Source organism: Castor canadensis, chromosome 2 (assembly GCF_047511655.1).
Source record: "Castor canadensis chromosome 2, mCasCan1.hap1v2, whole genome shotgun sequence".
Lineage (NCBI taxonomy): Eukaryota > Metazoa > Chordata > Mammalia > Rodentia > Castoridae > Castor > Castor canadensis.
The window spans coordinates 148,622,387-148,766,565 of record NC_133387.1 but is presented as its reverse complement, the minus strand read 5'-3'; the positions used below and the strand labels follow the sequence as shown (position 1 = coordinate 148,766,565).

General features: G+C 41.6%; 1 protein-coding gene across 3 annotated transcripts; it reads right to left on the bottom strand.

Annotated features, from left to right (window-relative positions):
• Window positions 1-84,199: 84,199 nt before the first annotated feature.
• On the bottom strand, window positions 84,200-143,926 carry Fam81a (family with sequence similarity 81 member A). Of its 3 annotated transcripts, none has more exons than XM_074066083.1 (9): window positions 143,910-143,926; window positions 121,699-121,766; window positions 120,397-120,670; window positions 107,452-107,570; window positions 102,458-102,587; window positions 100,747-100,853; window positions 98,649-98,784; window positions 96,196-96,391; window positions 84,200-86,515 (listed from the first exon to the last, which is right to left on the bottom strand). In XM_074066083.1, exons 2-9 carry the CDS (start codon window positions 121,743-121,745, stop codon window positions 86,391-86,393), a joined length of 1,134 nt encoding a protein of 377 aa, XP_073922184.1. In that variant the 5' UTR covers window positions 121,746-121,766; window positions 143,910-143,926; the 3' UTR covers window positions 84,200-86,390. The 3 variants fall into 3 exon arrangements, with proteins under 3 accessions (XP_073922184.1, XP_073922183.1, XP_073922185.1); XM_074066082.1 differs by lacking the exon at window positions 143,910-143,926 and adding an exon at window positions 142,939-143,016; XM_074066084.1 differs by lacking the exon at window positions 143,910-143,926 and adding an exon at window positions 142,939-143,003 and having other exon boundaries at window positions 121,670-121,766.
• Window positions 143,927-144,179: the final 253 nt, after the last annotated feature.

The window sequence follows — 144,179 nt, the reverse complement described above, 5'->3', positions numbered from 1 at the left end:
TGACCTACTTAAGAACTAGTTCAGCTGCCATTGCAGCTGGCATCTACGCTTGAGGACATTGATGCCCATGCCAAGACCCTGTCACTCATTGCCCCTAGAGTTATTTGTGCCCATTAAAGCCATAGATGCCTGGGTGATGCTGAGTTTAGACTTTGGTACCAGCACTGATCAGGCCTCCAGGGAACTTTATAGTGATTCTTATAGTTGGAGCCTCCACTGTTCCTTCCAGACAGCTAATTTTAGCTACTACGGGCAGATGGAGTGACAACACTACTGATACCATGCACTTAATGTGGAAGGCCCAGTGCGAACTGAAAATGCAGTGCCATTGTCAAAAATGGTGAAGAATTTCAAGATGGTGGCATCAGAGCACTCAACCAACTATAGGGCCCTCGAGTGTGGGTGCTGGCGTAATTGCATACGTCACCTGCCCACAAAGTTGGTCTTGCTGATCCTCTCTGAGTCATCTTGAAGATACTTCCTGGGGGACGAAGCCTTCCTTCATTTTGTGCCCCATGTTCCTAAACTTCCAGGCCCAACCTCTTAGAGTTTGCATCTCTAGCCAAAAAACTAGTTTTTGGCTTAGTTATTGTTGCTATTACTATTGTTGACCTCCATCCTTCTCTCCATTGGACCTAGTGCAATAATATCATTGGCATAAGACTCAAGATTACCACCCTCTACTGTATACCCCATACCTGAGCAAGGCCTTATGCCTGAACTTCTCTAAAGATGAGATTTAGTCAAAAAAGTTCCTCAGCCTTATGCAAATGGGCTTATGGCTGCTCCATGCTCCTCCAGACAAATCAAGCTCCCAACGTGCCCACACAATAGCTGATACACCCAGTAATTCTGCAGGCCTGGTAGCCTGAAGCTGGGGAAACTACTCTGTCAAAATTTTCAGCAGTTTTATGTTTAAAGGGCAGTCAATATTCAACTTTGGTGTTAAAAGTTCATCTTCTACTTTTGAATGCTTTGTGGATATTTGGGAGTCGCAGAAGAAAAGGCCACATCCTGCCCTGGAATGGGAAGGTTGAGTGTGAAGGCATGTTTTTCTGGAAAGAGAGCTACATATGCTACTGAGGGGAGGCAAGAATTTCTTCATTTGGGGGCAAAGGAGATGTGAGAGAGTAAATGATCAGAGGAAGCAAAATAATAAGAAAGAACAGGGTAGAGAGCCTTCAGAAAACCCTCCTGCTAACTCCTATACTTTTTTTTTATTAGGAGAAGAGCCTGTATCATCCTTGCTTGTGTCAGGGATGTCAACCACTTAGAAATACCATTATGTAATGGCTAGAACATTCTCCCTGGGAGTCTGGGGCAAGAAGGTTTGAAAAAGCAAGTACAACCTTGAAATCAGCAAGGCAAACAGGTCCAAACCACCTGGGCAGTCTGTGAAGTAATCAGGGAACATATTTCCCATACAGAGGCACAGGCAAGGAGAAAAGGGAAGGTGGACCCCTGCTAGCAGGAGAACCTGAGGACATCTGAGTTACATGCATTTTATACATCTCAGGTATGTCCTCTTTCAAAATTCTACCTGGACTCTGTCCCAGGATTTCTGGTTTTGGTGCCCTGCAATCCATGTTCCATGGTATCTGTCTAACACTAGGAGAGGCCCTCAGAATAATGGTAAATAACTGAGAGTTTCACATGACTGTTCCCTTAACTTTCTGTTAAAATTTTCACCTGGGTTTCTAAGATGAAAATAATCTGCCCACAGCATTTGAAAGCAATGAAAAAGATTAAAGCATATTATGGAACCTGGTAGGATCTTATTTTAGTATTCAGCCCCACAAAGCAGGATTAAGAGGTGGCACCAATAGCTGATCTAAGTTTGGAGGGGGAAGCACTAGGAAAGCTGTGTTTGTCCTCACTCTCCTCCCCATGAGAAAAGGAAGGACATATAATTAGGATCATTATCAAAAAACTAGATTTTTTGATAAGGTAAGTAACATAGTCAAACTTCGAAATTTTAATTCTAAAGGACTACATGACAATATAATCAAACTTCACTATTCTGCAAAACAATTAAATTTTAATTTTTATCTACTTTAGCTACTTGATTTAGGATAAGGATGGGAGTGGGAAAGGTGGAGGAAAGGCTGGGTTCTGATTCTGGCTGTTTCTTCTACCTGGAAAACACTTCTAAGAACTGTCTACAGTGCTTCCAGACAGCAGCCTGAACAGCAGTAGATGCTGGCTAATTTTATGATCAATGATTTTATTAAAAATCATTATGATAGTCATCAAAGTAATCATGACAGTGATTAAAGTTCTGCCTTCAAAAGGGGACAATCCATCAAGAGGAGATAACAATTATAAACATGCATGCATCAAAGATCAGTGCACCCAGTTTCATAAAACAAACACTACTGGACATGAAAGCACAAATAGACCCCCAACATGATAATAATGGATAACTTCAATACCCCACTCTCACTAATAGATAGGTCATCCAAACAAAAAAATCAATAAACTTCAGAATTACATGACACTAAAGAGTAAATGGACTTAGCAGACATCTACAGAATATTCCATCCAACAGCCACAGTCCATAGAACTATCTCTAAACCAGATCATAATTTAGGACACAAATCTAGTCAACAATATAAAAAAAATGAAATAACTTCTTATATTTTATCAGACCACAATGAAATAAAACTAGAAATCAACATGAGAAAATATACAAACACATGAGGACTGAAAATTAATACACTGTTGAATGATCAATGGATCATCAAAGAAATAAGGGTGGATGTTAAAGATTTCCTAGAAGAAAATGAAAATGAAAACACAACATACCAAGGCTGGGGCATAGCTTAAGTGGCAGAACACTTGCCTAGCAAGTGCAAGGCCTTGGGTTCAGTCATCACTACCAAAAAAACAAAACAAAACAAAAAACCCAACATACCAGAACTTATGGGATAAGTTGAAAGAAGGTCTAAAAGGGAAGAATATAGCTATAAATGTCTGCATTAAAAAAATCAAACAGTTCTCAAATAAATAACTTAGAAAAACAAGGATAAGCCAATCCTGAATTTAGTAGAAGGAAAGAAGTAATGAGCAATCAGCTCAGGATAAAAAAAGAACACTTGTACACCCATGTTTATCACAGCATTATTCACAAAATCCAAGCTATGGAAACAACTCAGATGACCCACAACAGATGAGTGGATTAAGAAAATGTGGTATTTATGTACAATGGGATTTTATTCAGCCACAAAGAATAATGAAATTTTTGTCATTCAAAAATGTCAAAACTTGCAGGTAAATGGATGGAACTGGAGAACATCAACTTAAGTGAAGTTAGCCAGGTTCAGAAGGCCAAAGCCATATGTTTTCTCTCATATGTAGAATGTAGACCTACTACTAATACAAATATATGACTGAAAAATAGTCACACTAAGGGAAGGTCACATATGAGATGGGGAGGGTAAAGGAAGGAAGTTAAGAGGGTGAATATGGTTGTTGTACTCTCTATACAAGAATGAATATAGAATATTTAGACCTGTTGAAACCACCATAAGGAAGGGACTAAGGTAGAAAGAAGAAAAATAGAGATGAAACAATCCAGGTTATAATGCATATATACATGGAAATGTCACAAGAATACTCCATGTGTAGCTATCTTAAATAAACAAAATGTCATCTTCTTTTTATTTTTTTTACAAAATCAAAGAACAGAATGGCAGAACAGGTCCTACAGGGTGGGGGTTGTTACCAATGGGAGGTGGTTGGAAGTGGGGATAGGGCATGGGAGGGTGAATATGGTGCAAATACTGTGTACCCATGTATGTAAATGGAAAAATGAGACCTGTTGAAATTGTTCTAGGAATGGGGGAGGGGAGGGTAAGGGAGAAGAGTGGAGGGGATGAATTCAAGTATGATGTATTATAAGAACTTTTTTAAATGCCACAATGTATCCCACTCAGCACAACAATTTAAAAATTGGGGAGGAAGGAGAAAATGAAGTACATATATACACAGAATATTGTTCAGTCATAATGAAGAAAGAAATTTTGTCAATCACAGGTAAATGGATGGAACTGGAGTACATCATGTTAAGTGAAGAAAGCCAAACGCAAAAAGACAAAGATCACATGTTTTTTCTCATATGTGGAAGATAGATCTAAATACAAGTACAAGCATTATCATATATACATATGTGTGTACAATGTATTTCCAAAAGTGGAACTATTAGAGATGACTAAGGGAGGAGAAAAAGAAGGAAAGAATGATAGAGGGTGAATAATATTGAAATATGTCTGTGTAAGAATAAGACACAATGAAACACACTGAAAACTGTTGAACAATACAAGTTAGGGGGAAAAGAATAAGGAAGAGTAACAGAGGGGGTTTGACTGATCAAAGTACAATATATTTAGAGGTAAAATACTAGGCAAACCCCACTGAACTCTGAACGGACACTAAAACAACAAGGGACAGAAATGTAAAGCAGGTCATGTTAAAGGGAGGGTAACAGGAGGGGGAGGGTAAATGAAGTAAAGGAGGGTGAATATTATTGTTGAGGTACTTTCTATACATGTAATTATATGAACATTGAAACCTATCAAAGTCATTTCAAGAAGGGGAGTGGGAGAAGAGGGAGATTATGGAGGGATGAACCAAAGTAGAGTACAATATATGTATATTTCACAACGAAACCCCCTGGATACTGACCATATACTAACAAAAACATTTTTAAGAGACCAGAGCTGAAATTAATGAAATGGAAAATAAAAGAACAATACAAAGGATCAAAAAAATTAAGAGTTGGTTCCTTGGAAAGATAAACAAGATTGAGAAACCCCTAGCCAGACTAATTAAAAGAAAGAAAGGAAGACCTTAATTAAAATTACAGCTAAAAAGGCAATATTACAGCAGATACCACTGAAATCCAGAAGATCATTAGGGAATATTTTAAAAACTTATACTCCAATAAATTGGAAAATCTACAAGAAATGGAAAATTTCTAGACATATATGATTTACTAAAATTGAACCAAGAAGATACAAATAACAAACAGATCAATAAAGAGATTGAAACACTAATAACAATTTTAAAAAAAAACTCCCAACAAAGAAAAGCCCAGAACCAGAGGGATTCACTGCAAAGTTCCACCAGACCTTTAAAGAAGAACTACTGTAGCAGAGAGGAGGATCAGAAGAAAACAGACTAGACCTGAGTCCTGAGAAAGTACCAGGGAGGGAGGGATAGCATAGCAGAGAGATAAAACATGAGAAATCTGAACATGAGAAAGGTCACATAGCACCAGGGAAGGGAAAGTCATGTAGCACTAGGATAAAGTAGCCTATAAAATTAAATATAACCATATATGGATTAGACCTTGCTTTTTGCTTCTGCAACCTGCTTACAAGGGTATATAAGGTGAGACCCCTTTGTTCTCGGGGCTCAGCCTTTGGACATGAGTCCACTGAGTCTGTGCTGGCACAATAAAACACTGCTTCCTGCTAATTGCCTCAAGAGTCCCGTATCTCAGCCAGCAAACTCCCACAACATTTCTTGGGGGCTCGTCTGGGACTATGAAGATGGTGAGTTATCACTTCCCTTGTCACTGGGGTGCATCCCCTAAACCACCAGGAGGAGATCCCACCAGGTGCCAATGGACAGCTTGATCCAGAGTGGGATTCATCCTCCAAGCAAGTCAGGGTGAGGGCCTTGGATGCACAACGGTACCCAGTGAGGCACAGGAACCAGTGAGGGAAGAGGAGCACTGCTCATCAGACTGGTAAGAACCCTGGTTCGAATTCAGGCCTGCCCCATGAGGCAGAAGAGGAGCTTGATCACCTCCCAATAGGACACCCTAGAAACTGCCATTTTTGGGGGTGAAACGATGTCTCTCAGGTTCAGGGAGCAGTATGGAAGTACGGTGCTGTATGAGAGTAAATAAAAATGCGAGCTGAGGAGTTCCCTCCCTCTCTGTGTCTGTCTGGCAGTCTGGTAACAGGAGGAGATATGTGGAAATCAGAGTAAAACACTCCCTTGGAGTGTATGATTAATAACTTTAAAAAGGGATTTAATGGAGACTATGGAGTTAAATTAACTCCTAACAAGGTAAAATTCCTTTGTGAAGCAGATCAACCTGCTTTTGGTGTAGGATGGCCCCCGGAAGGGTCACTAGATAAAACTGTGATTAATGAAGTTTACGGAGTAATTGTGAAAAAAACAAAAACCAAACAAACAAAAAAACCTAACACCCAGGAGAATGGGAAAAGCCAAGAAGCTAAAATTGGTCTTCAAAAACAAGACTTTGTTGTTTATTTAAATTCAGGTAGCAATTTATTGGGCAGACTGAGAAGAAATCAGTCTTTCAATCTTGATGGGTACCTTTAGTGCCCTAGTTTGCACATCTTCACCCAAAATGGGCATTGTGAAGGAGGACTGAGTCTCAGAACTAACCAAGATCTTACAAAAATTAACACATGAAGGATGGACTTGCACTGATACATAAGATCTGGTCAGACTTCAGAGAAAAGGAATGTTGCAGAAGGGTTGTGAATGTAGAGAGAGGGAAATGGAGAAATGGAAACAAAATTGGGATGAGGTTTTCATGGATGAAGTGAGGAGAGAAGAGAGAGTGAGCAAGAGAGAGAGAGAAGAGAAAAAGGGGAAAATGAGAGGAAAAAGTGAGAGAGAAAAAGTAAAATGTCATAAAATGTTTACAGACAGAAAAGGACGAAAGGTTTAATACACTCCTTCAGTTGAGTATTTATGTCTTAAAAATAAAAAGCAAATAGAAAACAATTTAGGGTTATTAAAATCTGCCAGAAATACTGAACTTGCTGGCACCTTTACTTCTAGGGAGCATAAACAGGGAGAACCTACCTAAAAAGGTAAAAAGAAAAGCAACTTTGACTGTTGCTGGTAAAAAAAAACTGTTCCAAAAGGTTGGTACAGTACACGTGGTCTGATATTGAGACAGTCATGAGCTGCTTTGCTTCCCTTGCTAATGGCTGGTCAGATTATGCATCCATCTAATGGTGTGCTCAGTGTGTGTGTAGGTGTAAGCATCTTCAAAATGGTTCTTAAACTGCTGCTATAAGGTTAATATGATACTCAAGGTAGCAAGAACCAGGGTATTTATCTTAAAGATCTCTGTTATAAACTGCTTAGGCTTTTTACACATAAATATGTAAACATCTTGAGAACAGTTCTTATTATAGAATCAATGTAAAAATTACTACTCTGTTCTGCTGCTACTTTTTAAAAAACAGGATTTCAAACTTATTTCAATCAGGTCTTACTAAAATGCAGGCATTCAGGGGTTAACATCCTGGCTTAGACCAGAAGAAAATAAAAGAAGAAGAAGAAAAGGAGGACACAGCTTGCAACAAAAATCTTGGGATTTGGGTAGTTAAAAAAATGACCTTCACATGTTTAATTCTGCCATAAATACAACCTGGAATTAAATTCTCTCTTATAATACAGGGGTCTATTAACAAATGGTGTTTCTATAAATTGTTTTTATACAAAAAAAAATTTTAAGGTGGCTTTCTTTCTGGGGTTTTTTCCCATACAAATATAAGGTTCTAAGTTAAAAGAGTTTATAAATTAATTTTAACACGTAACATGATATTAAAGATATGATTTTTTTAAATAAAAGGATAAAAAAATACTAAAAAAAAAAAGGATAAAGACAAGCTCTCCCAGGGGATACAAAATAAGTTGTCATAAATGTACAGAGTAAGTTGTCATTAAAAGATTGAGCTTATAGATGCTTATGTAAGTGATTAACTAAAATCCAAATTACAAAATCTTAAAGGTTTTGTAAGGTCAAAATTTAATGTAGTGATGTCAAACTAAAAACTTCATTCTCTAAGCTCATATAACAAGGCTATCTTTAAAATGTTGTATTGTTCTTGATAATGTTTACAAAAAAATTGTCTTAAAATAGTTTCTGTTTTGTCAAGATAACTGTCAGGGAATTTTTGGTGCAACAGGTTAAAAAATCCACACATTTGGCAAGACAAGAGTTTATTAAAACACAGAAAAACAAGAGGCAGCTGAGCACAGGGAGTACTGCTTCACTGATATGAGGGTTGAGACAAATTTACTTATGTAAAGCCAAAGTGCACTCTCCAGATAGGATATAAATAAGTAAATAACTAAAAAAGGAGCACTACACTGGAAGTCAAGACCTCAGTTTTTATTGGACTCAACAGAATGGAGATGTTAGTCTATTCCTTCCACATGTTGGATGAGGGAACTTTTGGCCTAGGATGACCAGATTGGGCTGTCATTTTAGGGGGGCTCCATTGCCTACAGGTTGGTGGGATCCTGCTGTATGTCATGAGCCATTCATTAATGTCAGCAATCTGGAATGTGGTCCCTTATCAACATCTGAGCCATGATTCTTGGCCACTATGTTTCCTAACTCCACATTTTGTCCCCATAAATATTTACCTGTGTTCTCTGGTGATTTTTGTCAGAGTTTTAACTACTAAGGTAACTGACTCATGTTCATTTAGGAGTTGGTTTATGTAGGGGTTAACAATGACGACAGCCATGTTTGGACTAGATCCCTCCCCCTTACAGATGGCTCACCTTTATCTCCCTGGATAGTTGCCAAGGACAGTTAGGCAGACAGTGACCTAACTACAAGTTATCTTTCTTGGTTGCCCAGCAACAACATCCCTTAGTGACCTTCCTGGTACTTTTCCACTAGCCCCCTACATCTAGCCCAAGCCTGTGTATGACAATGGGCTCTAGCTTTCTTGCTGGGGTCCCCCTCCACAGAGCTCCTGCCTAAACAATAAACCTTGTACTGGTTTGAGCCATCTCTCTGCTTCTTCCATGCCTTTTATTTTCTAACAGTTTATATAAAACTTTCTAGATGACCTCATGGTTAAATAACTGTTGTCTTGGGTGATTCTAATACAGTTGGTACCCTATATGTGTCTGTGACTGGGCTATTTGGGGTCACTGACACTGTTCCCCCGAAAGGGAAAAAAAAAATCTAAGGTTTTACTTCAAGAGCAACAACTAAACTAATATGTATATATAACCTCTATAGAGCTATGATGCTGTTTCTGGTTCCTGTATATTAAATACATTTATGTTTTTCAAATATATCAAGCCTTCTAAAATACAAAATTTAGGTAAACATGGTAACAAAAAGTTAGTGGTACTGATATACTGTTCTGTTAGTTGCTAAATTGTCCATCAGAATTTCAACCATGACTCTTAAGTTTTTGTCATTACAGTTCTGATCCTTCTGGGGCATTTACAAACAAGTCCATAAAAAATGACTCTAATACTACTTATGTGTCAACCAGTTTAGCTTTTTAGATGTCTGCTTTTGTTAGATTTTTGTTTTGTATTGTTCTTGTCTAGAAGCCCATTGCCTAAGAGCCACTCCTTCTAAGCCTCTTTGTTGCTTAAATTTGGCCAAAAGGGTCTAGCTGGCACTGACTCCCACCTGATCTGCTCGTTATTCTCTCCTAACGTGGGACCGAAACCAACGAAACAAACAAAATCCAGGAAAAAGCAAATCCTGACGATGACCAATCAAGAAAGATCTTCAGTCTAAGGCCATACCATCCTCAATGCACTTGATCTCATCTGGTCTTGAAAGCTAAGCAGGGTCGGGCCTGGTTAGTACCTGGATGAAAGACAAATCTTCAGAAAAGACTGTTCAGAGGCAAGCAATTTGGAGACAAAGGGGGGAATGCCATCAAAGTTCCGATGGAGTTACTAGTGCCAGACCTCTCAAAAATAATCAAGGCCGAGGGGATTAAAGATATGGTTCTTATACATGTGTGGCTATCTAGCATTAAAGATCTTCCAGACACAAACTCATATTTTTATACGGGGTCTTCTACTAAAATACAGACAAAATAACTATTTTTACTGGCTCTAAATATGTCCTTTAATAATTAAATATGGTGGTTTTAACTTTTTTAAACAACCATTTTTCTTGGACACATATACTAACAGTATATTGTTGCCAAGGTAATTCTACTCAGTTAAAAAAAAAAACAAAAAACATTGTCTAGATCAAAAAAAAAACTAAACAAACAAAAAAACTAAAATGTCCAACCATTAAAACCCCATTGGAGAGGCCCTTTTGTTGTTATCTTGTCTACTCCCACCACAGTTAAAGAAAGTAGCAGTGATTACTCCTTGAATCCACCACAGTCAAGTCAAGCCAGCTTCTCTCGAATGGGAATGCATCCCTGATCCAGCTTCACCATGCCGGATCACCCTTGGAACCTAAGCACCCTCCCTCAGCAGGACTCCGCTTCCCAGGAAACAACAGGGGACCAAGAACAACAGAATGACAGCCCTGTCAACTCTCCAACAGGACAAATAGGTTATGTTTTCCACACCAGTTATCTCTCTGTAATGCACTGTCACTTCTTGTCTGTATCTGCTGCTGTAGTTCTCACCTTAGTCTTCACCATAGGCTTGGCAGAAACCACCCCTGTTGATTGATCTCACTGTGAAAGGTGTTTATTTGCGCTCTTCTATCTCTTTTGAGCAGGATGCATAATTACTATTTATTACTACTGATCTGATTTAACAGAGGGTTAAATACACAGCCCTCCTTCACAAGGGGAAAGCTGCCCCTAACTATACCCATGGCACCTGTAACCCTGTAAATTTCACTGTACTTAAGCCATTTGATTAAACATGGGGAAAAGAAATTAATGTAAAAATAGATTAAAAGGGTCTTGACCCTGAGAGTCTGATATACCTTAAATTAGTAACTGTTACCCATGAGAGTTTCTCATACCAAGCTTTTCACTCCTTTTATAAGGAGATGAAAAATGAATTTTCCATCTCTGCCAAAGCTAAAACTTGTTCCTCTCACTGGCTAAGTCTATAGCCCAGACACTAAATGTCACTTCATGCTATGTTTGTGTGTGGGGGGGAACCAACAATGGAGACCACTGGGCTTGGGAAAAAGATGACAAATGTCCTTACATGTAATGATGTAATAAAAATACAAACCCCTATATTAAGATGATGCTCTTTGACCCTAAGTGGGTCCGAGCAACAAAGGGGGGAATAATGTAGCGGGGAGGAGGATCAGAAGAAAACAGACTAGGCCTGAGTCCTGAGAAAGTACCAGGGAAGGAGGGATGGCCTAGCAGAGAGATAAAACCCGAGAAATCTGAACATGAAAAAGGTCAGTAGCACCAGGGAGGGGAAAGTCATGTAGCACTAGGATAAAGTAGCCTATAAAATTAAATATAACCATATATGGATTACACCTTGCTTTTTGCTTCTGCAACCTGCTTGCAAGGGTATATTAGGTGAGACCCCTTTGTTCTTGGGACTCAGCCTTTGGACATGAGTCTGCTGAGTCTGTGCTAGCACAATAAAACATTGCTTCCTGCTAATTGCCTCAAGAGTACCCTGTTTCAGCTAGCAAACTCCCGCAACACTACCATCTAAGATCCTCAAACTTTTCCAAAAATACAAAGGGAAGCAAAACTTCCAAATCCATTCTATGAAGTCACTGCTACCCTGATAACAAAACTGGAGAAGTGCACAACAAAAATAACAAAAAAACAAAAAACCCTAAAAATCACACGCTGATTTCCTTGATGAACACAGATGCAAAAATCTTCAATAAGATACCTGTAAACTGAATTCAGCAACACATTAAAAAGATCATATACCAACATCCAGCTGGCTTCCTTCCAGGAATGCCAGGATCATTCAACACATGCAAACTGATAAACATAACACAGCATATAAACTGAAGCAAGAACAAGAATCACATACTCATTTCAATAAATGCAGAAAAAGTCTTTGACAAAAATCCAACATCCCCTCATAATAAAAGTTCTGAAAAAACTGGGAATTGAAGGTTCATATCTCAACACAACAAAGGCTAATAGATGACAGACTTATAGCTAACATTATAATGAATGGGAGAAAAACTGAATGCATTTCCTACAAAGACAGAAATGAGAGAAAGGGGATCACTATCACCACTCTTACTCAGTATAGTGCTTGAATTTTTCAGAGCAATAACGCAAGAAAAAAAAGCAAAAGGGATACAAATAGGGAAGAAGTCAAATTAGCCCTACTTGTAGATGATATGATCTTAAATGAGAAGACCCAAAAGATTCCACTGAAAGACTCTTAGACCTGAAACACATTTTCAGCAAGGTGGCAGGATACAAAGTCAGCACCCAAAAAACAGTAGCTTTTCTATACACCGACAATGAATTCTACTGAAAAAGAAATCAGGAAAGTAATCCCATTCACAATAGGCTCAAAAAATAAAGCAAAACGCCAGAGCTTGAACATAAGCAAAGATGTTACAGATCTTTGCAATGAAAACTATAAAGGATTGAAGAAAGAAAAGGGTAGAAGACAGAAAGAAGGCTCACTCTCATGGAGCTGGCAGAATAAATATTGTTCAGATGAACGTACTACAAAAAGTGAGGTAGAAAGTGTAACCCCGTCAAAATTCCAAAAGCATCCTTCACAGAAATAGGAAAAAAAATCCTAAAATTTACATGGAAACACAATAGACTCCAAAGCAATCCTGAGCAAAAGAGAGCGAAGCTGGAGATATCACAAAACCTGACTTTAAACTATATGCTACAGAGCCATAGTAACAAAAACAGCAAGGTATACTAGCATGAAAAAAAAAAAAACAGACATGAATAAAATAGAAAAATTCAGAAATGAACCCAAGCAAGTGCAGCCCTCTGACTCTTGACAAAAATGCCAAAAACCTACACTGCAGAAAAGATAGCCTCTTTACCAAGTGATGCTGGGAAAACTGGGTATCTTAGTGTAGAAGATTAAAAACATATCCTCATTTCTCATCTTGAATAAAAATCAATTTAAAATAGATCAAAGACCTTAATGTAAGATCTGAAACTTTGGAAATAACAGAAGAAAAACATAGGGAAAACACTTCAAGATACAGGCATAGATAACGACTTCCTGCATAGAACTCCTATAGTTCAGGAAATAAGAGCAAGAATTGCCAAATGGGATTGTATCAAGTTAAAAACTTCTTCTCAGCAAAGGAAACAATTACCAGAGTGAAAAGACAATCCACAAAGTGGGAGAAAAACTTTGCCAGATATTCATCTGACAGAGTCAGATAAATATCCAGAATATTTATAAGAGTGAAGAACTAAAAAAAAATTAAACATCAAAATAATGAAAAATCCCATCATTAAATGGGCAAATGAACTCAGCAGACATTTTTCAAATGAAGAAGTACAACTGGCCAATAAACATATGAAAAAAGTTCAATTTCTTTAGCCAAAAAGGAAACACAAAACTACACTGAGATTCTATCTCACCCCAATGGCTGTCATCAAGAAAACAAACAAACAAAAAATGCTGGAGAGGATGTGGGGGAGAGGAACCCTTATCACTGCTTTGAGACCATAAATTAGTGCCACTTTGGAAATCAGTATGGAGGTTCTTCAAATAATTTAAAATAGAACTATCACATGATCCAGCCATAACACTTCTGAGGATATACTCAAAAGTATCAAGTCAGCTTACTATACATACACCTGAATTACCCATGTTCATTGCAGCACTACTCACAATAGCCAAGTTATGCAGTCAGCCTAGGTGTCCATCAAAGGATGAACAGATAAAGAAAATGTGGCATATATACATAATGGAATATTATTTATACATAAAAAGAATGAAGTTATGTCATTGGCAAGAAAATGGCTAGAACTGGAGATCAACAGGGTTAAATGATATAAGCCAGTCCCACAGAGACAAGAATTACCTGCTTTCTCCCACTGCAGAAGCTAGGGGAAACAAAACGAAACAAGATCATGCAAGTTCAAGGGAGATTACTAGGGAGGTGGAGGGGTAAGTAAAAAGGGGAAGAGAAAAGGGGAGATAAGAAAGTATAATAAAGGAGAGTGGACATGATCCAAGTACATCATAAATGTGAGAAAATGTCCTAATGAAGCCCCCACCTTATTTGTGGATTTATTACACACTGTGTTGATTAAGCATAGTGAAAATAAATAAATAAGTAAGCAAGTAAATACAAAAGAAAGTTCAAAAACAAAAATTTTACATTCCTGCACATGCATTTACTCAGCCCAGTGGATTCGGAGAAGCTTGTGGGTTCCATGTTACCATCAGTTGTGTTTAGATTGTTGTGTGATCTGCTGAGTGTTTCCCTGCCCTTAGTTTTGTAAAAATCTGCCTCCCAAAAAGCAAATGGTGCCCAAAAGGAAGGTAAACGTTATGGTGATCATCCCAAGTAAAAAAGGGCACATACTGGGCTTAATTAAAGTGATCAAGTGACAATTGGAGATGTGTTGAAAGGCGGCATGGCATGTCTTTAGGGAAGGTGGTGGTGTTATGGAACAAATTAATCAAGCATCTGCAGTTCAGCACTGAACTCTGTAACCTGAGCATTTGTGGTTCTTCCTCAATGGTGGTCTTAGAACCGTATATCCATAGATGCCAAAAGTCTACGGTACAACTTACACCAACTAAAATTAATTGTTTTTTTTTTTTTTAAGTTTTCCTTCCAGAGCAGCACAGAAATCACCAATGCTGCCTCTGTTGCTATCCTTGGCCCTTCCCAATGCTTAAGTCAGGGACCGAGCACCAGCTTCAAGCCTTGTGTCTCTGGGAAACCCAAAGAGTGGCCCAGGTCCCATTACAGTCAACTGCTCTGGTTTAGTTTCTCCTTCCCTTATCCCCATCAATTAATCTAATCACACAGTCTCTCAGGGATGGAAATAGGAAAAGCCACAGGTGAGCACATCTGCCCTTATCTTGGAAGGGCTAGATTAGGCCAATGCCAACACCATTCTGAGTTCAGTCTCAGGAAACAGAAGAGACATCCCTAGGTTCTTTGAGCTCCAGCCCCAGGTTTGACCACCAAGCCAGCTAGTGATGGCCCTTATGCAGCAAGACCAAGACAGTGCAAACCCAAGGTGTGCATGGAGCTCTAGTGTCTGTCTGGACGGTAAACCCAATCAGCTTCTCACAAAACAGCAGCTCAGCAAGGAGTGTCTAGTGAATTGCAAAGAAATAACCTGGCCCCATTGAGAACTTCTATTAGAGAAGAAAAAGAACAAAGAAAGAGCATGAAGGTCAAAACTCACTAAAGTAACCCTCCTTCCAGAATATACCCGCGCTAGTCTCACCCTTGCAAGTACAGCACAGACTTGGAGTGAGATGACAATACAGAACAGACAAGGAATCTGTGCTCATCACACAGGCTCTGGAGGCAAGCTGGCTTTTGTTTGGAAGAATAGAGATGGTGGGCAGTGGAGGCCTGGGAAATCTTCCCAGGGGAAGTGATTTAAAGGAGTCATTGACCAAGTAAAAGGAGAAAGATCTAGTAAAGGAGGAGAAGGGGAGAATTCTCTAGAAAGAGGGACAGCATATGGAAAGCTTGAAAGGGAAAGGAGAAGAGGGGAGTTTCAAATAGGACAGATTTCAATTTAGAGACAAGAGCAAGGAATGAGACAGAAAACATAAGCAGGAGGCCAGTTTTTGAAAAGCCTTTGTAAACTAAGGAGTTTGGACTTTTCCCCTGAGTGCAAGAGAGGACATGGCACAAGCTTTAGAACAAGCTGGTTTGCTTGGTGAGGAAAAGACTGAGGTAAGACCTGAAGATGAGAGACCAGATAGGTGTGTCTTGGACTAGTTAAAAGTGAAATTAATCAACCTTTGAGAGCATCACTTGACTAGGCCAGCATGGTCCTAAGCACTTTAAATGTAGTGATCACTTACCTTTGGCGAGCCTATAAGCTTTCACATTTTATATTTGAGGCAAAGAGAAATTGGATGACGGCAGTAAGGTCAAGCCAGAATTTTCCCACTGTGATCCTAACCATTATATATCCTCTCCCGAAGGACATGGATGACAGGTCTGGAGGTGATTAAGAGGCAGAATTTATAGGACTTTGTGATTGATTGATTATGAGAGTGGGAAGAGTCAAGAACACCTTCCCAATGTCTAGCGTGGGTGAGGGGATGGATGACAGCACCTTTCATCTAGAAGAAGTGCACAAAAGATGGTTGCCACCTGTCGGGGGGAGGAAGATGAGCAGTTTGAAACACGGTGAATTTGAAATGACTGTGGAAAATCCAAGCAGAGATATTTGGTGAGGTGTTGAGCACACAGTTTGGAGCCCAGGAGGTGGACCTGAAGAGTAGTTGCAGAAATAAGAGCCACTGAGTACACATGTGTGAAAACAGAACAATGAAGTCTGTTGAAATTGTTTTAAGAAGGGAGCAGGGGAGGGGATAGAGGGTGAATTCAATTGGGGTACACTGTATGCATGTCTGGAAATATCAAAATAAACCCCTTTGTATAATCAATATATCTTGATTTTAAAAAGACATTGGCGAGAATGCCCAGGGAGAGTCTGAGTGAGAAAGAAAGTGCCTTTGATGGATCCTTAAAGCAAATCTGCATTTGAGAGACAGCCCAGAAGGAGAACTCCAGGCCAACCTTTGGAAGAGCTGCTGGGAAAATAAAAAGGGTCAGGAGGATAAGACATCATGGAGGCCCAAAGGAGGTATTTCAGGAAGGAAGGGTGGTCAACAGTGGCTAATGCTGCTGGGGGCTAAGGAAGAGTCACAAAAAGAAAAGTCCAAAAGACGTATGGTGATCTTAGGAAGACCAGATGTCATGGATTCATTTGGAGCGGGTTCAAAAGTCAAAGTGAGGCACAGAGGACAGAGTGTGTAGCGACAGCTCCACAGCAAAGTTTGGCTGTAGAGTGGAGGTGGGAGAACATGCCCCAGAAGACTTTTGGGTTAACACTCAGACCTGAGCAACCCTCAGTCATCATGAGAGGGCACGTGAAGAGGGCAGCATTTCACAAACTGGCGAGGACAGAAGTCAGCCCAAATTCTGTGGTCATTGTTGGTGAGCTGACCAGGATCACATCTCCCAGATGCTAGTCCTGCAGTTTACATTACACAGCTTCTCAGAAGACTTCCTCTGCCTCTTCTTAGGCAAGGACTTTTTCTTCTTGTTGCTTTTTTTTTTCTTTTTTGTGGTACTGAGTTTGAACTCAAGCCTCACGCTTATTAGATAGGTGCTTTACCACTTGAGCCACTCCACCAGCCCTTTTTCTGTGTTGGGTTTTTTTGAGATAGGGTCTTGAGAACTATTTGCCTGAGCTGGCTTTGAACGATGAGTCTCTTGATCTCTGCCTCCTGAGTGGCTAGGACTACAGGCATAAGCCACCAGCTGATGGCTAGCAAGAACTTCTAAAATGTTGCTTTGCTTACAAAATTAGAATTCTAATTCACATAGAAGAAATTTTGCTAATAAATTGCTTTCTTTTTCAACAGAGGATTTTATTTAGTATTCATTTGTGGAAAACAGAAGGTATTCTGCAGTGTTGGAAATTAAATTTATACTCTTGAGGTCTAGAGACTCATATACTAAGAGGCAACAAGATATCACAAATGCATTCTAGATTGCAATGCAGACTTTAGAAGTTCATGAATAATACCAGGCACTGATGGCTCATGCCTGTCATCTTAGCTACTTAGTCGGCTGAGAAAGGGAGGATCACAGTTTGAGGCCACCCAGGACAAAAATTTCATGACACATCTTACCCAATAGTTGGGCACAGTAGTACACACCTGTCATCCCAAGCTACATGGGAGGCTGAGATTGGGAGGATTGCAATTCCAAGCCAACTGAGGCAAAAAAAAAGTTTGTGAGACCCTCATGTCAACAAAAAAAATTTGGTGTGGTGACACTTACCTATCATCCCAGGTGGGAAGCATAAAATAGAAGGATCACAGTCCAGGTCTGTCTAGGCAAAAAACACGAGCCTATGTCCAAAATAACAAGAATAAAAAGGGCCGGAGGCACAGCTCAAGTGGTAGAGCACTTGCCTCACAAGTGGGAAGCCCTGAGTTCAAATCCCAGGACCACACACACACATACACACAAAACACTGACAATGGGGCTGACAGGAGAAAGGGGCATATCTCAAGTGGTAGAGTGCTTGCCTATCAAGCATGAGGCCATGGGTTCAAACCCCAGTACTGGGAGGGGAAAAAAAAAAAAGGAAAAAGAAATTCACTTTCAAGTTATATATCAGAAAAACGAGTAGACATTAAGTTAAAAAAAAATAGGCACTTTAAATATAAAACCTTTTTCTTCATTTTGGTCTACATTAAATAAAAACAGAAAAACTAAAAGGCCAAATTAAAGATCATGGATTGATTTGGATGATATTCTTAATTTTTATAGCTAGGTTTTGTATAGACTCATTGTTCAAGAACTACAGGCCATATAGCAATATATCTAAATCTGCATGGATGGATAGGTAGATAGGTGGATAGGTAGATGGGTGGATAATGGAATGAATAGAAGATAGATAGATAGATAGATAAGAGAGGGAGAGAGAAGAATAGAGGGAAGAAGATAAAGAGAAAGGGGCTTATTGTAAAAAGTTGGAAAATGCAATTCAAGACAAAGGAATAGAAAATTTTCACCCTTTTTCTCATAACCTCAAATCTTGTTGGTCTATGTCTAGTCATTTTGATGCTAACAAGTCATATATGCATGCGTTTAGGTGGCCTGGTGTTTCCCCTGGGAATTATACACCAAGCAGTTAACTCATGTCATGAGGATCTCAGTGCAAACATGATTTGGATGGCAGGAGGGGAGTCGAGCCCAAAGATGTCTGGGCCCATAGTACTCATGGTTAGACACACTTTTGGGCAGGGACTATTTCCTTGTCACCTTATTGTTTGTATAGTCAGGCAGGGATCAGGGACTTGGAGCTAAGAGGAATGACAACCATGTCTTCTGGACAATACAACTTCTTTTACTGGTTGATCTTAAATTATATCAAGCAGCAGAAAAAGTTAAATTTAGTCTTCCATGGTTTATAATTTTTTATTCTATTTCTAGTTTTCTGAGACATTAATTATTTGTCTGTAATCCCTTATTACATGGACTTGGCCTGGCTGAGTTTGTACAAACTAAGGTGTTGCACTTCACAGCCTTGAGCAAACATGGTGCTAGGTTTAATGGTTTCCTGTTGGTCAACAAGAAAGAATTAGGCAGAGACGTCATCTCTGGCTCAAAAGATAAGTTATAAGCACAACCCCTTGGTTACCATCTCCCACAGTACTGCAGGATTTCTCTCTCATTCCCACTGCATAAAGAAAAACAAGAGAAAAAGAGGGAGGAAGGGAGGGAGTGAAGAAAGGAGGGAGGAAGGGAGGGAGGGAGAGAGGGAGGGAGGTGTTAGACTGAAAAGCACAGAAAAACAGACAAGAAAAAGAGTCTCTGTCAGCACAGGTTTATTCAGGAGAAGAAATCTGCAGAGGGGGTTCCAGCAGATGCTAGAGCCCTAAACCACCTTAAATCATTCAGGCTAATGAAGGCAATACTGAACCTTGGACATGCTAAACTGGTTTGCCCTTCCTCTCTTCCCTATCTCCACACATCATGGGTGCTTCTTTCAAGTCCAGTGCAAGTCCTTCCAACACAATTTCCTCCATCCCCCATTACATCTACTTCATCCATTACTAGGAAATAACCTGACCTTCAGCTTCTTATTCTATAGGATGGAAAGAAGACTTAGCCATCTAGCTACAGAAATTCTAAAGCAGTGTTTACCTGAGCCAACAGTAGAAGAAAAGATCTTGAGAAAGAAGTAGTGTCCCATTCAGAAGTGTCCTTGGGAATTTCAACTGGAAGAAGTTGACAATTCTGTCTGTTAGTGTCAGTAAACTGTGCTTTACCAAGCTGAGAAAGAGCCATTGAGCTACTAAGAAGCCATTCTTCCTTACCTAAAGGGCTGGTGTTAGGAGTGACTGAGTCCAGTGAGCAAGGAGTTACCATTCCTTATGCAGCCTCTGTAGGACTCTGGGGACACCACCAGGCACATCCTCTTTGCTCAGTATAGGCAGTGGGCTGGGCTCAAATACCAACCTTGCTACTTCTTAGTGGTATGGCTTAATTAGAGTTATTGCACTTCTCTGTGTCTTTGTTTGCTATCAGTAATGATCTCCTGCCTCTTAGAGTTATCATAAAAAAACAAATAAATATATGTGAAGCCATTAGAGCATCATAACCAGTACCTGAACAAAAACGAAGTCTTATAAGTATTGGCCATTATTAATTAGATGCTGTTTTGAAATCTAACTCAACTCCTCTTCTTTCCCTCTGAAGAAACTTCTGGTATTGGAGAAAAAGCAGTGGGTAAGCCATGGTCCCACCTTCATTCATTTAGTCATTCAGCAAATCATTGCTGATTGTTGACTAATGTGCTCTCAGAATTTGAGGAACCATGGAAGGGACTGCTATTCTGCTAACAAAAAGAATCTGCTATATTGGCTAACTAAACCTTGATGCATGTTTATAATGGGATAGCCATTCTTGAATGTTTTACTTATTTAGTTCCATAGGTATCTTACAAAGTTGTATATTTTTATTCCCGTTTTACAGATGAGAAAACACAAGGATAGAGGCACTAAGCCAATTGCTCAGCCTTAGTATTTGAACTCTGGTTTTCTGACTTCAGAATTCAGATGTGTTAGTGCTATGCTTAAATTTTTAAGCACTGTGTGTTAAGCCCCTGCTTGGGAAGTTGGCATATTGGGACCATGTGAGTAGGTTGGGGAAAACTAAAAAAGTTCTATTCTTTTATGCCTTTCAATGTAGACTCATCGTAACTCATAGTGCTTGGTAGGGATTGAATTAAGTCATTGTGGATAGACTAGATACAATATCTATGCAGGCATTATATGACCTGTAGAGAAGTAAGGAATTATAGATGGAATGTTTGTGTATCCACAAAGTTCATATGTTCAAATCCCCGCCCCCAGGATGTGATGCTGTTAAGAGGTGAAGTATTTGGAAGGGCTTACTTTCATGACTGTGGTTAGCACCTTTATAAAAGAGACATTTAAAAGATCCCTTCTACCTCATGAGTCCTATATGAACCAGAAAGCGGGCTCTCACCAGACATCAAATCTGCCAGCACCTTGACCTTGGATTTTACAGCCTTCAAATCTGTGATAAATAAATACCTGGTCTGTGGTATTTTGTTAAGTAGCCTAAATGGATGAGGACATACGACAAGGAAGAGTAGGCAGATGATAAAGTGAGGAGAGTAAGTAAACATTGCTCCGTCTTGAGTTTGAAGTGCTTGTGGAATGTGTAAGTGGCCAGGCACAGAAATAATTTGGGGTTTTATCAGCAGAGATGGGCAGAAGAGACTGTGACTGATGGTCAACAGAGTTTGTAAGTCAAGTAAAGTAAGCCAGGCTCAGAAAGACAAAAGCTGCATGTTTTCTCTCATATGTGGACTATAGGCCCAATGCAAATACAAGCAATGTTATGAAAAACAAGGCACACTATGGGGAGCTCACTAATGGGAGAGGGACAGTAAAAGAAGGAAGTTTAAAAAGTGAATATGGTTGATGTACCTTCTATACAAGAATAAATATAGAATTTTGAAACCTGTTGAAATCACTATAAGAAGGGGACTAAGGTAGAAAGGATAAAAATAAAGAAGATGAACCAAATCCAGTTATAATACAAACATACATATAAATTTCACAAGGAAACTCCCTGTATAGCTGTTAAACAAATACACATGCTCTTTTTTTCAAAAACAGAGAACAGGAAGGTAAAACAGTTCCTGTTAGGGAACTAACCAGTGGAGTACCAGTGGGAGTGGAGAAGATATAAGGAAAGTGGGTAGAAGGATGAATGTCGTGGAATATATTATGCACTCATGCATGAAAATGGAAAAACAAGACATGTTGGAACTATTCCAGGAATGGGGGAAGGGAGGATAGAGGAGACTGATGGAGGGGTGAATTCAACTCTGATACACTGTAAGAGCTGTAAATGTCCCAATGTACACCCAATATTATGAGAAACAGAAAAAGACTAAGAAAGGAATCTCTGTACTCAGTAACTGAGGGCCCTGCAAAGGAGATGATGCGTGTGAGTTCCGTCTCTGACCTCAGGCTAAGTTCCTTACGAGAGGAAGCATCTGAGCATGTTTGTATCATTCACAGAGCCTTCTACAAAGAAAGCTCCCCCAAGTATTTTGGGGGTGATCAGTTTTTTAGTGTGTGGCTAGGCTGACCTTTAAGATAATTCAAACTTCATTATTTTTCACTTTTAATAATACATAGTGATTTATCCAGCAAGAGACTTATTTAACAAATAGCTCTGGTACAATTGCCAATGCATTTTGAAGAAATTAAGTTTGATCCATACCTCATGCCATGTACAAAATAAATTTCAAATTGACTAAAATATAGTGATTTGTTTTCTTTGTTTCTTTGTGGCAAAACTGGGCTTTGACCTTGGGGCCTTGCACTTACTAGGCCACAACCCCAGCTTTTTTGCTGTAGCTATTTTTCAGGTAGGGTCTCATGCTTTTTTTTTTCTCATAGCTGGTTTTTGACCACAATCCTCCCACCTCCACTCCCCATGTATCAGGGATGACAGACATGCTCCACCATATCTGACTTGTTCTTTGAGATAGTCTCACTAACCTTTTTCCTGGGAGCTGACCTCCAACTGTGATCCTCCCTATCTCTACCTCCCAAGTAGCTGGGACTAGAGGTGTGAGCCACAATGCCTGGCTAAAATATAGATTTAATAAAAAATAATGAAGGGCTGAGGATATACCTCAGTGGTATAGCATTTATCCATTATGGATGAGGCCCTAGGTTTGATCCTCAGCACTATAAATAGGAACACAGAGAATATTTGTATCGCTTAAGCATTGAAGTGATCTTTTAAAGCAAGACAACAAACACATATGCTATAAACAACAGCAATAAACCCTAAGATTTGACGGTACAAAAATGAGACATTTCAGTATGGCACTAGATGTCATAAATAGATTCAAATGATAAACAGGAGAAATGTTCACATCATAAGCAGAACTTCTTCTACAACTGGATGTTGTCATGCCCTGCTGAAACCTGTAGGGAAACGTCAGGTGTCTTCTCAGGTGGGTACAGGACTTGTGAGACACAGTCTTATTTTAGGTAAAATAAACAGGATAAGACAACGATTTTAACTAAATTATTAAACATTTAATAAGTTGATTGTGTTTAAATTCTTCTAACAGCACCTGGGCACTTGGGAAGCACTGTCACAGACATGGTGTGCTTGGTCTGGCCTTCAAGCCCTAATATCCCAATTTACAATTATATCTCCATTGACACTCCTCTTCCTCTTTCTGCTCCTCGCTCACTATTTGCTATTTGTCATAACCATTTTGTGTTGCTAGAACAGAGTACCCAAAGTGGGGTACTTTATAAAGAAAAGAAGTTTATTTTGATTCACAGTTTTTGAATCTGAAAAGTCCAAGCTTGGGAGGCCACATCTGGCACGGCTTCCTGCTGCATCATCGCATGGAGGACGATGACTCACCTGGCAAGTGGCATAGACAGGAAAGAGGTCGAACATACAGAGTGGCCCTGCTTTATGGCAACCCACCCTTAAGGTAACCAATCCAATCTTGAGAGACCTAATCTACTCCCTTGACAAAGCATTAATCCCTTCTGAGAATGGTGTGGTACCCCAAAACCTAATTACTTCCTGCTAGTCCTTACTTTTTAAAGATTCCATCACCTCTTGATAAGATTGCATTAGGGGCCAGGCACCCAGCACATGAACCTTTGAAGAACAAACCATACTCAAGCCATAGCACTGTTCTTCACTCCACCCTCTCCTGGCCCAGGGTCTTTGCATATGCAGTTTTCTTTCTTTGAATGGTCTTGCTCACATACCTTTATGCTTGACCCCTCATTGCTCCTCAAACGTCCCCTCCTCAGCCAGTAGGTTCAGGGACTCTGTTTTGCTACAGCTTTGTCTCCAAGGCACAGAACAGTGCCCTGCCCATAACAGGAACTCAAATAAAAATATGTCGAATTATTCAATTAATAAATCACATCATTTAATTTGATTCTCACAATAAAAGACCTGTTCATCCAGAATATTTACATTTCTGTTTGGATGCAATACATCTCCTGTTGTATTTTTTTTTCATCCATCTAGCTCAACACACTGACTTCCCTGAAGCACTTAAATGTCCATCCTTTCCAAATGTGCTAACATGAATTACTCTCACTACAGAGATTCATCTATCTAAAATGACTTTGTGATCAGAGCACCTTGGAAAATTGTACTGTGATATGACCCATTTTACTTTCCTCTAGCTGAAGGTAAGAAAGTAGTCAGTGTAGAAATTCACAAGTAATTTTAGGTATTTGAAAACTGCTAACAAGTCACTTCTGAACATTCCTGTCTCAAGATGTCCTGTGGGGATTCAAGCTCACAGTCACATTTCATTGCAATTTCTGCAATAATTTCCTCCAAAACTCAAACCTGCCTGCCACACTTCCTCTGTCCTCTGCTGTCCCACACAGGGCAGGTCTCAAGACAGACCTCAGCAGGCCACACTCAAGATGCCAATGCTTCAAGGAGAAATACAAATGCCGTTCCCATGATCTAGTCTAGGGTATTGGGGAGGAGATAAAATATGCAAAATTGATGAGCATCCTTGCACTCAAGAAGTTAAAATATAAGAGAAGATTCAAGTCATGAATCCAGGTTTTTTCAATATTCGTGTGCTAAAGACTCATAACCCAGCACAGTGCTATTGGGAGGTGGTGGGAATTTCCAGAGATGGGACCTAGTGAGGTCATTGCCCTTGAAGGGGATTGCAGGGCCTTGGTCTCTTCCTCTTTTCTTTCTTGACTTCTCAGTCATAAGGTAAACAGCTTTGCTCCACCATGTGCTCTCCACCATGAGGTGGTGCTTCTTCTCAGACCCCAAAGCAACTGAGTCACTCAATTATGGGCTGAAACCTCTAAAACTATGAGCCAAAATAAACCTTTCTCTCTCTAAATTGACTTATCTCAGCAATTTGTTACAGTGAAGGCAAGTTGACCAACACCTATAATAAAAGAATGAAATGAATGCTAAATAGAAGTCCAAGCAATGAGCTTTGAAAAAGCACATGAAGCAGAAAGAAAGAAGTTTTGTTTCTCGAGTTGTGTTTTAGGATGAGGATGTGTGGGTTAAATTATGGTACACCAAGGGGAATGGGGTGGAATTTAAAATCTAATAGATAAGGAGTGACTATTGGTGGTGGGGATGATAGTGGGTGCTTGGGTAGACAGGACAGTTCTATGTCTCCTTTGAGACATAAGGGTGGTTGAAGGGAATACACAGGTGTTTTATTGAGGGATGGAAAAGTTCATGCCACAGCCTTCTCAGCAAGAGGAAAGCTAGGTCATAGGAAGAATTAGGTTACAAGAAAGAGTGTATAAATAAAACTAATTCTAACTAGCTATGGAGACTAAGATAGAGAGAGCCAGGCATAAGCAAAAACGCCCCAAGTGTCATTCAGACTCCACTACACATAGACCCCGTAACTATAATAAAGTCAAGCAATGAGGCTCTATGTCATTTGGCTTTTTTGTTTTGCCAGCACTATTTAGACAGCTCAGGTGCACATGGACAGGAAATTTGCAGCTAGTGTCACCTTAAGCTGGAGATTGACTAGGCTGATGTAAAGAAAATCAAGCGTAAGCAGATAAGAGGGAATTTATGAGAATGAAGTAGAGGTTTGGACACAAGCTCCAGATGGAAACAAATGAAGCCAGAGGGTGGAGGCATGGGGAGAATGAGGAAGGATTAGAACCAGAGGTTGAGTTACTATTGTAAAGCAGGTATATGGGGAAAACAATGTGCCAAAGGCTAAAGTCATCATTGCAGAAAGGAACTTCTTCAAGGTTTGCAATTTCATTCAGTCACTGGAGCTGGTAAGTGACTGCCAAACAGTGTGAGGCAAGTCCAAGATCCAGGGCTGAGACACTGGAGCATCATGTAGAAATTGGGAGGTAGTGGCAGAAATGCAGAGCAGGCAACATGGCTGGTTGGTGGCAAGGAGGTGATCAAAACACCATCCAAAGCAGAAATCTGTGTTGTTGTGACAAAAGGAAATGTTCTGTGAAGTCTTGGGCTTCAACTGGCACCTATTCGGCTGAGGGCTGGATTCATCTACAGGCTTATTCTCTCAGGTGTTTGGCAATTGTTGCTGGTGTCAGCAGACACTCTAGTAATATTGGCAAAAATTCACGTGTTCCCCACTTTGCCTGAGATTCCTTACAACATGATGTCTGCATTCCAAGAACAAATATCCCAAGACAGAGAGACAAGGGAAGGAAACTGGTTGAAGCCATATTTCCTTTTATGGCTTAGCCTTGGAACCTACATAGCACCATTTACACTGCCTTCTGTTGTTTGAGGTATTTACAAAGTTCTTCCCAGGTTCAAGTGGAGAGAATGTAGACCCAACTGTTAATGGAAGCATGTTAACATCCCTTTGTAGTATACATTTACTCATGTAGTAAACAAACAGCCTCCAAGATGTACCAGGTACATCTTCACTTCCTGATATTCATGCCTTTGCATAGTCCCCTCCAATACTGAATTGGAGAAGTAATCTATAGCTAGGCACCATCTTGAGAGGGGGGCCTATTGCTTGAGACCGAGCTACTCGGGGTTCCTGAAAACAAAGAAGAAAATCACAAGTCAGGAAGCCTGGGGACACCCTATCAGAGCATCTGCATGAGAGTAAGCCATGAGAGGCAGTCATGGAGTGGGGAGGGTTGGATGTAGACCCACTGAGAACTTTAAGCAGCAGGGAGCCCAGGTTTTGGAGGGCACAGTGGTTGGTGGCCAGCCCTCTGAGGTGAGAAGTGATTACTGTGAACACTGAGAACGCTGAGTCTAGGTCTGGTGGATGGCTCAACTTCCACAGCTTCTTCTCTCTCTCAGGGTGGTTTACTGCTGGGAGGACTTTGAAAATGCTGAGACCAACAGACAGAGTACCCTAGTTCTAGGATATTCAGATGATACCCCTCAACTTGGATGTTTGCCACCCCTAGGTACACAAACCCCACTGTGGGGTGGGGGGAAAAGTCTGGAGTGAATGGAAACATGCCCACAGGCTGCAAAGTTTCATTGGGACCAACAATGGCTCCCAGTATCCAAAGAAAGGAAGCTTCTAAAGTGAATGGAGCCCTGACACTGGCAATATATCCATGCCAGCCCAGCCCTGAGCCCACAAACAGCACCAGTACTGGGACAGAGAATAACTATAATAGACTCCAGTTAGCACCCACAACCCCCCAAATTTTCTGGATTCCTATTTTAGAGGACCTAAAAAGAAGCATCTTCAATTCTTTGGGGTTTTTCTTTTTTCTTTACACTCTATTTTTAATATTTTTTTTACTTATTTTATTTTTAAAATCTTTTACATTTTTATTTTTCATTGCTCTTCTTTACCTAAATTTATTTGGTTTTTTAAATTTTATAATTGACTAGATTTTTTTAAATCTCTTGCTCTTTCCTTTTTCTTTTCCTCACATTCTTTTCCTTTTTTTTTCTTTTATTTGATCTTGCTTCTTTCTATTTTTCCCTTTCCCTGCTCCTTCATTAATTTCATTATTTTAGTATTATTACTTTTACCTTCATTAATGCATAACATCACAATTCTACATTTTTGTCACTTTCTTTTCTGTGATTACATAGTAGTTGTCTTTAGTTGATTTTTATTATATTTCTATATCTGATTTGTTTTGATGCTGTTGCTCTTACAGTGGTTTGTTTTCTCCTCTCTGAATGATACTGGGAATTGAGCCCTCAAGGGAAAGCAGCTCACTAAGAAGACACCCATATAAAATTAGAAAAGAAATCCATCCCACCAGATGTGAAAATTAAAATCTAGAAACATAAGTCATACAAAAAAGCCAGGCAATACAATTCTTCAAAAGTTCATAACTCTTCAATAACTGTACCTAAATATATTGAACTAGTTGCAATGCCATACAAAGAAGTCAAAAGTTTAGTTTAAAAAATGATCAATGATCATATACAAACATATATGTAGAACATATTTGTAATAGTGGAACTTGGGGGAGGAGAAGAAAAAGAGAATGAGAGCGAGTCAACAATATCAAAATACATTACATCTGTGCAGGTAGAAGATATAATGATATGTATTGAAAGCTGTTGAGTAATGGGAGGTGGGAGGGGAGCGGTAACAGAAAGTAATGTAAGGAGTTGAACTGACCAAAGTAAAGTATATTTACAGCTGGAATACATAAAAAAATCCCTTTGAACATTGACTTGGGAATTAATAACGAAAGGCAGAACTATAAAACAGTGTATGTGTGGGGAGGTTCTTCTCAGAGGGGGAAGAGTGAATGAAGGAGATGAAGGTGAGGGAATATGGTCAATGGTCTTCATATACATATACAAAACAGAACAAGGAAACCTCTTGCATTTCATTTAAGTGGAGTATGGAGAGGATTGAGGAGAGGATATGGTGGAGGTAATCTAACCAATGTACAATGTAAGCCTATTCAGAATTGTTGTAAGGACTCTTCCTTGTACAATGAATATATCTTAAGAAAAATGATCAATGATTTCCAAGAGAATTCAAATAAACAGATAAATAAAACAAAGAAGTCAATTCAAGAATTGAATAAGAAATTTAACAACTTGAAGGAGAAATTCATCAAAGAAATAGAGATTCTGAAAAAAAATGGGTAATGTGGAAAGGAAAAGCTCAATAAATCAAAATTTAAAACTAAATGGAAAAAAATGACCAGTCTATAGAGGAAGAAAGAGTATCAGAGGTTGAAGACAAGGTTGAGGAATTATTACATGCAGATACTAATAAAGAAAAAAAATCAATTATGATGATATTAAAGGCCACTGGGATACAATTAAAAGAACAAAATACAAATCAATGATGTAGAAGAGGGAGCCAAAATACAGACTAAAGAAACAACAACAAAAAAATCCTATTAAATTAAATAATAGCCCAAAATGCCCAAATCTAGGAAGAGAAATGGACATCCAAGAATAGGAGACATTTAGAACCCCAAATAGGGCTGGAGGAGTGACTCAAGTGATAGACTGCCTGCCTAGCAAGTGTGTGGTCCTGAATTCAAACCCCAGTCTTGCCCAAGAAATGTACACATGACCATAAAATAACGTCTCCACATCATATTATACTTAAAATACCAAAAGTACAAAACAAAGAAAGAATACTAAAAGCTGCAAGAGATAAGTGCCAAGTTACTGACAAAGGAAAACCTGTCAGAATAACAGTCTAGGAGAGCATGGACTGATGTATTTCAAGTCCTGAAGTAAAATAACTGCCAGCCAGTTTATCATTTAAAACTCAAGAGAGGAGTGGGGTTGTGGCTCAACTGGTATAGTGCTGCCTAGCAAGCACAAAACCCCAAGTTCAATCCCCCATAAAGCAGTAATAGGAGGAGGAGGAGGAGTAGAAATAATAATAATAATAAAAAAGAAATAATAATAATAAATTGAACAGGAAATAAGGACCTTCCATAGTAAGCACAAACTAAAATAATTCATGATGACTAATCCAGCATTACAGAATATATTTAAAGAAATACTACACACAGAAGAGGAAGATAGACGTAATAAATCACATTAACAGAAGCAAAGACAAAACCACTTGATAATCTCAAGATGCAGAAAAAGCCTTTGATAAGATCCAACACAATTTCATGATAAAAGATCTAAGAAAACTAGGAATAGAAGGAAAGTACCTCAACATTATAAAAGCTATATATGACAAACTTACAGCCAGCGTTATACTTAACGGAGAAAAACTGAAACCATTCCCGTTAAAATCAGGAAACAGACAAGGATGCTCACTATCTCCACTCCTATTCAACATAGTCCTGGAATTCTTAGCCTGAGCAATTAGGCAAGAAGAAGGAATAAAAGGAATACAAATAGGTAAAGAAACTGTCAAAATATCCCTATTTGAGATGACATGATCCTATACCTTAAAGACCCAAAAAACTCTACTCAGAAGCTTCTAGACACCATCAATAGCTATAGCAAGGTAGCAGGATATAAAATCAACATGGAAAAATCATTAGCATTTCTATACACTAACAATGAACAAACTGAAAAAGAATATATGAAAACAATTCCATTTACAATAGCCTCAAAAAAAAATCAAATACCTGGGTAAACTTAACAAAGGATGTGAAAGACCTCTACAAGGAAAACTATATACTTCTGAAGAAAGAGACTGAGGAAGACTATAGAAAGTGGAGAGATCTCCCATGCTCATGGATTGGTAGAATCAACATAGTAAAAATGTCGATACTCCCCAAAGTAATCTACATGTTTAATGCAATTCCCATCAAAATTCCAATGACATTCATGAAAGAGATTGAAAAATCTACCCTGAAATTTATGTGGAAACACAAGAGGCCACGAATAGCCAAGGCAATACTCAGTCAAAAGAACAATGCAGGAGGTATCACAATACCTGACTTCAAACTATATTACAAAGCAATAACAATAAAAACAGCATGGTACTGGCACAAAAACAGACATGAAGACCAGTGGAACAGAATAGAGGACCCAGATATGAAGCCACACAACTATAACCAACTTGTCTTTGACAAAGGAGCTAAAAATATACGATGGAGAAATAGCAGACTCTTCAACAAAAACTGCTGGGAAAACTGGTTAGCAGTCTGCAAAAAACTGAAACTAGATCCATGTATATCACCCTATACCAAGATTAACTCAACATGGATCAGGATCTTAATATCAGACCACAAACTCTAAAGTTGATACAGGAAAGCGTAGGAAATACTCTGGAATTAGTAGATATAGGTAAGAACTTTCTCAATGGAACCCCGGCAGCACAGCAACTAAGAGATAGCATAGATAAATGGGACTTCATAAAACTAAAAAGCTTCTGCTCAACAAAAGAAATCTCTCTAAATTGAAGAGAACACCCACAGAGTGGGAGAAAATACTTGCCAGCTACACATCAGGCAAAGGACTGATAACCAGAATATATAGGGAACTTAAAAAACTAAATTCTCCCAAAACTAATGAACCAATAAAGAAACGGGCAAGTGAACTAAACAGAACTTTCTCAAAAGAAGAAATTCAAATGGCCTGAAAGCACATGAAAAAATTCTCACCATCTCTAGCAATAAAGGAAATGCAAATTAAAACCACATTAAGATTCCACCTCACCGCTGTTAAAATAGCCATCATTACCAACACCACCACCAACAGGTGTTGGCGAGGATGCAGGGAAAAAGGAACCCTCTTACACTGTTGGTGGGAATGTAAACTAGTACAACCACTCTGGAAAAAAACTTGGAGGCTACCTAAAAATCTAAACATTGATCTACCATATGATCCAGCAATACCACTCTTGGGGATATACCCAAAAGAATGGGACACAGGTTACTCCACAGGCACCTGCACACCCATGTTTATTGCAGCACTATTCACAATAGCCAAGTTATGGAAACAGCCAAGATGCCCCACTACTGATGAATGGATCAAAAAAATGTGGTATCTATACACAATGGAATTTTATGCAGCCATGAAGAAGAACAAAACGTTATCACTCGCTGGTAAATGGATGGAATTGGAGAACATCATTCTGAGTGAGGTTAGCCTGGCCCAAAAGACCAAAAATTGTATGTTCTCCCTCATATGCAGACATATGCAGGCAAACACAACAAAGGGATTGGACTTTGAACACATGATAAAAGCGAGAGCACACAAGGGAGGGGTGAGGATAGGTAAGACACCTAAAAAACTAGCTAGCATTTGTTGCCCTTAACGCAGAGAAACTAAAGCAGATACCTTAAAAGCAACTGAGGCCAATAGGAGAAGGGGACCAGGAACTAGAGAAAATGTTAGATCAAGAAGAATTAACCTAGAAGGTAGCACACATGCACAGGAAATTAATATGAGTCAACTCCCTATATAGCTATCCTTATCTCAACTAGCAAAAACCCTTGTTCCTTCCTATTATTGCTTATACTCTCTCTTCAACAAAATTAGAGATAAGGGCAAAATAGTTTCTGCTGGGTATCAAGGGGGTGGCGGGGAGAGGGAGGAGGGTGGGTGGTAAGGGAGGGGGTGGGGGCAGGGGTGAGAAATGACCCAAGCATTGTATGCACATATGAATAATAAAAAACTTTTTTAAAAGAAAATAAATAAAATGGAGAAGGAAAGAATTAGTACATACTTTTCAATAATAACCCTACTTGTAAACAGTCTAAACTCTCCAAATAAAAGCTATAGAATAGCTGAATGGATTTAAAAACAAGATCCAGCTGTCTTTTCTCTGCAAGAAACTCACCTCACTGGCCAAGACACACACAGGCTGAAACTGAAAAGTGATTTTCCAAGAAAATAAAATTAAAAACAAACGAGAGTAGATATACAAATATCTGACAAAGAAGACTTCAAACCAAACACAGTCAGAAGTGATAAAGGAGGTCACTACATATTAATAAAGGAAGCAATCCATCAAGAAGATATAAGTACTATAAATGTATATGCACTGAATGTTGGTGCACCTAATTTCATGAAACAAAGACTTCCAGACATAAGGGACAAGTAGGTTCCAATACAATAATACATAGTGATTTCAATACCCAACTCTTATCAATAGATATATCATCCAGACCAAAAAAAAAATCAACAAAGAAACTTCAGAGTTAAATGACAGTATAGACCAAATGAACTCAACAAACATCTACAGGATATTCCAAACAACAGATACAGAACACACATTCCTCTCAGCAGTCCATGGAACTTTATCCAAAATGGATCCAATATTAGATACAAAGTAAGTCTTAATAAGTAGAAAAAATTAGTTTCTTATGTCTTATCAGAGCATAGTGGAATAAAAAACATATCAATAGCAAGAGAAACTATACAAACACATAATGATAGAACAATACACTTAATTGAGACAGAGTCTCACTATGTAGCCCGGGCTGCCCTCAAACTCATGATTTTCCTGTCTCCTCCCTCAAGTGCTGGGACTACAGGTATGTATTACCACACCCAGCAGAACAACATACTTTTGAAAGATCATTTGTCACTTTTTAAAATCCTTAAAAATTCCTAAAATCAAATGAAAATGAAAACCCAAACCTTTGGGATACGGTGAGTTTAAAGGGAAGTTTATAACTATGAGTCCCTACATTAAAATTCAGGGACAATTCAAATAAATAACCTAATAATAAATAACCTAATGACAAAAAAGTCTTAAAAAAGCAAGAAACCAAAAATTAGTAGAAGAAAGTAAATATTAAAGACCAGAGTGGAAATTAATGAAGTGGAGATTAAAAAAAAAATACAAAGGATCAATGAAACAAAGATAAACAAGATTGACAAACCTGAGCCCAAAAACTTAAAGGAGAGCCAAATTAACAAAATTAGAGACAATATGGGAGATTTTACAACAGATACCATGAAATCAAGAGGCATATTATGCAACATTTTGAAACTTTATTTTCCAATAAATTGGAAAATGGATAAATTTCTAGACATGACACCTACCAACATTGAACCAAGAAGATATAAACAGGCTAAATAGATCTATAACAAGCATGAGATTGAAGCAGCAATAAAGATTCTCCCAATAAATAAAAGCCCAGGACTGGATGGATTCACTGCTGAATTCTACCAGACCTTTAAGGAATAACTAACCAACTACTCTATAAAGTAGAAAAGGAAGGAACATTACCAAACTCAATCTACAAAGTCAGTACTACCTGACACCCAAACCAGTTAATACACAACAACAAAAAAAGAAAGCTATAGACCAATTTCCTATGTGAACATAGATGCAAAAATTCTTTTTCTTCTTTGCACATCTTATTAGTATACATAAATAATACAAGGGGGGTTTTCTGTGATGATTCCACAGATACATACAGTATACTTTGAATAAGTTCACTCCCTCTATTATATTCCCTTAACCCTCCTTCTCCCCCTCCTTTCTCAAGCAAAAAATGCTTAATAAAATAATTATAAATGGAATTCAACAATACATTAAAGAGATAATGCCCCACAATCAGACTGATATCATTCCAGGGATACAAGAATGGTTTAGCATACACAAATCAATAATGTACTACACGACATAAATGGCATTAAGGACAAAAATCATGTAATCATCTCAATAGACACAGAAAAGGCCTTTGACAAAATTCACCAACTCCTCATGATAAAAGCTCTGAAGAAACTAGGAATTGAAAGAACAGACAACATAATTAAGGCTATATATGGCACACTTACCCAACATCATACTGAATGGGGAAAACCTGAAAGCATTTCTTCTAATAGAAGTCACAAATAACAGAAGGGTATCAACTATCATCACTCTTATTTGGTATAGTGCTTGAATTATTAGCCAGAGCAATAAGACAAGAGAAATGAATAAAAGGGTTGAAAGTGGGAAAGGAAGAAGTCAAATTATTTTTGGTCATCATGATCACATAGATCAAAAGACCTCACCAAAAAAATACCCCCGCCAGAAAAACTTTAGATCTGATAAACACTTCCAGCAAAGTGGCAGGTAAAAATCAACACACAAAAATCAATAGTTTTCTATATACCAATAATGAGCATGATGAGAAAGAAATCAGGAGAACAATACCGTTCACACTAGCCTTAAATACCTAAGAATAAACTGAACCAAGGAAATGAAAGAACTCCATAATGAAAACTATAAAACTCTGAAGAAAGAAATGGTAGAAGGCACTAGAAGACAGAAAGACCCCCCTACCATGTTCATGGATTGGCAGAATTAATATTGTAAAAATGGACATACTACCAAAAGTGATCTACAGATTCAATGCAATTCCCATCAAAATTCCAGTAACAGAAGAAAATCTGAAAATTCATATAGAAACACAAAAATCCCAAATAACAAAAGGCATCCTGAACAAAAAGAACAATGTCGGAGGTATCACAATACCTGATTTCAAATTACACTATAGAACCATAGTAACAAAAATAGCATTTTACTGGCAAAAAACATATACATAAGCCAATCTAACCAAATACAGGACCCAGAAATAAACCCAAGCAGCTCTCAACAAAAGGACCAAAGGAGACACAGGAAAAATCGCAGCCTCTATTACAAATGGCCCTGGGAAAACTAGATAACCACATGAAGACTGAAGCAAGATCACTATATCTCACCCTGCACAAAACAATTTAAAATCACTTACAGGCCTTAATGTAAGACCTAATATTTTGAAATATTTTTCTAGTAGAGGAAAACAGGGGAAACTCTTAAAAATACAGGGATAGGCAATGATTTTCTGAGTAGGGCTCCAATAGCTCAGAAAACAACAGCAAGAATTGACAAATGAGATTGCATCAAATTAAAAAGCTTCTGCACAGCAAAGGAAACAATGAACAGAGGGAAAAGACAGCCCACAGAATGGGAGAAAATCTCTGCCAGTGATTTATGCAACAGAGGATTAATATCCAGAATATATAAAGAACTCAAAAGCTACACACCAAAATAACAAAATAATCCAATCAATAAATGGGCAAATGAACTGAATAGTCTCAATAAGTACAAATGGCCAATAAATATATGAAAAAATATTCAACATTGTAGCCATCAGGGTTACATATAGACGTTTGCCTCATCTTTATTTCTGTCGGGGAAACTGATGTCTAGTTCTACTGTCTGTTTTTGAGATTTCTTTCTTACTATTGATTTTTGACAAGTTAAAAATATATATTCTGGATACCAGTCACGTCTGTAATGTGAGCATTCTGTTAAGTGGCTTCTCTGTTCATTATCACAAAAGTGTCATTCAAAAGCAGTTCTGAATTCCAGTAACGTTTTTATTCTTTTATGAATATGTTCTTTGGGGGCAGCATCTAAGAAATCTTTGCCTAACCTCAGTCACAAAGATTTTCTTCTACTGCATTTATAGCTTCAAGCTTTGCATTTAAGTCTGTGACCCAATTGGAATAACCATTAGCCTATGGCACAAGGTGTGGATTGAGGTTCTGGGGGTTTTCCAGTACTCTGTACCTCACATGAATGGATTCACACAAATGGCACTGAGTTGGGTTGGCTGAGTGACTCAAGTGGTAAAGCACCTGCCTAGCAATCGTGAGGCCCTGAGTTCAAACCCCAGTACCACCAAAAAAACCTTTCTCTACTAAATTGCCTTTGCTCTGTGAAAAACCAGTTGACCCAGGGTATGTGGTTTATGCTACTCTATCATTCTATATTCATCTATCTTTATACCAAAATCACAGTCTTTATTTCTATGATTTTATAAATCTTGAATCATTTTATAAGTCATCAATTAAGTAACATTGTTATCTTGTGTTCTTCTTCATAGAGGTTTCAATTACCTTAAGCCCTTTGTAGTCTTGTATAATTTTAAGATAGTTTGACAGTTTCAAGTAAAGAGACTTCTCCTTCTTTCTTCAGTGTAAATACCTTGCATTTCTGTTTTGGTTACACTGGCCAACCTCGCCCTATGATGACGAATACAACTGACAAGACGGGCTGAGAAAAGGTTGGATTTCCTGATGGCCTTTGATGCAGAGGCGAGGCCCAGGCCCATCAGCGCCTTTTCCTCTTGCCCTGATTGGCTCTGACCACATCGATGAACACACTGTGGTGCCCATGAGCACACCAGCATACGAAGCCAGGCTCTGAGGGCTAAGCATTCTCCTGTGCAGAGAATGATTAAATGTTTGTTTTCTGAAAAGAGTTATTTTCTACTAAGATGTATTTAGTTTACAAAATAGTGCTGAGAATAAGAAAAAATATGGAAGTAAATAAATAATTTTTAAAAGAGAGATTGAGAGAGCAGATATTCTTGTATCTTGGAAAGAAAGCATTTAACCTTTTCTCCTTTTTTTGGTTGTACGTGGCTCACACTAGGAAGGCACTCTACACTTGAGCCACCCGCTCCCCAGCATTTTTGCATTTACTTATTTTTCTAGTAGGTTTTCATGGTTTTACCAGGAGTCAACCTCAGATCATGATCCTCTTGCCTTCCAGTAACTGAGACCAAAAGCACACACCACCATGCCCATTTGTTGGTTGAGATGGGATTTCTGTAACTTTTTTCCTGGATCAACCTTCTGATCTCTGCCTCCCAAGTAGCTGGGATTACAGGTATGCCCCACCACACCCAGCCCAGCAGTCTTTGTTGAGCGTGATGTTAGCTATCAGATTTTTGTAGATGTCCTTTATCAAGTTCAGGGTTCCAAGACTGTTGAGAGTTTTAACAAGAATGGATGTTGGATTTTGTCAAATTTATTCTCTGCATGTATGGAAATGATTGTGCTCTTCATTTTAACCTTAATATGGTGGTGTTAAACCAGCCTTGGATCCCTAGGTGAACCACCACAGTCAAGATGTACTATCCTTTTCATAAAGCGTTAGATTTCTTATAATTTTCTTAAGAATTTTTGTGTCTCCAACAAGGGGATTGGACTTTGAGCACATGATAAAAGCGAGAGCACACAAGGGAGGGGTGAGGATAGGTAAGACACCTAAAAAATTAGCTAGCATTTGTTGCCCTTAACGCAGAGAAACTAAAGCAGATACCTTAAAGGCAACTGAGGCCAATAGGAAAAGGGGACCAGGAACTAGAGAAAAGGTTAGATCAAAAAGAATTAACCTAGAAGGTAACGCACATGCACAGGAAATTAATGTGAGTCAACTCCCTGTATAGCTATCCTTATCTCAACCAGCAAAAACCCTTGTTCCTTCCTATTATTGCTTATAGTCTCTCTTCAACAAAATTAGAGATAAGGGCAAAATAGTTTCTGCTGGTTATTGAGGGGGTTGGGGGGAGGAGGAGGGGGTGGAGTGGGTGGTAAGGGAGGGGGTGGGGGCAGGAGGGAGAAATGACCCAAGCCTTGTATATACATATGAATAATAAAACAATAAAAAAGAAGTTAATTAGATGTCTTTGGCTGTACACCAGCTGAGTAGTAGAGATTGAAGTATCTAGGGAAGCAGTCCTGTTCTTCCATGATTGTTGAGTGAAATTTGCTTGACCTTGTATTGACTTGTGCAAAGAATGAGCATCCAAATCCATGGTACAGCATCCAGGGGACTATGTGGTACAATATTTAGGGTCTCCAAACATACTGCAGTCCCAATACACTCTGCCTTCTGTGGGAGATACTTCTTCCATGGGAGGCAAGCTTACTATCCTTCTTATCTAAACCTCAGACTCCATCTTTCATTATAATCTGTCCTGGTCCGTAATCACCTGTGCTGCCCTGATCTGCCCTTTATTGCACACAAATTATTTTCTGATGTTATGCAAGCACAGAACGCAGGAAAAAGTGATTACTGGTGGCAGCTGACAAGCCAAGGGAGGAGAGATAGTACCAGGCATGGGAGGCCATTGTGGGTGGGGATCAAGTACCAGGTACCACTGTGCTTAGCACTCTGTAATCCCAGGCAAGGTGTGGTGAACACTTACCAGGTGCCAGGTAACCCTAGGTATATTAGATCACTTGATACAGAGCCCAGTCCCCTCAGCCTCCACTCCCTTGAACACTTACCAGGGGCCTTACTAAGGAATGTCTGGGAACTCTTTAAAAACCACTGCCATGAGGGAAGCAGGATAAAGAACTAACCTCTCTTTAGGAACTGATGACCTGGAGGTTACGTGTGTAGGAGACAGAGCCAGCTGTAGTTGGTGATCCAGAGATGGGCCCAGGCCTGTGGGGATTTCTGACATAATTGAGGCTGAGCTGTGAGTCAGGGCCCATGACTAATGAAGGGTTGTCAGGAAACTCAGTATATTCTTCTGGAATGCTTCTAATTGCATGTGGAATTACATGCAATTACACAATGGAATTTTATGCAGCCATGAAGAAGAACGAAATGTTATCATTCGCTGGTAAATGGATGGAATTGGAGAACATCATTCTGAGTGAGGTTAGCCTGGCCCAAAAGACCAAAAATCGTATGTTCTCCCTCATATGTGGACATTAGATCAAGGGCAAACACAACAAGGGGATTGGACTATGATCACAAGATAAAAGCGAGAGCACACAAGGGAGATATGAGGATAGGTAAGACACCTAAAAAACTAGCTAGCATTTGTTGCCCTTAACACAGAGAAACTAAAGCAGATACCTTAATAAAAGCAACTGAGGCCAATAGGAGAAGGGGACCAGGAACTAGAGAAAAGGTTAGATCAAAAAGAATTAACCTAGAAGGTAGCACAACACGCACAGGAAATCAATGTGAGTCAATGCCCTGTATAGCTATCCTTACCTCAACCAGCAAAAACCCTTGTTCCTTCCTATTATTGCTTATACTCTCTCTTCAACAAAATTAGAGATAAGGGCAAAATAGTTTCTGCTGGGTATTGAGGGGGTGGAGAAGGAGGGGGCGGAGTGGGTGGTAAGGGAGGGGGTGGGGGCAGGGGGGAGAAATGACCCAAGCCTTATATGCACATATGAATAATAAAACAATAAAAAAAAGAATTTTTGTGTCTCAGGGGTGGCAGAGTGGCTCAAGTGGTAAGAGCACCTGCTTAGCAAGTATGAGGCCCTGAGTTCAAATCCCAGTGTTGTCAAAAAAAAAAGAATTTTTGTCTCTATTCTTGTAAGATGCTGGTGTGTACTTTTTCTTGTTATATTTTTCCCTTGCTTTGGGATCAGAGTGATGCTTGCCTTAAGAAATACAGCAAGGGAGCTGGGGCATAGCCCAAGTGGTACAGCGTCTATCTCACAAGTGTTGCCTCCTCTTGAAGTTCTGAAAGACTTTTTATGGGGGATTCTTTTATGCCCTCAGTTTGTTTGGGTTTTTTTTTTTTTGCCTAGTTTTGAGATAGGAAATTATGGTAATGCTTGAGCTAAACTGGAACTACAATCTTTCTGCCTCTACCTTCTGAGTAGCCGAGACTATAGGCATATGCCATCACACCCATCTTGCTCCACACATTTTGATGATGTCATCATATGTGTAAATGTTTGTAATTATTGTCTTCTTTCTGTATTGAACTTTCACTGTCTCTTGTAACCTTTTCTTTTATTCAGTTCTGTTTTATCTGGTATCATTACAGCCATCCAGGCTCTCTTTTGGTTACTATTTGCATGGAATATCTTTTTCATTCTGTTTGTGTTTTGGGATCTACAGTGAGTTGCTTATAGACAGCATATAGCTTGATTTTTTTTTTGTTTATTTGAGATGGAGTCTCAGTATTTTGCTGATTTTTTTATCCATTTTTCAGTGTCTCTTCATCAAAGAGTTTAATCTGCTTGTACTTAAAGAAATTCCTGATAAGAAGGCACTTACTTTGGTCACTTTGTTGTTTTCAATGTCTGAAAGTTTTTCTTTTTCCTTCATTTTCTTTTGCATGTTCTATAGATATTTTCTTTATGGTTACCATGGGGATTACATTTAACATCTTAACATCATAACGTCCTAACTGAATGTACAGCAGCTTTGCTTCAGCGACATGAGTCCTCCTTTAACAGTTGCATCCATACCCTGTCATTTGTTGATATCACAACAGAACATTTTGTGTCCAAACACAAGCTAAGACTCCTTTGAAATGCATTACACTCTTATGTTAGTCTCTTAAATCCTGTAGAAAATAACAAGTGTGGTTTCCAACCACTATCATTATGGTGCTAGTTTGTATAATTGCCCATGTCTTTATTTCTCTATTTTTATGAGATCCTTATTTCTTCATGGCAACATATTACTATCCATACTTTTTTTTTTTTTTGGTGAGACTGGGGCTTGAACTCAGAACTTCACACTTTGCACTTAAGCCATACCTCCAATGTCTTTTTATTTTTGGGGTGAACTTAGGTTTGAACTTAGGGCCTCCCACTTGCTAGGCAGGTGCTCTCCACTTGAGCCACGCTGCCAGCTGCATCACTATCCAGTGTCCTTTCACTTTACCATACAGGACTGCTGAGAACTTCTTGCAGCACAGGTCTAGTCTGGTAATAGACTCCCATACTTTTACCTGGGTATATCTTTATTTCTCCCTCACTCTTGAGAGGAATTTTGCCAAATACAGAATTCTTGGTTGACTTTTTTTTTTCTATTAGTGCTTGAATATATCAAATTATAGTTTTCTGGCTTCCAAAGTTTCTGATGAGAAATCTATTATAATCTTCTCTGAGGCTCCCTTGTATATGATAAGTCACTTCTTCATCTTTGTCTTTTCAAAGATTGATTGTAATGCATCTCAGTGCAAGTCTCTTTGTGTTCATTTTACTTGAGTATCCCACATGCACTTAAAAAGGGTGTTTCTGATGCTGTCACTGGAAGTGGCATTCTACAATCAGCAGGTAGATCAAATTGGTTGATATTGTTGTGACAAAAGAGGAAGAGCTGTCCCATTTCAGTTCTGAAATGCTTTAACCAGTACATACGTAGTTTCCTGGTGGGACCTGGCCACATGGCCCTTCCCACAGCATAGACCTGGGAAATGAGGAGCACATGGCTATAGCACAGCAGTCTTGCCTGACAATTAGAATAGAGAAATGAAAAACCCCTCCCCCAGGAGAAACTTTTCTCAGCATGAACGTGAACTTTTGTTGGCTATAAAGAATGACACTGGGTACTGGGTAGAATGTGAGTTCTTCTAGAGTCTCATGTCTGCTCCATGCCATCTTTAATCCAGATTGAGCAAAGTATTTTTCTACTTAATAGCTTAGATTGGATGTGTGTGTGTGTGTGTGTGTGTGTGTGTGTGTGTGTGTGTGTGTGTTTTAGAGTCCATCTGTCCCCAAGAAATTACAGGTCCTAATCAGAAGCACGTTATCTTTGAGCTAATTGAAGTTACCAAGAATGAAGAACAAGAGCAAACATTATTGCCATTCACTGGTTTACTTTAGATAAGAATTTCTAATCATTTGGAGAGGGTTTAACAATCCTTTCTGGTAAATCCTTCAACAGAATCACAAATGTTGAAATTGGACAAAAATCAGTAATCTGTCTGACACAGACCAAGATCCTTTGCTCTATGGCTTATGACTTCAGAATTTCCGTCAGTCAAGACAAACAACAGCTATTAGGAGTCTGCTGAGCACCACATCTTCATTTTTTTGTTTTGTTTTAGATTTTTTCTAGCATTACTGGGTTTGAACTCAGGGCCTCCTGCTGGCTAGGCAGGCTCTCTACCATTTGAGCCATACCCCCAGGCCTAGGCAACACATCCTGTTCCTCTGATTGTCTCCCTTCAACCTTCTAAAAAGTATCGTCAGCCTTAGTGAGGAGGCCAGGATGGAGGTAAGGACAGAGAAGGCTGACCCACAGAACTTCAGTCTGAGTACTGAATCCATGAAAACTCTTCTAAGTGTCTTGATCAGGGTTTCCCATTATTCTTCATTTCATGACAGGTATTCCATGTTTTCAGATTGGAAAGGGACAAATATCTTCAACTCCCAGTCCCCCTCTGGAAAATGCAGATCTATACATTCCTCTCTGCTCAACTATCTCATGGGGACACTCAGATTTGAAGTGTCTAAGTCTCACCTCTTAATATTCCTCCACTAATGAGCTCCTCTCCTAATCAAGCCACCTTCTCTTCCGGGTCTCTCTGCAGTAAAAAGCACCAGTGGATTTTAATAGTGCCCCAAAGGTGATTCTTAGCATTAACTTCTTCTTTACGCCAAGGCATCACTAGTTTCTAACAAGTCTACCTATCAATATCAACACCATATTGTATTCACTCAAAAATACTTAGATATTCCCCAAAGCAAAAGTATTCTGTTTGGACTAAATTAAATAATGTAGATAAATTTCTTAATGCACAGTAGGTGTTCAATGTCTACTAATGTCATTATCTTTTTGCAGTCGCTATGCCATAGCCATCAGGCAAAGGGAAGGGGTTGTGGCCCAGATGTCATGAACTTGGCACATGTTTCTCTACTCTGTTCACACAGATAGAGAGACCCCTCGTGGTGGGATCTTAATTTCAATTTGGATTTTCATTCCTTCCTAAAATATCTTCAAGGGAATTATATTAGAACAAATATTCAGAATATCAGATAAACTTTGACAAAGGTTTAGTGGTTGATAGAGTCCTTAGCGAACAAAGGGAAAAAGTGCTATTAAAAAAATATATATCCCTTGCCTGTTTTCACTGAAGTAAGACAAATAGCCTTTCTAAGGTACTAATCTGCAATGTTCCAAGTTCGAATGCTATGGTTTATTTTCCAATTTTCAGGTAATTGCTGAGTTCAAAGTCTATCATGAAATCTGTGGTTAACTTGATATGAGTGATTTCAGGAGCTTGACAGAACTTGAATTTTTACCGTTATGGAATCTCTAATAGCTTAGCAGTAAGAACAAGTAAGGTGTTACAAGTCCACTTACCTGGAACAGAATAAAAGGTAAGATTTCTTTACCCATATCCAGCCAAGCTATATTCATTATTTATTGTTTAAGACACAATAAATGGGAAGGTAATATTGGGGCTTTTCTATGAATTTAAAAGACAGACACTCCATCAGGTCAGAGCTCACCAACCCAATCTCCTACACCATCTCCAGCTACAGCTTGTACAATGACAGTTCATCTCAAATGATGATGACGCATGAGTGAGCTTGCAGAAACACCAATCCTGTGCCAGTGAATTTTACCATAATGCCTTCTATGTTTGTGGGTTCATTGTTTAAAAATAAATTGCCAATGTATAGTAAACAAAGAATATCTGCATTAAGTGGAATTTTCAGAAAACCAGGGCATTATCTGCTTTCCTAGACTTTTTGGATAACCAGATTCGTATATAACAATGTTTATACACCAAGAAGTTAATAGAGTACACAAAGTTCTCTGAAAGGAGAGGGGGAAAAGAATACTGGAAAGCCAGTTGATTCCCTTTAAAATTTCTAGCTTTCTAACAGCCATTTAATGCCATCAGGGCTTTTGTTGGGAATCCCATAAGTCAAAGACATGTAACTAAATTAGTTCAGAACATTAGGGTTTTTTTTTTTTTCAAAAAATCTTATTTGATTTTCAAATAAGTTAATTCACATTGTTCAAAGTGTTGATTGTATTAAGACTCTCAGTAAGAGAAATTAGGTAATTTGGACTAACCCTCCCATTCAGAACAATGAGAAATGGTCATCAAAATACTTTTGAAAATCTGCTTAAAACATGGAAGAGTGTGAAGAATTATGGGGCTTTGATTCTGGAAAGGAAGAATATCCAGACAGGGAAGTCTATCATTTGGGACAGCTTCTACCCAGACGGCATTTGTGAATTATGAAGAGACATCTGAGTCAAGCTTCTAGGACAGAGGGACAGGATATGGGAAACCTGATTGACACAACTTGCATGATTTGTTTGTAGAGCCAACAACACTGCAGGCTAGCTTTAAGTCATCTGGGGGGGTCCCAGAAACCCACAATCTCTGAAACTAGATAAAAGTCAACCCCAGGCAGATGAAACATCCATATGAGAAAAATAACACGTGCTAAGCTTCAAATTCTTTCCTTTATTTTTTTACTTTATTTTTTATAGTGCTAGGGTTTGAACTCAGAGCCTCATACTTGCTAGGCAAGCATTCTACCACTTGAGCTCCTTTTTGCTGCTTTAGCTTGTTTCTGACAGGATCTTGCATTTTTGCCCAAGCCAATCCTCCTACCTCTACCTCCTGAGTAGCTGGGATTACAGATATGAACCACCATGCCCAGTTTGTTTTTGAGACAGGGTTTAATCCTCAGCCAACTTCTTGCCTCAAACCACAATACTCCTATCTCTGCCTCCCAAGTACTTAGGATTGCAGGTGTGAGCCACCACACCCAGCCCTTCAGATTCTTTTAACAAATATATTTTTAGTACAAAGTCCAGCAACATAACCGAAGATGACCAGCTATACAAGACCATGTGTCAAAAAAAAGACACCTGAAAATACTCCAAAAGTCCATGAATAGATAAGTGGATAGACAAATTAGAAAAAGCCAACTACTTATCAATACTGTCAGCAAGCAGATTATTGCTCACTATGGAAAGGGATCACCAGGGGTGGAGGAATCTTTGAAGTGATACATACGCTTATTATCTTTGCTGTGGTGATGATTGCACAAGCATAAATCTGTTAAACTACGTCAAATTGTACACTTCAGATGTGTGCATTTCTTAGGCTCACCATCCCTGGCTATAGAGAAAATGCAGCTCAAAACCACATTAAGATTCCACCTCACTCCTATTAGAATGGCTACCATCAAGAATACACACAACAACTGCTGGTGAAGATGTGGGGAAAAGGAACCTTCATAAATTGCTGGTAGGAAAATAAATTAGTACAAACACTGTGGAAAACAGTATGGAGGCTCCTCAAAAACTAAAAGTAGAACTTCCATATGATCCAGCAGTCCCACCCCTGGGAATATACCCAAAGGAATGTGACTCAGGTTACTCCAGAGGCTCCTGCACACCCATGTTTATTGCAGCGCTATTCACAATAGCCATGTGAAACAGCCAAGATGTCCCACTACTGACGAATGGATTAAGAAAATGTGGTATTTTACACAATGGAACTTTACTCAGACACAAAGAAGAATGAAATTTTGTCATTTGCAGGTAAATGGATGGAACTGGAGAACATCATCTTAACTGAAGTTAGCCAGGTTTAGAAAGACAAAAGTCACATGTTTTCTCTCATGTGGAAGACAGATACAAATACAAATATAAGCATTAATAAACACACACACACACACACACACACACACATATAAATAACATGTTTCCAAAAGTGGGACTAAGGGAGGAGGAAATGAAAAAGAAAAAAATGATAGAGGGTGAATAATACTGAAGTATGTCATATCTGTGTAAGAACAAGACACAGTGAAACACACTGAAAACTGTTGAACAACATAGGGAAAAGAATAAGGAAGAGTGATGGGGGGGTTGACTGATTAAAGTACAACATATTTACAGGTAAAATACTAAGGCAAACCCCATTGAACACTGAACAGACACTAAAACAATAAGGGACAGCTATGTAAAACAAGTCATGTTAAGAGGAGGGGAGGTAAATGAAGAGGTAAAGGAAGGTGAATATGGTTGAGATACTTTCCACACATGTATGAACATGGAACACTAAAACCTGTCAAAGTCACTTAGAGAAAGGGAATGGGAGAAGAGGGAGAGGAGGGAGAATATGGAAGGATTGAACCAAACTGAGGTAGAATATATGTATATATGAAAATGTCATAACGAAATCTCCTGTGTAACTATCATACACCGATAAAAACGTTTTACAAATGCATTCATTTCTTTTATGTCAATCTTACCTCAATAAAGCTGTTTTATAAAAAACCACTGAGAAGATTCCAAGATGGCAGCTAGAGGGAGGAAGCAGAAAGCGAGCCTCCTATAGTGAAATCTTGGACAGATGCTGGAGACACACTTTGCAGGCATAATCACTGAGGAGAGGCATAACTTTGACCCCTCCACACCTCCAGCTGGCGCAGAGAATCTCCACTTCATGTTAAACGGAGAAACCAGGAGGGCCCCCGGGCCACCAGTCACCTGCACCTGGATGGCTTGGGAAGACGAAGACCAGATGAGCTTCGCGGTACCTCGGTACTCCCCAGACAAGCCTGGGCCAGAGGAGCATAGCCCCGTGGACAGACTGACCTCCACCCGGGGGAAAAATAGAAACTGACTAATAAGCAATAAGAACAATAAAGACACACGGGAAAGAGGGTGGGGCGAACAAAGATTGGGGGAAGGGAATCCTTCCCAGGACTGTAAATAAACAAGCTGGGCGGGCCGGAGAGGCTCTGTAGGGAGCAGGGGCACGCGCCCAGAAACCAGGGGCGGGAAAGCTTGTGAGAGTGGCGGAGGGAGGAAAACTCCACAGGAGAGGAGGGAAGACCCACTTCCCACGTGAACTGTAAACAAACATGGCAGCTGGCAGGAGCAGCAGCACTGCCCAGTAATCAGGAGCAGGAAAATTTGTGAAAGTGGCGGTGGGAGGAAAACTCCACAGGAGAAGGGGGAAGACCCACCTCCCACATGAACTGTAAATAAACACACAGGCCTGACAACATGGGTGCAGTGTCACCTTTCCCAGTGTGCTTGGAAAGGGGAAAGCTTGTAGCAGAGGCTCCTGCACAGGAGAACTCTGAGCAAACAAAGCCTTCAGGGCCAGGTGAGTGCTAAGCTCACCCCAGAGATCTGCATTAAAAAAACGCCGCCAGCAACAGCAGGCTGATGGCAGTAGGCAGGCAAGCCACAGCTACAGATACCATTCTCAGAACTGTCTCCAGACTCTTTTTTTTTTTTCTCTTTTTCCCCCTACCTTTGATGAGAGAACAACCGAATTACACCTGCATGCTGAAAAACTTACTAAAACTGTATTGCATTTGAACTTGGGACACTTGGTGGGGTTTTGTGTGTGTGTGTGTGTGTGTGTGTGTGTGTGTGTGTGTAGTTTTGTTCTACTTTATGCGTCCCCTTTGATGAGACAACTACAGAACAACATCTGAGGCACCATCTCCAGGATTGGAGACTGAGACGGACACCCAAATTATTAAGACTGAAACTTCATTGCATTTGAACTTGGAGGTTTTTTGGTTTTTCGGTTCTTTTTTTTTTTAATTTTCTATTTTCCATTTTATTTTAATTCATTTTTATATATAGATATTTCTTTCATTTGCTTATTTTTTATTTTTATTCTTATCGTTTTTTTTTATTTTTGATTTTCAATCCTCTCTCAGTCTCTCTAATGTCTGTTCAGCTTACAGTCAATTAGTACACTAACGCTCCCTGTTTATACCTTTGAAACTTTCTTGTCTGATACCTTGTTCTGTTTTCTCCTTCTTGTCTGTATTTGTTTTCCCCCTTTCTTTAACTTCTTGCTTTCCCTCTCAGCTCACCCTTCCATTCTAAATATTACCATTGTTATTATTACAAGCTAGAAAATACTTAATTGCACACAGTACAGGGACAGTAACAACACCAAAGACAAAGACAGGAAGACAGAAAAAACAGGGAAACCAGTTTCCCCACAGCAAAAAATTAGTACAGAAACCAGAGGGGAATGAAGAACACAGAAACTCAGATCCAGACTCCAACAAAATGAAGATAAACTATGCCAAAGGACCCAATGAAGCCCACAAGAATAATTTAAAAGAAGACATACTACAGGCTCAATGAGAATTTTATAGAGATGATACTGGATAGGGTCAACCAAAATGTATAGGAAACACTCAAGAAATTCCAAGACAACAAAAATAGAGAATTTGAAAAAGCAAAAGAAGAAATAAAGGAAACCATAGAAGCACTGTATAAACACCAAAGTGAAACAGAGAACACGATGAATAAACGGATAAATGAACTCAGGACAAAAATTGACAACATTAAAGAGGAAACTACCCAGGATATGGAAAACCTCAGAAAAAAGAACGAAACAGAACTGCAAAACAAAACGGAAGGCCAATCCAGCAGAATAGAACAAACAGAAGACAGAATCTCAGAACTTGAAGAGGAAATGGTAATTAAAGGAAAAACCGAAGAACTATTAATTAAACAACTCAAGACCTGTGAAAAGAAAATGCAAGAACTCACCGACTCCATCAAAAGACCAAACTTGAGAATCATGGGCATCGAAGAAGGAGAAGAGGTGCAAGCAAAGGGAATGAGTAATATATTCAACAAAATAATAACGGAAAATTTCCCAAATCTAGAGAAAGATATTCCCATAAAGATGCAAGAGGCCTCCAGGACACCAACAGACCGGATCAAAATAGAACTACCCCACGACATATCATCATTAAAACAACAAGTTCAGAAACTAAGGAAAGAATATTGAAGGCTGTAAGAGAGAAAAAACAAGTAACATACAAAGGTAAACCCATCAAAATCACAGCAGACTTCTCAACAGAAACATTAAAAGCAAGAAGAGCGTGGGGTGAGATCTTCTGGGCACTGAATGAAAATAACTTCAACCCCAGGATACTCTACCCAGCAAAACTATCATTCAAAATAGATGGAGCAATAAAAGTCTTCCATGATAAGCAGAAACTAAAACAATATGTGACCACAAAGCCACCACTACAAAAGATTCTTCAAGGGATTCTGCACACAGAAAGTGAAACCCAACTTAACCATGAAAAGACAGACAGCACCAAACCACAGGAAAAGAAAAAGCAAGACAGTAGAGAGTAACCTCAACTTAGGTACACACACTCAAACCTTCAAACAACTAAGACAACTAAATGACAGGAATCACCACATACCTATCAGTACTAACGCTTAATGTTAACAGACTCAATTCACCCATCAAAAGGCACCGCTTGACGAAATGGATTAAAAAGGAAGATCCAACAATTTGTTGCTTACAGGAGACCCATCTCACCAACAGAAATAAGCATAGGCTTGGATGAAAGGCTGGAAGAAGATTTACCAAGCCAATGGCCCACGAAAACAGGCAAGAGTAGCAATACTTATCTCTGACAAAGTAGACTTCAAACCTACAATGATCAAACGAGATAAAGAAGGACATTCCATACTAATAAAAGGGGAAATAGACCAAAAGGAAATAATAATTATCAACCTGTATGCACCCAAAGTCAACGCACCCAATTTCATCAAACATACCCTGAAAGACCTAAAAGCATATAAATGCCAACACAGTGGTTGTGGGAGACTTTAACACCCCATTATCATCAATAGATAGGTCATCCAAACAAAAAATCAATAAAGAAATCCAAGATCTAAAATATGCAATAGATCAAATGGACCTAATTGATGTCTACAGAACATTTCGTCCAACTTCTACACAGTATACATTCTTCTCAGCAGCCCATGGAACCTTCTCCAAAATAGATCATATCCTAGGGCACAAAGCAAATCTCAGCAAATACAAGAAAATAGAAATTATACCATGCATACTATCTGATCACAATGCAGTAAAAGTAGAACTCAACAACAAAAGTAAAGACAAAAAACATGCAAACCGCTGGAAACTAAATAACTCATTACTTAATGAAGAATGGATCATCGATGAAATAAAAGAGGAAATTAAAAAGTTCCTGGAAGTCAATGAAAATGAAAACACAACCTACCAGAACCTATGGGACACAGCTAAGGCAGTCCTGAGAGGAAAGTACATAGCCATGAGTGCATATATTAAAAAGACTGAAAGATCCCAAATCAATGACCTAATGATACATCTCAAACTCCTAGAAAAACAAGAACAAGCAAATCCCAAAACAAATAGAAGGAGAGAAATAATAAAAATAAGAGCTGAAATCAACAAAATAGAAACCAAAAAAACCATACAAAGAATTAATGAAACAAAAAGTTGGTTCTTTGAAAAAATAAACAAGATCGATAGACCCCTGGCAACCTGACTAAAATGAGGAGAGAAAAAACCCAAATTAGTAGAATCAGGAATGCAGAAGGGGATATAACAACAAACACCATGGAAGTCCAGGAAATCATCAGAGACTACTTTGAGAACCTATATTCAAATAAATTTGAAAATCTTAAAGAAATGGACAGATTTCTAGATACATATGATCATCCAAAACTGAACCAAGAGGAAATTAATCACCTGAATAGATCTATAACACAAAATGAAATTGAAGCAGCAATCAAGATTCTCCCCAAAAAGAAAAGTCCAGGACCTGATGGATTCTCTGCTGAATTCTATCAGACCTTTAAAGAAGAACTGAACCAACCCTCCTTAAACTGTTCCACAAAATAGAAAGGGAAGGAAAACTGCCAAACACATTTTATGAAGCCAGTCTTACACTTATCCCAAAACCAGGCAAAGACACCTCCAAAAAGGAGAACTGTATAGGCCAATCTCCTTAATGAACATTGACGCAAAAATCCTCAACAAAATAATGGCAAACCGAATTCAACAACACATCAAAAAGATTATTCACCACAACCAAGTAGGCTTCATCCCAGGGATGCAGGGGTGGTTCAACATATGAAAACCAATAAATGTAATAAACCACATTAACAGAAGCAAAGACAAAACCACTTGATCATCTCAATAGATGCAGAAAAAGCTTTGATAAGATCCAACACAATTTCATGCTAAAAGCTCTAAGAAAACTAGGAATAGAAGGAAAGTACCTCAACATTATAAAAGCTATATATGACAAACCTACAGCCAGCATTATACTTAACGGAGAAAAACTGAAACCATTACCTCTAAAATCAGGAACCAGACAAGGATGCCCACTATCTCCACTCCTACTCAACATAGTACTGGAATTCCTAACCAGAGCAATTAGGCAAGAAGAAGGAATAAAAGGAATACAAATAGGTAAAGAAACTGTCAAAATATCCCTATTTGCAGATGACATGATCCTATACCTTAAAGACCCAAAAAACTCTACTCAGAAGCTTCTAGACATCATCAATAGCTATAGCAAGGTAGCAGGATATAAAATCAACATAGAAAAATCATTAGCATTTCTATACACTAACAATGAGCAAACGGAAAAAGAATGTATGAAAACAATTCCATTTACAATAGCCTCAAAAAAAATCAAATACCTAGGTGTAAACCTAACAAAAGATGTGAAAGACCTCTACAAGGAAAGCTATACACTTCTGAAGAAAGAGACTGAGGAAGACTATAGGAAAGTGGAGAGATCTCCCATGCTCATGGATTGGTAGAATCAACATAGTAAAAATGTCGATACTCCCCAAAGTAATCTACATGTTTAATGCAATTCCCATCAAAATTCCAATGACATTCATGAAAGAGATTGAAAAATCTACTGTGAAATTTATATGGAAACACAAGAGGCCACGAATAGCCAAGGCAATACTCAGTCAAAAGAACAATGCAGGAGGTATCACAATACCTGACTTCAAACTATATTACAAAGCAATAACAATAAAAACAGCATGGTACTGGCACAAAAACAGACATGAAGACCAGTGGAACAGAATAGAGGACCCAGATATGAAGCCACACAACTATAACCAACTTGTCTTTGACAAAGGAGCTAAAAATATACGATGGAGAAATAGCAGACTCTTCAACAAAAACTGCTGGGAAAACTGGTTAGCAGTCTGCAAAAAACTGAAACTAGATCCATGTATATCACCCTATACCAAGATTAACTCAAAATGGATCAAGGATCTTAATATCAGACCCCAAACTCTAAAGTTGATACAGGAAAGAGTAGGAAATACTCTGGAGTTAGTAGGTATAGGTAAGAACTTTCTCAACAAAACCCCAGCAGCACAACAACTAAGAGATAGCATAGATAAATGGGACCTCATAAAGCTAAAAAGCTTCTGTTCATCAAAAGAAATGGTCTCTAACTGAAGAGAAAATATTTGCCAGCTATACATCAGCCAAAGGACTGATAACCAGAATATATAGGGAACTTAAAAAACTAAATTCTCCCAAAACTAATGAACCAATAAAGAAACGGGCAAGTGAACTAAACAGAACTTTCTCAAAAGAAGAAATTCAAATGGCCTGAAAGCACATGAAAAAATTCTCACCATCTCTAGCCATAAAGGAAATGCAAATTAAAACCACACTAAGATTCCACCTCACCCCTGTTAGAATAGCCATCGTTAGCAACACCACCAACAACAGGTGTTGGCAAGGATGCAAGGAAAAAGGAACCCTCTTACACTGTTAGTGGGAATGTAAACTAGTACAACCACTCTGGAAAAAAATTTGGAGGCTACTTAAAAAGCTAAACATTGATCTACCATATGATCCAGCAATACTACTCTTGGGTATATACCCAAAAGACTGTGACACAGGTTACTCCAGAGGCACCTGCACAGCCATGTTTATTGCGGCACTATTCACAATAGCCAAGTTATGGAAACAGCCAAGATGCCCCACCACTGACGAATGGATTAAGAAAATGTGGTATCTATACGCAATGGAATTTATGCAGCCATGAAGAAGAACGAAATGTTATCATTCGCTGGTAAATGGATGGAATTGGAGATCATTCTGAGTGAGGTTAGCCTGGCCCAAAAGACCAAAAATTGTATGTTCTCCCTCATATGTGGACATTAGATCAAGGGCAAACACAACAAGGGGATTGGACTTTGAGCACATGATAAAAGCGAGAGCACACAAGGGAGGGGTGAAGATAGGTAAGACACCTAAAAAATTAGCTAGCATTTGTTGCCCTCAACACAGAGAAACTATAGCAGACACCTTAAAAGCAACTGAGGCCAATAGGAGAAGGGGACCAGGAACTAGAGAAAAGGTTAGATCAAAAAGAATTAACCTAGAAGGTAACACACATGTACAGGAAATCAATGTGAGTCAACTCCCTGTATAGCTATCCTTATCTCAACCAGCAAAAACCCTTGTTCCTTCCTATTATTGCTTATACTCTCTCTACAACAAAATTAGAGATAAGGGCAAAATAGTTTCTGCTGGGTATTGAGGGGATGGGGGTGAGAGGGAGGGGTGGAGTGGGTGGTAAGGGAGGGGGTCGGGGCAGGGGAGAGAAATGACCCAAGCCTTGTATGCACATATGCATAATAAAAAAATGTAAAAAAAAAACACTGAGATATCATTTATTGAAAAAATAAAATTCTGACAGAACCTACAAAGGAGACTGTGACAAAACAGGCACTCAGAAAGAAGAGCCTCTCTGGAGAACAATTTGACCCACTACTCTGACCTGTTGTACCACTTGTAGGAATTTATCTTGCAGAAGTCCTTGAAAATGTATAAAAATATATTAGGATAAGATTACTAACTTGGCACCAGTTGCTCATGCTGTGATCCTAGTGAGACTGAAAGTTAGAAGATAAAGTGTTAGGACAGAACAGGGACGGGGGACCTCGATGGGAACTTACCAAGGACACAGAGATGAGATAAACAGGTGTGGGGAGTCTGGGGAGTCTTGACACTGCTTGCCCAGGCCTTGAAACTACTGAGGCATATGAGTGGTACGTGAACCATGCCCTGATAGTATGCTGGGCTGGTGGGCTGGACCTCAGAGCCCTTTGGAAAGGGAAAGGGGGGCATGCAGAGTGTCCCCATAGAACATGTTGGCTGGTGATGACACACATCCCCTAAATAAACCAATAACACAGAGACACAACCAGCTTTCCTTCGCACAAGAGATAAAACCCTTATAAAAACTCCTAGACAAAGAGCCTCTAGGGCTCAGCCTTTCTGAGACCCTGCCTGTGTGGGTGTTTCTTCTCTCCTTTCCCTCTCTGCTGAAATAAAACTCAGCTTTCCTCTCTACTTAAATACAACTCTGCTTTTTTGCTCACCTGGCCATCTGTGACTTTCACACTAGCTACTTAGACTGAGATTTAGAAAATTGAGATTCAAGGTCAGCCCAGTGAGACCCCATCTTAATGGGAAAAAGCTGGATGCAGTGTATGCACCTGTCATCCCAGCAACAAGGAAATATAAAATAGGAGGATCGTGGCCCAATCCAGCCTGGGCAATAAGTGAAATCCCATCTCCAAAATAACCAGAGCAAAAGGGCTGGAGGTGTGGCTCAAGCAGTAGAGCACCTGTCAAGCAAGCATAAAGTCCTGGGTTCAAACCACAGTACTGCCCCCCAAGACAGATTACTTATTGAAGAATGTTTTGCAATAACAAATTAGGCAAAACAACCTCACCATCCATCAACAGAATCAAATTAAAATTAATTATGAGAAATTCATATAACTGAACATAATACTGCCATATTAAGAGGTAAGAGGAGCTTTTTATGCACTAGTAATGGAAAGACCCCCCCCTTCAGGCTGTATTTTAAATGGATAGGGTAAAGAACAGTATGCATAGCATTTCACTGGATGAAAAGAGGTCTAGGGAGACTAAAAAAGAATAAAAATGTCTGGCAGAGTGGCTCAAGTGTTAGAGCGTCTGTCTAGCAAGTGTGAGGCTCTGAGTTCAAACCCTCATACCACCAAAAAAAAAAAAAAGAATGAACATGAAAAGACCAGCTGCAGACGTGGAGATGACATTTGTGGTGCATACAGTGAAACACACCTCTGTGCAATCTTTTTTTTTTTTCTTTTTTGGTGGTACTGGGGTCTAGACTCAGGACTTTGTGCTCGCCAGGCAGGCACTCTACCACTTGAGCCACACCACCAACTCAAGTGCAATAACTTTTTTGCTTGTTGTGCTGGGGTACATTGTGGTATTTACAAAAGTTCTTACAATGTATCAAAGATATCATAGTTGAATTCACCCCTCCATCAGCCTCCTTTTTCCTCCCTCCGTCCATTCCTGGAATAGTTTCAACAGGTCTCATTTTTCCATTTTCATACATATGCATACATTATTTGCCAAGTGCAATAATTTAAAAAGACAGAAAGCTAAGATAATAATAGTAAGGGAGCTAACCCAACAGCTAAGTGGGCCAATTAATCCTCATTAGCAATCAGGCTACCATTACAGACCAGTCAGGTGGCTAAAGTTTAAAAGGCCAAGTGCTGGAGAGGGTAGGAAGCAACAGGATCTCCTGTGTGTGCACTACCGGTCTGAGAATGCACTGGTACAGCTGCTTTGAAAACCATTTGCAGCTTCTACTGAAGTGGAAGAGGTTTGTACTCTGTGATCCAGCAGTGCACTCCTGGGTCTATAACCAACAGAAGTGTATGGACTTGTTCACCAAGGAATACAGACAAAACTATATTCCGATCATCCTCATCACTTAATAGCCCCAAACTGGAAAGGACCACCCAAACGCTGGCCAATTGTAGAACAGATACAGCAAATGTGACATAGTCACGCAATGGCAGAGTGTACCCAGCTACAAAAAAATAACAAACTATAGTTATACACAACATGGCTGGCTGTAACCAATGTCAAGCAAAACAATAGGATAAATGTGAATTTATACCAAGACATATCTTTATACTGGCATATTTAGAAGATAAAACTATAAAATGAGGAGGTGGTGCTATAAGCTCAAGGTAGCAGTTACCTTGGGGGACAGGTTGAGGTGGCCAAGAGAGGTCATATAGGGTGATGCAGTAACCTGGATTTTGATTCATAGTATTCGATTTGTAGTTCTTTATTGAGCAAAGCTTTATATGGTCTTTGCTTTGTCACACAGCATTTCACCAGAAAGATGCTTAATTAAGATGTTCAGTGAAAAATCCTAACAGCAACTACCCTTTCCTTCTGTCAGACAACTTCCACCTCCTCCCTGACACGAAGCTGCCTTTATCAGTTTCTTGTGTACTCTCCAGAGCTTTTCTAATGGACTTGCAAGGATCTGTCAATATATGTTCTTACTACTGCCTTCCCTTGAGCAATATGAGTATATTGCTTTTCACCTTGATGTTTGTTAACTGGTTGCAGTTATTTTGTCTTTTAGATAACAGTGGATCTTCCAGATCTTCCCATACAAATTCCCTTCTACAGCTGCATAGTTTTCCATTGTATCTATTTAACCCCAGCTAATCCTCTATTGAAAGACATTTGGGCCAGGTACCTGCTTGCAATCCTAGCTACTCAGGAGACAGAGATCAGGAGGGTCGTGGTTTGAGGCCAGCCTAGGCAAAATTAAAGTGAAACCCTATCTCAAAAATACGCAGCACAAAAAAAAGGGCTAGCCGGGTGGCTCAAGTGCTAGAGTGCCTGCCTAGCAAGCGTGAGGCTCTGAATTCAAACCCCAACCAAAACAGAAAAGGGGGGGGGGGGAAGAGAAAGACATTTAGGCTGTTTCTAATCTTACACTATTGAATGTTATACTGAATAATTTTTCAGATACATAATTTCATATGAGTGCATATATAAATAGCTGTAAGTCATGTAACCAGAAACTGGATTGGTGTGGCAAGTAACTTAGGTAGATATTGTCACTATCTATTGCACAGAACCAAATTACACTTCTATAGTCATAAGTGAAATATCCCACAGCCTTATCAAAAGTTCATAGTATCAACCTTGGTGGTTTTGACAATCTGATAGGTGAAGAATGGTATCTTAGCATAATATTAATTTATATTTCCCACATGTGCAAGGTTGAGCGCCACCTTCTCCTTTAAAGAGCCAGCTCTGTTTCCTTTTCTGCAAACCATTCACATTCTTTGGTCATCTTTCTTTGAGCTCTAATCCTTTTCTTCTTGTTCTTTTCTTCTAGTTCCTTTCTAGTTCTTTCTATACTGGGGCATTAGCTCTTCTCCATCACTCTGGGATGTGAGCTACAGCTGTTTTTTCCCAGGTTACCATTTGCTTTTTACTTTTTCTCATGGAATAAGTTCTGTTTTGCCAATTGAAGGGGCTTGGGGGGGGTTCATTTTTAATGTAGTCAAACTTAGATGCCTTCTGCTTTTAGATTCTGACTTTTGTGTCATAGCTAGGAGGTCCTTTCCTCTCTAAGAATATAAAGGAATTCCCCACATCTTCTCCTTGTACTTTTGTGACTAGTTTTTACACTGAAATCTTCAATCCATTTGGAAATTATATTGGTCAACAATATAATTTGATCTGGATGTGGATCCAGATTAATATTTTTCTCGACCATATTCCACTGTTTCCTGATCATTTATTAAATATTCCATGATTTCCTCCCAGTTTTTCTTTGTATATTCATATGAATGTTCCAATAACAAGATTAAGAATTTATTGCAAAGGCTAAGAGTGGTGACTCATGTCTATAATCCCAGTTACTTGGGAGGTGGAGATGGGAGGATCACAGTTCAAGGATAGCCTGAGCAAGAGGTTATTGAGACTCTATCTCAAAGAGCAATCTGTGCATGGTGGTACAAGCCTGTAATTCCAGCTACATGGGAAGCAGAGATAATATCACAGTCCATGGCCAGCTCCAGGCAAAAGTGCAAGACCCTATCTGAAGGACAGCTAAAAGACAAAAAGGACTGGGGGAATGGCTAAAGGGTAGAGCACTTGCCTAAGCAAGACCCTGAGTTCAAATCCAAGTACTCCCCCCAAATAATAATAATAATAATTTACTGCAAAGAAGATTACTTCAGGGTACTCTCATTCTAAGTTTCACTCTCAAAAGGCCAAATATATTATTGAAATGTCATACTGTACCCCATAAATATGTGTGATTACTATGAACCAGTTAAAAATAAAAATACAGATGGGCGCAGGTGAATCATGCCTGTAATCCTAGCTACTTGGGAGTTTGAGATATGGAGGACCTTGATTCAAGGCCAGCCTGGGCAAATAGTTCAAGAGACCCACATCTCCAAAGTAACCAGAGCAAAATAGATTAGAGGTATGGATCAAGTGATAGAGAAATTGCTTTGCAAGCATGAAGCCCTGAGTTCAAACCCCAGTCCCACCAAAAATAAATAAATAAATAAGAAGAATAAAAGTACATTTTTCAGGTGCCAAAGATACAAATGGTACCTCTTCATGTCTTTAATGAACCTATGGTAAGTTGAATGACAAGAACCACACCGATCCCCCCACTAATAGACCAGCCCCAAAATCCTAAGGGTGCCTATCAGCACCATGTTCCTAACTTCTGGATTGGTCAACTGTGGCTGTCTGTTTCTGTCCAGACTCTGGATATGGATACCCGAAAGTGTGGCTCTCTGATGCTTTAGGCAAAAGAAACAGTCTACCTAAGGCCCCCTGGCCTTCCCTGCCCTCTTCTCTCCACCATCTTTGCTCCTCTTTCTCTCCAAGAGCACAGGAAGAGGCTTCATCTCGAGTTCCCTTATCTATCAAGAGAATGAATCTGTCAAAGACCGACAGGATTGCCTTCTAGTCTTGCTGTTGAAATGTCCTTAACCAAGGAACATTAAACTCATATCACAGAGGAAGAGCCTGAAAACCAAATACCACACCTGGAACTCAGAGGAACTCTTGTCACTGGCTACTGCATATCCTCCACACTGGTTCATTTCCATAAACATTGTTTACTACCCTTCTAACACTGCGGACAGCCCCTCATTTCCCTCTCCCTTACCCAGAGCAAATTTAAGCCCCAGCCTTCTGGCCTTTCAATTTCATGTTCTGTCTGACTCACAAGTGCATGTTAATAACTGCTTATCTTTTTCTCTTGTTAATCTGTCGAGCTTGGCATTGGGAAGTCAGGATATGAATTCAACTTTCAGCAGACTCAAGTGTGGAAGCTTTAGAGGGGAACTTTGAACTTCCTTGTATCCCTGTCACCAAAAAGTCCAGGATGTAAAGTTCTAAGATGGCATGAATTCAGAAGTTGGTTAGCAGTCATACCAAACATTGCTTGATTTATTCTGGTATTGTACCCCACACACACTGAACTACTTTCCCCTTTATGAGTACGATGACAATATATTTCAACTGAAGATCCGTGGTATTAAACATTATGACATATTTCTTCATTGAATTTATTTGCTTATCTATTTATTTTTGGCAGTACTGATAGGTTTGATCTCCGGGCCTCATGCTTGCTAGACAAGCATTCTACCATGTGAGCCATGTTTTCAGCCCTTTTTTGCTTTAGTTATTTTTTGGATAGGTCTCATGTTTTTGCCCAGCTCTGCTTCAGACCATAATTCTACCTATGCCTCACCTGTAGTTGGGATTACAGATGGGAACCAGCAGGCTTATCCTTTTCATTGAATTTAAAGAACATAAACAGAGTAACAAACATCCGTAAACTAGGACAGAGGTAGAGATTGGAATGAAGAACATAAAGTGAGAGAGTCAGGCAATTAGTTTTCCCCAAAAACTTCTCTTTTCACTTTTCTCACTCTGCCTTACTTGCCTCCATTGTTGAGTACCTCCTAAGAGTCAAACACATTCTATCCCTTACTTGGATTTGGAGGAAATCTGAATTAATAAACAGATATTTCTGTGTGCTGTAGTGGAAAGGGTACTAGAAGAGGAATTCAAAAATTTGGGTTCTGGCAGGGTGTCAGTGGCTCATACCCAGCTACTGCAAAGGTGGAGATTGGGAGGATTGAGGTTAGAGGCCAGTCTAGCAAAAATTTATCAAGACCCCATCTCAAGCAATAACTGAGTGCTGTGGTATATGCATGTCATCCCAGCTATGCAGGAGGATGGTGATCCAGGACAGCTGGAACATAAATGCAAGATTTATCTCAAAAATAACTGAAACAAAAAGGTCTCAAGTGGTAGAGTGCCTGCCTAGCAAGATCAAGGTCCTGAGTTCAACGCCAGTACTGCCTCCCCCCAAAAAATTGGGTTCTGCTTTTCAATCATGGAATAAACCCAGCCAAGTCACTTAATCCTTCTTCAAAGCTTGATTTCCTCCCTTTTAACAAGAAGTAACATCTCTTCCATCTATACTTACAACTGGGTTAAGGATTGAATGAGTTAATAGGTACAAAGAGGATTTTCCACATAAAAGTCTGATTCAGATTGTCAGGGTGGGGAAACCCATGGCTCTAATCCAATGTCTTGGCTTCTGTAGGTGGAAACTGCCAACCTAGGAGGGTCTGGGACTCTCAGCCTGGACAGAGTTGGAATTCAAATCCCGACTTCCCAATTTCAAGCTCAAGGTGTTTCCAAGCTGCCATGTGACTGGTTGTCATCATGTTGACAGTTAAGCTAATGTATTCCTCAGTCACTGGTGTGGCATGGCCAGGTCCCAGATGGGCTCAGACCAAGTGTCTAGTCCATGACTGTGTGTGCCACTGACAGTGTGCACTGGTTCCCTTACCAACCAGAAAGAGTTGGGCTAGAAGGTTCTGAGCATCCTTGCCAACAATTATATTCTAACATGTTGTCTGAAGGCAAATTCACAAAATACACACAGAGACTACTATCACAAGCCATGGAACAGGCATGGCGATTTTATAAACTCCTAGCCCCACTCTCATCTTCCATGATTTCTCATTGACTTTGGATCAAGTCCAAATCCCTTGACATTCAAGATCCTACAACCACCAGCCAGTATCATTGCCCTGAGGACATGCCACTGTCATGCCTGGCATGTGACATGCCTGGCATGTGACACATAGTAGGAGCATCTTAAACAATTTTTGTCTGAATTCTGGCCACAGGGTGGGAGGTTGAATAGCCTATTAAACTTGTTTACTTAGCTACCTGCCAAAAGAAAAGACAGGACAAACTTGAGTAGGTAGGCGGGTCCCCACCCTCTGGGGTGCTTTTCAAAGTGGAGGAGTATATGTGGGTGTGGGTGTATGCGTGTATTTCATGAAAGCAGGAAGAGAATCTGTAGGAAAGGGTAATAGAATCACTCACACTAATAAGAGTTTATGGGCAGACATGAGTCACAAAGTTACTACTAACTGTCATAAAAGGCTGGCAGCTGTCAGAGATATAGCTTCAAATGTCCCTCCAGGCAGGACTTGGAGGAACACTCACGCAACCAGGGAACACAGAGTCAATATAGGTATTAGAATAAATACAGAGATAAAGAAAGTAAAAGAGGGAAAGTTAAACATTTACTCTTGTGCTTAAGATAAATGCGTTAGCAGAACACAGAGGTGGAGGAGACACTCTGTAGATAGAACCATTAGAAGCCATGACTACCTGTCCTCTGGCAATGCCACCAGCCTCTGTCTCCCTAGTTCCAGGGTGGTTAGTAGGCTCACAACTGTGTTTATGCAGCTCATGGCTGAATGGTTGAATTTGTCCTGACCATAGATAAAACATTCCTGAGAAAAGAGCAATGGGAGTTTCTAAGAGTCTATAGGAGCCATTCATGATGGACTTTTCTCCTGAGATGGTAAGTCTAGGAGTCACTACTGGATAGAACTCCCCACCTGTATGAGTCATTAGAAAAAGTTAGACTTGCCCAAGCAACCGTAGAAGAAACTACGTTCATAGCACCTGTGGTCAACCAGGTCCACTGCTTGGATCTGGTCTCTAAAGAGAGATGTGGAATCCCATTCCTAGAGAAGGGATGTTTCATTTTGCTTTGAGTAGAGCTCTGTCATGGCTGCTACCTTCCTCTTCATCCAATTGCACCTTCCTCTTTGGCTTCTTCCATAGTCCACCCTCCTTAATCTCCATTGCTATTTCTCACCCACTTCTAGTTCTCTCTCAATTTCCACTGATTATCACAGCCATTTGGGTGTTGGCTAAAAGAAGGAAAGAGGGAAGGAAAGAAGGAAGGGAGGGAGGAAAGGAAGGAGGGAGGGAGGGAGGAAGGAAGGGAAAGAAGGAGGGAGGGAGGGAAGGAATGGAGAGAGTGAGGGAGGGAGGGAGGGAGGAAGGAAGGAAGGAAGGAAGAGCTTTATTTCTTCTGAGTGTTTTGCACTCCTGGAGTCTGAGCAAGTCAGTATTCATTCAGTTCATTTACTTACTTACATACACCCAAGCTTATCTTAAAATGGGGATTAAATTAAAATACCCATAAAATATACTATGGTAACAAAAATCACAAATAAGAAAGATGTGACGCAGGAATAAAAGGGACAGGATTCAAAATGGAATCAGAAATGTGGCTAGTAGGGCTAGTGGAGTGGCTCAAGTGGTAGAATACCTGCCTAACAAGCCTGAGTCCCTGAGTTCAAGCCCCAGTGCCACCAAGAAGGAAGGAAGGAAGGAAGGAAAGAATTGTGGCTAGTAAAAAATGCATAGCAAGAAGTCTTGTACCCTTCAGAAAGAGGGCAACAAACTCAGCTCTAAATTTTCTAGCTGAAAACCACTGAATAACATGAATTCCAGGGTCTGGTTCAAAAAAATAAACAAAGCTGGTTGAGAAACAATTGTGATCCTGACCTGATTCTAACATGAAAAAGAAATTTTGTTGTAGGTAGGACGTGATGAACAATGTCTCAACAATGTCTTCAGAATCAGCAAAGTTTCACAGACACCCTCTTTTTTTTCCAGTACTGGGATCTGAACTCAGGGCCTTGCACTTGCTAGACAAGAATTCTACCACTTGAGCCCCAGCCCTTTTTTTGCTTCAACTAGTTTTTATTATCATATTATTGTTGTGGGGTGCAATGTGACATTTACAAAAGTTCTTAAAATACATCATCGTTGCATTTACCCCCCCGTTATTCCACCTCCCCCCATTCTTGGAACAGTTTCTTCAGGTATTTTTTTGAAAGGGTCTCAAATTTTTGCCCGGGACCTGCCTGGACCTTTATCCTTCTACCTATGCCTCCTTTGCAACTGGGATCACAGATGTGTACCACCACACTCAGCTTGTTGTTGAGATGGGGTCTTATTAACTTTTTGTCTGGGCTGACCACAAATCACTATCCTCCTGAATTTTGCCTCCCAAGTAGCTGAGATTTCAGGTGTGAGCAACGGTGTCCAGCCTCACAGAACTAGTTCTACAAGACCCCTTGAAAGAAAGCATGAGTGTTTCTCCTTGGAGCCATTTACTGGTAGCAGTTCTGGGACAGTTAAGGCCTCGGATGCCAGCTAGTCTAGTGCACACACCCAAGTGACCATTCAATTCACAGACAGCCTTTGTTTAGCTGGAACTGTTCTGCGATCCTTATTGCTGTTATTCTAAAGTTAATGCCCTCAGGAGGTAGAGGTACGCCTCATTTCTCCACCCTCCACTGTTTTAGTCCAAGCACTTCATGCATGTTCACTGCATAACTAGTCCATAGAAGCACTGGGTTGTTAAAGGCCTCCTCCTCTCATCTACTCACTCAACAGATTGGTTTTTGGTTTTGTTGAGTTGGGGGTTTGGGGCTTGGGGTTTGGGGTTTTTGAGACGGGGTCTTGCTATGTAGCTGGCACTGGCCTGGAACTCACTATGTAGCTCAGATTGGCCTCAAACTTGCAATCCTTCTGTCTCTGCCTACCAAGTGCTGGGATTACAGGCATGCAGTTGCAGTACACAGCTTTTTGTTGTTTTGTTTTCTTGCAGTACTGGGGATCAAACCCAGGGCCTTGCCAGGCAGGCACTAGTGGCTCATACCTGTAATCCTAGCTACTCAGGAGGCAGAAATCAGGAAGATTGAGGTTTGAATGCAGCCCTGGCAAATAGTTTGGGAGACCCTATCTTGAAAAAACCTATCACAAAAAAGCGCTGGTTGAGTGCCTCAAGTGGTAGAGCATCTACCTAGCAAGAGTGAGTTCAAACCCCAATACTGCAAAAAAAAAAGGCTTTGCACATACTAGACAAGCTCTCTAGTGTGCTATACCTTCAGCTTCAACAGATACACACACACACATATTGGGGGGGTTTGGTGGAACTGGGGTTTGAACTCAAGGCTTCACACTTGCTAGGCAGGTGCTCTACTGCTTGAGCCACACCTTCAGCCCTTTTTGCTCTGATTATTTTTGAGATTGGTCTAGTCACTTTTTGCTCAGACCAGCCTGGACCAGGACCCTCCTATTTTACACTTCTTGCTGTAGCCGGGATGACAGGTGCACACCACCACACTTAGGTTGAGATGGGGTCTTGTGAACTCCCTGTCTGGACTTGCCTTGAACCCAGATCTTCCCAATCTCAGTCTCCCAAGTAACTAGGATTGCAGACATGAATCACTGGCACCGGCTTCAACAGGTATTTTTGAGCACCTTTTATTACCTAGCACTGTTCTCCGCAGAGGAACAAACAACATGCCTTTCACTAGAGAATGGCATTTGAGTGATGACTTGAATAAGATGAGGATACTGTGTGGATATCTGGGAAAGAGTAAATGCAAAGTCTGAGGCAGAAGGATAGAGAGTTCAAGGTCAGCCCGGGCTACATATAAAGAGCTTGTCAGAGAGAAAGAGAGAGAGAGAGAAAAGAAGAAGGAGGAGGAGGAGGAAGAGGAGGAGGAGGAGGAGGAGGAGGAGGAGGAGGAGGAGGAGGAGGAGGAGGAGGAGGAGGAAGAAGAAGAAGAAGAAGAAGAAGAAGAAGAAGAAGAAGAAGAAGAAGAAAGAGGAGCAGGAGGAGGAAAAGCAGGTAGAGAAGAAGGAGGGAAGAGAAAGAAAAGGAAGGAAGGAAGGGAGGGAGGAAGGAAGAAAGAAAGAAAGAAAGTTCTCTTTGCTGGGTGCAGGGTTAAGATCAGCTAAGAGACCATGGCCAGCCAGGCATGGTGACAAAAGCCTGCAATCCTAGAACTCAGGAGATGGAGACAGAGGCAGGAAGAAGGAGGAGGAGGAGGTAGAGGAGGAAGAGGGAAAAGAAAGAAAACAAAGGCCTACTTGGGCTACATACCAAGTTCCAGGTCAGGATGGACTACATGCACGGTCTTATCTCAGAGAGAGAGAGAGAGAGAGAGAGAGCACGAGACAGACAGGCAGACAGAAGACAGACTATGGCCACCATCTCTGATTTAGAAAAACTGACTCCTGGAATATTCTTCAAGAATATGGTTTCTTGCAGATGTCATGCTGTGGCAGTGCCCTGGCAAACAGCAGGTGTGGTGCCAGTTGAAGGACAGCGGTGAGCTTGAATTTGGGCAGAGCTAAGGAAGCCAGTGACAGAGGAGGCCAGCGTCCTCCTGTCGCAGGGCTGAGCACAGAAGTCCGTTTCTGCCTGCTGCATCACAAGGGCGGAGGGTGGAAAATGTCCCCTGGCAGTGCTCCGTACCTGTCACTGGAAGGCCTGGGAGCAGCAAGAGTAGCAGAACTTCCTCTCTTTCAGGAGCCCGTAGGCCACATGGTGCATAGCGGCCACTGCCTGCTAAGCCCTCCAAAACAAACTAACAAAAACAAAGGAGAAAGTAAAAAATCTTCCCATCTTTGAAAGAAATCAAAGACTGACTTCCTGGGATTATGCTAATCAGCTTAAAATGACTCAATGCCAAGGGCTCTTGAATGCGGAAAGGGAGAACAATAGCCCTTTTTTGTCTTGCAGGTGAGCTCTCCTTATCCTAATGGTTAGGCACCTTTGCAGGAAGTCCCCTCGCAGGTGCTACAGTCTCTGAGAAGGCACCAGTGAGGAGTGGAAGAGAGCCCCAACTCTGCCCCTCACTGGGAGGGTACCCTGGGGCAAGTCACTCCTCTGTGAGCCACATGCACCCTAAAGCAGGGTTTTATGGACACCCCAGGAGATTACAGATGTAGGGAACACCACAAGTTCATGAGAGGGCTTACTCAACTCACTTCCTTTCTTTTGCCTGGCCCCATAGAGGGTGACCAAGGCAAGGACCCAAGCCTGGGCCCCTCTAGCACCATTTTCTGGCTTTGTTTCCCAGGAGCTGGGAACAAAGCTAGAAGCCCTCCTGTCTGTGGGTAAGGCCTGTGAATCTCTCCCTGTGATCTGGTACTTCCTGTCTAAGGAAGGCTGAAGGAGTACTCAGTTCATTCCTCTCCCCATCCTCCTCCATGAACTGCTCTTACCCAAATGCACCCCCCAAACCAAGAAGGGCCTCCAAAAGCCCCCACAGCAGGAAGCAGAAAACGCTCCACAGAGAGACCAAGTTTGGCTGAGTTCTCATGAAAGCCCAGATGCCTCGAGACTAGTGAAAAGACTTCTCTGAATTTTTCTGTACACCAAATAAAGAAAATATAAGGTTGCATGAAAGGGCTTCATGTTACAAGAAAAATAGGAGGGCCGGGCATGGTGGTACATACCTGTAATCCCATGACAGGTGGAGGTAGTAGGATAGAGATCTAGACAAGCCCCGGGGAAAATCTCGAGATCCTATCTGAAACACAAACCAAAGCCAAAAGGGCTGGGTGCATGGCTCAAGTGGTAGAGCACCTGCTTAGCAAGAGTGAGGCCCTGAGTTCAAATCCCAATACTGCAACAGAAAAGAAAGAAAGAAAGAAAAATAGGAAAGTGGAAATCTCTTTGTGGAAGAGAAAAATTCTCCTGAGTACTTAATACATAAATGAAGCATGTCTGGGTCAGACCAATGTGACCTGCTCAAAGTCTCCTTCTAGTCCAGAAGAGCAAGGAATTAGTTGGCCTCCCCCAGTACAAAGAGGATCTCTACTTGCTGCCCTGACTGTGTGAGCTGCAAAGAGGCTGGAGAACCACAGCTGGTAGAGGCCAGAGAGACTCAGCAGCACAGAGAGAAACTGAGTGAAAGATGGAACCCAGAAGGAAGATCTAGAACAACATACTGATGACATCCATGGAGCCCCTGGGGCCCAGACCACTCCTTCAATGAGGTTTCCTCACAGGGAACCTGTGTGCTCTAGTCCCTCCACCAAGAAGCCACGGTGCCAGGCCACCTGGCTGGTGCAGGACAAATACCCAACCCCAGTCCTCAGCCACCTGGCTTTTCTCTCCCTCACATTACAGCCCACAGGTCTTCCATTCACACATCATTCCCTCAGGTATCAGATGACAGCAGGATAGGTGAGTGGCCATTGGGGTCACCTCTGCTAGAGTCAAGGGTGTCCAGCATCTCCTCCCACACTTTGTGTAGGGTATTGAGCTCTTCTCCGTGGACATCTCCTATTTGGTTGATTTTGATCAGTTTTAGTCCTTGACTTCAAATCCAAGTTCAGGTACTTCTCACCTCAGCTCCACAGGTACTGACTGTGTCTCTAGGTGACCCCACCATCCTGCACTTCAACTGCATAGACTCAGAATTTCAAAGTGGTGAGAAAGCATAAAAGTCATGGAATCCTTGCAAGGCCTTGATCCCCTCTATGACAAATGTAACTCTCCACAGCCCGGGAGACCCAGCACAACTGCTGCCCAGACCGAAAGAGCCCTCCTGACTTCCTCGTTCTTTCTGTGTGTTATAGGTTGGATCTAAGTGGCCCCGAAAGGCTCAGGTATTGAAGCCTGCTCATGCATGGGAGGGGGTGGAAACTTTAAGAGGTGGGGCCTAATGGAAGGAGGTTAGGTCACTGGGGGCATGAACTTGAAGCTGGCCCCTCCTCCCTCTCTTTTATTGCTTCCCAGCTTTGGTGAATTTCCTCTGCTAGCTGCCAGCCTTGATGTCCTGCCCAGAGGCAACAGGCCAAGCAACCATGGACTGAAACCTTCCCTCCTTTGTTTTCTCTCAACAGAAAGCTGACTAACACACCTTGGAAGCACCAAAGTGGCCAGTCCCCTTCCATCTTCAGCATCCCTTGGAGGACTGAGGCACCTGTGTGTGCCTCCCTCGGTTCTTTCTTCCTCCTCCCAAGCTGCCCATCATCCATTCCTTCCCTCCTTGTGCAGTACTTCACTCTCAAATTCCCTCACTAGCATTTACCTTCTGGACTTACAGTGCTTCTCACACTTCACTGCATACAAAAATCACGTGGCCTCTGGTTACATTCTCTTTGGGACCCTGCAAGCCTGGAGGGACAGGGCCTGGGAGTCTGAGGTCCTGTAACAAGTTCGCCATTATGCCGGCGTTGCTGATCCACCACTTTGAGGGGTGAAACTTCCATCTGGCCAGCTACACGGGAAGAGTAAATAGGAGGATCTTGGTCTAAGCCAGCCTGGACATAAATTAAGACCTAATTTGAAAAATACTTAAAGCAAAAAGGGTGGAGGGACACCTCAAGTGGTAGAATGCCTGGCTAACAGACACAAGGCCCTGAGTTCAAATCCCAGTACTGCCACACACAAAAAAAGACTTCCACTTGGAATTGTTAGAAACGGGCCTCCTGCCCCCTGCTGTTCATGTACTGCAGTTTAACAAGCTCCACAGAAAACCTCTTTAAGGCTGGCCACCTGGGCTTCACGTTAGAATTACCTAGGAAACTGGAGAAGAATCCCAGTGCCTGGTGACACCCCAGGCCAATTACCCCAGAAGGTCTGAATGAGCATCAGCGGTACCATGGCTCCCCGGGTGACTCCAGGGTGTCACCAGGGCTGAGAACTGCCACAGTCTTCAGCTGCAGGCCCCACTAGAATATGGTTTGTATTCTGAGAAGGATTCAGGTCTGGACAGTTGGAGTTTACAATGCAAAGAAGAAACTTTTTATCACCAATAAGCATTTTCAAGGAGAAAACTCCAAAAATAATGGACACCCACGGGGGCTTCATTCTATAAGCTACCTACAACTGCTTACCCCTGAGCAGTAGAGAGTTACTAGAAAGAAGTGTTTCAAGGATGGCTTGAAAAGGCTTGAAAAGAAAGAAGTGTTTCAAGGATGGCGGAAAAGCCATGAGAGAAAGGAGATTTCTCAGGCTGGAATGAGTGAGCTTTGCACACCAAGGTTCCTACCTTCTCCCTCTTGCTTTTGCAGCTCTCAAGGTCTGGGAAATGCTGATCCACGTGGACGGCACCAACATAACAAGCCTCCCACGCAAGGCTTCCTTCCCAGAAGCCTTAGGAATGCCAGAGGATGTGGTACAAAACCCAGGCCTAGAGTCAAAGTTGCTTCACTCTCAGAGTGGCCTAAACCAAACTTCCTTGAGATTTCATTTTCCTACTTGTAAAGTAGGGGTGGTAATTTGTTACTAATCAAGTTTTTGTTCAAACTAAATGAGATATGTATTTTAGAGTGTCTGGTATGTAGAAGGTATTCAATTAAAATAAGTACCTGGCTTTTCCATCTGAGAGTGAGAATAATAATAGGAATATAGGGTTGTTTTAAGAGTTAACTCTTTTAGGTAAAAGTGGTAGACACACACAAAGTCCTATACATGTATCAGATCATCTTTATTTAAGACATCCTTATTTAAGACATTTGAAGGACTGGGTGCTGGTGGCTCATGCCTGTAATCCTAGCTACTCAGGAGGCAGAGATCAGGAGGATCACGGTTCAAAGCCAGCCCAGGCAAATAGTTTGGGAGACCCCATTTCGAAAAAACCCATCACTCACACACACACAGACACACACACACACACACACACACACACAAAGTAAGGCTGGTGGAGTGGCTAAAGGTGAAGGCTCTGAGTTCAAGCCCCAGTACTGAAAAAAAAAAAGACAACTGAAGAAGAGATGGCAGTAGGTAGCTTCTTAAATTTTAGCTTACTGCTCCACCTAGTGATAGACTCCATGGGTCTGGGTTTGTTTTCGAAAAAAAAGTCCAAATAAGGTTAAACTGAAATCCTTTCTGCTTTCTGAGTCTGGCAAAACCAGAAAAATCTATACGTCTACCTTTCAGGACACATGTAAGAGAACCCTGCAATAAAATGTGTCTCTCACTTTCCCCAAATATAACATATAAAGAAGGCAAAGCACTTTGCATGGAGTAAGTGCTCAGTGGTCACCAGTATTTTTACCCTCCTTTTGGTATTTTACTAAGGACACATTCTCTTTAGAAAGATTAGTTATTAAAATCACATTGATTAGTTTATCTTATTTTTCATTAAGCAAAGAACTTAACTCATCTGAACTATTGATGGGAGGTTCAAATGCGTATGGAACAGGAGCTCTATGACAAGGAAACAACATGAAGATACCTGAGACCTTATTTAACCTGCAAGTCTTCCCTAGGCTTGCATCCGACTTCTGTTAGATATTTAAAAATATTTGGGAAAGTGTGACACCTCCCTTCAAGTAGGTCACAGTCTAGGAAGAAGATATGCATTATGTATAAAACAGGAACGATGGTTTTTAAATATACTCATTTATGCTCTGCCACTTGAGCCACTCCACCAAACCTTAAATATACTCATTTATGCGTGTGATTTGTAATTGCCTGAGGCTGCCTTCCTGCTCACTCTCAGCAAAGACATCCGTTTGCCCAAAAGGAAACTAGAATTACTACAGTGGGAATGCAAAGAGGAATCAGTTCACATTCAGTTTTGAAATCAGTAAAGACACTCTGAAAGCACAGAAAGACATTAGTCTTAAAACCCAGGCTGTGTGCTCAGGGAAAGACTATTCCAAATTCCTTAGGCTCCTAGAACTGTGTCAAGGACACAGACTCAAAGTCTAAGACAGAATACAGCTCCCCATCTACAGTGTAAAAAGAACAACCCTTTTGCTAGGAAGGGGCCTAGGTAATTCCCACCCCCAGGTAGAAGGAGAAAAAGACAGAGTGGAAGGCCATTCCAGAAAGAAAGTAGAAATAAAAACCTAACTCTTCCACTGCAGAAGAATGTGGAGAGGGAAGAGGAAAATGCAGACACATGTCTTCCCTTTCTTTCCTCTTGGGGCAGAACACAAAGGTGGAGAAAGTGGTTTTAAAAAAAAAAATGCCCAGGTAGACTGAGGGAGCTGAGAACATTGTAAGGAGAGTGGAGAAGGCTGGAGATGTACTGAAAATGCTAAGCCTTTGGTCCTATCCAATATAGTTTGAGTAGAAATGTGGCAGCAGCTAGCATCGTGAACCCAGGCCAAAGGTACCTGGGCAAGGGTGCTGACAGGCCAGCAGGTGCCCAGGGCAGGGACAAAGGGCAAAGTGCTTTCCAGGAATTCTTGGTATTCAGGAATAGGTGCCTAGAACATGTCAGTATACTCAAAAGATGTTGGCTAGCAGGAGAGGTAGGACTGCTTTATTAGAGAGGACAAGGCAGGCATTTCCAAAGAGCCACATAACAACAACAACAAAAAAGAAAAGCAGGTACATGGTATAGAAAAACAGTGTGATACAAGGGAGGGGTGAGGATAGGTAAGACACCTAAAAAACTAGCTAGCATTTGTTGCCCTTAACGCAGAGAAACTAAAGCAGATACCTTAAAAGCAACTGAGGCCAATAGGAAAAGGGGACCAGGAACTAGAGAAAAGGTTAGATCAAAAAGAATTAACCTAGAAGGTAACACCCACGCACAGGAAATCAATGTGAGTCAATGCCCTGTATAGCTATCCTTATCTCAACCAGCAAAAACCCTTGTTCCTTCTTATTATTGCTGATACTCTCTCTACAACAAAATTAGAAATAAGGGCAAAATAGTTTCTGCTGGGTATTGAGGGGGGGAGAGGGAGGGGGCGGAGTGGGTGGTAAGGGAGGGGGTGGGGGCAGTGGGGAGAAATGAACCAATCCTTGTATGCACATATGAATAATAAAAGAAAAATGAAAAAAAAAAAAAAAACAGTGTGATAGATAGTCACAGATGCAATTTCCTCTCCTTAAGATGTCAGTCAGATCCCATTCAAGAAAATAAAACCTTCCCAGGTCTTTCAAACATAAGTATTTTAATACAGGCAATTGGTTACCCACACTATGGAAACTGAGAAGCCAACCAGGAGACAATAAGGCACCCAGAGATGAGAAGAACCCCCACTAACCATGTGGCTAGAAGGACAATCCTTTGGCAACAAAATAGAAACATTGAATGCCTGAATTATAAATAGCTTTATTTTTGTTAAAATATTTTAGGTGCTGGCAGGGCTCAAGTAACAAGGGTGCCTGCCTTGCAAGCGTGAGGCCCTGAGTTCAAACTCCAGTACCACCAAAAATAAATAAGTACAATATTCTATATGGGCTGGGCATGATGGTACACACCTGTAACCCCAGCACAGGGGAGGCAGAGGCAGGAGGACCTCACAAGTTCAAAGTAGCCTTAGCTACTTAGTAAGTTCCAATCTAGTCTGCACTGCAGAGTGAGATGCTATCACAGAATTTTTTTTTAAAGATTTATGCAAATTTTTAAAAATCAGTTTTAAATAATTTTAACTTGAATTTTGACTCTGATAGCTTTGAATATAGTAGTAGAACAATAGCTATTTTGTAAACATGTAAAGTCTAATTTTAATAACCACTAAAATTTGTATGTACTTTTGTTACAATTGCATTAATCCTTTCTATCTTTACTAGCAATTAAACACAAATTAAGTAAAAATTGATTATAACAACATAATTAGTGATTTACTGACACAAAGGTAAGAAAAATACACTTTGTGGAATTAAATTTAATAACTTACAAATTATGCACCTTTATTTTATTAATTATCTAAACATCACTGACTCATTAAAACACACAGATTTGCCAGTAACAATAAAATTCATTTATTTTGATTTTTCAATATAAAAACCAGTGCTTCACACATTTTAATTTTGTTATTATAAGGTAGGAGGACTTGAACATTGTTAAACTATTTGTTAGTTTGATTTGCATGCCTAAATCATAAGCAGATTCATTTTCATTAAGACATTTAAAAAGAACTAGACCATTGGTGCACATCTTCAGGACAGGCTTCCATCTGTGCTGTTGCCCCTGGCCCTGCAAAAACCCTTCCCAGGCATGGTGCTGGTATCCCTCCTCCTCTTTCCTGCATTGGTGTGTCCTCTACTGCTTCCTCCCAGACTTCCTGAGAAACAGGCACAGGAGGAAAGTTTGGTGTCTGATGTCTGTTAAAACATCTTTTCTACCCAAATATGCGTTTGATAATGCATTATGTGTGGAACTTTTACCTGGAAATCATTTTCCCTTGGGACTTTTTTTGAGACTTTTCTTTTTTTTAATTGTTGCGCTGAGTGGGGGTACATTGTGGCATTTATAGAAGTTCTTACAATACATCAAATATATCATAGTTGAGTTCACCCCCTCTACCATGCTTCTTTATCCCTTCCTCCTCCCTTTCCTCCCCCCATTCCAACAGGTCTCATTTTTATATTTACATGTATGTGCACACATTTCTTGCACTGTATTCACCCTCCAATTCCCTTTCCCTGCCACCTCTCCCCCCACTTGGTACCAACACCACCCCCCCAGGACCTGCTTGGCCCTCCTGGTCTCCGATTTTGTAGAAGATAAAATATAAATAAATAAATGACATTTTTGCTTGTTTTGGGATAAAGGTAGCTACACAGGGATTTTCCTTGTGATATTTCCATCTCTATGTGTACTATAACCCCAAATGGTTCATCTCTCTATTTTTCTCCCGTCTACCTCAGTCCCTTTCTTATGGTTGGTTCACCTGGTTTAAGAATTCTATATTCATTCCTATATAGAGAGTACATCGGCCATATTCACCTTCTTAGTTTCCTTCTTTTACCCTCCTCTTCTCTTGTGTGACCTCCCCTTAGCGTGACCTGTTTTTCACAATATTACTGTATTTGTATTAGGTCTGTATTCTACATATGAGAGAGAACATGCGGCTTGGTCCTTGATCTACTTTTTCCTCACTGGGAACTTTTAGTATTTTCTATTTATCCCTCATCTGTGAAATCTGCAAAGCAGTGTGCCTTGCAGTGACATGGCTGCCTCATTATTCACTGGATATCAGGTGGGCTGGTTCCAATGTAGAGACTCAGTCTTTAAAATTCTGGGACAATATCTTAGTACAGGATAAATCTTGCTTCCTTAAATCAAAACCTTTTTGGGGCTTGAACTCAGGGCCTGCACTTTGAGCCACTCCACCAGCCCCTTTTCTTTCTTTCTTTCTTTCTTTCTTTCTTTTTCTTTCTTTCTTTCTTTCTTTCTTTCTTTCTTTCTTTCTTTCTTTCTTTCTTTCTTTCTTTCTTTCTTTCTTTCTTCTCTCTCTCTCTCTCTCTCTCTCTCTCTCTCTCTCTCTCTCTCTCTCTCTCTCTTTCTCTCTCTTTCTTTCTTTCTTAGGATTTTTTGAGATAAGTTCTCCGGAACTACTTGCCTGGGCTGGCTTCGAACTGCGGTCCTCCTGATCTCTGTCTCCTGAGTAACTAGGATTACAAGCGTGAACCTCCAGCACTCGGCTATTATTTGGGTATTTGACCTCCTAGAAGGATTCTTATCTCCCCTATTTCAATCTGTCTGTTTTTTAATCCCAACTTCAGAAAGTGTTTTCTTAACTTCATCTTCCAACCTTTATCCTGAGTTGTTTACTTTGGGTTCTTTTTTTTGGTAAGAATTTTTCCTCAAGTGCCTGGTAATTTGTGGCTGTCCACAAATGAAGAGGAAGACTCCAGTTGACAAGAATGCTCTCCCAAACAGAATATAGTTAAATGTCAAAAGAAAGAAAGAAAAGAGTAGGGCATGATGTGCATATCTGTAATCCCAGCACTTGGGAGGTGGAGACAGGAAGATCATGAGTTCAAGGTCAGCCTGGGCTACATAGTGAGACCCTGTGTAAACAAAACAAAAGATGAAATTATAAAAGAGACATCATTTCAGGACAGGATCAATAAAAAGTTGTCACTGAGTAAAAGGCTGGTAAGCAAGTGTATGCTCACATGGGGGAAAAAAAATCCCTGATTGCTTGCAGATACAAGGAGGTAGTTGTAACTTTACAGTGTTGGGGTCAGCTGCCACCACCCAAACCTAGAGACCACAGTAAGCATCACTATGAATGGTGAGATTCCAGACATTGTATACTTCCCCACATGATGCATCATGACAAAAATACTTAATCAAGCCTTTAAATGTAGCTTCTAGTTTTTAGGGAAAGCAAGTTGCAAGGCACATGAAAAAGCAGACAAACCCAGCAGGTGGGACACTGATAGGACAAGGCCTTTAACGCCTCAATATCAGGGGTAAACATGGATGGACTCTTCTAAATCAAAAAAGACTAACATCACAACCAAGTGCAACATACAGCCTTTGCTCAGCCCCCAGATGCAGCAAATCAGCTCTACCAGACATTGGGAATGACTGGCAGAGGTAGATAATTGTTAGAAATGGACACTGAAATCATTTGAGACGCAATTGACTTTTAAATGTTTCAGCAAAATTAAGAACAAATGAAACATATGACAAAGTGATGGTAATGATTACACCTAGGGGATGGGTATATCAGTGTGTATTGTACTCTTCTCTAGGTTCTGTGTTTAACATGTTCGTAACAAGGACACCTGTGTTACAGGGTTGAGAAGAATGGAACTAAGTATTCTTTAATGGAGACAACATGTCTGTCTCCTTTACCACAAACCCCATCCTGAGCACAGAACCTGGCAGGTAAGAAGTAATCAGTATTTACTGAATGAATGCACACATAACACTTAATTAGATAAGGGAGAGAGAACAGGCTGGGCCTGTCTGAGTTACTCTCTGCTGTATAGAACAGCAGCTTTAAAGCTGTGTTTGGCCTTAACTTACTCCATTTTAAGAAGCAAGTTTTGACCTGAACTACTCTACTTACAGTACAAGTGCCCATACAGAATGACTCTACATCTTGTTTCTGTAAGTGAACACCCACCATCTGCCAGCACACCATGAGGCACAACTAATAATTTGTGCCAATAAAAATTTATATCTATAAGTAGATAGAATCATAGCAGACACATGAACTTATCAGTCACACCAGAGGTAACCCCCTCACCTGGGACTATAAAAGGAGGAGCACCCCAAGACTGAGATGTGGCAAGCACACAGATCCCATCACCAGATCACTCATCAGGAGCTTCATCCTGGAAACTTGCCAAACAGTGAAGGACCTCTGCTTCTGTCCCCGGACTCCAGCTCAAGAGAAGTTTCTCCTGCCCATGATGCACAGCTCACTTTACACTGACAGTCAAAATGGACTGCCACCCAAATCTGCACTTGGCTACTTTACACCTGTGGTTCGCAGAACTTATCAGGTCCCCTTCAGACACTTTTTTCCTATGTCTTTTTCAGCTCTCTGCCCGAGCCTCCAGCACAGCCCTCCGAACTCTACTACCTCTTTAACCCTTCTCAGCACTGCCTATGTATTGTTGTGTGTGATGAGTGTTATGTAGTAATTAAGATCCAATTAAAAGAACCTGCCAATGGCCCAGGGCTATCAAGTGACATCAGCAGTATTTGGTGAAGTAACACCAGCAAAATTGCTGTGGCTTGTGGAATTTGTTGCAAGTCAATAAATTCTGACATCCTGGAAAGACAGAAGCATGTTCATTTGTTTCCTGACATAGCTTGCTCATGGCAGATGGCTTTAGATGATCTTAAAAAGAGCAATTTCACTGGAATAGTAAGACTGGAAACTAGATTAAGATGACTTGAAGGATGAGTGAGAGGCAAAGCAATAGAGGAGTAAACATCAACACTCAGGAGACAGAACCTGAAAGGTGACCAGTTTGGGGCCACCCTGGGCTCCATAGGGAGTCTTAGGCCAGCCTGGGCTACACAGCAAGACCCTATCTCAAAAAATGAAAGAGTTGGGCTGTATGTGATAGTACACATCTGTAATCCCAGCTACTTGGAAGGTGAGTTGGGGCAAAAGCACAAGGCCTTATCTGAAAAACAAACTACAAGGGCTGGGGACATGGCTCAAGTGGCAGAGTGCTTGCCTATGGGCAAGGCCCTGAGTCCAATCCCCAGAACTGCCAAAAATAAATATATTGACATTAACTCCTTGCACTGTGAAAAAGGAGAAAAATATGGCAATTGCTAGGTTTAGGCTCTATGCTCCCTTCACAGTGATGGGGAATCATGTCTTGACATGCCTGTGGCTCTACCTCAATAGACAGTTCCATGAGGACTTACCACAGTGACCATACCATGGCGTCAGACACAAGTAAGAGTTCAATGAATTTAGGACAGGCTGGGTACATAGCTCAGAGGTAGAATGTGTGCTCGGTATGCATGAAACCCTGTGAGCTAGATCCCCAACACTCCGCAACCGAAAATAAGTTTATGGCAGAAACAAATGGACAAAGTCGTTCCTATTCAGCTCAGCTTCTAAGGAACTGTGCAGGAATGCATAGGCTTCTGCAGATATGAGAAGTTTACAAAATGCCCAAACTGCATGCACTTCCTAGATATGAACAGAAGGTGCTAAGGCACCCCATGGAGAAGGGGTATGTACAGACGATCCTCACCACCTCACTGCCCAAAGATGAGGAGAAAACAAAAGAAACCCGGGTCCAAAAAACTCAGCCATTTTCTGGCAACCAAGCATCAATGCACTGCGAGTTTACTCTTCCTATTGTCTATTTCTAAAAGGACAGGGTAAAATCAGTGTTTATATGCTGACTCAGTCCTCCCACTAACTCCCATCATGTCAGAGAAAATGCCTGCAGAAATGCTTCCATCCATTACCAAGTAGAAAGCATCCTTCAGAATATAACTTTCTTCCAGACACATGGGTACTGAACTATAATCCCAGTACTCTAGACCCTAAACCAGGAGGATCATGAATTTGAGGCCAGCCCAGGCTAATAATGAGACCTTGAAAAAGCCAACAAAAAGCAAACAAACAAAAAGAATAAAACATTCCATGTTTGAAAACTTGGGAGGGAGCATGGGTGCTGGGCCCAGCCTCCTTTTGGGAAGTGTGGAATTCTGAGGGAGTGAATCCCTTCTGCTAATCACCTGTAAAGGGTAACGACTATAATCCACCTCTGTCCATTGATTTGAACGGTAAGTGAAATCCCACTGGTGCCCCAGGGCTTTTGCACGTGTGCCCTTCTGCCTGGCTCCTCCTCCATCTCCATCACCTCTGCTCTCAGGTCACTTTCTCAACAGAGCTTCCCTGACCATCCTGCTCTGACTTCCACCTTCTCTCCTGCATCTCCTCCCTCCCTCCCCTGTTTTATTTTCCTCTGCAGTACTCACCATCACCTACTATACCTGGTGTGTACTTGTTTTTTTTCTCTCATCCCCACCTTTCAGTAGACTGAAAACTCCAGAAGTTTTTTTGTCTGTTTTGTTTGTTACCATATCTGAGCAGAGTTGGTGCTGAGTCAGTATTAGGGTGACAGCCTGATTCTCATACTGTTTTGCGGACACTTCTGCTAGTATCTCTGGTACTTATTTCCAGTTCTAGAGAACGAGAGCCGGGCCCTCTCATCCCCAGAGGCCCTTCTCTGAGGCATTCCTTGGCTCTAGCTTCTCTACTGATTCCGCAGTAGTTTGCATTTCTTCCATGTGTGGGCCACACATTTCAGTGAATCCCAGAGAGTGGCACTGGAGAGCTGAACCTGGGGCTGAGTTGAGTACAGGAGATGGAAACCTGCAAACATCTTTGCTCCCATCCCTCTCTTCCTCCGGGTCTTAAAGAAGAGTCACAATTAGAATCCATCTTTGGGGCTGGGATGTAGCTCGGTGGTACAGTGCTTGCCTAGCATGCGTGAGGCCCTGGGTTCGATCCCAGCACCAAAAAAGAAAAGACAAAAAAAAGAGAATCCATCTTTGCAGCCAGGCACCAGTGGCTCATGCCTGTACTCCTAGCTACTCAGGAGGCAAAGATCAGGAGGATTACGGTTTGAAGCCAGCCCAAATAAATAGTTCACAAGACCCTAATCTTGAAAAAGAAAAAAAACCTTCACAAAAAAGGGCTGCTAGAGTGGCTCAAGGTATAGGCCCTGAGTTCAAACCCTAGTTTTGAAAACTCAAAAAAAAAACAGAATCTATCTTTGCTTTATTTGTGGCCCAACCTAGTTCCAAGAAAAGTTGACTCACAAGTTTAAACAAAACAGACCAGAGACTATCTAAAACAATCAAATACGCCCAAATATCTTCCTGCTGATTAGTAATTAAGCCCTGAATTTAGCTCCAAATTTCTAGACATCTGGGTAGGGCCAATTAGGGGGAAGGCATTAAGGCCCTCACCCCAAATGCAAGATGTGTGGAGGCGGGCAACCAAAACCCTCAGTCATCAAATTGTATAACATTTTGTCGTAACTTTTCTAAAAATCAAAATTAACCCCAAAAAACCCATGATGGATAATATGTCCAATATTTATGTAAAGTTGCACTTCCTCTTTGTCTCAATTCCAAAGAGCACCACACAAGTATGGTTGGATCTGGCCTTTACTTAAGATTTTATATTTTGTTTATGCATTTTTATATTAATTTTGATCCCTTAAAAATATTGCAATAAAATATTATTTGTCTTAATTATGGAGTTTTCGGTATCCCTCTAAATTTTCCAAGATAATTGCCTCAGGCCTACCAAGTCATCCTCACTGGGTAACATTAGAATCACTCAAGAGTCCCCCAAACTCTTTGCCAGGCATGTGTCACTGGTAGAATATTCTAGAGCACACCTGGCAATCACACACAGCACATAGACAGCTGCCCCTCTGTCTCTCCCCATGGCTGATACACCTTGGATCTGCCCCCTAGTTTGGCATTAGTCACCAGATGCTTCTCAACACAGTGCTCCTGGTACCTCTCCCAACTGATCAGAACTAACAGGTGAGATGGCACTTCTTAAAAATTTGTTTTATTGAGATAAGAGCATGTAACACAAGATGAACCCTGTTAATAAATGTTTAAGCATACAATACATGACTGTTGACTATAGGTACAAGCTTGTCCAGCAGCTCTCTAGAGCTTATTCATCCTGCTTAGAGATAAATCTTATAAACAATGATCTACAAAGCTATCTTTAATAGGGACAACTGGCATTACATTGTAGGAATGAGGCTGGAGGAAAGTTCCAGAACCAAAGCTCATCTGAAGCTGACAGGAAGTAGCAAATCATAGATGAAGCAATAAGTAGAAAGAATGAGGAATGAATGTTCTAGAACAGAACTGTCCAGTAGAACCTTCTGTAGTCATAGAAATACTCCTCATTTGTGGCTCAAGTGGTAGAGCACCTACCTAGTAAGTGAGAGGCCCTGAGTTCAAAGCCCAGTGTCACCAAAAAAAAAAAAAAAGAGAGAAAAGAAAGAAATACTCTATGCTTGCACAGACAATACCATAGCCACTAACCACATGTTGCTATTGAGTTCTCAAAATGTGACTAGTACAACTGAAGACATGAATTTAAAAATGGATTTCACTCAGATTCATTTATATTTCAGCTTAAATGGCCACATGGTTCCTTTATGGCCAGAACTGCCATTTCAAAATAATTACCAAAATGACTAAGTAGAAAAAGAAGACAGATGCCTGTCATATGTTTTCTGGGCCTTTTAGAAGACATAGAGCAGTTCCTTTGGCTTCAGTCATGTGACTCTACAAGAAAAGTGACATGTAGACATCAAGGGGATGAGTACTGTTCAAAACAGAGTGCCCCACACTCTCTAGTGATGATGGCAAAGTTGGAAGAGTCTACACTGTTACCTGGCATGCTGTTGGCATTGTAAACAAACACATTAAGGGCAAGATTCTTGCCAAGAGGGCTGGTGGAAAGGCTCAAATGGTAAGAATGCCTGCCTAGCAAGCTTGAAACCCTGAGTTCAAACCCCACAGGCACCAAAAAAAAAAAAAATCTTGCCAAGATAATGAAATGCACATATGGAGCACATTAAGCACTCTAAGAGTAAAGCAAGCTTCCTAAAATGCATGAAAGACGATGATCAGAAAAAGGAAGCAAGAGAGAAGGGATGTTAATTCTAATGCTGCATCAGCTTGCTCCACCTAGGACAGCACGCTTCCTGAGAACAATGGAAAGAAGCCAGGGCTGCCTGAATCTATTCCCTCTGAATTAATGGCATAACAGGTATGTAAGGAAATAAGTACTTAACCTCTGGATGGAGCACACATAACTAACAGTTGTAGACCTATGCCCCAGATTGGCGATGCTCAAACTTGACCATATGTTGGAATGTGCAGGACTTGGTAAGTCAGACCGGGAGCCTATGCTCAGAGCTTCTGTCCCTGAGGTCTGGCTGAGGCCTGAAAGTTGAAGTTCCAATAAGCTTCCAGGGATGGTGATGCTGCCGGCCTGGGGACACCTGAGAAACACTAATCTAGGGAAGAGTCTGACTCCAAACACCTGTGAGATTGGGAAAGTCACTTTATGTGTCAGGTGGTGATTCTCTTATCGTGAAACAAAATGGGCTTTGAAGACAAATGGATAGGGATTAAAATCCCTGCTCCTTCATTAATTAGCTGTCTGTCTTTGACAATTTGACAATTATTTGACTTCCCTCTGCTCCATCTGCAAAATGAGAATGTGGTACATGCCAAGGAGGGAATATGCAAAGATTAAATGTAATAAAGTAGTCATGCCATTTAATGAGTTTTATAGAGATCATGTCCTGCTCGTAACGTGTATCACATGTGATTACATATGAACATGTAGCTGGCAACACATCCAGAAATGAGCATTTTTTGGACACAATTCTGTCAGGTTTTCCCAGTGTAGTGTATTATGTTAGGACGAATTCCCCAGAATTGACCAACTTAACATGACAAGTATTTATTGTTTCTGTGGATTAAAATGTAGAAAGAGGCTAGGGATATAGCTCAGTGGTAAAGACCTTGCCTGGCATGCATGAGGCCCGGGGTTCAATCCCCAACACCAAGAAAAAAGGTAATGTGGGCATAAGCCAATGCCTCCGGCTTCATGTTTCTCATGACACTGTAGCGAAAGCGATGGGCTGCAGTCTCATCTGAGGGCTCAACTGGAGACTCGGGGGATGGGGAGGTCCACTACTTTCTTTTTGTTTTATTATGGTAAGATGTACATAAAATGTGCCCTATGTACAGGTATGTGTCATAATGAGTACATTCACACTGCTGTACAAGCACCATCCATCTCCAGGACTTCCTCATCTTCCCCACCTGAAACTCCATACTCCTGAAACACTAATTCCCCACTGCCCCTCCCCCAGTCCCTAGAAACTGCCGTGATACTCTGTCTGTGAACTTGACTCCTTAGGTACCTCAAGAAGGATCACACATTATTTATCCTTTCATGACAGGCTTATTTCACTTAGCAAGATGGCCTCAAGGTTATCCATGTTATGCTGAGTATCAGAATTTCCTCCTATTTGAGGTGGAAAGTATTCCATTGTGTGCATATACCACGTTTTGTTTATCTATTTCTCAGTTCATGGACCTTCTACCTATCATGAACAGTGTTGTTATGAACGTAGGTGTGCATACGACTGTTTGAGTCCCTGCTTTCACTCTTGTGTGGGAGGGGACCACTTCAAACCTCACTGACGTAATTGTTGGAAATGTCAATTCATCGTAGGCTGTTGGACCTAAGTCCAATACCACACAGCCCCCTCTATAGCTTCCTTACACCACTGTAGCTTGCTTCCACCAGTGCAGGTGAGAGAGAGAGAGAACAAGATGCCACCATCTTTGTATAACCTAATCCCAGAAGTGACTGTGATAGCCAGATGGGTCTGCAGTACAAGTATCTATATAAAAGGATTCCTAAAAAGGCCCCTGAATTCTGGACCCAAAATGTTGATGGACAAATAAATGTTTGAAACTAGCTTAATCAAAAGCCCAGAATGAGAAGTACAATGTACCGTATTTTTCCTAAGTGTAGTTCTAAATGGTCAGTGCCACTATTCAGTGGGGCTCTAAGTTGAACTGCAAGCTTTTCCTCACTACAGAGCTGATGAGTGTCGGCACAGAACACACACATTTTATGTCAGTCCAGCCCAAATGCCAGCTGGCTATTTGGGATCTCATTGCTCAACTTGAACTCTGAGCTCTGAATACCCAGCCTCCCTATCAGCCTTTGACCCTCTTGTCTGGGTCAAAGAGCCAGAGCCTCTTTATCCTGGCTCTGATCCCACTCTTCTCAACACTGGCCTTTCCAGAGACTCAACTTACTCCAGGGCCAGGCCTGGGGAAGCCTTACCTGTTCAAGTTAGGAGATTAGTTTGGGGTTCTGCCCCGCCCTTCCCCACATTCAAGGATTATACCCATGCTTGTTCTGTCTACATCTTGCTTCAGCCAAGTACAACTCCTTTCCTGTGTCTTGGACTGGAATATCACTTTCATTGGAAACTAGAGTTACTTTCCAATTGTGGTCCCAGCAAATAATGGGACACTTTGGACCAAAACATGAATCCCATATACTTTCTCTGTCACCACATACTTTCTTTCTCTTTGTTTCTTTGCTTATTTGGGGAAGGAGGTTGTGTGTGGGGGACAGGGTGTCAGTAGGTTGTCCAGGTTAGCCTTGAACTCATGATCCTGCCTCAACGTCCAAAGAACTGGGATTACAGGATTGGGTCACCACGCCCAGGATCACTTGCACACTTCCTGTATCACATCAACAATACCTCCCTTCCCTCACCCCGTTTTTCATTATTTGAAGCCTAGGATTATATAAACTAACTGTACACTTTGAAAATCACAAATTACCTCCATTTTAAATTATAATCTCCATTCTGTTAATCATAAAAACAAGACTCAACAAGATTTAAGAGAATTGTCCAATTTCACACAACTAGAAAAGGGCAGTGCCAGAAAAACTGCCAATAATGCTATCGTTGATGCTATGAACGGTTTTCGATTCTTTTCCAGGGTGAAAGTAGGATCATCACAGCCTGACGCTCTGTTCTTACCCATTACCCATCTCCCAAAGGACAGAGCCATGGTTGATTACCTGCTCAGCCTAGGACAGATGAAATAAATGCCTGTGAACCTATAACCCTGTGGTACCAACTGACCCCACTTCCTGTGTTCCCATCAATAGGACCAGCGGAAGACATCGGACCCAAAGAAAACTGGTAAGATTGCCTTTTTAGGGATTTGGAATTGGGGCATTAAAAAGCAAAGGTAGACATGTGGCAGAATGTTAGGGTTATAAAGAGATGGGGCTGGAGTTTGTGGCCATGATGTCTTCAGAAACAGTGCAGGATACTAGGTAAGCATTCAGCCTGTGTTCGCTGGCTGCCCGGTCAGAATTATACCTACACTTATTAGCTATGATTATTGAGGCAAGTTCAAATGTAACTCAACTAGTTGTCATTAAACACATACCAGGGATGCAGCACAGGCCCACAGGGCTCATGTGGTAGTTGTCAGGCCCAAGAGAAGGCCTGAAGCCCCAGGACCCACGGCTGCAGCAGGTCCCAGTGCTGTTCCAGGTCCCACAGGGCCTGCCAGGACTTCAGCACTTTATTTCAAAGTCAGCAAAGAGGTATATTTCTTAAGACAGTTCACCTAATTAAGTTTTCACCTCAAACTAAAAGACTTTTAAACTTAAAAAATCACACACCACATTTATTTGGAAATTTTATTCTTTTTATTGCAAATTTCTGGTAAAGAACACGGAAGCTGATTCTCATTGAAACTTTGGTGAGAAGGGTACTCCCCTGTCGTGGCTGCACACCGAATCACTGGGGTCCTCTGACACCTGCTGATGCCTGCGACTGCCTCCCAGAGGTTCTAACTTAATTGGACCAAGGGAGGGGGGGCGCTCGGCATCAATAGCTTTTTAACACGCCCCTCTCCCCCAGGTGAGTCGAACAAGCAGCCAGGGTAGAGAGACCCTGTGGCAACACACAGGCTGGCAACGTGGGGAGCAGCTGAGACATTTAGCCAACAGTCAAGTCACTTGCTTACATCAGCCCCTGGACCAGAGTCAGCTGGTGTCCCCTATCCCTCTCGTCCCAGGTGTCAGATGTGCTGGTCCTTCCTCCTTAGAGACCCCAGAGGAGAGAGACATGGGGGGGTGGGGGCGTGGCTCTGTCCTGTGGCTTGTGCTTAATCACGGAGAACTCCACAAAACATGGCTACTCTATCACAAAAAGAAATTCGCTTTCTGATTGCAAGAGTATTGACTTCTTTTGTTTAAGTACAAATAATCTTCCTATATAGAGATGAAAAGGTTTGTGACAAAAAAGGAAATACATGTTAGATGACACATTCTTTAGATAACCTCTCAAGAATCCAAATTTTAAAAAAAATTTTGTCAAGCTATTGAAAGTAAAATATGTATTTTAGCAGCATGTTCTATATGGGTAAACAGTAATAGCCAGTTCCATATTTCAGTTTTGATTGATCCTAAAAATAGAAAATGCTTTTATTTTCCTGAGTCCTTGCAAACGGAAGAAAAAAAAAGGTGTTAAAAAAAATAAAAACCTTTTTAAGTATTCCTGTTCTTTCTCGTGGGGCACCTCACAGTTTAGAACCATGCCTCTCACTGTCAATTTTCACATACACAGGTAAACAAGCAGCACTGATCAAGTTTACCAATGACTAATCAAATATGGCGATTGAAAATAAGACACCCATCATCTACAAAGTTGCTCAAGATGAACATTTTTTGACAGAACTGTAAGTGCAATGTCAATTTGATTCTTTGTCCATACAAAAGTACGAGTTTCTGTTCTGTTAATAGTACTGACTGATTCATGTCTTAACAGTGATAAAATTTTTAGAACATTTAAAAAATACATAGGATCCCATTTTTTGTGTCATAACTCTGATGTATTATCATGCCATCTATTTTGTTGGAAAACTTTTAGAGGGTACAGTGCATTGACATGATAAAACCAAGGCACAAGAATACAGTTACAATAAGTGTATATAACCTTAGCACTGTGTGCCAATTTCAGAAACATCTGGAGAGATCATAGTCAGAAAAATTCTCACATTCCACTGTGATTGATGAACAATTAGTTGTGCAATAAACAGACTGTTAACCACCATCCCATTGTGAAATATATGGCTGTCACTATACAGGCTGTGGATAATTCAAAAATAGTCTTATGTATTAAAACCTGGTAGAACTAGGTGGATGTAAATATTGTGCCTTGCGTTATCGGGATAATTAAGTTTCATTTAATTTGCAATCTATATGGCAGTTATCAATTTTAGACTAGTTTCATTACATAAATAGTAGGGTTTTTTCCAAGTGTTAAATCTCTTCCCGTACAAAAGACAGAAGATTTACAAGAAGATAACCAATATAAGAAATATACAGACAGCAGTAATAAAATCCAAATTTGCACTTGAAGGTTGAATTCTAATCTATTGAGACATTCTCTTAAATTCAGGGTGAGGTGAGACACGCTCCTGTGACAACTCATTAGTTTCTTAATTTTAAAAAAATCACCATGACATCTTTTCAAAGTAGTAAATTGTCTTGGCTGGAGCATCAAGCATTGAAAAAAATTGTTTTCATTCATAAAATGAAGAAGACAAAAGCCTTTCAATATCTGAGTTGGGGGAGGAGGGAAACTCCACTGAAGGTAGAGGAGTGAAAAACAGTGGCAAAACTGTATTTTTTTTATAAAGAAAGAGTGTTTTCAAGACTCAAGGTAAACATTTAGACCCATGAAAACACATTTCTCGGCACATGCACGCCATGGATGGAACAGTCCCGAATGCAGCGCAGGTTGGCTACAGGGGTGTCTAGGTCCTAGCCCCAACTTTTAGGTCATCTTTGAGGTCCTTGTCCCAGTCCCCTCACATGGGGGTTTCCGGCTTCTGCATTTGCTGGATTTGCTTCTGCAGCTGGTCCTTGTCCAACTTCATCTTGGCCTCGAGAACTTGCCTGAGAGACCCTATGCTCTCATAAATGGCTGTGAACCCTTTAAGAAGAGGCAAATTTCACGAGAGTTAATATTTTAAGGACAGTGCTTTATCAGATGCTACAGCAACAGTAATGGTTGGTTGTGACAAAAATTATCAATAGATGCTAAAACTCTAGAGGTAAAAGTGTGATGGGGAACAGGAGAATTTCACCAGGAAATTACTTTTTAATTACAAAGGGAGGAAAGGATCTATTACAATGAAGAAATCTGGTAGCTACCAGTTAACCACATCACTATCATTGGGAGAAATCAATGTCACATACCTTGGGATCAAATATGAGGGCAGGACACAACATTCCTCCTGCGGCATCTCTGTCCCAAGTCATATCATGAGGAAGTAAACCCAAATACAAAATACCGGCCTGTATTTTTTAAAAAATATTAGGATCACTACAGAACAGATAGATCCAAATCAAACAAGACTAAGTAAAGAAGCTTGACGGTAACTAAATACCATGTGCAATTCAGGATTAGAACCTGAGTGGCCAATAGGCTTATGCAAAGGTGTTCAGCCTGGCCAATCATCTGGGAAATACAGATCAAAACAACTAGGAGACGTCACCTCATATTTGTTAGGATGGCTAGTATCAAAAAGACAAGACATAGCTGGACGTGATGGTGCACATCCTATAATCCCAGCTACTCAGGAGGGGGAGGCAGAAGGATCTCAAGTTCAAGGCCAGCCTGAGCTATATAGTGAGACTCTTTCTCAAAGCCAACAGCTGGGAATGTAGCTCAGTGATAGAGTGCTTCTCTAGCATGCACTAGGTTCCACCCCCATCACTGCCTCAGAGATAGACAACGGGAGGGGAGGGGAGGGGAAGAGAGGGGAGGTGAAGACAGGAGGGGAGAGCAGAGCAAAGCAGAGCAGAGCGGAGCGGAGCAGAGGAGAGGAGAAGGAGAAAAGAGTCCCCAGCATACTATTGGTGGGAATGGAAAATGTTGCACCCGTTGCGGAAAACAGTCTATTGTCTCTTAAAGAAATTTAAAATTGAACTAAGATATGATCCAGCAATCCCACTACTAGGTAGATCCACAAAAGAAATGAAACCACCATTTCTTTGTAATGACATCTGCATTCCCACTGCAGCATTATTCACAATAGCTGAGAATCAGAAACAACCTAAGCGTCTGGCAACAGATGACAGACAAAGAAATCATGGTATTTGTAGACAATAATACTATTTCACCCTTACAAAAGGAGATCCTGTCATTTGCCACAACGTGGATGAACCTGGAGGACACTATGTTAAGTGAAATAAGACAGACACAGAAAGACAAATACTATGTGATTTCCTATGTAGAATCAAAAAGAAATAAGCAAAAACAGAATAAAATAGTGGTTACCAAGAACAGATGGTGGACAGATGGGTGGGGAGAGTATGGATGTAGCAAATATACAGGATGCACAAGTCTAGTGGTCTAATACTGAATGAGGGCTGTAATCAATAATACTGCATTGCCTTTAAGATGTACAAAAGAGTAGCTATTTAAGATGGTGAATCTGCCAATTAGGTTGAATATAATAGCCATTTCGTTATGTATATATGTATCAAAACACCTTCAATATATGTAACTAATTTTTTTTAATTTAAAAAACATCTGAGCTCATGCCTGTAATCCTTGCTAGGCGGGAGGCAGAGATCAGGAGGATCACAGTTCAAAGCCATTCCCGGGCAAAAAGTTCCCGAAACTCTATCTTGAAAATAGTGCTGGTGGAGTGGCTCAAGTGGTAGAGAACCTGCTTAGCAAGTGTGAGGCCCTGAGTTCAAACCCCAGTACTGCCAAAAACAGAAAGAAAGAAATTTGGGACTGGGCACCTATGCTTTTGTCTGTGTCCCTAAGCTACTTGGGAGACTGAAATCAGGAGGCTTGTGGTTCAAAGCCAGCAAGGGCAGAAAGTTAGCAAGATCTCATCTCAACCAATAGCTGGATGCAGAGGTATGTGCCTGTTGTCCCAAGCTGTAAGGGAGGCTGAGATGAGGAAGATAGGGGTTCCAGGCAGGTTGTGCAAAAAAAGTTTGCAAGACCCCATCTCAATGGAAAAGAAGCTGGGCATGGTAGCACACCCCTGTCATTCCAGCTATAGCAGGAAGCATAAAATAGGAGGATAGTGGTCCAGGCTGCTCTGGACTAAAAATGAGACCCTATCTCCAAAATAAGTAGAGCAAAAAGGGTTGGAGCCATGGCTCAAGTGGTAAAACTTCTGCCTCAAGAACAAAGTCCTGAGTTCAAACCCCAGTACTGTAAAAAATAATAATAATAATAAAATCTGATTAGGAAAACAAGAAAAGAAAAAAAGAATCTGGTCTGGTGAAGGTTTGCTGTACTGAAAACAATGGCAAAATTTGAATATGGAAGGTGAAAAACATTTTGCTGCTGTTCCATTATGTAGCCATATAAGAAAACGTTCTGTTCTTAGGGTGTAGATGCTGAAATAATAAAGGGTAAAAAAGGCATCATGGGATTTCTACAACTTCCAAAGGGTTCAGAGAAAAAAATATATTCAAACACACCACATGGATATTAAGTATATTCCCAAATGATTATAATCGGAGTGTCTAGGGCATGTAGAGTTTTCTAAATATGAAATTATCTCAAAATAAAAGATTAAGAAAAGAAAAAGTCTCCATCAAAAAAGCATTTCATGTTATTCTGTATTTCCATTGTTTTTTTTTAAATTAAATGCTTTTTAAAAATCTAGTCTTCCTTGGTAAAATTTATACTTTTCTTCAAGAAAATTTTCATTGTGTCATGAAAAAAAATGTGTAAAAATTACTCATTAAAACTGTTTCTGCTCACATGGAAAGATATACCATATCAGCAGGGATAAACCAGTGTGCACACCGTAACATTTCCTTCAGAAGTGCATAGGCATTTTACAGGTATAGAAAGGCAGACAGAAAAATGGCCTATGGGTGAGAGAAACCAGGGACTGTTAAAAGAATTTGCTGCTTTATGATTTTTCCATTAAGAAACACATTATCAGCCAGGCGCCAGTAGCTCACACTTGAATCCTAGCTACTTGGGAGGCTGAGATGAGGAGGTTCATGGTTTAAGGCCAGCCTTGGGGAAATAGTTTGTGACATCCCATCTCCAAAATAACCAGAGCAGAAAATGAGCTGGAGGTGTGCCTAAAGTGCTAGAGTGCCTGCTCTGAAAGTGTGAAGCCCTGAGTTCAAACCACAGTCCCACCAAAGGAAAGAAGGCAGGGAGGGAGGAAGGGAGAGAGGGAGGGAGGGAAAGAAATGTATTATTTTGCTGGGTGCTGATGGCTCACACCTGTAATCCTAGTTACTCAGGAATCTGGGATTGGGAGGATTGCAATTTCAGGCCAGCCAAGGCAAAAAATAAATGTTCACACAACTCTGTCTCAATGGAAAAGAAACTGGGCATGGAGGTGCACACCTGTCATCCCATCTATGTGGAGAAGCACAAATAGGAGGATTGAGGTCCAGGCAGATCAGGGCAAAAGCAAGTGACCCCATGTCAAAATAACCAGAGCAAAAGGGCTGGAGGCCTGGCTCTGGCAGCAGAGCGCCTGCCTAGCAAGTGCAAAGCCTGAGTTCAAACCTAACATTACAAAAAAAAAAAAAAAGAAGAAGAAGAAGAAGAAGAAGAAAGAGAAATGTATCCTATTTGTAATAAAATATTTTTAATTTAAAGAAGTCTCATATGCATTTCCTATTAGGTACCACATATTAACAACCTCAATAGTATATTCAATAGGTAACAGTGAATTCATTCAGGAAATGACAGAAACTTACACACTGAAGAAGTATTTTAACAGACCAAAAGACCAAGTAAGAATTTTTTTTGTTGTTTGGTGGCACTGGGGTTTGAACTCAGCACACTTTCATGGCAGGCACTCTTACCACTTGAGCCCCTCCACCAGCCCTTTTCTGTCATGGGCTTTTTTTGAGATAAGGGTCTCCTGAACTATTTGCCCAGGCTGGATTCCAAACATGATCCTGCTGATCTCTGCCTCCTGACTAGCAAGGTGTGAGCCATTGGTGCCCATTAAGAAAGAAAATTATTGCTGGAGGCATGGCTATGAGCACATGATAAAAGCGAGAGCACACAAGGGAGGGGTGAGGATAGGTAAGACACCTAAAAAACTAGCTAGCATTTGTTGCCCTCAACGCAGAGAAACTAAAGCAGATACCTTAAAGCAACTGAGGCCAATAGGAAAAGGGGAACAAGTACTAGAGAAAAGGTTAGATCAAAAAGAATTAACCTAGAAGGTAACACCCACGCACAGGAAATCAATGTGAGTCAATGCCCTGTATAGCTATCCTTATCTCAACCAGCAAAACCCCTTGTTCCTTCCTATTATTGCTTATACTCTCTCTACAACAAAATTAGAGATAAGGGCAAAATAGTTTCTGCTGGGTATTGGGGGGGGAGCGGGAGGGGGTGGAGTGGGTGGTAAGGGAGGGGGTGGGGGCAGGGGGGAGAAATGAACCAAGCCTTGTATGCACATATGAATAATAAAAGAAAAATGAAAAAAAAAAAAAGAAAGAAAATTATTGCTGGAGGCATGGCTCAAGCAATGGAGCACTTGCCTAGCAAGCATAAAGCACTGAGTTCAACTCCCAGCACCACTAAGAAATAAAAGAAAAAAGAAAATAAAGTTACTATTATTTTCTTGTTCGAAACAGGGTCTCACTATGTAGCCCAGGCTTGCTTTGAACTTGTGATCCTCCTGCTCAGCCTCCTGAATGAGTGGGTTGGGATTACAGGCATACATCATCATGCCTGGCATGAAAAATCATTTTTCTTTTTCCAAATTCTCCCACTTCTAAGCTTAACTGTAGCTGCTACTTAAATGAAATAATAAGCGTTTGGTGGAAACATAAATTTATTTTTGGAATAAGTATACATGTGCTCAAACTAAAACACAGCAGAAGAAAATCCATGGAATCACAGAGGGAACTGGGAGGTCATTTGGCCTCACTTCCCACACCACAGACCCTCTTCTCCTTTGTCATCAAGATGGACCAGGCTTCACTGGCATACTTCTACTCACAGAACTCTCTCCATTCTCAAAGCCACCCCTGTCTTTTAAGACCCATCAGATATTTTTGCCTGAGTTAAAACTTGCCTAGCTGCCACCTACTGATCTCATTTCTCTATTCCTGAGTTCAAAGTGTAACTCTCTCCCTGCTATGATGATTTACATCCCCCTTCCAACACTCATGTTGAAATTCAATTGTCATTGTCGCCAGTAAAAGGTGGGATCTTTAAGAGGTGATTAGGTCATGAGGGCATCCCAGCCCTGGCAATCAATTAAGGCCATCATCTTGGAGTGCATTCCTGACCAAAGGATGGCTTCAGCCTGATTTTTCAACACCCTCCACTATGATATGACAGCAAAAAGGCCCTGGTCGCATGCCAGCATCATGTTCATGGGCTTCTCAGCCTCCCAGGCCTGTAAGAAGCAGATCTCTGTTCTTTAGAAGTTCCCCAACCTCAGGCATTCAGTTATAGCAGCAGAAAACAGATTTTTTTATGACAGTACTAGGAACCTGAAAACATCTCTGGTGTTCCCCTGTAAACAAGAGTGAAAGCATGGCCTTGCTTAAGTCCATCCACCACGGTGGCATTCAGTCAGCAGTGTAACATGAGCTCCCAGAAGCCCTTCAAAGAGCAGACACATTAGCTCAAGCCTAAAATCCTAGATATTCAGAAGGTGGAGACCTGGGGGACTGTGGTATGAGGCCAGTCTGAGGGAAAGGTTCATGAGACCCCATCTCAACAAATAGAAGCTAGGTGTGGATGGAGCAGCAAGATGGCAGAAGAATAGACACTTTCTCCGTCAAGCCATGTGAATGAGAGTTTGGATAACAAAGAAGACTACAGACAGAAGAGCCAAAGAGAGGAGAGCACAGGAGGAAAGAGTAACTGGATATCTGAAAAATATGATGAATCAAAAAGACAACATAGAAACATCTTGCAGCACCTACCTGAAGCTAAGCCAAGCATCAGCCACAACAGACTGACAAAACCAGCTCTGGGACAATATTTACGCCACCACCAATCCTAACCCCAGTGCAGAGATGTCACAAGATAGTAATTTCCCCCTGCACGGAGGTCAACAGCAAAACAGGACAACCCCGCATTTCCCTCACCTCAGAGAGCAGCCTGCAGACTCACTCTGGCTTCAAAACCACCTGGCTGCAGAGTCCTTGAACTTGCAGCAAGCTGAGAAGGTAAAAGGTGCTGGAGTAGGGAACTGGCAGTCCACCTAACTGCCTGAGGGAATTCTCCAAAGCAAAGCACCTAGCCTTCCGTGGCAGAGAGCTCAGGTGTCTGAAGCACCTTGCAGGCAGGCCAGCCTGAAGTCTGAGCAATTTGGGAAGATATGGAAAATCACAGAGCATAGACTTCTGGGTCTCCCATCTACCTTGTCAGGGTAGAAACCTACCACCAGAGCATCCCAGGCAGGGAACACCCAGAGGTCAGCAACCCTGCCCAAAAACCTCATTGAATATGGCCAATTTCAAAAACAAAACACCCAGCCCCCACTCACTGAGAACTCCAGTTAGAGCAGCTGCTTAATAGCAAACAACAAGCAACAAGCAACAAGCTTCTAACTGAGTAAATCTCGGGTTCAAAATATCACAGTCCAGGTGCTCCAGTGTCCGCTTGGAAGTCCACCACCACAGGCAGAAATAGAGGGGGAGTTTTGGACTGGTCCCATGTGGGAAAAGCATTAAAAGACACAGAAGATGGTGGACCTGCCCTCTCAAGCTACCTGCCCCTGCCTTACAGAAGGAATGGCTTGCCAGCCACAGGAAATCTCAGACCCAGAGCAACTCAGGGAGCAAAGCTTTTCAAGAGAATTGACTGTCTTAGCTGCCCCTCCCTGAGCCCCAGCTACAGGTGCAACTCCACCTTTCTGAGGCTGTTCCCATAACACCCAGGCAAGAAGGACCAAAGGAGGAAAAACATACTTCTCTCCCATGAGAATTTTTTTTTTTTTGGTGGTACTGGGGTTTGACTCAGGGCCTACACCTTGCGCCACTCCACCAGCCCTTTTTTGTGATGGGTTTTTTTTTTTTTTTTTTGAGCTAGAGTCTCTAGAACTATTTGCCCAGGCTTTGCCCAGGCTGGCTTCAAACGTAATCCTCCTGATCTCTGTCGCCTGAATAGCTAGGATTATAGGTGTGAGCCACCAGCACCCAGCTTTATTTTTCTTTCTTTGTTCTGTTTATTATTTGTTGTTGATGATCTTATTTGGTTTTGGTTCTTTGATTGTTTATTTCCTTTTATCCAATTTGTTCTTGTTTGTTTCTCTCCTTTTTCTTTCATTCTCTATTTCTCTGTTATAAACAGCTACAGCTCTCTCATACTACCCCCTACACCTGCTTCCCCTTCCTCCCATCATCCCTCTCCTCCCTTCCCCATCCAACCTCCATAATACTCAATTTCCAATCCTTATACCCTCCAACCAGTGGTAAGCCCCCAGATCATCCCCCTAGAAATCAGAATTTTGCTCCCATTCAACCTCACTGGGGAGACAGATTAGGGCTTCAATTGTTCCTTTCTTGATTTGTTGCTGAATTGTTAACCTTACTATTATAGTAGGTTCCCCACTCACCCAAAGAAGTAAGAGGAGTACTAGACCAAGAGATGCTCAAAACACATGAAAAGCCAAGACAATGTCTCACCTCCAAACTCCCACCACAACTCAACATCTGAACCCAAAGATAAGGAATTGGCTGAAATATCAGAGAAAGACTTCAGAAGCCTACTGCTAAAAATGATCAGAGACCTTAAACAGGACTCAAACAGATAAATGAAGTTAGGAAATCAACCCAAGACCTAGACAAGAAAGTCAGCATCATGGAAGAGAAATTCAGCAAGGAAGTAGAAATTATGAAAAATAACCAGGTAGAAATGTTAAAAATGAAAACCTCAATAAATTAAATACAAACCACAATTTATTATCAGTTGACAAGATTAAACAGAAGGTACAATATCACAGATGGAAGACAAGATTAAGGAGCTATTGTATATAAACAATCATAAAGAAAAAAATTAATACACGTGAATACAACAGACAAGAACTCTGGGACATGTCAAAAGACCAAGCCTAAGAGTTCATGCACTGGATGAAGGAGCTGAAATACAAACTAAAGGCAAGGAAACATATTCAATGAACTCACAGCAGAGAATTTCCCAAATCTATGCAACAACACAGACACCCATGTAAGGAGGCATTTTGAACTCCAAATAGACATGGTCAGAAAAGAACAACATCATAACACATCAAAATTAACATGCCAAATCTAGATGGCAGAATGGATCAAGTGATAGTGTGCATGCCTAGCAAATTCTAAGGCCCTGAGTTCAAACCCCAGTACCACAAAAAAAAAATTTAATGCCAAATTTAGAGAACAAAGAAAGGAGACTAAAAGCTTCAAGAGAAAAATACCAGCTCACATGCAAAGGTAAACACATAATAATCACCTCAGACCTCTCAGCACAAACCCTAAAAGCCAAGAAAGCATGGAGCAATGTAATTCAAGCTCTGAAAGAGATTTACTGCCAGCCAAATACTTTATCCAGCAAAGTTGTCTTCAAACTCGATTAAGAAATAAAGACCTTCCAAGACAAGCTGGCAGTGGTGGCACAGGCCTGTCATCTCAGTTATGCAGGAAACATAAAGAGGCGAATCAAAGTCTAAGCCAGCCCAGGCCTAAAGTGATATCCTACCTCAAAAATAACCAAAGCAAAAAGGACTGGGGGTGGAGAAGGATGGTGGCTGAAGTGGTAGAGCACAAGGGCCTGAGTTCAAACCCCACTAGAGCCAAAAATAAGTAAGTAAAGACTCCCCTCAGCTAGGCTCACTGGCTCACACTTACAATCCTAGCTACTCCAGAGGCAGAGATCAGGAGGATTATGTTCAAAGCCAGCCAGGGCAAATAGTTTGCAAAAGACCCTACGTTGAAAAAACCCACCACAAAATAGGTGAAGTGTCTCAAGCAGTAGAGTACCTACCTAGCAAGCATGAAGTCCTGAGTTCAAGTCCCAATGCCATCAAAAATAATAATAATAATCCCCTCAAATATATATGCTTATTTCTGAGGTATGCTGACATTGGCAGTGAACAGAAAAGAACCAGCAGGAGGCACTAAAGAAAATGCACATCATTTGCAAGCTAAGCAATTTTAGTTTTGTTTGCCTGTGCCTTCCAGTGGTTCTTCATACACTTGGGATTAAAATACCACTTTTGTTCAATACAGCACAGCCACTAAGAAAAGCAAATAAGGGCATTTCACTGGTATTACCATTAGTCAGGTTCATACATTGGTTGTAGGGGATATTAATTAATAGATTTTTCTTAGGCCAGGCACCAATGGCTTCTACCTATAATCCTAACTACTTGGTAGGCTGAGATCATGAGGATCTTGGTTTGAAGCTCACACCTGTCATCCCAGCGATGGTAGTAAGCCTAATATTCATAATCCAAGCTAGCCTGGTCTAAAAGTGAGATGCTATCTCCAAAACAATCACAGCAAAAAAAAGGACTGAAGGTGTGGCTCAAGCTGTAGAGTGCCTGCCTAAGCACAAAGCCATGAGTAGTTCAAACCCCAGTATTGCCAAAATAAGGAAGGAAGATTAGATAAAGTAGAAAATAAGCCATGTGAGCTGTTCCACTTTTGGCCTACCAGCATTGAGTTCTGCCTTCATCTCCTTCAAGTCCTCATTCATCTGTAGCTCCAGCAAGCTGATCCGCCCATGTACTTTCTCCTCTTCTTGCTTCGTTCTCTGGCCTTCCATATTCTTCTTCTGACTCTCTTCGATTTTGTCAAGCCTGGCTGACATTTGGCTGAGCTTTTTCTCCATGTCCCTTTCACTGGCTCCCTGAGATCCATGGGAAGAAATGCACTTGGTTACCCCAGAAAGAAAGTCTGCATTGAGTTTGCATCAGGCACAGTATTTAACACCAATCTGTGGGGAAAGGAAGTGAAACGGCTACTTGTTGTCCATCCCAGGATCCATCCTCAATTCCTTCTTCTTTGATGGCCCCTCAAATTTTAGCTCAGTACAAGTCACCCAGAGTAAAAATTTTCCTCTATCTCCTGAGTTTGGTTTGCTAGTGTGAATAAGTTCTAGGTCATGAGATGTGAGAAGTATATTGACAGCTTCCAGAAAAAAAGTTGTAAGACAGCTGATGTATAGCCTTATTTCTTCCTTTTTCCTTCTGTTTCTAGAATTCAGAATGGCTTCAGTGACTAGAGCTCTAGCTGCTATCTTGAATTGTGAGGAGAGAGGGTACAAAAAAAATTAAACTAAAAGGATCTTGAATCACAAAAGGGTTGACAAACCATCATATCTATCCCAGACAGCCTACACCCAAACTTCTTGTACATGAAAGAGAAATATGCTCCCATCTTATTAACACCACCATAATCCTGAGGCTTACTGTTAGTCATTAAACCAATCCACATGTAAAAATCAACAGTAATTCAAAGTCCCAGGAGTCAACAAATGTATTAGTGTGACCTGATGTATAATAACCAGTAGATGTGAAGGATCACTAAAAAGAACACTGAAATGACCCATGCGTTCTGTCCTTTCCTCTGGACTTGGTTTTTTGCTTTGTTTTGTTTGGTGGTACTGGCGTTTGAACGCAGGGCTTTGGGCTTGCAAGGCAGGCACTCTACAGCTTGACCTCTGGTCCCATGCCTGGTTTTTATGAGAATCTGTCTGTAGATGAGCTTTGGAGGCCAGGACTACAAATACCAAGCCTTAAGTGGTGTGACACAACAAAGCTCTCTGGATGGCACATCTGTGATTCAACACTCTGCATTGGAGAGCGCAGAAGAGAGATACAAACTTCACCATTCCTTCTGCTCTGTGGGAAGCCCAGACAGGGCAGCAGCATGGGAAAAGAGAAAGGCATGGGAGATGGTCACACTAACTGACCCAGACCCACAAAAATGCCCTGCCAAGTACTGGTTTCCCAGCCTGCTGGTTTTGAAGATGATGAGTGCAAGCCTTTCTGGATATGCTCCTTGAGCAATTCTGCAAACCTTAGCTCTGTGAGCACCTGGGATAAAAGGACTTGCATCTGATTGTCTAGAAGTTCATCACACAGCCACCCCAAACTCAGGAGACAGGAAAGTGAGATTTTATTCTGGATGACCTTGTACTGAGCTACAAAGTGAGGGATTTTTAGGGAAGGAATAACTGAGAATGGATACTGGGGTGAGCAGCAGACAGCCATCACAACTGTGCTCCCTGCAGATGGTTGTTAAAAAGTCTCTCTGTTGGACTGGAGCCGTGGCTCAAGCAGTAAAGCACCTGCTTTGCAAGCATGAAGCCCTGAGTTCAAACCCCAGTACTACCAAAAAAAAAAAAAAAAAAAAAAGGAAGGAAGGGAAAAGAAAAAGTCTCTCTGTGAAAGACAGAACGAAGGAGGTAGAAAAGAAAATGACAGATTCTGTGACACACTGCACTGGAACACCTCTCATGTGCTTGTAGGGCAGGGGAGGGGTTTGAAGAGAAAAATCTATTCAACACTGGTCACCTCATGACCATGTCATGAAGCTAAAACAAACCAAGATCAAGTTGGTAATTGTTAGCTCTATTTAGAAATGCAGGTGGACAGTTTGGGTCATAGATTTATCTTAACTGAAAGTACTAAAAATTACAATTTTAATTTGTTAACTAAAACAAGTGACCCTGCTCCATCTCTTTATAAAGAATGCAAATGATAGGGGTAAGGTGCAATTCAATGATAGAGTTTGGGTTTAGCGTGAAACCCTGGCTTTGATCCCCAGAAACAAATGAACAAAAAATACAAAGAATGAATACGAACCATGGAAATGAATTCAAAGGAAAAAAACAATCAACCAGCTGGGCATCAGTGGCTCATGCCTATAATCCTACCTACTCATGATACAGAGATCAGGAGGAGGATGGTTCAAGGGCTGGTGGAGTGGCTCAAGGTGTAGGCCCTAAGTTCAAACCCCAAAACCACAAAAAAAAAAAAAAAAGAACCAGTTTACATTAGGTGGTTCCAAGTAAATTAGTGAAAAATTTACCAAGTATTAGTCAAACCTTGTAGGCCTCCCACTGATTAACTACTAAATTATTGCCAAACATCAATACCTACACTATTTTCCTTTACAACTAAGGAAAGCTGATCAATTTTCTGTAAAAGTTCTTTTTCTATCCGTTCTTGTTCCTGTTGCAACCAACTCCGTGCAGATAAAATCTGGTTACTGAGTTCCTCAACTGTACCTTTAAATCTAAAAATAAATAAATAAACAAGGCAAGTAAACAAGTTGAATGTAAAACAATTTTTAAGTGACATTAAACAACCTTAATATTGAATTTTTGATCAATACAAACCCATCTCAGTCAGAATGACATGCTTACCTTTTCTGAGGATTGCACACAGCACTAAGTTGGGAAGAGAGGAGGCCAGAAAGATACAACAGAAAAGTACCTAGTGACGCTCCCACCCATGAGGAGCCACCAGGGTGAGCACTGAGGTGACACAGGGACACTGTGCTGTGCCAGGTGTGCAACTTTGCAGTTCTGAGCGTCAACAGTGCTTCTGGCCCAGAGGACATAGTAGGGGCCGGATGTGTGGCTCAAGTAGTAGAGCGCTTGCCTAGCATGTGTGAGGCCCTGGGTTTCATCCCCAGTTCCGCAGAGGACAGCGTCCCTTGTCTCCTCTCCCAGGCTCCTTCCTTCCCTGGGCCATTCCTCCTTGTACCTTTTATCTCCCTTTCTCATTTATGTTTTCAAATTGCTCTTGCTGCATATGGACATATCCTTTAAATCAGAAGGAAAATGAAATAACAAACAAACAAACAAAAAAAACCATTCCATTCCTCTATGTCCTGTCCACATATGCTACCTCCCTTAATCACTTTTTTATTTTTATTATGATATGTAATTAAAAATGGGATAATATACATGATGTAAACATGTGATTATAACATGAACATCCATTGGGGCAGAACCACCAACTGTCCTCCAACATCTCTTATGTCTTAAAAGAAGCCATCAGATATTAATGGGGCACATGGCTGCCCAGCTGAAGGCATTTCCAGCCTCCCTTGCAGCTAGATCTGACATACAAATAAGTCAGGTAATAGGACATGGAAGTGGTAAGTTCTCATTTCTGGTCACATCCTTAAAAACAAAGCTTATGCCCTGGATTTTCCCCTTTTCCTGGCTGATGGGGGAGGAGCAAGGACCCGAGCAGCAAGACATCACACTGAGTCATCCGGGCTGCCTTTCTTGTCTTGGAACAATGACCTTGGAACTGTTATGTGGAAGTCACAGCACTAAAGCTAGCCTGTGCCCAAACTAATACAGCTAGGCACCTCCAGTCAGCGTAAGACACAGAACACACCAGAACTTAGAAGCCCCAGGTGAACTCACCAATCTTCCCACTCCCCAGTAAATAAGCAGCACTCAAAATTTACCATTCTTCATGAGCGCCTCCTCTTATAAAGACTCTAGTAACTACATCAAGGTTACCTGGATAACCCACCCATCTAAAGACCCTTAATCACACCTGGTTTTGTTGTTGTTGATATTACTGTTGTTATCCATAACGGAATCCTCACCCCCCAGGCCAGTACTCGACTAGGTATGAATGGAATGAACTGGTTATGACCCAACCAGGAAAAACAATAACCATAAAAGAAAAATGCAACATGCTACATGGACACTTTTCCTTTTAACCTCCATTATTATTTTCACTCTGTCTGATAAGTAAAAACCAAGAGGGAAAAAACCATAAGCAGAAAGCAGTGCTTCACACCTGTAATCCTAGCTATTCAGGAAGAGTATATGGGGAAGACCAGAGTTCAAGGCCAGCCCAGGCAAAAAATTCCTGAGATCCCATCTCAACCAATAAAAGTAGGATGTGATAGTGCACGCCTGTCATTCTAGTTATGCAGAGAGTGCAACTAGAAGGATCTTGCTCCAGCCCAGGCATAAACTCAAGACCCTATTCAAAAAGTCAGTAAAACATTGGCTGCAAGCTTGGCTCAAACAGCAGAGCGCCTGCCTAGCAAGCATGATGGCCCAGGTTCAAACCCCTGTGCCACCAAAAAAAACTAAAGCAAAAAGGGCTGAAGTGTGGTTTGAGGAGTACAGCACCTGCCTAGCAAGCAGGAGGCCAGTCCCACCAAAAGAAAATTGTAGCATTGCATAAACTCAGAAAAAAAATTGACAAATTGGTAACTTACTTAGTATCCAAAAGCTGGAGTTGGTGGTTACTGTCTCGATGAGACATCTTCAGTTTGGTGCTCTGCTCTGATATTGACAAGTCCACTCTGTTCAAAAGCTGAGAAATCTGGAAAAAGAGGCTTGCTTATAAATCTCACACCTCGCCTCCTCAGATGTAACTTCAAAAAAACATTTCAGAAGCTACATTCAGTGGTATTAAGATTCAGTCTACTGAATCCATTTAGGAGTGCACCTCATCTCTCCACCTGTTTTCTTCCTCCACACTCGTGAAAAATCAAAACAGGGAGCACTGCCAAAATATTCATCATTCGTGGAGCACTAAACTTCCTGGCTCCCTAACGAGGGAGCCCAGGACCAGACTGCCACCAACTGGCATAAAATAGTCATCCTTACCTTGGAATTTCACCAGCAATGTGGCTGCTAGCCACAAAGAATGGAATTTCTATTGCTTACAAAATCCATCGAGGTCACAGGTGGAGTCCCTGTCAAGTCTACCCCATTGGAAGATACAGACCTCCTCCCTTCTCCCATTGGCCAACTATATCCCTCCAGCACCTTTCTCTCATCAGAAGACTGTATCCCTCCTCTTTTTTCCCATTGGTAGACTATACTCTTCCTTCTCTTTTCTCTCACTGGCAGACTATATTCCTCCTTCTCTTCTCTCTTATTGGTAGACTATATCCTTCCTGCTCCTTTTCCCCACTACCTATCCCTATCCCTTGTCTTTTGAGTAAGATTTACTATAAAACCAGTCCTGTGTGAAATGTTCACATTTTCCACAAAAAATTATGATGTTCAATATTCTTAAAGATACATGGTATCTGTCACATCTAGAACAACAACAAGGAAAGAGTATGACTTTTCTAATGAATTTTTATATTTTACTTGGCTTGGCTACCAGGAAACTTAAGCCCTCCCTCCCTCCCTCCCTTCCTTCCTTCTCTCCTATCTTTCTTTTCTTGGCACAGTAACTCAGGCTGGCTTCAAATTTGTGATCCTCCCCTCAGTCTACTAAGTGCTGGAACTACAGGCATGCATTACCACCCCTGACTTCAAAATAAATATTTTCACCCAATAAACTGACTAGATAACCCCCCTATTTTTCTAGAGCAGCCTCTCTTTAAGTGAACAGTAGTAAATAAGGCAGATGCTGTGGGAAAAGCCCTAGAAGACAAGCCCTGTTCATGATAAAGGGAACCTTGTAAGTGGCCAAAAAACAAAGTGTGAAATGCCACGGGTTTTGCATTGTCAAATTCATCTATGAATTTCAATATAGAAGACCTTAAGATTCTAGCTTTGTCCTAATTTTGTCCCACATTCAGACCGTGTGACAAGGAAGCATACACATTAAGTCCCAGGGGACACAGTAACTACTTTCTGAATCAAAAATTGTGACGAATGACCTGTAAAAGGAGCTTGGGTCACTTACCTGTGTAAGAGGTAGTTTTGGAGATAAAATTTAGATTTTTCTGGGCTATAGAAATTGTTTTAGCAATGAGGAGAAAGAGTCTTTACAATTAAGATTGTACCAAAAAATCTTGGTGGTTTGGGTGCCAGACAGAGAGGGAAGAGAGAAGAAAGGAAAAGATTGGTTCATGGTTTGCATAAACCCATGGTGGGGGCTCTAGCTAGCTTCTCCTGCAAGAAATAATCAACACCATGTTATTCGGAGAATCCCAGCTTTTAGAAGCTACCTGAAACCAGCCCTACCTGTCCTTCTGCATCTTTGATTTTTGTTTCCAAGATCAGCTTGGCAGCCTGCTGTTCTTTATTCAAGTGCTGGAGCCCCTCATAGGTCGTTTTGTGCTCTGCAGAGAGTCTGGCTATGCTGGCATCACATCTGTGCAGGCAAACCACAAAGCTACTTTTTATTAAAGTTTTAAAATGTGTACCAAAAATTCCTTACAGACTATGAAATGCAAGACCCCACTTGAAGCAACTGCACCATGAATCAGGCTTTTTTTTTGTTATTTTTTTATTTTTACTTTATTTTATTTTTGCAGTACTGGGGTTTGAACTCAGGGCCTTCACCTTGAGCCACTCGACCAGCCCCTTTTTTGTGAAGGGCTTTTTCGAGATAGGGTCTCGTGACCTATTTTGCCCAGGCTGGCTTCCAACCTCAATCCTCCTGATCTCTGCCTCCTTAGTAGATAGGATAACAGGTGTGAGCCACGGCACCCAGCATGAATCTGGCTTTTTAACTGAGGTTCCATGGATTCTGAGAGCCGCCCTCAATTATATATCATGACTAAGTGAGAATTATTCCAGGAATGCAAGTTTGTTTTGCAACAGCAAAGCAATTGATTTAATATACCATATCAATAGATAAAAGAACAAAAACCACATGATAATCTCAGTAGATGGAGAAAAAGCTTTGGATAAAATCCAACACTCTTCACAATAAAAACAAGCAACAATCCAGAAATAGAAAGGAGACTGTTCAATCTGATAGAGAAGATATGCAGAGAAAAATTCACACTTAACATCTGAATGTGAGGGACTGGACACATCCCCCTAAGATCGGAACAAAGATGTCTGCTCCCATCATTCTATTCAACATCCGACTGGAGGTGCTCGTCAGGACAATTAGGCAAGAAAATGAAATGAAATCACCCAAATTGGAAAGTAAGAAGTAAATCTCTACATACAGACACCATGACCTTCTCTACAGGAAATCCTAAGGAGTCCACGAAAAAATGATTGGAAGTAAAGAGTGAGTTTAGCAAAGTTGCACAATAAAAGATGGCAGTACCCTAGATACTTCTATATGGTGGCAATGAAATTAAGAGAGTAAAATAGCAAGGAGTAAGTGTAAAGAGTGTAAAACTTCTGGTCTGAAAACTGTCAGGCATTATTGAAGGATATTAAAGATGACTTAGAAAATGAAATGATACCCATAATAATGGATTGTAAGACCCAATGGTTGTAGAATGGCAATATTCCCCACATTGATCTACAGATTCAGCACATTCTCTATCAACATTCCAGTTGCAGAGATTGACAAAGTGATCCTGAATTTCATATGGAAATACAAGGGACTCAGAAGATCCAAAACAATCTTGAAAAAGAGCAAAATGGTAGGACACACAGTTCTGTGTTTAAAACTTGCCACAAAGGGGCAGTTATCAAGACAGTGTGGCGCTGACTGGACTGGGGAGGAAGCTAGATGGTAGGATGATGCACAGTTTCCTCAATTCAATCCCCAGAACCAAGGGAAAAATACAATAATAGATCAATGCGCGTCAATTGGGAGTTCATAACTTAGCCTATCAATCTATGGCCAAGACGACTCCCTGCGGAAAGAATAGACTCTTCCACAAGGGACACTGGAACAACTAAATGCCCACATGAAAGGGATGAACCTGGATCCCTGCCTCACAACATGGACAAAAAGTTAGCTCAATGGCTCAAGTGGTGGGGCACCTGCCTAGCAAGCGTGAAGCCCTGAGTTCAAAGCCCAGTACCACCAAAAAAAAAAAAAAAAACAATTCTAGAGTCTTGCTCTAGAGCCTAATGAGAAAGTCCCTGACCAAGTCCTGTTTAGGGTATGTTATGCTGAGGGGAGTAAACTGTTTCTCTCCTCCAGGAGCTTGCTGTACCCTCTGAGCTGCATGTACAAGGGGAAAAGCCAGGCCCTGTTTGCCATTAACTATATCGCCAATGGACCAACCCATAAAAAACTATAAAATTAAGTACGACATAGTACAAAGCATTGTAATTTACAAAGATCACTTTTAAAAGTCCATGTCCCTTTAAGAGAGTCAAAATTCTGCTAAAGAGTTTTTATTTCACATGAATTCATTTCAATCATCAAAGTCTCATCAGAATTCCAAGGAAAAGACAAATATAGCCATAAAACAACGCCAAAGTCTCTAGCGCCCTTAACAAACAGTGTCATGGTTTAAGACTAAAAGTATTTGTCACAGGGAAGGAACAACCTGACAAGAAAAGAAGAATGTCAGCCTCGGGGAAGTGTGAGGAGAAACTGAAGGCGAGTGTACGAATCCCAAAAGTATTTCAATATCATTTATCTACCTGGCGCTAGATCCAGTTTCATAAGGACAATGGCGATTTTTGTTGCTACCCCTGAATGACTCCATCTGCCACTTATTCTCGATCACTCCGTCTACATCACACACGAGGCCTCTTATGTGTGTTATCTCAGTTCATCTGCAACCATAGCAGTCACAAAGACCCTCAAAGAGGGCTGGGGGCATGGCACAAGCGGTAGAGTGCCTGCCTTGGAAGTGCAAAGTCCTGAGTTCAAACCCAAGTACCACCAAAAAAGATTCACAGAGTTCTCCTGAAGCCGCCACTCTCCTCTGTCACACTCCCCACTGCTCTGGGAGGTGTCACAGATCTGGGACTTCTTTTAAGCCAAACTCCATAAACAAGGGCTCAGGGTTTTTCAGTCCTATTACAGTGATTTTCTAGACCACTCATTCATCCAAGCAAACACCTGTTAAACACCTACTGTGTTCCATAGACTGTTCCAGGCACATGGCTACAGAAGTGAAAGATACAGAACCTACCCGAAAGATAGCACAACAGACTGGGGGATGACAGAGGGGCTTGATGAAGCAGAAGTGCCAGGGCAGCCCTGCAGAGTGGGGTGCCAGAAAGACTTCCAGAGCACAGGACATTGAACTGAATTTAAAAACTGACAAGATGTTAGAAAGGAAGGAAAGGCAGGCTAGCTAGGTACAAGCACAGTGTGTGCAAAGGCACAGTGATAGAAGAACAGAGCTATTCAGAGACTAACAAATACTGGTCATGGCTGAAAAGTACAGGGCAAAAGTAGATAGAGGTGAGGGTGTCAGCAGTGTGTCCATCACCAAGTGTCACACCAAAGAGATTGGAGCTCATCCTGATGAGAACAGGAAACAGCGTGGTGGTACATGTCTGTAGTTCAAGCACTTGCGGCAGGGGCTGAGAGAGGAGAAACTCAAGCTCAAGGCCAGCCTGGGCTACACAGCAAGACCCTGTCTCAAAACCTGAAAACACAGCCTACGTGCACTCGCTGCTCCAAAGGTCCCTGGACCCTGAGAGTCTCTCTTCTTTCTTCCACCTTCGTTGTCACCCCCAAGTTACCCCAAGTTACACGTTATCATGTGTAACTGCGTATTCATGTGCTTGGCTCTTGCTGGCAGCAGAGGGCAGAAGAGGTCCATGGAAAGTTGGGGTATAAAAACAATCTGGGGTGGGGTAAAAGAAGGACATTAAGAAGGAGAATATGGTTGATGGACTTTCTATACCAGAAGGATATATGGAATTTTTAAACCTGTTGAAACCATCATAAGAAGGGGACTAAGGTAGAAAGGAGAAAAATAGAGGGATGAACCAGATTGGGCTATAACACATGTACATGGAAGTGTTACAAAGAAACTCCCTGTGTAGCTATCTTAAACAAGCACAAATGTGATTTCCTTTTTGTCTCTTTTGCAAAATCAGAGAACAGGAGGGTGGAACAGGTCCTGCCTGGGGGAGGTGGGGCTTGGTACATGTGGGAGAGGGAGGAGGTAGGGAAAAGGTGAATGTAAACAGGAAAAAAGGATGCCTGTTGAAACTATTCCAGGAATGGGGGGCAGGAGGATACAGGAGAGTGGTGGAGGGGGTGAATTCAAGTATGATATATTTGATACATTGTAAGAACCTCTGTAAATAGCACAATCCCAGCACAGTCCTTACAGTACTTCTCAAATGCTGACATGCACCCAAGTGCAGGGATCTCGCAAAATGCACACTCCAGGTCAGTGATCATGGGTGGTCCTCAGATCATGCATGGCTAACGAGCTGCTGCTGGTCATGGTGTCACTTCCAGGAGAGAACAGCACCTCTCATGCTCCGAAGGGAAGGGTTCCTCTTAAAGTGTCCAGCCTAAGCTGACGCTGGTGGCTCACACCTGTAATCCCAGCTCCTAGGGAGACTGAGATGAGGAGGACTGCCGTTTGAGCCCAGCCCCAGCAAATAGTTCTCAAGACCCCATCTCCAAAATAACCAGAGCAACATGGACTGGAGGTGTGGCCCAAGTGGTAAAGCACCTGCTTTGTAAATGTGAAGTCCTGAGTTCAAACCCCAGTCCCCCTGAACCCCCCCAAAAAATCCAGCCTATCAAAAAAAGCAGTACTTTCAGAAACTAAGATAAAAATCAATTCTAAGAAAAGGAAAAATTTCAAGACATAATAAAGACTATTATGTCTTTATACCCAGCAGTGTGTTATTTGATTCAATAAATGTAACGTCACATTACCAAATGACACAGTCAGCAGAGGGAGCCCTCTGCAGCCCAGTTGGACTTCTACCATTAGATTTTATGGGCAAAGTAGGGAAGGGATGGAGAAAAAGAAGGCAAAGAATTTGGGAGTTCGTGAATATATTCCCTACTAAAATGGAGTCTATGGAAAAGAGGTTTTTTTCTCTCTTTTTTTTTTTTCACCCTCTTTGGGTTTTTCTGTTTGTTTTGGTAGTGGTGCTGGAGTTTGAATTCAGGGTGTCCTGCTTGCTAGGCAGAAGCCCTTCTACTTGAGTCACACCCCCAGTCCCCTGGTTTTTCGAGACAGGGTCTCACTATAAACTCGGGCTGGCCATGAACTTAGAAGCTCCCGGTCTCCACCTCCCCAGTGCTGGGATTACAGGTGTGTACCACCAGGCCCAGCCTCAATAGCAATTCTTGATGAGCACAATTCCCACAATTGAACATGTACCTTGCCACTCTTCCTCGAAGATCTCCCAAACCAGAGAGCTGACGCATCTCCAGGGTCTTTAAGGCAGAGTTAGTTCCGTAGCTAATGCTGTCCCTGGCACGGATCTGCTCCTGGAGTACCTGGGCAACACAAAGTCCACACGGGATCACTCACAAATTTACAGGCGACTACAGAAGCATTTTATACTTTGGGGGAAAATAAGAATGTTTAACTCAGGATGGGCAAGGTCGCTCACACTATAATCTTAGCTACTCAGGAGGTGGCGATTAGGAAGATTGCAGTTGGAGGCCAGCTTAGGCAAAAGATTAGTGAGGCCTCATCTCAACAAACAAGCCTGGTGTTATGGTTCATGCCAGTAATTCCAGCTACATGAGAGGAATAGGTAGGAGGATCACAGTCCAAGACCAGTTTGGGCAAAAACATGAGACCCTCCCTGAAAAATAACTGAAGCAAAAATTACTGGGGCATGGCTCAAGTGGCAGAACACCTGCCTAGCAAGCAATTTAAAACCCCAGTGCTGCCAAAAAAAATTTCTTTTAAATGTTTGACTCATTTTTTTCGTAAGAAGCTCCTTTTTAACAATCAACTTAGAGAACAAGCAAACTTAGAGAAAGACCTAAGAGAGAGCTCTGGACTAAGTCCTTGGATTTATCAATAAAAACTGAATGTTTATTTTTATTACTTTTTCCTCAATGATGAGGGAATTTTAAGTACAGTACCTGCTCTGTCCATAGGTGGAATGTGAAGTGTTTTTTGTTTGTTTTTGAGGCAGGATCTCCCCATGTAGCCCAGGCTGGCCTCTAACTTATGATTCTCCTACCTCAGCCTCCCCAGTGCTGGGATCGAGCACCGTGCACCACCATACCTGGCCCCTGTTGTTTTCTGTTTTATCGTTTTAATTTTAATTTTGAATTCTTCTTTGAACTAAGGATATCCAGGGATTATTCAGAATTAAATAAAATTGCCAGGCTTGGTAGTACAAGCATGTAATCCCAACACTTGGGAGGCTGAGACAGAAGTGACAGCACGTGCAAGGCCAGCCTGAATTACATAGCAAGACCCTGACCCAAGAAACAAAAACTGCATGTCTTCATTTTCAAGCGGTTAAGTTTTTGCAGTCCTTTCATTATTTAATTCTCATAGTAAATATGATCTATAAGATAGTTAATATCTCACATAGGATACTGTGATTGAATATGTTAAGGTTTGCTTTGGGGCACATGACTGATTTTTTTTTAATGCTCTACAAACATGCAAAAATAATTTCTATTTGACACATGAGTGGTTCAACATTGTGTATTATAGTGAGTTTGCTGGCTCCATCATGCCTTTTCTACAGATCTTATTTCTTTTAGTCTGCTAGTTCTCGCAGGCTGTGAAAGAGGGACTATGAATTCTCCACTGCAAAATATTCTCATCGAGTTCTCCATTTAGCTGCCATTCTATCTGGCACTTACAGAAATATGTTAAAAGTGTTACCATCCTACAATAACCTTCTTTATCCCGCTGAGTGCTCTCAATATTAACTTTCACCTTCCTGATTTTAATATTGCTACTGTTTTAGAGATAATGAGGCCAGCCCATGCTGTGTGTGATCGCTGGGTTTAACTGTACACCAGCTGTGCTATAAGTGCATTAGGCGCATTCAAACGTTAACTCATGAGACCCTCACAACACCCTGGGAAGGAGGTACCACGAGTAGTCCCATTTCACAGATGATGAAATCTCTAAGCAACTCGCCTAAAGCCACACAGTCAGTTAGTGACAGAGCTGGGATTCGAACTCAAGGAGTCTGAATTCCTGCAAGGTGGATAATCATCCTCCCTCTGCCTGAAGGGTTGGTGATAAGTGGTCTGGATATAGACTTCTGGAGCCAAAAGCCTTTTCTTCCTCTGAGCAACTATGAGGCTGCCAGGAAGTCTGGTGCTTTTTCCTCTATAAGGAACTTGGCTTCTGGTGCCTAGAAGCTTGTAAGATCTTTTTCTTTATCTTTGGAACCAAGAACTTGATCAAAGCACTGGGTGTGGTGGTTCCCACCTACAATCCCAGCTCAGGTGAGGAGGACCATGGTCCAGGCCAACCTTGGGCAAAACCACGAGAGCCTAGCTAAAAAAAATAATAACAAAAACCTAAAAGCAGAAAGGGCTGGGGCATGGCTCAAGTGGCAAAGTGCTTGCCTAGCAAGTGCAAAGCCCTAAGTTCAAACCCTGGCACCACCAGAGAGAGAGAGAGAGAGAGAGAGAGAGAGAGAGAGAGAAGGGAGGAAGGAAGGGAGGAAAGGAGGGAGGAAAGACAAGTTCTACCTGGAACTTAGTGAACTATGCAGTAACAGCTTCAGATTTTTCCCCAATCTCTTTTCTCCTTCTGGAGCTCCCATGATTTACCTGCTGGAAGTCGGGGATCAGCCCACCCAGACCTTTCCGTGTTCTCTCCTAGTTCCTCTCTGCACTTGGCTCTGACACCTAGCGGGGGTGGAGGCTGGGATTCTTCTTCTTTGTCTTGTGAGGAGCTAATTGCTTTTATTGACTTTAAACTTTTTTAATTCAGGAAAGAAATTTTATGTTGTACTTGGGGCTCCTAAATGTGCAAATTATTTTTTATCATGGCCCAGCTGTTTCCTGTGTTGGAGCGACTGTGGCTGGCAGCCCTCAGGTGTGATGTGACTTTCCTTTCTCTGCTCATTGGAGTCCTTAGGTGATGCTCCTGCAGGGAGGGACAGGACCCGTGGGCTGGAGGACAGCCAGAGAGGACTCAGGGCCAATCTCCAGGTGAGCCACAGGAAGAAGCGTGGGTGCCTCCTGCCCTCCACGCTCTCAGCCCAGAGGCAGTGGAGACAGCCATCTCCACAGTCCCTCCGTGGGGCAGGAGATTGGCTCAGCATCGTGGAATAAGGCAGTGAGACTGACTCCCTCCTCAGAATCCTAGCCTTGGGGTGCCTCGCTCCATGGCTGGCCTAGGCTGGGTCTCTGCTTGGTTCCCAGGTACCTCCTGTTGGTCTAGCTCAGCACTCAGGAGGGAGGATTGGGACCAGAGCAAAGAAAGACCCTAAACCAGTGCTTTCCTATACCTCCTGCCGCAGCACAGGAATTTCTTGAGGATATAGTCATGTGTGCCTGCTTGTTACTGCTTGTGTCTAGGAGTCTGATGGTTTCTGATACACTAGTGGTGCAGTCCCTTGCAAATGGCCGGGGGGAGCCCAGTTCAAGACAATGGAACCGTGCCAACACAATGGCTTTGTACATCCGTTCTCAACTGTTTCATTCACTTTTCTTGCTCTTTCTTTTCTTTCTTTCTTTCTTTCTTCCTTCCTTCCTTTCTTCTCCTTCCTTCATTCCTTTCCTTCTTTTTTTTTTGAGGTAGAACATACATTCAGAAAAGTGCAATTACATATATTTTGGGGGTTTTCAAACTCAGTATAAAGCAGAAGTTAGCAATGTGAGTACTGTTTCATTTATTGGAAATCCAATAGAGGCCACTCTGAATAGACTGACAGAGCAGTAAAAAATATTTCACTGGCTGAGCACGGTGGCTCACACCTGTAATCCTAGGTACTTGGAGGGCAGAGATAGGGATGATCAAGGTTTGAAGCCAACCTTGGGCAAAAAAAGGTGAGCAAGACCTCATCTCAACCAATACACCAGGCATGGTGGCTTGCACCTGTTATCCAAGGTCCTCAGGAGATGTTGGTGGGAGACTCATGGTCCAGGCTGGCCTGGGCAAAAATGTGAAACCCTACCTGAAAAACAACTAAGGGAGAAAGGGCTGGGGGCGTGGCTCAAGTACTACAGGGCCTGCCTAGCAAGCACAAGGCCCTGAGTTCAAACCCAGTACTGTGAAAAAAAAATATTTTTTTCACTGAAAATGGAATTTAGAATTGCCAGACCTATCTGTTGCTGGCGGTAGTTTCCAGCTTTTTCTGAATGAGCTTGCTCTAGGAAGAAGAATGTGAACTAGTTATGATCACCTCTGAATGATAAAACGTTAGTCATCTCAACAAATTCCTGCAAGAAAGCTTCAGACTGAGTAATCCTTCTGGCTCTCTCCCACTGATGAAGAGGTGCTGGCGAGCTCTCTCTTTTTCTCTCTCTTGCTTTCTTTTTCTCTTTTAATAGAAAGTGACACCCATTAGTTACAGTTAATATAAATAACACTTATTCTTTCTGTGTGGAATTCTTCCAACCTTTGTTTATAAGAAGGCATAAGACCAGTGGTTCTAAACACCTCCGGGTGCTCCCAGGTGACTTGTTATGCATGCAAAGTCCCAGGTCCTGTCCCAGAAACCAAAGCTAGAAAATGAGCCCAGTAACGTGGGTGGTCAGGGTCCCCCAACACTCCCAGAGTGACAATGCGTTAGACGCTAGGAAAACCAGAAAGGCTTCGACCAGTCTTACTTCACTTGGGTGGTTTTTCAATCAGAAGACAAAGAAAATGGAAAGCAACTCACAAACATGGTGCTAAAAATAGTTAAATGACACATTAAAAAAAAAAAAAGCTCAACCTATCTAGTAAGCAAAGAGATGGGAAATCAAAATGATACTCTTATCACGTACCCCTCGGGTGTGGGGTGTTGAAAGCGGGCGACCGTGCATGGGAGCGTGGAGGACTGTATGGGAGTTCTATACTTTCTGTCAGTTTTCTGAGCCAAAAACTGTTAAAAAAGGATAAAGTCTATTTTTTGTGGTGCTGGGGATTGAACCTAGGGACTTGTACATGCTAAGTTTGTGCTTTACCACTGAGCTACATCCTAGGCCAAGGTCTATTAAAAAAAAATTTTTTAAAAATTGTCTCTTTACTTACAATGAAGCAAATTTTTCTTTCTTTCTTTCTTTCTTTCTTTCTTTCTTTTTTGTAGTACGGGGCTTGAACTCAGGGCCTTCACCTTAAGCCACTCCCCCAGCCCTATTTTTTTGTAAAGGGTTTCTCGAGATAGGGTCTCATGAACTATTTCTCTGGGCTGGCTTCAAACCGCGATCCTCATGATCTCTGCCTCTTGAGTAGCTAAGCTTATAGGCGTGAGCCACTGGTGTCCAGCTGAAGCAAAAATTTTTGATTTATAATACCAAAAAGTACATTGAAAACCAAAAAGGCAGGATGGTTGCAGGGGCTCACATCTGTGATCCTAGCTATTTGGCTCACTTCTATAATCCTAGCTATTCAGAAGGCAGAGATCAGGAGGATGGAGGTTAGAGAGCAGACTGGGCAAAAAGTTAATGAGACCTCCTCAACCGATAAAGCTGACTGCGGTAGCAAATTCTGCCATCCCATCTATGTGGAAAGCATAAATTAAAGCGTCCTGGTCCAGGCTGGCCTGGGCAAAAGTGCAAAACCCTACCTGAAAAATAACTAAAGCAGTGTGTAATCCTAGCTACTCAGGAGGCAGAGATCAAGAGGATCATGGTTCAAGTCAGCCCCAGGCAAATGTTTCATGAGACCCTACCTCAAAACAAAAACAAAAACAAAAAAAATCACAAAAAAGGGCTGGTGGAATGGCTCAAGCAGTAAAACTGCCCCAAGTTCAAACCCCAGTGCTGAAAGGCACAGCTGCCCCTTACTGGAACAACTTGTCTGACATATACAATCACAATGTTCCTAACTTTTGACTCAGTAACTCTAGTTCTTAGAATTCATCTGAAAGGAAAAAAAAGAAAAATGACAAAATGTGTGCCCAAAGATGCTTTCATAGTGGGATATACACACACCAAGAATTTTATAAGCTGTATTGTTATGCAGACACTAAGGACGGCTTTTAAAAACAAGGGGAACATGCATACAATTTAATATTAAGCAAAAGGAAAGAGTACAAAATAAATGATTCCAGCTGAGTAGTAAGAACCTTGAAAAATACTAGAGCATTGACATTTTGTTTATCTCTAGAGAGATTGTGCCTGATTCCTCTTTGTTGTGTTTCCCACAAAAGGCATACTTTTATAACCAGATAAAAAAGAATGTGTTGTTCTTTTAATGCTTAGAAATAAGAAAATCCCACTTAGCGTTTAGAATTTTTATGCAACAGAGGAAGGTAATATATTAGAGGTGTTTTGAAGAATACAGAAAAAAAGTATATCTGAGCTTAACACAGTATTCATGTTATTGAAAAGTGACATGAAAACAAAAGGCATTAAGGACCTTGCTATTTAAAGCAATTCTAGAATGAAGCGTTAGGAAAACAATCCCGCTATAAAGTCAGGAATGTGCCCTACTTTGTCATCTTGGAGCAATCAATCATTATGATACATTTGCTTTAAAGGTTGTGTTTTTAAGTAAATTATCAATTTTCCATTATTGTCAATTCAAGAAACTGCATTTTGTCTACCTGCTATTTGCAGAGCAATAAGCAGGGAGCTGAGTTACAGCAAGAAAGACTCCAGGGTGAATAAGTGCAAGGCCAAGTTCATACAATAAACATACTTGACTCTTGCAGAAAGAAGAGGCCAGCGACCTTGAAAAAGAGACATCTTAAGTTTGCTTTTAGTTTTTTCTAAGACATGGCCTATCTCTAAAGAATATCTCTTCCCAAAGTCAGCATGGAATAGCGACAGCTGTGTGAGCCTTGAAGTGCTCTATAGTGAAGTTTAAAAAAAGGTGGTGACAACGAGAGCCCTGGGACCCCAAGCCACCTGGACAGGCCAGCATCACCCAGAAATGACCAGGGAAGAAAGAGCTAGCTTGTCAACAATCTCCCAGTAGCCAGAATGACCCTTTTTCATGTGTCAATCTGTCAGCTCCATGAAGGCAAGTGATTTGATCTGCTTTTTTCACTAATGTGGCCCCAGCACCAACAGTGTAAGTTCATTATTTAAATTCTTTGGCTCAAAACCCACAATGAAGTTGGGCATGAAGGCTGAGAAAGGAGGATTGTGAGTTCCAAAATATAGCCTGAGTTACATAGCAAGACCCTCATCTCAAAAATAAATAAATAAAATCTAAATAGTATCTTTCATATCCAAACTCCTTATCACAACACTCAAGGTTTCTGAACTGGAGCTTTCCCTCAGCTCAGGACACTTGGTCCTCACTGGTCAAACACCAACTTCCTGCCTGCATTTCCTTCTCTCTGGTGTGGCCTCCCTGTGTGTCTCCTCCACAGAAGGCTGCCCCTTTCTGTCATTTCAGTTTCAGTTGGCATGCCACCCTGCCCCTCACCATTTTTCTTTCTACACAGCCCCATGTTCATTCTTCATCACACTGTCTTATCAGAGCGTTGACACAGGCTAATGTTGCCTTGGTTACATGGTGTTCAGAGCCCGCGCACCCTCTAGAATGTGCAGTAGGTCTAAGACCGAGCCCTTGTGACCCTGTAGCCCTGGTAACTCCAACAATGTCTGGCTCACCCTGGGTGACTGAGTAAAGTATCAAGTAACTTAGTTCCATGGTATAGGGTTTGGTCCTCTAAGCTGAAGACTCAGCGACTACCTCTGGCTCATACTCACAGGTGATCAGGCCCTCAAAGAAAACTCAAGCAAGCTAAAATATACAGAAACAAGGCTGACACTAGAACGCCAAGTTTTTATTAAGTTCCATTGAAAAACCTGTGTAAACAGAACTGAGTGAATATTCAAACTCTATTCAATTCACTGTCATCTTCCCCTGTGGAGTCAAATAAATGTCTAGTGGGTAGAGTTAGAACAAAATGAATTTGGAGGGCTGGGGATGTAGCTCAGTGGTAAGAGCACTTGCCTACCATGGGCAAGCCCTTGGGTTCCATCCCCAGCACTGTAAAAATATATATGTAATTTTGGATAATAATCAACAAAATCTCTCTGGTGAGAAATTGCTATGAGGCAAAATACATGAAGTCAGGCAGCCAAAACTCTCTCCTCACTGGCAGTGTTGGATTCACATTGAACCTAGTTCCTATCTGTCCATCCAGCCTCATAGGAACATCCTGCTCTCACCTCTGCTTGACATTTTCATAAAGCCCATCACCGCATTCATCCCTTGAGTTAAGAAAACTCTTCAGTGGTCTATTTGCAAAGTATTAAACTACTAAACTGCGTGTACTCTACTCTGTTAGATAAGGGCTTGACAGAGTTTCCCATAATCCAGCAAGGTCAAAGCCAACACACCAAGCCAGCTGATCACTATGAAGTCTGAAACCAGGAGAAGGCCTACAGATTCCAACCAGCCAGGTGGCAGGTCCCACTGCTTAGAGCCCCACAGGTCAAAGTCACAGCTAAATCCCAGGAGACCTGGGAACATCAAACTACTTCTTCGAGCCATCAGAGTGGTGTGGAAGGACATCTTACCACCAATACAAGGGCTGGGGACTTCTTACCAGGGCTAGCCCTCCAGGAAGTGGTAACTGCTTAAACCAAAAACATATGGATAATCCAGACATGTATAATTCATAGTTGACTATATTAGAACTCTTCTAAATTTATAATGATGGTGATAATTTGTGGAAAGTTTCTAAGGAATAAATAATTGATGACACACTCCGTATCACAAGACACAGGTGTGGACGTATTAAAACAAAAGATTTTTCCACCCAGCATTTACCATGTACCTACTGTATACTAGTGCTTAAGAGTCACCTGTTTTCACATTGGAATGTGCTCACAGAACATGGGCAGCAGTAACTCTGAGGTTCTAAAGGGACAGGATCCTGGAGCCTTTGATGATGAAACATTTGTTGAAGCCCTACTATGTGCTAGACACTTGCACGAACTGAAAATAGAAACATTAAGATTGTTCTAGCTCGTAAGGATCACATAGGCTAGTGGTTTGAAAAGATATTTTAATTTTTTCCTGTCTATAACTGTGTTCAGAGACCCATGACAGAAAATCATAGAATTAAATCAGATGAGGTAATGCACCCCTGTAATTCCACCTATACAGGAGGCATAGGCAGGAGGATGGCAGACTGAGGCTGGCTCAGGCAAAAAGTGCAAGATCCTATCTGAAAAATGACTGAAGCACAAAGGGCTGAGAGCATGGAGCATGTGGTAGAGTGCCTGCCTAGTAAGCATAAGGCTCTGAGTTCAAACCCCAGGACTGCCAAACAAAAAATAAAAATAAAAAGGAGGAGAAAGAAGGAAGAAAGGGAAGAAAGAAAGAGAGAAAGAGAAAGGAAGGGAGAGAAAATCACAGACTTAGCACATTCACCAAGCTGGAGTATGAATATATCTCAATTGGACTGGCTTTATGGTGAGCCTAGAGTGAGATTTAGCTTAGTTTTGCAATACAAAAATCACCTGCAGTGACAATCCTTAACAAAACAAACTTTTCTGAGTGAACTGAAAAACAACTATAAACCAGTCATGAAAAATAACAAAATCCAGGCAACTTACAGAAGAAATTCATTTTAAAATCTACAGATAAAAAAATACATCCTTGAAATACAATTTGAGTATTTTCACACATCTTTGTTCTAAATATGCAACTATCATCTTTCTGTAATACCCTCCCAATTTTTATGTTCCTTATAAAGACTCCTTTTTAGTATTTAAATTTTTACTTTACATCATTAATGTGAACTAAATGTTTGTGTATTTGTATGTTGAACCCTAAGCCCCAATGTTAGGATGTTAGGAGCTGTGGCCTTTGGGATGTATTTACATCGTAGGGGTGGAGCCCTCAGGAATGGGGTCCTATTCTTATAGGGGGAAACTCAAGAGCTTGCTTCTGTCCTCTGTTCTCAGCCATCTACAAATACGAAGCAGAGCCTTGGATCTTGAACTCCCCACTCTCTAGAACTACACAGCAGTCCAAACTGACTGATAAAAACATGATTTCATTTCTGATGAAGTCTGGCTACAGTGTAGCAATTCCGATGTCTCATTAAGCATCCTAATTTTGGTTATGTTTGTGTAGACATAATATATATAAATCCATGTAATTAGTGTTTCATAGTGGAGTCTTAAATTTTAAACTTCCTTAATGCTACTTTTAACATGATACATAGTTATTACCAGTTATAAAAAGTAAACATCAAAATACCAAAGTAAATTTTTTTGCCAAAATTATATTTTATTCAGTTTTGCCTCTCTATAACGGAAATCATCTTTTCATTTGCAAAATTTGCATACTTTAAAAACATATGTAAATGAAAAAGAGAGTTGTCTGAGTAGGGCAAGAATAACCATGGCATAAAATGTGTTTCAGATGTTGGAAAAACAGCAGAGTTGCAATTTAAAACTCACTGCAGTATAAATTGTTCAAAAACTGTCTTAAAGAGGGCTAGGGACTTGGCTCAAGTGATAAAGCACTCACCTAGCAAGCACAAGGCTGTGGGTTCAATTCCTAGCACTGTGAAAGGAAAAAAACACTGTTTTAAAGAAATAAGTTTACTAGGCTGGGGATGTAGCTCAGTGTTAGAGCACTCTCCTAGCAAGCACAAGGTCCTTGTGTACAACTCCTAGCACTGCGAAAACAAACAAGAAACACGTTTGGAGAAAAATAATTGGCAACAGCATGATGGATGACTTTGGACTCCTAGGTATGGTTGCTAATCACCCTGATTACCAAAGCAGTGAGCTCATCAAAGGAACAGTGGAGCAGGGAGAACCACCTAAGGTATAAAGCCAGAATGACCTAACTTTATCAGTAAATTCTTTCTTTAGGCACAGAAAGCAGAATGGCTGCATATCTTGGCCTGTCACAATTGAGAGCTAAATACAGAAACCCAGAGCTCTAGAAGATCTCCCAACAAGCAAAGTAGAAAAGGGAAAGGAGTACCTTTCTGGAGTTTAATCCCCTAGGTTTAGTATCAACAGTGATACTGACTGGTCTTGGGACCTCAGGCCATGTCCCTGGGCCTATCTGAAAAGTATGCACTTTGCATAATGACCTCAGTCTCTTTTTTTGTGAAACAAGGTCTTGCTATGTAGCCTAGGCTGGCCTCAGACTTACAGTCCTCAGCCTCATGAGTGCTGGGATTACAGTTATGTGCCATCAATCTCTTCTAGTTCCTTTTACTACTAGCAAATCTACAATGGGCTTCACTCTGGGGCATTTGCTAGGGTTCATATTATGATGTCCCCTCCAAAATTCATGTTGAAACTCAGTCGCTACTGTAATAGAGTTGAGACGTGGGACTTTTGGGAGGTGACCATGTCACGAGGACATCCTTGTGACAAGGGCTATGGGAGTGACCCCACTGCGTGAGGACACAGTACTTGTCCTTTCTACCCTTCTACCGTCACCACGTGAAGATGTGGCAAGAAAGCTGCCACCAGATGCCAAATGCCAAGATGTTGGTCTTGGACATTGCAGCCTCCAAAACTGTGAGAAATCAATTCTTGACTTTTATAAGCTATCCATACAGCCAGGTATTTTGTTAGAACAGCACAGATGGACTCCAAGAGCATTTATCACATTTTGCTTCAAACATTGTGCTTGTACACCATGAAAAGGAGTAAGTCAAGGTTCCTCTCTTTTTGAAAAGCTCACAGTCAGAAATGCACTTGTAAAGAAATGATGTCCGTTCTAGTCAGTGAATGCTATGGAAACACAAAAATTACTTAGAGCTTTGCCACACCTCATTCTACTTACAAAAGTGAACTCAAAATGGGATCACAAATTTAAATGTAAGAACTAAAAGTTTTCAAGAACGCATAGGAGAAAATCTTTGAGGCCTTGGGTTAATAAGCAAGCAATTCTTAAGACTCAATACCAAAAGCATGAACTATAAAAGAAAAAAACTGGGCCAGGCATTGTAATGTGTACTTGTAATTCTAGCACTCTGGAGGAGGAAGATCATGTGTTCAAGTCCAGCCTGGGCCCTGAACTTGACTTTTTCATAAAAGCAGACGGCCATACAAAGAAGAATCGTGATCCAGGCTGACCCAGGCAAAAACACTGAGAGCTATTTGAAAAAAATAATTAAAGCAAAAAAGGGCTGGGTGTGTGACTCAAATTCACAGTCGGAAAGAGGGCTTGCCTAACAAGTGTGAGGTCCTGACTTCAAAGCCCAATACTGCCAAAAATAAGTAAATAAATTATAACTCAATAAAGCTGTTTTAAAAAAATACAAATCTGGGCTGAGAGAATGGATCAAGTGGTAGAGTGCCTGTCTAAGCAAGCTTGAGGCCCTGAGTTCAAAACTCACTACCACCCAAAAAAAAAAAGAAAATACAAACAATGATGGGGAAAAATGGGGCTTAATTTCAGGGAGCATATTTAAGCATATACAATCCCCAAGATAGGAAACAAGATTCTCTTAGTGTAGCCATGTGTCTCTTATCCATGTAATTAATAACTGCTTGTGAACGATATCAACACTGTGCAGTGACAGAAGCCCAGTCCCTAAATTACCTTAAGCTTTCTGAACTAAATTGCACAGTCCTTATGACTGCTCAAAAAATAGCAGTAAACTTACAAATTCTAAACTAGACAGTACTGGCCTTTTCTTTTCTTTCCAGTGCTAGAGAGCAAACCAAACGCAGGTCCTCATGCATACCAGGCATGTGCTCTACCACTGAGCCACGTCCCCAGAAATACAGGCCTTTCATTAGGCCCATTTCAGAGCAGAATAGAGCAATAAGGGGAGTCTGAGAGGCAATTCAAACACCCAAGCTCTATGGATAATCAACTGTATAACATACAGTAATTACGGCCTAGAAACATTTAGTCTGGAGCAGCAAAGGCTGACCTAGTAATTGATTTAATAGCTGTCTTCAAAAATATGAACGGTTTTACAGGAAAACTTTGTGTCTCCTTCTCTCTCTCCACTGAGAGAACAAAACCAAGTGATTTAATAATCAGCAAGGTAAATTTAGAATAAACATAAATAACACTGACAGTAACTGCTCCCAGATCCTGGAATAAATTTAACTCAGATATCTGTGCAAAGTTGTTTCCTTGGCGATCATTAAGAACAGGCAAGGCAGAGCTCTCTCAGGTCTAATTGCACTGCTGCCTGGTTGCAGAATTGAACTTAGGAGACCTGACAGGGAGCCATTCCAGGGACAAGGATGGAGTCCACCTGACAGGCACACACCTTACCTCGATATCCCGATTCAGTTGCTTCACGATGGCAGTTATATTTCTGATGTGTTCCTCCAAGAAAAGCCTGGCCAGGCGGTCACCTCCCCCTTTGTTTTGCATTTTCTGCAAACTGCTAACAATGTCATCTTTAATCCGGAAGGCATGCTCCACCAGGGCTGCAGTGGTCTTCTCATGACAGAGGATCCTGTCTTCCAGTTGTTCCACCAGGCTCACAGAAGAGTAGGGTGCCATGGTCAGGGACTGGCTGTGTCTGGGCATGGTTCTCACTCGCCTATAGAAGCGACCCCCATTACAGGAGTTGGTCAGTGGGAGACAAAAAATCATTCTTTTAAAGCCAGATTTAAGACTTCCCAGAGAAAAATATAAATTGTCTATCCCTACAAGCTAACTGGAGAAACCCTGGCTCCTTCTTCATGAGCCAGACAGGATGTTTAAATAATTGTACCCTTGAACTTGAGTGTGCAGGTTATAGGCTCCACACCTCCAAGAGAAAGAAGCTGGCAGAACTGGGCACATAGAGATGCCTCCCCAGTATAAACTGTGATCAAGCTAATGTCTCAAACATGCTCTCCTCCTTCTCTGTGATCAAGCTAATGTCTCAAACATGCTCTCCTCCTTCTCTGTCCTCCTGAAGCAATGGTTTTAAACTCAAATGCCTACAAGGGGCCAGGCAGGGGAAAGAAATGAGTGTAGCACAGCATGCACAATGCAACAGGAAGTAATGGGGACTTTGGAGAACTGGAAAAGGCTGTCCCCAGTTAACAGGAGTCATAATGATGAGTCCTGCCACATGACTGACCACATGGGAATGCAGGTCTAGTTTCCCAGACCATCTGATATTTCAAAAAGCATAAGGAAATTCAGACTTTCTTGTGAAATCTTCTCATCTTTAAGAGTTGACAAGGTATGATCTTAAATAAGATCATGCAAGCCATGCAAATATATTTCTGTGAGCAATTTTATCCTACAGGTACCCAATTTGTAACTTCTGACTTAAAAGGGATGACAGGGACATTAGCCCGAAGCTTCCAGAGTTATGTTTTACTGTTGACAAGGAAGTTCAACCCTACTGTGAAATCTCCAACCCTTGGTGTCACAGAGTGGTCCACAGTATACTACATACTGGAAGCCAGGAGAAGAGGCACAATTACAGTTCTCTTGCCCTTACACAAAGCTACTCTTTGGATAATGGAACAGCCACAAGTTTTTATTTATGACAGACATCACCCGCTAGCAGCCCTCAAGGGATTGGTGGAAAGGAAAAGTATACCTTAGATGCATTTTTTCCATATATTATACCTTTCTTCGGTGACAAGAGAAGGAAATACGGTGCTCCGTTGGGCCATTTTCTTTTTAATAATTCACATCTTTTGAAAAAACAAGCATTAAATTATTTAAGTTTACATCTAGAACTTAAATGTTCTCAAAAGCTCATTGCTAAGTTCCTGAGTGGCTCATGAATTATGCTTATACACTGATTAGTTATATTATTAAATGCCTTATGTCTTACAAGGCAAATGTTTCCAAGTAAGAAAAGAATCAACAAAGACTGTCAAATGGAATTCCCAAAAGTCTCCTGACACACATCTCAAGCTTGTAAAATCACTTTCCCATAAATAAGTCTCTTTCCCCCTTCCTTCCTTCCTTTTTTCCTTCCTTCCTTCCCTCCCTCTGCCCCTCCCTCCCTCTCTCCTCCCTTTACCTCCCCTCTCCTCCCCCCCTCCCTTCCTTCCTTTCTTCTTTTTTCCAGTCCTGGGGATGGAATCCAGGGTCTTGCAAGTGCTTGTCACTGAGCTGCACTCCCAACCCCCAAGTCTCTTTTAACGGATTCATTCAATCCTCTATTTCTTTGTAGAAATTTTCAGTAAAGTGCCTTAGTAAATTCAATAAAGATATCTTGCATGACAATTAAGAACACTTGTTTTTAAATTAATCTAAAATAAAACAACACACGATCAATATGATCTAATTTGGAGGAATCCATCCACTAAGAGAATGAGAATGATATTCTTCATTAAGACTTTATTATAAGATATAAATCATATATGCATCAACATGACTCGTTAGAAAACTGAAGAGTTTTAAAAAGATTTCATTACTTCAGTTTCTCAATACTGCTGTTAACTGTCTTAAAACAATAAGTGCCTAGTAACCACGATCTGACTCTGAAATTAGTTCTCATTTAGACACTGAATTCAGAAAGCATTTCTGATTGACACCATTGTTTTGGCATCATCTCTCTGGTGTTTTATTTTTAGAGCTTAAAAATGTGAACACTTCACTTTCCTAGACAAAGAACTTCAAAATTTAAACAAATTACATTTAAGAAAAAAAGTAATTCATGCCAGACATGCTATAATGCCCAAGGAATTCTTAAGTGTCAAAGATAAGAATTTCTACCATTTAAACTAAATAAAATGAGGTCAATGTGGAAAATGGTATTATTTAGAATCACAGAATGTTTACAGTTTTAAAGCTGTAAGACACCTTGGTTGAGATATTCAGCTATAGGATAGTACAACCTGAGACATTCTTTGCACAGTTATTAGGTAGCCAAGTAATCTGATCAGGTAAAGGAAAAATTCTTTCCATCAATGGGACAGTTAACCCCACCATAAAACAGTGGGATAAGTAGTTAGGTATAAAAACAAAGCTACATGGGGAGGGCAAAAGGAAAGGGGTTAATTTTTTTTCTGGGAGCCAGGCCAGGGAAGAACTGATAAAATGAACAGGCTTGTCGAGCACTGGTTACATCTGTAATCCTAGCTACTCAGGAGCCAGAGATCAGGAGCATCATGGTTCAAAGCCAGCCCCAGGAAAATAGTTTGAGAGACCCTATTTTGAAAAATAGGTCGGGCAGAGTGGCTCAAGCAGTAAGAGAGCCTGCCCAGCAGGCTCTGAGTTCAAACTCAAGTGCCACACAAAAAAAAAAAAAAAGAATAAGCTTTCCAGAGTAGAGCCTGAGGAGAGGGATCCACAGCTCCAATCCCTCCCCACTCCTACTTCCTTTGTTCTCTGCTATAACCTTCCTGGCTCCTCCAGCCTATCTGACCACCCCTTACCAACTGCACCTGCTCCGATCAAGGCTCCCAATGCCAACCACCTCACCCCCACACCAACCACCCCACCCCCACCCAGCCTGAATCAGTCCATCCCACCTCTGTCTGTCTGTGTGCTCTGTGGGAATGCCCTGCCCAGCCCTGCCTGCTTAGATCTTATTCATCCTTGAGGGCCTGCCAGCCCCTCAGTCCATAAATCGCTCCTTTGGCATTTCTTCAAGCTCTCCACCTGTGCATTTTATACTTCTTTGCACTAGTAGTTTTAAGTGTTTAGTAGTCTGCCACCTATTAAATTATATGTTCCCCAAGGACATGTTTCAAATCCTTTGCTGTTGGTGCTTTGTGATTTTTTTGTTTGGTTGGTTTTTGTTTTTTGGGTTTTTTTGCAGTGCTGGGGATCCAATGCAGGTTATGCAAGAACTCTGCCATTGAGGTACCTCCCACCCTCCAAATCCCAAATCTTCCTAGGCACAGAGCTGAGTTATGGCCATACATGTTTGTTAAGAAGTGGATGGCTGGTGCTGGGTGCCAGTGGTTCATAGCTGTAATCCTAGCTGCTTTGGAGGATTGCAATTTGAGGTTAACCCAAGGAAATAGGTTCCCAAGACCCCATCTCCAAAACAACCAGAGCAAAATGGACTAGAGGTGTGGCTCAAGCAGTAGAGCACCTGCTTTGCAAGTGGGAAGCCCTGAGTTCAAACCCCCGTCTCATTAAATAAAATAAAATGTGAAGGGTGAGCATTCTGAATCAGGAACTGCAGCAATTGGAAAGTAGAGTTCTCTACTGAGATTGAATCCTACATGTTAGACACTCAACAAAGATCTGTGAGTGAATGGAGACTTTGGCCATGCCCTCCAGTGAGGTTCACTTCATCCATCTGGAATTCTCCTGCCTGAGCTACAGAAGCCCAACCAGACCAGCTTTCTGTGAAACGAGTGTCCACACACTGGTTGTTGGAGATGGCTTTACAATAGCGAACCTGCTAATTATCAGGCCCAACGCCTGTATGACAGGAAGTTTTATCTGGCTTGGGTTCACACGCCATGTATTTTTAAGATCCAACACTCAGCATATCATATCTGCACTACAATAGTGAAGTGAAGAATTACGTTTTTACTCAATTGATACTCATTTTTCTTCAACAAAAATTGTCATTTTTAATTGGCTAAATTCATGTATCATTTTACATTAAAATCATGCTACAGGATTTTGTCATTAAATTATTCAACTATTCAAATATTCATAGCTGGCAGAGTGACTCAAGTGTAAGAGTGCCTGCCTACAAGCATGAGGCCCTGAGTTAAAAACCCCGTGCTAAAGACCCTGATTTCAAATACTCATATGTGTATGTGTCCAATTCCTTTTGCTTCTTCCTTCACAAAATCCTCACGATTATTTTGCTTTAGGTCATAGCATTTTCCTTCACTCTTCTATTGATATTTTGCAGATTTTGTAAAATCTTCTATTGTGTATTTTGGAAATTAGGATATTGCATTTTCCTCATGGCATTAGAGATGTCTACGCAGAATCAATGTCCTTTCGTGCATGTGGTGAGACTCTGTGGTGAGCTCACATGGCTGATTAGTATCAAGATTCTTTCCCAGAACAATGGGATCTATACTGCAGATGAATAAATACTAATAATAAATAAGTCACTGGATTAAATACCTTTTCAAGCATTGTTTCCAGGTCTTTCCACCATCAGTTCTGACTTATCTGCCTGAAATTATCACCTTATTCATTTATAAATCCGATTATCTGACACCATACATGGGCCTATCACCTTATCAGGCAGGTCGGGGTTGTGTGCTGGGCTGATGTGCCACGGTTCACTGTTACAATAAATAATCTTCACTTTATGAGTTTAAGAACTGGGGGGAGGGCAGGGAGCATGGCCCAAGTAGTAGAGTACCTGCAAAATGAGTACAAGACCCTGAGTTCGAACCCCAATACTACCAATAAAGAAAGAAAGAAAATATAAAAGTAAAAAATTCAGGGAGACTGGGGAAGGGATGGAGTAGGTGAAGTAAAAAGAGAAGAATTAAAAGATGTAAGAAAAAGCAAACTCATAATGCCCCAAACCCGTAATCCATCGACAGAATGCAGGGCTCACACAAGATTTCAGGGAAATGGTATGACCTAAATCCAAAGAATCATTTGTGATTATGAAGATTCTGTCAAATAAGAGGCAAAAAGGAAGTAGATACATATACATGTGAATATTTGGATGTTTTAATCACAAATGGAGACATTAACGCCAACTACTACATTTTTAAAAGTAATGAGACACTGGGTAGAAATCCTGTAGCTTCATTTTATTTTCTTACTATTTTTTTTCTTTTTTGGCAGTACTCAGGTTTGAACTCAGGGCCTCACGCTTGCTAGGCAGGTGCTCTAGCACTTGAGCCACCCCACCAACCCTATTTTTGGGATGGGATTTTTTTGAGATAGGGTCTTGCACACTATTTGCCTGGGGTTGGCTTTGAACCGTGATCCTCCTTGATCTCTGCCTCCTGAGTAGCTAGGATTACTAGCTAGGTGTGAGCCACGGTGCCTGGCTCTATAGTTTCATTTTAATATAAAATGACATATGAATTTTAACCAACTAAAATGACAATTTTTAGTGAAAAAATTGAGTATCAATCAAGTAAAAATGTAATTCTTCACTTCACTACTAAAATATAGTGCTGATATGCTATGCTGAGTGTCAGATTTAAAAAAAAAAAAAAGCCAGGCAAAGCATTTATGAATAAAGAGGTTGTAATTTGGTAGTGGGGGGGTAAGCCTATTTCCTTACAGTTAAAAATAAAGAGAAGGAGAGAGGATGGGGAGTGGCCGAAGGTGTGTGGAGAGACAGGTGGAAAGCTGTTCCTGTGGCCCCCAGACTCCCCAGGCCTTGGACCACTCCCTGAGCAGTGAGAAGGGAACAGGAAGCTGTGAGGTAAGGGCAGGGAGGGCAAGTTTGGAGAATAACCAGGGCAGGTGGAACCTGGACAAGGGGCATTGTCACAGGGCCTGATGCTACCAGACAGCCCAGGATCCAAAAATGCAGGCAGCCCAGGGACACGGCGAGAGGCCTGCAGACTCACCAGGCGGCTCCATTCCCTCCTGGCCTCTCCCTGCTGCCTTCCCTCTCTTCTCTTTTCCTACCACTGACTCCCCTCCCTTAGTTTCCCTTTGTCCTTTCTCCTCTTGGCCCTATTTCACTGTCCACTTCTGTTCCATGCAGTCTCTCCTGCCGTCCTCTCACTCTGCCTTTCATGACTATGGCCGTCCATGCCATTCTGTCGTGGAGGACGTGGGCAGCACGCCAGGCACTCACACACGGCATCTGCATGCACGAGGCTACTCAGCCTCACAACTGTTTGGCAGGGAACACTTTTTTTTTTTTTTGAAGGATTAGGGTTTGAACTCAGGACTTCACACTTGCAAAGCCAGCACTCTCTACCACTTGAGCCACACTTCCAATCCATTTTGCTCTAGTTATTTTGGAGATAGGGTCTCATGAACCATTTCCCTCGCTGGCCTCAAACCATGATCCTCCTGATCTCAGCCTACCAAGTAGCTGTTATTATGGGTGTGAGTTACCACACCCAACCTCAGGGAGTCCTCCTACTGTCTTTATTTCACTGGAGAAAACTGAGACTCAGGAATGGTTTGGCAACTGGCCCAACATCCAGGACAGGAAGGAGCAGAATATGGATCCAAACACTGGGCCTTGACCTCTATCACGGGGCATTACTTGTGGGGAGGCTATGGGTTTCCAGGACAGTGCCTCAGGGCACTGGGTGACCTTCCAAAAATCATTGTTCCTTCCCTTCCGTTGCTAATGTCTGTTCATGCACATCTGACACAAAATAGAACTTTTCTAAAAAAATAAAGTTTTATACATAAGGTTGCAGTACACAGTATTCACTGGTTTATTTAAAGAGATATTACACTGGAATATCAGCCAGTGGAAATCATTAAGTGCCAACTATGTCCCTTTCACAGCCAAAGCTGTCCCCAGGTGAGTGTGAACTGAGGTTGCAACCGGCAGAAGCAGAGCTACTGGTGCTTCGTGTTTTGTCAACCCACAGCTTGTATACGAAAAGAATGATTTGTACCACACGTACCTTGCTGAAGAAATTTGGGACATTTTAAGAAACACCTTTTCCCAGCTGGGTGTAGTGCTTGTAATCCCAGCACTCGGGAACCCGAGGCAGGAGGAACATGAGTCCAAGGCCTGCCTGGGCAATACAGCAAACCAATTCAATAAACAAAACCAGCCGTGTGCCAGTGGTTCACGCCTGTAATCCTAGCTACTCAGGAGGCAGAGATCAGGAGGATCACAGGTTCGACTGTGAGAGATAATTCACAAGACCTTGTCTCCAAAAAAACCATCACAAAGGAAAAAAAAAAGGGCTGGTGGAGTGGCTCAAGGTGTCGGCCCTGAGTTCAAACCCCAGTACCACAAATAAATAAATTAAATTAAATAAATAAAACAAAACAAAAGGAAAGAAAGGCTTTTCTTAAACTGAAAAGTGCCTTTTGTGATTAATAATTTTATTAAGAGGGAGGGAGAGAAAAGGAGAATGAAAGGATAAAGGGGTGAATTCAATGATGACAGATTGTAAGAACTTTTGTAAATATCACAATGCACTCCCAGTACAATAACAAAAAATAAATTTAAAATAATAATTATTATATTATATCATTTAACAAATTATATAATTTTACAATAACAATTATATTATTATGTATCTACATGAAGGCATAAGAATAAAGTGAATGCTGACACTCCGAAATTGCTAATGCCTTATCAATGTACATTTTTAAACATATGTTTTAAATATGTATTTTTAAGTATAAAAGAAACATATTGTACTTTCATAATAATGAAGCTGACACTTTCCAATTACACGGCATGGCTCAAGTAGTAGAACGCTTATCTAGCAAGTGCAAATCCCTGAGCTCAAACCCCAGTACCGCAACTTTTTGATACCTTATTTTCCTTTTCCCTATTCTACAAAATGAGGCAGGTCATGTGGAAAGGAAATGGGGCAGATTTCAAGCTATATACAAAGTTTGAGAGAAGGTGAGATTCAGATAATGACATCTGAAGAATCAATAAGGGATGAACCTGGGTGTAGGGGCACACACCTGTAATCCTGGCACTAGGGAAGCTGAGGCAGGAAGGATCTAGGCTGCATAGCAAGACCCCATCTCAGACAAAAAAGAAGGAATAACAACAGATGAGGTATAGACAAAAAAGAAGGAATAACAACAGATGAGGTATAGACAGGTTATGAAAGATGACTGACATTTACTGTTGAAACAGTCAAACACTCACACTGGTTTACCAACCACCTTTGGCTCTATTTTTGTGCTGAATGAGGAGTGCTGTCCACAAACATATCCCAAGCACCTGGCCCATCTTAGCTGATCAACCAATGGTGGCTGGATGAGCTCCTCTCTAGCATAGGTAACTGACCTGAAGCAATGTTATGACATTGGATTCAATTAATTAATTATATTTCGACCTGATAGTGAATGTGTAAGCATAAAGGGGCATGGTATACACATCATGTCTAGTAAAAGCAACATTTCTTCTCTTTTTTCCTCCCTCCCTCCCTCCTTCCCTTCCTTCCTTCCTCTTTCTCTCCCTCCCTCTCTTCCTTCTTTCCTCCCTTCCTTCCTGTTTGTTTGTTTTTTTTAATCTTGAGGTAGGGTCCCACTATGTTGCCCATGCTAGTCTTGAACCTCTGGACTCAAGCGATCCTCTTGTCTCAGCCTCCTGAGTGGCTGGATCTGTAGGCACATGCCACTGTACCTGTGTGTGTGTGTGTGTGTGTGTGTGTGTATGTGGTACTGGTATTTGAACTTGGGCCTTTACCTTGAGCCACTTCACCAGCCTGTTTTTGTGATGGGTTTTTTTTTCAGATAGAGTCTTGCGAACTATTTGCCCAGTCTGGCCTCGAACCACAATCCTCCTGATCCCTGCCTCCTGAGTAGCTAAGATTATAGATCTGAGCCACCAGCGCCTTGACAATTTGAAGAAACAAACAAATCAGTGTTTCCAAGAACCTAAGAACGCAGAGCAGCAGGGAGATGAGTTAGGCTGTCATGGTCCGTTAGCCACTGAAATAACCTGCTCATTCCTCCTTCCCTGAGTCCGTACTCACCAGGCACATCTTTTCGCTTCCTGTATGGATGTGCATAGAAGTAGAGTAAGCAGGAATCAGCAAACACGATCTTCAGTCTATCTGCCGGCTACTTCTCATGGTGTGAATTAATGTAACCGAGTCATGCCTCTGGTGGAACTGATGGATAGTCAGCCCTGAAGTCTGGTTATCTCTGACTGCTGAATATCTAAACCCATGATGCTGAGCTACAGGGATGGCAACACGGCCCCCGTTGAGGGACCCGCACCTCACGCTGTTCAAACTTCATGTGATCCTCTCCCCTTGGCTGTGGGTGGACCCACAGACTTGCTTCTGACCAACAGAACATGCACCCAGAGACCAGCCATCTGACTGACACCTGTGTCCAGGGGAGAGATGTAGTCAGCTGTGATTGAGACACACAATCACAGAGAGGGTAGTTCTGTTCACTAGAGTAGCTGTTTTATAATCTAACTTCTAAGTCGTTTCATGTATTTCCAAATGGCTGTCTTGCTTAGAAAAATCTCAAAAGAGTACTAAAGAAAGAATAAGAATTTTAACAAGTTTTGTTCATACCATTGGCAAATTATAAAATAAAGCTAATTTTCCACAAGAGATGCTATTTCACCCCATCAGATTGCAAAACACAAGTCTAGTAAGATCAACTATTGATAAGAACCTAGATGGAGTGACAGGAACACCAGATGGGAACATGGATTTCCCAAGCTTTGGAAAGTAATGTTCAATGTCTAGTACAGTTAGAGATGCCTGAACCCCATGGCCCAATAACTCTACTGCTAAGACAGACTCAAACTCTTTCCAAATGTGTTCCTAAAGGACCCTTACAAAAATACTTAAAGTAGCATTATTTCTAATAGAAAAAAAGCATGTGTGTGTGTTGGGGGGGAGCTGGACACACTCCATTAGGCAGCTGGACGAATGCACTGTGATATATTCATGCCATGAAAGAACAAACTATATTGGAAATAAGTGAGTTAGATTTCAAGTTCCAATGTGACTCAATTTCACAAATTCATTAAGTGAGAAAAGCTAGCTGAAGGACGGTGCCATTTAATAAAGGTTTAAAATATGCAAATAGCACACCAAGTCTATAACATGTAAAGATGAAGTGAAAATGACCAACACCAAACCAGAGTCACCATTTTCTCCAACTGGGAGATAAAAGGGCTCACACAGGAATGTCAAGGGCATCCAGTACATGTATATGGTTTTTTTTTCTTAAACATAATTTTTATTACATCATTTAAAAAGAAAAAATGACTTCTTCCTGTTATCATTTTTTTACAAAAATAAACACCAACCATGTAAAGACCAAGAATTCAAAGGGAAGTCAATCTGTCAGTCTTTCAGGGAACTCAGTCTTGCCCTGCTGTTCTAGGATCACAAAATTGGAATTTCTTGGCAACAGTAAGTAATCTCCATCAAATCTCTAACTTAAAGCATTTGATCCATACTTAATATGGAATCTTAATTACATGTTAATATTTCTATAACTGACTATTGGCAAAGTGTCCAGTAATAGAAAAGTCATTAATTAGAGTGTCAATTTCTAGTATCAAAGCTATCTGTAGCTATTAATCAAAAAAAAAAATCAATAAGCCAGGCACTGGTGGCTCATGCCTGTAATCTTGGCCACTCAGGCAGAGTTCAAGAGGATTGCAGTTTGAAGGCCAGCCTGGGCAAATAGTTCTGGAGACCTTATCTTGAAAACCCCCAACACAGTAAGAGGCTAGCGGAGTGGCTCAAGTGGTAGAACGTCTGCCTAGTTAAGCAGGAAGCCCCGAGTTCACCTCCCACTACTGCCAAGAAAAAAAATTAAAAGCTATTTAAAATAATATTTATGCAAGCCATGATTTAACATAAGAAATATTCATATGCTAGCTATAATAATAAAGTTAAAAAAAACAAAATAGCCAGGCTTAATGGTTCATGCCTAGAATTCCAGTTACTCAGGAGGTAGAGATCAGGAGGATGGAGGTTTGAGGCCAGCCTCTGCAAAAAAGTTAGTGAGACCCAATCTCAACCAATAAAGCTGGGTGTATGGCATGTGTCTGTGGTCCCAGCTAGGTGGGAGGCATAAATAGGAGGACTGAGGTCCAGGCTGGCCTGGACAAAAACATGAGCCCCTATTCAAAAAGCAACAAAAGCAAAAAGGACTGGAGACTGGAGGCATGGCTCAACTGGTAGAGCACTTGCCTAGCAAGTACAAGGCTCTGAGTTCAAACCCTGGAACCTCCAAAAACATAAAAGAGCAAAATAGCCAGGTTTGGAGGCACACACCTGTAATCCCAATACTCGAGAGGTTGAGGCAGGAAGTTCAAGAGTTCTAGACCAGCCTGGATTACACAGGAAGTCCCTATCTCAACAACAACAAATAGTTGAATTTATAGTGTCATATAAACCATAGTCAGACCACAAATATTTTAAGTTTAAAAGACTCTGCATATTTTCTATTACCACTACCTTTGCCAGCATTGCCATACCTGGCCCTTCTTCCTCCTCCTCAGTGAGAAGCCAGTCTGTTCCTGGTCCAACAGAGATGGTTGGAGCAGGAGACCCAAGGGCAAAGGCAAGGCAACCACTGGTTGCCTTGAGCATAGGCCACCAATTATCTGCCTCCCTTCCCTCTCCTGTCTGACCCAGTCACGGTCACTGCTGTGGACTTGAGGCTCCTTTATCGATGCCCTCCCCTCTTTCCTCTCCATACTCCTCCCATGCCAAATGGCTGGAATTGCCTCTGTGGTGTGGATAGTCAGTATCTGGCTAAATCCTTTGTTCTAAGATAGAAGATGCTGTACAGCTGAGGCCAGGACTCCTGATGTCCAAAAGAATTGTCTCCAGCTTGACAAGGGCAAAGCAAGAACCAGTGCTCATAGCAGGAGCTTTCCACAGACTCCCTAAAGGGCTCAGACTGGGGATGTACCTCCAACTCAGGGGCAAAAGAAATGGAAAGGGCTCAAGCAAGCACATGCTGCTTCTTCCTCCTTCTTCCTTTTTTATTTTTTCTTTAATTTGGTGGGACTGAGGTTTGAACTCAGGGCTTTGTGCTTGCAAAGCAGCACTCTACCACTTGAGCCACACCTCCAGTCCATTTTGCTCTGATTATTTTGGAGATGGGAGTCTCATGAGATACTTGCTTGGGCTGTCCTTGGACCGCAATCTTCCCAATGTCAGCCTCCCAAGTAGCTAGGATTACAGGCACAAGCTACAGCCACCAACAACTGCCTCCTTCTTAATGGGCAGCTCCCCTCTCCTGCCACTGGCCAGAAGTTTGGAGAACAGGTGAGCATTCGGCATGTAGATGACACTGTAGCGGTGTGGTGGATCTGGGGGAACTTGGGTAAGTCTTCAAGTTCTAAGATACTGGCCTGGAAGGCATCGTGTAGAATCACCCCAAAATGTCCATTCTTGGACACACTGGGCCAATGGCACATGAAGCTTACATCCATCTGGATGTAACATCTTGACATGTTTTCAGTCCTATGTCACCAGCAACCCAGAAATCCCTCACCATCTTGGGAAGGTAAGGCAAGGGCTCAAGCACTAGAGGTATCATTACAGTAACCTTTTAAAACAGTGGAAAGAAATAAATCAAAATGTCAATAGTGGTATTCAGTACTTTTTAATTCTGCTTTCCCTTATTTTCAAAATGGTTTAAGAATTACACTGCTGGTGGGAATGTAAACTAGTACAACCACTCTGGAAAAAAATTTGGAGGCTACTTAAAAAGCTAGACATCGGTCTACCATTTGATCCAGCAATACCACTCTTGGGGATATACCCAAAAGACTGTGACACAGGTTACTCCAGAGGCACCTGCACACCCATGTTTATTGCGGCACTATTCACAATAGCCAAGTTATGGAAACAGCCAAGATGCCCTACCACTGACAAATGGATTAAGAAAATGTGGTATCTATACACAATGGAATTTTATGCAGCCATGAAGAGGAATGAAATGTTATCATTCGCTGGTAAATGGATGGAATTGGAGAACATCATTCTAAGTGAGGTTAGCCTGGCCCAAAAGACCAAAAATCGTATGTTCTCCCTCATATGTGGACATTAGATCAAGGGCAAACACAACAAGGGGATTGGACTATGAGCACATGATAAAAGCTTTAGCACACAAGGGAGGGGTGAGGATAGGTAAGACACCTAAAAAACTAGCTAGCATTTGTTGCCCTTAACGCAGAGAAACTAAAGCAGATACCTTAAAAGCAACTGAGGCCAATAGGAGAAGGGGACCAGGAACTAGAGAAAAGGTGAGATCAAAAAGAATTAACCTAGAAGGTAACACACGCACACAGGAAATCAATGTGAGTCAATGCCCTGTATAGCTATCCTTATCTCAACCAGCAAAAACCCTTGTTCCTTCCTATTATTGCTTATACTCTCTCTACAACAAAATTAGAAATAAGGGCAAAATAGTTTCTGCTGGGTATTGAGGGGGTGGGGGGGAGAGGGAGGGGGCGGAGTAGGTGGTAAGGGAGGGGGTGGGGGCAGAGGGGAGAAATGACCCAAGCCTTGTATGCACATATGAATAATAAAAGGAAAAAAAATGGTTTAAGAAGAGTGCCATTTTCATATCACAATTCCAAAACTCCAGGCCACTACTTCTTGAGTACAAGAATGCACTGATGACAAAAAACAACAACAAATGAAGGAACTACTCAATGAGTGCTATCAACGCCAAGAAGTAAGCCTGGTTCTGGGTTTAAAAGATTGTACGGTTCAATTAAAACAATGTGCTGTAGATATTTACCTTCCCCTCGTTCCCTTGTGGGCACATAATGAGGCTTGAACTCATCAAAGCTGGGACTGTGGCCTGGATTGCCTGTCCGTGGGGACCAGGCATGTGGCACAGATACAGGGACTCAGCATTCCAAAAGACTTAGGTCCTTCCTCAGGGGCCCAGGGCAGGTCTTTCCAGGGACTTTGTGAACATGGCCTTGGTTCCACTTTGCAAGACTTGTTTTCTTTTTCCCTGAACTCTGTTACATTCACAGAGGGAACTCTGTTGGGGTAGACAGGTGAAGGGTGATTGCATTTGATTCATAAAAATGAGTTTCAGAATGCTTAAAACATTTTCAGTGACTTTCTAGTCAGTGCAGTGGATGCTACGTAAGTGAAGAGACCCAATAATTCTGCAACATACATGTGATCTCTGTCAAGTCCAGATGGATTCACAAACGAACCCCTAGAGTCTGAGGAGAAGTCACTGACATTCCCTTACCACTCCCCACAGCTTAGAACGATGTTAACGTTTTTTAGGAGAGCCTCTGTGACAACAGATTGGGTTTTGTTCTAATCTATTAATAACAGCTATTTTGAAATGCTATTTAAATCTTCTATTGCTATTGAACTTTTTGTGGATTACATCTCCCCAGCTGATTGCTATGGGACAGAGACCACATCCTATGTGACTCTGGATTTCCCACGATGCCGAGAGAAGTATGTCTGCACAGATGCTGCTAAATCTGTGTTCAGTTGCATTTTTGTTTCTCTAATTTGGAAAGGCCCACTGTTTTAATTATTGAGTTGTTCTGCCCGAATGAAATGACAATGGGTGACTCAAGGTGCCCCTTCAGCTGTGAGCTTGGCAGACTGCTTCAGGTCACCCCAACATCAGACCCAGGCACTCAACACATCCATACGCCCACACCAGAAAAGAAAAGTCTTAATATTACTTCTATCCACAGCTATATTTGGCAACTTTTCTTTCTAGCATTAGGAAAGACACGTTACCAAATGCTAAAAAGGGAATCTTCCAAATGCAACAGCAAGAACAGAAAAATATTATTAAATCCGCATAAACTCTACCTACTGAACTCTACGCCCCCAGATGCAGCAGGGTTCACACAGAGGAGGCAAAGGCACGACTTCGTGTTTGCATGCAGGCAGGATGCTAGATGTGGGGGTTTTTTTTGGTGGTGGCGGGGGGGGGGGTCTGTCCTGGATGAATGTCTGACTGAAAAACTAAGAATATGGGTGAGTTTGGAAGAAAGACCCAACACCCAGCCTGGGTCCGTTTCCTCACACACAGTGGGTTGTGGCTGGACTTCTCTGCCTAACATAGGAGTCTCCAAGAGACTCTTTTATTTGAAGGAATGATTGGAGTTCAGCACATTAATTTTATAACTATTTAAAGAGAGCAGGGGAGGACTCTTGAGCTCTTCCAGAGATAATTAAAAATGAGGGGAAAAAAAGAAATCTGAAATAAACAAAAACAAGCTGAAAGCACCAGGGGTTTCTGAATAATATCTTTCCAGTTAAACAATTTTAAAAATTCCATAATACGAAAGCAACCCCCACACTTTCTCTCCCACACAAATACGCTTTTTATTTCAGCCACAGTCAGCCACAGCAGTACGATCTCAGCCTTCGCTTCTACAGCAACTTTGCCCAGAGAGGATGTCTCCACAAAAGCATCAAGGGGCAGGTCAGCGACCACCAGTCAGTCAGGGCACACACAGGAGGGAGGAGTCCTGTGGGTCCCAATTAGCTCCAAGACTCGCCACCCTAAAAGCTGATTCCTGGCTTCAAGAATCAATGTTGCATTAATAGAGACTGAAAAATTCAGGCCTTTTGATGTTTTTCAACCAACACATTCTCAGAAACTACCCTGGCATACCAGAAAGAGGTGATTATGTTCCCAAAAATCACTTTATTATCACTGATAACTACATATTTAAAATACCAAAGGAGTTGGAGGTATAGCTCACTCAGAAAGCATTTGCTCCCTGAGCAAGCTCAGGGATCTGGGTTCAATTCCCAGCACCACAGATTAAGATAAAATACCAAGAACTACTGAGCCATGGAGAAGAATCAACAGTAAATCAGCCAGAGTTAAAGAGCAGTTGAGTTTCCTTCTTTCAACAATCACCTATTTTAGCGGAAATGAGAAAGAATGACAGAGGGGGGTGAATCTAATTACAATATCTTGTAAGCATGTAGGTAAATATCACAACATATCCCCTTGTACAATAATTATGTGCTAATAAAAAAATCACCTGTTTTTGTGTTACAAATTCATGAAAAAAAAAAAACACATCCAAGAAGTCACAAAATAAAAACAGTCAATCTAGAGAGAAGGAGGAAACAGAAGAGTGATTAAGTAGAAGAACAGGTAGAGAGAGTGAAATAAGAAGAGGCAATGATCAGAGGAGACTTCAGGGAGAAGAGGGCAGAGTGCAGAGGAGAGAAAGGCGACGGACAGTGAAGGAAACAGGTGGCCCGGGCTCCAAGGGAGGAAGTGAGACTCAGAAGCAATTCTTCACACATTCCGCTGCTCATTTGGAGTGTGAAGAACGAGACAGGCCATTTTTAATATGCTATGTTAGGTTTTTCTACTCATTTTTTTCAATCAAATATGATCTTTGTCTTGACATACACAGAAAATGAATATGCCATCAGGGAAAATCTTTCTTTCTTTTTTTGGTGGGACTGGGGCTTGAACTCAGGGCCTCATGCTTGCTAGGCAGGTGCTCTACCACTTGAGCCATGCCTTCAGCCCCAAGGGAGAAATCATTTATTGTACTTACAACATGGAAATACCTTCTCGAATTATCCCCTGCTTTACTAAAAGATCTTATTTTGAACCAACACCCACCTGACTCTCCAAGTAAAGCATCATCCACTAGCACATACCGGATGCCAGCAGACGTTCATTCTGTGCACTTGCTTAACGATTTAACCAAATACTTTAATCCAGTCAACAAATATTCACTGAGCCTCTACAGAGCAGAGCAAGACACAACTCCGCACTAGAGGAGCCTCAATTCAATAAACAAATAGCACCAGCAAACAAGCCACTGAGCAAGAGTGGAGAGGTTGATAAGTGCCACATGAGTGACAGGAACCAGGAGGCCACCAGGCAGGATCAGTTGGAACCATCAGGAAAAGCATTTCAGAAGCAGGCATTTGAGATGGATATTCCAGGATATGGATAAGTGAACTCAGGGCAGCAAGAAGGAAAGATGGAGAGAGGACAGAGCAGAGGAGGTGGAGACTGGTGGAAATTAGCAAGCCTAATGGAAATGGATCCTCTGGAAAACAGTAGCAGAAGAGGTGGGAAAGGTCCCTGTGGCCAGTGGCCAGAGGCCTTCACACCACAGCTGCTCAAAACAGAACTGGGGCTGAGGTGAAGTTCAGTGGTAGGGCACTTGTTCAGCATTAGCAAGGGTTCCATTCCCAGTGCCATGGTGGGGGGCAGGGGAGGGGTGGGAGGAAGCATAGGAAACAGCAGGAATGGGAAAGAAGAGGGATTTGAGGGAGCATCTCGACATCTGGGGACCACCTGGATGTGGGAATGTGTAAAGAGCATTTTTGAAGGGTGTGCTGCAGAGAGGAGGATGACAGCACTAAAACCAGGGAGTGTCCTGCAAGGAACAGTGTCCCCACTCAGAGCATACCAGCAAGCCCAATTAGAGGGCATCCTACAAAATGCCTGCTGTACCCTTCCAAAGTGTCAAGGTCATGAAAGGCAGAACAACTAGGGAACTGACCCGATGAAAGGACACAAGGCAGAGGCAGCAAACTGAGAGTTCCAGACCAGCCAGGGCTACCCCTTTTCTTTCAAAAAGAAAGAAAGAATGAGTTGTAACAACTCATGCAACAAAAATCCTAGATTGGATCCTGAATTTTTTTTTAAAAGTCCTTTTTTTTTTTTTTTTTTTTTTAAAGAAAAAGATCTCTCTCTCCCCCCTTTTGTATAAAGGATGTTATTAGGACAATTGGTAATATTTTGAATAAAGTCTACAGATGTGATAATAGCACTAATTCAGTGTTAATTTCCTGATTTTGACACTTGTTATAAAAAATTGTCCTTTTTAAGAGTATTTTGTATTTAAGTGTTTTGGAAGGTAAAGATATATTATGTCTACATTACTCTGAAATGGTAAGAGAAAATTAGAACATATGTATCTATATGTATGTGTATATACATGTGTGTACATTAGATAGACAACTCAAAGAAAGAGACAATATAAGCTTAAGAAGAAAGATAAAGAAAGTGTGGTATAAAGTTAATTATTTATGGAACTTGGTTGAAAGGTATGTCAGAATTATTCAAATTATTTCTGAAACTCTTCCATAAATCTGAATTACTTCAAGATAAATAAGAAAGTAGGGAGGGCTGGGGGCATGGCTCAAGTGGTAGAGCACCTGCCTAGCAAGTGCAAGGTCCCAAGGTCAAATCCTGTTGTGGGGGTTGGAGGATTGGTGGGTGGAAAAAGAAGAAGAAAAAAATGGAGGAAATGAAAAGGGAAGCCAGGATGACAAAATAACCAGGTTTCCAGTGTTAAATTCTAAATAAATTGGGAGGAGGTCAGGGGCCTAAGCAAAACAGGGTCAAAAGTCAGATGGTCAGAGTTCCCTTCTCAGAACTGCCCCTAACAAGCATTGCCTCCCCTTAATTTGTTGTAATTTCCCTCTGCTTCAGTCTCTTCACCAACCTAACAGAAATAAGAACCTTGGCCTCTCAGAGTTGGAGCAAGGATTAGAGGATAACACAGTGAAACACAGCATGGGAACATGGCCTTAGAGGTGTAGTTGAGGCTGGGGGGGCGGGAGGAGGGGGAGAAGCGAGGAGGCCAGGGAAGAAAGAGAAAAAGACCAGGACAAAACTGCACAGAATCCACATAGCTAGGAGCCAGGAAGAAAAAGGAGATAAATGAGGTCTGAGTGGAACCTGAAGAGCCAGTGCCATGGAGACAGAGAAAAGCGAGGCAGCCCGGGGTGACTACCATTAGCAGCTGCAGGGTGCAGATCAAGGAGAAGGGAACAGAGCAAAGGCTCAGATCTGCAGCCAAGACACCTCAGCCAGAACCCTATGTGAAAGCAGTTTCAACAGAAAGATGAGGGAAGCCCCAGAGGGTCAGTGAATCAAAGGAAAGAAACTCACAGAGCTCAACAGAGCAACAGGATCTAGGGCTTGCAGTGTCCTACACATTAACTTACAATTCCATGTGAATACTTAAATGAAATTGAAATCCATCTAAAATCACCTACATTTAAAATTCAGTTCCAAGCCAGGTGTGGTGGTACACACCTGTAATCCCAACACTTGGGAGGCTGAAGCAGTAGGATCTCCAGTTCCAGGCCAGCCTGGGTTACAAAGCAAGACCCTGCCTCAAAAATAAGTAAATAAATAAAGTCCAGTTTCCCAGTCACACTAGCCACATTTTGCAAGCTCAGTAGCCATGTGGCTAGTTACTACCTCATTGAATAAATTGATAATATTTTATTTCTCTCACCGTAGAAAGTTCTATTGGACAGAGCTGGGCCTCAAACATGATTTCTTATGAGACAGGTGACCCGAATATGCAGTAGAGTGAGGGCTGGATCAGAGGAATAAACATTGGAACAAGGTCCCAAAAGGGGCAAGAAAGAAGGAACAAAGTCCAGAAAATGCAGAATGTGGAGTATGTGTGGGTTAGTCTTAGGGAAGAGACCTGTACATTTCCTTCCTTTCAGAAAGAGGAAATAAAGCCAAGGAGGGATAGAGAAAAAATGGCTGGAGACAGAGAGGAAGGCACAGTGGGAATTACAAAGAGGTAGAGGGCGATAAAGGAGAATGTGGACGTCCTTACTCGTACGGTGCAAAAGGCTACTAAGAGTACAGGAAATTTAAGTAATGGAAGGTGTGGCATAGTCTCTAAGTGATGTAGTTAAGGAATTTTTTTTTTTCATAGAAAAGCAAGACCTCAATGGAATTAGAGCAGTGGAACCAGGTGACTTTCTCCTGGATAACTTGGCATGCCAGGAGGAGGACATGCCAATGAGAGTAATTTGGGATTGCCGACTGGAAGGTGAGAAGCCCAACAAGTTAAGACAAAGGATTCCAGATTCCAGACCCCACGCACTCCAAGTGGAGGAATGGAGCCTTAGGGGCTGAAGGATTGCACGGCAAGTGACTCAGGGACCAGAGTCCTCAGTGATGGTTAAAATCGGGCACAGTAGGTGGCAAGAAGCAGCTAAGCAGGCAGAAGTCCAAGTTCCAGATCTCGAGAATGGACAAATTCCACTAACGTCCAAGGTACCTGTGATTGAAGTAAAGTAAAAACTGAGCTATAGGAGTTGCTGTTTCAAGGTCAGTGCCATAAAAAGATCGACATAAACCCCAAAGTTGCAGCAAAAGACAAGGGAGAGAAGAGAATGAAGCTAGCTGCTCATGTTTTCTGTTTTATCATTTTTTTGTAGCATCATTGTGAAGTGATTCCCAAGTCTGGGCAAACATCAAAATCATCCAGGAAGCTCTGTTTTCTCTTTTCCTCCTCCCTTCCCTGCCACTCCTTCCTTGGGGGTTTGTTTTTAAAATAAGGATTGGGTTTTTTAGGTCTCACCCACCCAACCCTGATGATTCTAATGTAGCATATTTGAGAGCATCTAATACACCATGTTTTTCAAAACGTTCCAAGAGATTCTGGGGAGTCACAGGTTTGGGAAGTACTCAAGCAAAGGATAAGAAGGAAGGGTCTGGGCCATGCAAATAGCATCACATTCTAAGAGAAGACTTGGCTGGTGATGGGCTCATGGTTTGGGGGTAGCACTAAGGAGCAGGAGCATTCCTGCTCTGGTGAGGTAGGAGAGGCCAGTAGGTAGGGTTGTTCGGAGGGGAAGGTGTTCACTCAGGCTCTAGTGGGAGGGGAAGGAGAAGAGATAGACTCAGAGACAGAAAAATGAGAATACAGGAGTATGATTCAGGATGCAAGAAAGGAGACACTGAAAGGCAGCATGGAGAGTCACACAGGCTAGTGGCGGGCAGAGACAGGAGGCTGAATGGCTTTGCTAATGAGGGCTCCGTGAGCAATGAAGTGTGGTTCCTTAAAGGGTTCCTAGGGTCCAGGGGTTGAATTCCTGGCAGAGAAGAATTTTCTATCTGCACACTAATCAGATTTCTAACAAGTAAGCCATTACAGATTATTAAGCCCTCAGGTAAGCAAGCCTGCAGGACGCTGGCTCATTAACATCGCAGACTCTGCTTTCCCATCCCACATTCTTTCATAGATGAAATCAGATTTAAATGAATGCCCTTGAAGCAGAATGTCAGAAGTGGCATGTGCAGGGTCCTGTGAGAGGAACAGGGCATGCCTCTCCTCCCCCCTGGTGGAGAGGGACGTTTCTGGATGGGGAATTTGGAAAACGGCCTCCGTGTCATTTTTAGTGCTAGCCAGTGCTAAAAATAGAAAAGGAATCACAGCCTATCCCCTTTACACATGGAGATACACGCACCTGCTTCATAACAGAGCCCTGAAAGCAGACACAATGTGCAAATCTTAGGAGTGGTTCTCAATAAAGAGCAAATTTATTCTCATAAACCTAACTGTTATTTAAAGAGCAAGTTGCAAATGTTTATCCCTGCTCCTAAGAGAGCCGCACTTCTGCAAATGCAAATCAGTCTCGTATTATTTCTGATTACTCCTATGCAATAATGTCGAACACTAGCATACACAGACTTTAAGCTGAGAGAGCACGCGTGCGCACTCACACACGCACACACACCTCACGCACATTGCAGAAATGACTCACTTAATTTGCTGCTGCCTGCCACTACTGGGTTTTGATTTTACCTGTTCAAACACAAAGTTTCCTATTAGATCAACTGCAAGAAAGAAGTTCTCCGAAGCATTAACCATGATTTTGTTCACGACTTTAGGGCACACCTAAAGGGGTGCATCTTAAAAAGCCTCCTGGCCCACTGAATGCTCTTTTCGTCATCTTCCATAAAACATAACATTTCTTGCCACTTTGGGTTCAAGTCAATGGAAAGTCCTTGCAGGATAAACACGGTTAAGCCTTGCACATACTCTGGGGCCCTTTCTCAGCTCACAGCACAATGGCACAACAGGATCGTGGAACTGCAAAGAACCCAAGCCCCTGCTTTCAACGACCAGAAGAGAAGCGGCGGGGGAGCGGAATATTTAACCTGCCCAAGGTCACTCAGCTGGGAGTAGTAGGATGTCTGACCTGTCCCTTCCCCTGGCAATCTGTACTCTACCCCAGCTCCCGGCAACAGTCCCTGGGGGCCTCTGTCGGTTTGTTATCATACAGCCCCCGCGAAAATGCAATGCCAATTGCGCTCGGTGCCCAACTTCATCCCTTCGCGTCGGCATGCAGTTAATCCCCTCGCCCGCAGCCTGTCACGCGGGCCAGGCGCAGCTCGGTCTCATCCCCCACTCCACGCCTATCCATTGAGCGGCTGCCCCCAAGGTCACCGGTGATCCCGAGGGGGAGCGCCCGTTGCTGGGACCCGGAGGATGCCTGGTCCGGTTCGAGGGGTGCGGGGGCGGGGATCCCGGGGCGCGGCACTCACCGGCGCGGGGGGCGGGCGCGCCGCGGCTCCCCATGTCCTCGCCGGCGTGGCTGGGTGCGGCGGCCGCTGGCGCGGGCTGTGCGGGACGCCCGGCTGCGGGCCCGCGCCGCGGGGAGCGCCGTCCAATCAGCGCGCGCCTGCCGCCTGGCCCCGCGCGCGGCCCGGCCGGGTTCGCGGCTCCCCGGGGGGGCGCGAGCCGCCGCGCGCCGCCCGAGCCGCTTCCGGGCGCGTTGCCTGGACGCGGTTGCCGTGGCAGCCCGAGCTGGAGGCTTTCCCCGCGCGCCCGCGCCCAGCCTGGCGGCGCCGCCCCTCCTCCCTCCTCGTTCCCACACCCAAAATAGCCTGCGCGCGCGACGCGGCTGCTTCCCGCACAGCTTCGCATCCCAGCGCCTCGGAGTTGGCGGGCGGGGATTTCGCTTATTGGGAAAGCAATCCTGTTGTTGTCGGGCTGGGTGACTTGAAGGCGGAGGTTGGCGTTGCAATGGTGCCTGGTTAAGATCCTCGCCATGGAGGGTGCCAGCTCCTGTGCACCCCTTCTTTTTCTCCCACCGAAAGAGTTACCAGCTCTTTCCCACCTCAAATTGGGCACCACGGTCTGGCCAACAGCTCGCGCGCTGATATCACACCTGTGCAGGTGAAGGAAACCTCCTCGGGCGCCAAGTGTCTTTGTCACCTCGACACACGCAGTTGGGAGCCAGGATCGTGTCTCAGCGCAAGGCACGACGCAAGGAAGAATGCTGCACCCCATTTCCTCCCATCCCTCCCTCTTCCCCTCTGCCTTGCCCCCTCCCCGGGAGTCCTAACTCTTTCCCCCTGCCTCTCAATGTCGGATTCTCAGCAGCTCACACAAGCAGATCCACTCATAATTTTGCTTCCTCTCCGTGGGCGGGATTTAAGCGGAGTGGGGGACCCCACCTTTGCCTGCCTTGCTGCGTCTGGTTCATGCCTCTTTCGTAGAGGCTCGTACTTACCCAGTGCGGGAGCTCCGGTCTGCATCCCCATCCATGCAAGCCCCTCCATCCCAGGGGAAGGACCGTGGCACGGTAGGAAGAGCCCCAGCTGTGGAGTCAGGCGGAGCCGGCTTGGAATTCCTGCTCCAGCAGTCATAGTGTGTGGTTTTGGGTATTCCTGCGCTGCCCCTCACCTGTAAGATAGAACAATGTCCCCCACAAAGGATTCATGCATATGTAACTTTCATTCAGTCAACAGTATTTATAGAATGCCTGCAAAGTGCTAGAAAC

Bases quoted from the DNA above. Each gene is read 5' to 3' on its own strand.
- Fam81a (XM_074066083.1), bottom strand. From the start codon at position 121,745: ATGGCCCAACGGAGCACCGTATTTCCTTCTCTTGTCACCGAAGAAAG. The intron at 107,571-120,396 runs GTAAGGTGTGTG...TGTGTTGCCCAG, and splicing joins AACTGAATCGGGATATCGAG to GTACTCCAGGAGCAGATCCG. The intron at 86,516-96,195 runs GTAGGCCAAAAG...CTCTTCTTAAAG, and splicing joins GAAGGCAGAACTCAATGCTG to GGTTCACAGCCATTTATGAG.